The following is a 116,098-nucleotide window of genomic DNA, read 5'->3' as shown; positions in this document are numbered from 1 at the left end:
GAGAGAGAGAGAGAGAGAGAGACAGCATGAGCAGGGGAGGGTCAGAGAGAGAGGGAGACACAGACTGAAACAGGCTCCAGGCTCTGAGCTGGCAGTCAGCACAGAGCCCGACGCGGGGCTCGAACCCACAAACCGCGAGATCATGACCTGAGCTGAAGTCGGATGTTCAACCGACTGAGCCACCCAGGCGCCCCATAGAGAGGAGATTTCTTAATCCTTTGTTGTATTTCCTGCAGACTCTTCCAGCCGGTTTGCCTTTAATTTTGTTTTGCCAGAAGGTTTTCCCCATGGTCTTTTTTTCCCCCTTGTAATTTCCATTATTCTCTTACCACTTAGAGGTTTTGTAACCACGGCGGTAAAACCTCCTGGTCACATGTCCCGCCTGAGTAGAGAGGCAGGTGGACGTCAGCTGGCCCCTCTGGCGCCCGGTGTTCACCTCTGAGTGCGGGGTGTGCGTGGCCAGGGGACGCCGCGGGCCAGACGGCCCCGCCCAGGGCAGCGCCAGGACAGAGTTCTGGTCCCCCAGCTGCGGTGTCTTCCCGGCCTCGTCGACCCTGGTCACTGCCGCTGGTCTGGAAATCCCGGCCAGAATCTAGCGTCAGCCCCATGGACTCTCAAGCCCAGACACCCTGCCACCAGGTGGCACCCAGTCGTGGCTGGGACCCGATGCTGCGGCTCTGGGGACGCAAGCGCGCAGGGAGGAAACCCCTTGCCTTACGCGGTTTGTGCTTCAGGATCTCTCTCGTTGAGGTAGGGCTGGTTTCACTGCACCACGAAGTGCCAACGTTTATTTGGTGCTGATGCTGTTCCAGACACTACGTTGTGTAGTTCCCACGGGAGGAGTTCGGGGACCTGCCCCGTCGCAGGCGCTGGGGGTGAACCGCCGGGAGATTTCCCCGTCGGCCTGATCCACGATCCCTGTGCTGTTTTAGCGTGGGTAGCACAGACCCTTCACAGGTCTGAGGAGGGCTTGGGTCCACTCCTCAGAGTACAGAGAACTTCGCAGACAAGCGTGTGGGGGTCTAAGGCCTGGCTGTGACCTTGTGTCTGCACTGATTTCTGGGGACCCTTCCTGTACCTGCTTCTCTGGGAAGGGGGCCGGGAGTAGTCCGGGGAGCCAGGAAGTCCCGTGGCAGCCGCAGGGCGGGGGCACCGCCTTGACCTGCCCTTCTCTCCTAGGATGGCCATCGTCCCCATCGTCATCAGCCTGACCCTGACCACGCTGCTGGGTAACGCCATCGCCTTCGCCACCGGGGTGCTGTACGGACTCTCGGCTCTGGGCAAAAAGTGCGTTTGCCACTCCCAGCCCCTGGGAGGGATGCTTACTTCCCGCCTCCTGAAGGCTCTCCATGCGGAAGGTCCGAGAGGGACCCCTGCTGGCCATTTGTGGGAACAGGCACAGCGGCTGTCCCCAGGGTGTTGGCCTCTGAAGGGAATGAGGGCAAGTGGGTTTGTGGACTTCCTGGTGGCCTGGCTGTGGGGACGGCAGGTCTGCGTCCAGCGCCCACGCCTGGCATCCCAGCCAGTTGCCGCCGTGCCTCAGAGCCCGGGCAGCCTGTGCCGCTCTTAGAGGTGACACACCTGCCATCCTAGCAGTGGGGTCTCTGGGGGCACCAGATGCCCAGTAGGGTGTCCCTAGGTTGTGCCTCAGTCACGAGCCAGGTGTCTGCTGGTGGGTGGGAGGGTTGGGTGCCAGGTGCTGCTGACTCCCTCCCTCCGCAGGGGCGATGCCATCTCCTACGCCAGGATCCAGCAGCAGAAGCAGCAGGCGGATGAGGAGAAGCTCACCGACACCCTGGAGGGAGAGCTGTGAGGCAGGTCGGGTGACCCGCTCCCTCCCGCTCACCCCTCAGACTCTGTGTGAGCACGTCCCGCAGGAATGAGGCCTGGAGCGTTGACCCTGGAAGAGGAGCCCTTGCCTGGCTCCCGTCAGCCCCTCTACACCTGTCCCTACACCTGGACTCCTCTTCTGTCTTCCCTCTCTCCAGATTTGTCTCCCCTGCCCCGGGCCTTAGCAGCATGGAGATGGGCGGTGGCAGCTGGCAGCCCGGGCCTCGGGGTGACCCAGGCCGCAGGATTGGGGCAGAGCAGGGCCTGCCTGCACCCCCCCCCCCCCCAGCCAGCCAGGCTCCTTTGGACACGGGCCACCGAGTGGGCGTCCAGATCAGCACCGCTCGCAGGGCCGCAGGGCCAGGAGGAGCTTCCTTGGGAGACGCTGGTCCCGTCGTGAGCTGGGAGGCACGGCGCCCTGGGCCCGGGCATGGGTGGGTGAGCTTCCTCTCGCTCTCCATCAGCACAGCTGCTGCCCGAGGCCACCTCCCGCCGCGCGGGCCCCTCCTGCCACTCTGCTGTCCGTGGGGGCCCGCAGCGCTCCCAGGATGCTCCTCGGGCCCGGGCAGCAGCCGGACGGCTGCCTAGGGAGCGCCCCTCCCCCGGTTCCCGGGAACCTTGGACTGGGCCACTCCGGGAGACTTCTCGTGGGTTCTCCTCGACGACCCCCAAGGCCCTGGTGCTAAGGAAGCGGGGAGGGCAGGCTCTCCCCTGCCCCACGGGGTGGGCTGTCCACGTGTCCGTGTGCTCCTGCCGTGTTGGCTGTGGCCTGAGCCCAGTCGGTGGGGCCAAACTCGACCCGCCTCCCATACCCCTGCCGGCCTGACCTCTACTCTGTCTCCGGAGAGCTTCAGGTATCTGGGGAGCTGGGCAGAGGCCAGAGCCACCTCCACCCCCGTGAGCTGTCCGTACCAGGTACCAGGCCCGTCGGAGGTGGGGGGCTGAGGAAGTGGCTCTGCCGGGGATGTGCACTGTCACCCCAGCCTCCCTCCCTCCACCATTCCTTGCACCCCCTGTGCGCTTCTGCCTCAGCCCGCTGCCTGCCCCGCCAGCCCCATCGGTACCCAGCTGCTAAGGCTGAGCCCGGGCAGTGATGGGTACACACGGGCTGGTGTGGAAAGGGCTCCGTCCGGGGCCCAGCTTCCACTCATCCTTCTCCCACGGCCCCAAGCTACGCCTGCTCCAAGCCCCGAGCTTCGGCCAAGCCCCGCTTTGTTGAAACCAGCCCTACAGCTGTGTCCGGATCTTTGCTTCCCAGAGGGGGCTCTCCTCCTGGGGCTTCTTAGTGTCCCCTGCGGAGCGGCACTCACTGGCCCAGGGATCCTGGTCTGGGTCGCGCCCCCCCGCCCCCCCCCAGCCTTCCAGCGAGCCGGCCAGGCCGAGCCCTAGGGCAGCACGGGCCCTGCAGCATGGCCAGCGGGCAGGACACGTGCCTTCAGGGGTCCTCTGGGACCACCGTTCTCAAGCCAGCACTGGGTTCCAAGGGCTATGGGCTTCAGGCCTCTCCAGGCGGGTGGGGGGTGTGGATGTGTGTGTCTGCTGTGTGTGCTGTGATCAAGACCTGTCTACCTCCCAAGAGGAGGAAGGGCCCTGCCCGCCCCTCTTGGCTCATTCTTATCTGGGAAATGGGACCCAGGGGTCCCTTCTGCCCAGCCCTCCTGCCCCTGCTGCAGGGGCCTCGCTGGCGGGGGACTCTCTGCTGCAGGAGAGGGGCTGGCTGTGTGTCCTGGAAGGTTGCACCTCCATTCTGTCAGCAGGTCCCGTGGGTGGTGGGTGGTGGGAGGGCCCTCCGACCTCTTAGTCACAGGCAAGAATGGACATGTCACGTGCCCGAGGTTCCCAGTGAGTGCAGCCTACTGGTCCCTAGCCGGGGATCCTGTCCCCCCCCGCCCGTGTGGGCTGCTGCCTCGCAAGGGACATGTGTCCGGGTGGCAGAAGGGGCTGGGCTGCCAGGGCCCACTCTCACCTCGGTGGGTCTGGACTCTGTCTTCTTGGGGTCCTCGTTCACCGTCCGTGTTTCACTTGTGGTTTGAGCAATAAAGCCTGGCGGTAGTTTGAATGCTCGCTCGCGCTCTGCCTGCCCCCTTCTCCCTGGTGCCGCGAGTAAGGGGGCCGGGACCTCTAGTCCTGGGAGTAACTGCCATTTTATTGCGGACCTTCAGTGCTGCTGGCCTGTTGGCAGCATCTCAGGGAAGTGGCTTGTCGCAGTCACACAGCCGGGAGGAGCCAGAGCCCGTCTGCCGGGGCCGTCCTGTGACCGGGCTCTCCCAGGCCGCCTTGCCCCTTCTCTCTGCCTCCCCGCGGCCAAGTCAGGGGCGGCCACAAAGGGGGCCTTGCCCGGGGCATTAGGCCCTGGCAGCCTTGGCTGAGAGTTTGGGTCTGGCCTAGCCTGGATGCTGCGTGGGCTCCCCCACCTGTGACAGACCCCATTCCCTCCCACTCCAGGGCCGAGAGCCTGATTTATTGTTACAGACGGGGTGAACATGGTTTACAGACCAGGGCACTTCAGAGCCCCGTTTCCAGAGGTCGGGCAGGTGTAGGAGGAAGTGTCTGTGCTGGGCTTTGTGCCCTGGCCTGGGAGTCCAGAATGTTCTCTGTGGCATCCACAGCTTCCAGAAGTGCAGATCTGTCTTCCCGCCCGTAGTTAGGACGCTCAGTGGTGACTCAGCGTCAGAACAGAATGGCATGACGACGTCCTGTGTGGACCCGGCCACCGCCTCCTGCCCTGTCCGGCTCTGTCCTTGGTCCAGCCCTCTGCGGGGGCATCCTCCGCACATGAGTAAGGGCCGAGGTCCCAGGGTCACCCAGCAGGGCCTTGTCCTGGACCCGGGGCCGTGTACTCCCCTGTGGCCCATGGCTGCCTCCTCTGCCAGCGGGTCTTGGCCGATGAGCAGGTGACATGGCTGAGCTGGGGCCCAGGCTAGACAGGGGTGCTGCCTGCCCAGAGCCAGAAGCACACTCTGGGGGCCTGCCCTGCTTCTGTCTGATCCTCCTGGGCTCCGTCTGATGGCATGTTGCTGCTGCCCCCTGGGCTTGGGGTGCAGGCTTGTGGCCAGCACAGAGGCCCGGCGTCCAGTGGTTGGCCCCTCCCAGGTGGGGACCCTGGCCTAGTGCAGGAAGGACCTCCTCCCAGTGCGGAAGAAGGACTCAATCTGCTCCAGCGACCGGCCCTTGGTCTCAGGCACGCAGCAGCCAGTGAACAGCAGGTTGGCCAAGCAGATGGCAGCAAAGAAGAAGAAAGGCACCTGGAGGCCGAAGGCATTCTGGGGACACGGAGGGAACGGTCACACAGGGGCTCCCAGCATCGTCCTGCCCCAGCATGCGCCTAGGGGGTCCCGCACCTGCTTATCCGCCTGCCCGCAGGCCTCACTGGGCTCCACACTGCCTCCCCGTGGGAGACACAGGGGCTTTAGCAGGTCATCCCGCCCAGCCCCAGGCCCTCGAGGTCTGGGGCAGCCTCCCTGTGGTGCCGGGCCCCTAGGACTTCCCCCGCCCTGGCCCGGACCTGGGACCTGGACCTCTGGTCTCAGCCTCAGCTCAGACCCCCACCTCTCTCCCTCGCTGCCCCTGGCCAGGACCACACCCCACACGCCCTCCTGCCGTGCCCCAAGCTCGTCTGTGACACTCTGTCGGAGCTGTGCATGCTCTGGGTGCCCCCAACCTTGCCCTGACCCACAGCCTCCACCAGGACAGGCGCTGCCGAGCTGCCCTGGGAGGGGCTTGAACCGAGAGAGAGAGGAGAGGCATGGGGGACGCGCGCACAGAGCTGGATGTGCACTGTCCAGCAGAGATCCACGCTGAGAGACCCAAAGTGCGCGTGGACAAGTGTGGCCCACGGGGCGTGGTCGCCCTGGCCCGGGAGGACCTCTGTGGCACTTGGAGGTTGTGCCCGAGAAGCCCGAGCCCAGCCCCCGGCACTCACCACCACCAGCAGGAAGGACTTGGTGAGGGCGAAGGCGGTGAGCCAGCTGACCAGCACGCAGAGCCCCGAGGCCACGCCGCGGGCTTTCAGGGGCAGGATCTCGGACATGAGGAGCCAGGTGATGGGCCCCCAGCCCATGGCGTAGCCTGCCGACAGAGGGGACGTGGGGCCTCTAATGCCTCCACTGAGCTGCCGAGACCCCTCCCCGGCCACCCTGCCAGACCCGGACAGCGCGGCCCTGCCCGTGCCCTACACGTCCCCGCACCCTAGCCCGAGACAGCCCCTCTCTAGCTGGCCACCGGCCCCCCCAGCCACTCCCCACCACCCCCGCCTGTGCTGCTGGGGTCATTGCCACACCTACCCATGATGAAGAGCATGGTGGCCACCAGGGGCACCAGGGTGAGGTAGCTGGTGGGTGTGGCCAGGGGCTGCTCCGTGCCCCCCAAGGGCACACTCTCCATGCCCACAGTGCTATTGGGAGCCAAAGGCTTTGGACTGAAGTGGACATACAGTCCCAGTGTCAGGTTGGCAGCAAACATGATGGTGGCTGTGGACAGACAGGTGGCCCTCGGAGGGGCCAGGACCGTCTGAGCTGGGTGCTTCGCCAGCACCCTGCGCCCTGTGTGGCCCAGTTCTCATCCAAGGCCACTGTCATGGCCTGTCAGTGACTAGACGCTTCCTGCAGAGCTCTGACCCTGCCTGCGCGTGAGCTGCTGTCACACCCACTCACAGCTGGCTCGCTTGCTCACCCAGGCCCCAGCAGATCTTTCTGGAGCAGCTCGTCACTGCCAGGCCCCGTGCTGGGCACTAGTGGGGGTAAGGCCAGCACGGCAGGTCTGACCCAGCCTCCCCCCCCCTCCCCCCGGAGCTCCCAGCCACGTGGGCGGGCTGCAGCAGGGGTCAGCAGGGGCAGGGGGCGGGCCAGGGCTCACCTGAGACGAAGAGCAGAACCTTGCGGCCAGCCAGGTCCATGGTGAGGGCGGCAATCAGCACAGAGAAGAGCCTCACGGCCCCCACAATGGCTGCGTCATCCTTCGGGGGCTGCAGGGAGGGGGCCACCGGGAGCTGAGGGACCCTGCCTGCCACTCCTGTCCCACCTGCCCCCCCACAAGGCGCTGCAGGGCGCCCAGGCGCCAAGCCATGGGCACATTGAGCCATGGTGCTGGGCGCTTCCTCTGGTCACCTAGCTGGGCCCGCGGGGCCTCTCGGCCAGGGCACAACGGCCACGCCCGCCACCGAGCAAAGGCCAGCAGAGAGTCCAGGCATCACAGCGACTTGTGGGACTGCACTGTCACTAATCTTTAAATCTCATCTCCCTCTGAGCCCAGGACAGGCTGATGGAGGCCTCCTCTCTGCTATCTCCGTTCTCCAGAGGCGGAAGCTGAGGTCTGGGAGGGGCGTGGCCGATGCTCTGAACCCTGGGGTCCACGGCCCCCAAGGGCCCTGCACTTCTATACAGTGGGCTCCTCAGTAATCCTGTCTGTTTGAAAACATATGAGGTTGCTGACGACTGTTATTCTGAGAAGGGGTGGATGGCACAACAGTGGAGAGAGATCCGAGGGGGCTCCACACGGCGCATGTGCCCCTGGCCCGAGGTGCTCAGTAAGGGACGGCCTCTGCGGGTACCGTGGACAGAGCTGGGGTGGTGTGGGGCCGGGGTCTCACCAGCAGGACTGCGGTGCTTTCGAAGATGGGCTGCAGGTAGACAAGGATGGGCGTGATGCCCGTCAGCTGCTGCAGGAAGCGCATCAGCACAGCGATGAGGATGGGCCGGTACACGTGGGGGCTCCGGGCCTCGGCCCATGACACACGGGTGCTCTAGAAACACAGAGCTGCTGCTGAGCGTGCTCCCCACCCCGCCCTGGACTCCTCCCTTCCTCCAGGAAAAGACACTGTGCACCGAGCAATCCAGCCACGGACCCCCGCCCCCCAGCCCCAGGCTCTTGGATGAGTGGGTGGGACAAGGCAGGTGTCGGTGGCTTGGAGCCCGTGCTCTGGGTCAGGGGCGGCAGCATCTCCCCTTCCCCTCATTCTTAGAGGTGGGGTCGCTGTCTTCCCCGTTCCCCAGGACAAGCGACCAAGGCTCAGAGAGGCCCAGTGGCTGGCTGGGCCACACAGGGCCGCGCACCCACCCTCCCACACCTGTCTCTGGACGTTGTCCTGGATCTGCGAGAACTCCCAGCGGATGTCAGTGTCGGCCCCGCGCAGCCAGGCCAGCGACCGCAGCGCCTCCGCGTCCCTGCCCCGCGACAGCAGGAAGCGAGGGGAGTTGGGCATGAAGCTGAGCAGCACGGTCATGACGAGCACTGGCCCTTCCCCGGCCACAGCCAGCCAGCGCCACGGCAGCAGGAGGCCTGCGGGCGAGGATGGGGTGAGGAGCCGGCGTCTAGGCTGGACGTACGTCCCCTCCTATCGGTGCCTCTGAGCAGCCTCCTCCGTCCTCAAGCGCTAGTCCCAGGGCCATCTCCATCTCCCACAGGAAGCCTACCCTGCTTGCCCCAGGCCTCTGTGGTCTAAACCAGGAGGGGCTCCCGGGATTGCCTGGCCTCTAACACAGGGCCCAGCACACAGCAGAAGGTCCTTGGAGGGTCTCAAGGGCCTTGGCAGGGTGACGGGGGGCTAGACTGAGCAGGCAAGGCCCCAGGCTTCCATCTCCAAACCCCCCCCTCCCCGTCTCAAGCAGACGTGCTCTGATCCCTTTTCCATATGGACTTCACATATGACCAGAGAGAGGCAAGGCATTGCCTAGAGGTACACGGCACAGTGGTGGCTGAGCAAGCGTCTTGTCCCCCAGCTCAGGGTTTGTTCCGGGGCGCACTCACTGCCCTTCTACCCACATCTGCTCAGCAGCGGTACCCTGTTACCTCCCCCCCCCCGCCTGCACACAGGAGGTGCTCGCTGCTCGTCTGGATGATACTTGCCAAGGGCGTAGAGGGACAGTGACCCGAATACCGCCATGAGCTGGGGTGTGGCCCCCAGGGCCCCACGGACGCCTGGGGGAGCGATCTCAGACACGTACACCTGCAAGACATGGTGAAGTTTAGGCTGCTGGGCCCGGCCCAAGATGGGAGGCGTGGCCTGGTGAGTGGCCCTTGCAGAGTGAGCAGTGGGGACTCCCGGTGGGGTTCTTATCCTGATGGGGACTCAGTCCATTTCCCTGTCAATGGGCAGAAGCTCTGAAAACGGGTAGCCTGAGGTTGGGAAGCAGAGTAGACCCTGCTCCCCAGGGGGAACAACTGCCACCTCCAGGGCATGTGGGGCGGGGCCGTGGGAGGGGCCGTGGGGGGGCTAGGGCAGACACTTCCCCTTCTCCCCTTGCTCAGGGCAGATTTTCTCCAATTGAGCAATGTGCCTGATTGTCAGGAAATGGGGTAGGAACTATGGGGAATCCAGAGTGAGGTCAACTGGGGGTGTGGGGCCAGATTTCCCTGAAATGGGCTGTTCTGGTGGAGGTAAGCTGAGGCTCCCTGGCAAATATAACCTCCCCCTGACCAGCTGGCTCTAGGGCAGGAGGCTTTAGGTACTCAGTGCTCTCTCTGCGCAGTGCTGAGGCGGCGAGGGGACAGGGTGGGCGGTCCTGGCCTTACCGGGATGCAGGCAGCTGTGAGCCCCCCGGCGAAGCCCGTCAGCGTCCTCCCTAGCAGCAGCATCCAGAAGCTGTGGGCGCCTGCCATGAGTGCGTAGCCAGCTGCCGAGGGTACGGCTGAGAACATGATGCTGAGCTTCCGTCCCAGGAGATCGTTGAGGACCATGGCGCTGAGGCCCCCAGCCGCCGCGCCCAAGGTGAATATGGACTGCAGGAGAGGAGTGCACGGCAGACGTGTGTGGGCACCCCGCACTCCTGCCATGCCCCCCCCATCAGGGCCTAGAGGCAGCTTTTCCAGGCCCACCGTGGGCTCCTGGGGTTCAGGACTCAGGCCCTGAATGGTAGTGAGCCTCCCGTCTCCAGGTGTGTACAAGCAGCATGTGCGTAACCATTCGCTAGAGATGCCACCATGGGCGGGGGCCTGCTCTGCACAGGATGTGGGGCCGTGTGCCCACGGTGGTTTTGCTCAGCTGAACGTCTAAATGTCTGATGCGAGATTGCAGCAGACTGGAGGATTCTGTAACCTAAAGCCCCTGGCATGTTTAGCCTTGGGGGTTCTTGGAGTCCCTGTGGCGTGGAGTGAGTAGGATCCGGTCAGCAACTGGGGCACGTCGCTTGGCCGATCTGAGCCTCAGTTACGTTAGCTGTTTTATGGGGGATGGCAGGGGTCCCCACGCTTAGGGTTGGCCCAGGACTTAACCAGCTCTCTCGGAAAGTATCCAGCAGATCCCTGGCGCATACTAAATGCTCAACACACTGGGTATTATCTTAGCTACTATGCTGTCATTGTACATTTACGGCTACTAAGATTATAATTCTAGAATTCTGGGACTCTCAGGGCCTCTGCCCTTCCCTTCCACTCACCCACACTCTGTCCTGGGACCCTCCTCGCCCCAGCCGGTGCCTCTTTCTATCGGCACCTGATGCCCTGTCCCTCATCAACCCGAGAGGCGTCTGCTCTGCTGTGACAGCCCGGCTATGGGTGGGGGGCAGTCTGGGGAGCCCTTAACCCCCCGGGGGGAGACCTGGAGGCCAACACCCCCACACTTGTTCCTTCCCACACCTTCTCCTTCAGCTCTCACTTCCTCCTTCTGATTCAGAGCCATCATCTGGCCGCACTCTCCCACTGCCCCTCCTGCAGCCCGGCGTGGATGGGGTGGGTGGGGAGGGGGCAGACCAGGGCCCTCGAAGGGGCCCCATGCCTGACATTTTGGGGGTCCCTAGCTTCGTGGGTCCCTGCTCACCCTGCCCTGTCCATCTCCAGCTCAGAGCATGGCTCTTACCCCAAACCAGGATGCCTGGGTTTTGGTCAGCCTCAGGTCCGGGTCCAAGGAGAGCTCCAGAGCAGGGATGACAGGGGACGTGTAGACGAGGGCGTACCCAAAGCTGAAATTGCCCAGCACGGCGGCAAAGGTAGCCAGGAACACCCTCTTGTTCCGTGGGGCGCTGGTGGGGGGTGGGCAGGATGATGAGGTCTTTGAGTTCCTCCTCCCCCAGCTGCTGAACCTGCCCTGAGCCAATGGCTGCCCGCTCAGGCGGTGAGAGCAGCGCTGGGGAGGGCCGGTTCAGGGCCAGACTGCCAGCCCCCAGAGCCTGGTGCCCTCTCGCTTGGAGAATTCCCCAGGACGGTCCCCAAAGCCCATCCCCGTGGCTGTGACACGGGTGAGGGAGCGCTTTTCGCTAGAAGAGGAGGCTTGGTTTCTGCTGCCGGCTTTGCCGCTGAAACTTGCTGTGTGACCTTAGGCAAGCCCCTTGCCCTCTCTGGGTTTCACTCACCTTATCTGAGCCCGCTGGGGGCTGGGCCCTGTACAGGGGGGAGCAGCTCCTTAAATAAAACTAGGGTGTCTGGGGCAGGAGGCGACCCGATGGACCCTTGGTGGACACTCACGGAAGGTCAGAGAAGGCCCGAGGCGGAAGCCAGCCCCCGCCCGCAGCCCCCATGCCCAGCGACTCTCACCCGGCTCGCGTCCTCTCCCCCGGCGACGGCGACGCGGACGACTTCTCAGGGAAGGTGTCATAGTCCGGGCCCTCGGCGCCCAGCAGCGGCTCCTGCATCGCGGCCCCTGCGCGCGGAGTCCGTGCCTCCGCCGGGCGCCGGTGCTGGGGGACAGCTCCTGCCGGAGGCGGGGGCCGCGGCGGCGCCGAGCATCCGGCTGCGGCTGCAGCTCCGCCCCTCGGCCGCGATTGGCTGCCGGGCGGCCTCGCGGGGCGGGCGCGGGCCAATGGGGCGGCCGCGAGCGGTGCGGAGGCGCGGGTGCGGGCGCGGTGCCTGGGCTGGGCGCGGGCGGGGTGCGGGGCGGCCGGGCTTTCCTGGGGCGCGGGCCTGGGGGCGGGGCTCCGCCGGGCTTTCCTGGGGCGCCGCGGGGTGCTGCGCCCAGCAGGGCTTTCTTGGGGCTGGAGCCCGGGGGCGGGGCGGGTGCTGGGCTGGGGCTCCGTTGGGGCTTTCCAGCGGCGCGGACCGCGGATGTGGGGCGTGGCTGGGCTTCAAATGAGCGTTGCCCGCGCCTCGTGAGCCCCTGGGCTGACCCTGAGGATGGGTACCCCGCGCCCCGAGGAAGAGACTTGCGGGGCCTGGAGGCAGAGCCCCTGCGGATTCGTCCGTGTCCACGTGCGGATGTGAGTGGGACACCGGCCTGGGGCGCGGACTGCGGCCTACCCTCAGGCCCAGAGAGGCGCAGCGACTCGCCAAGGTCACACGGAGAACACTTGTCTCCTTTGCTCTGCCTTCGCTGGACTCCCTTCGTGCTACATCGTGTCCTGCGTCACCGCTGGCCCCGCTGCCTCCCCTCCAGGGACGAGGTGCAGTCGGGTGCAGTCCTCACGAGTGTCCTGCGCCGCGTCCCGGACAGCCGGAGGGCGTGGGTGGTGGCTCCGGCCACAGAGACTTGCACTTTCCCCGTTGCTGGTCTTCTTTGATTGCAGGAATAAATTGGGCTTGTTGAAAATCATCCAGGTAATAAGAGAAAATTCAAAGATAAGAAACGCTGAAACTGAATATCCCAGGAAGCTTCATCCTCAATAGGACAGTCACCGGTGCCCGATGCCCCTGTGGACTTTTCCAGGGAGGGGCTGGATCCCACCCCGTTCTGCTGGTGGTGCCACATGTATGTTTCAACTGATCCTTTGTTGTTGAACATTTAGGTTATTTCCAAGTTCCAGCTATTAAAACAATAAGTTGTTTGAAAAAGGTATTATATAGGGGTGCCTGGGCTGCTCAGTCAGTTCAGCGTAGGACTGGATTTCGGCTCAGGTCTTGAGCTCACATCCGGTCTGTGGCATCAAGCCCCATGCTGGCCTCTGTGCTGACAGAGCGGAGCCTGTTTGGGATTCTGTCTGCCTCTCTTCCGCTCGCACGCAAATGCTTGCTCTCTCTCAAAAATAAATAGAGAAATGTTAAAAAAGATAAATGATACAATTCCCCTTTACTATGGAAATCCAACTAGTAGGGCCACAGGAAGAATAGGCTCTGGAAAGCCATATTCATCACCGTGCTGGCATCCGTGTCTTTCCCCACCTGCGTCTGCTCTTCATGTTTTCCCATTGCGCGTGCATACCATCGTGTGACCCTTTTGCGTCGTATTGTAAGCATTTTCTTGCCGTAAAGGACATAGGCTTTGGATCCAGCGCCCAATAAATGGTGACTCTCGTTGATGTTGCACAAGTCTTGTAACTGTATTTTAACAATTGAGATATAACCTGGGTTTGTTCAGGAATCTTCTGTCATGGGCCTTAAGGCTATTTCAAACATGTCTGCTTTTAAATTAGTGATTCCACGACCATCTTTGTCTTTAAAGAATGATTCCCTCCACCAAAGATGTTTCTCTGGTGCTCGGACCATCCCCCTCACTGGGTGAGTTGGGCCTTCCCTCCTGCCCCCTGGGGCTGCCCTAGACGGGCTGCTTGGGGACCTGGGCTCTGGGATGGGCTGGGGCTCTCCTCCTCTCCCCTGCCCCTCCCCTCCACCGTGCTCAACCCAGCATGTGCACTTAGTGGTGCCAAGAGGTCCCTGGTCGATTTGAACTCAGAGCCCTCCCCTCTTCCTTAGCCTCTCCCAGCCCCCATCACGGAAGTGTCCGCTCAGAGGCAGCAGAGAGCACTGGTCTGGGAGTGGGAGCACCCATTCTGCTTCCCCTCTCTGGCCAGGACACACCCACAGCAGGGGCGGGGTCCCTCATTTCCCCACCCCCCAGCTCCAATCCCTCCCCAAGGGAGGCCCCAAGCAAGGTGGGTTCTTCAGAGGAAGGGGCCCTAGTTGATCCACTCAAGCTGCCACTGGTCGCTGCCTGCACTGGGGAATTCGGCAGGCCCTGGGCGTGGGAGCCACCTACCAGGCTGGCCAGAAGGTAAACATCCTGCAGAGCGGCCGGGGTCGGGGAGGGGCTGGGCGGAGACCACCTGCGCCTCCTGGACACTCTCCATCCCTGGCCGACCCCGAGCACTGGAGCTTTGCAAACGAGCAGGTGCACAGTCGGACCCTGTGCAGAGGAGCCTGAGGGCCAGGCCCCAGGCTGCTGTGACCGCCTCTGCCAACCTCTGGGGCTTTTCGGGGATCCTGCTCCAGGGAGCTGCTTCCTTCTCTGAGCCTGGTTTTTCCCAACCGTAAGATGGATGTAACCGGGTGCCCACCTCCCTGACCGCTGTGTGGGCACAGGGCAGCTGGCACGCCCTGATGGAGTTTCTCCTGCAGTTTGACAAAGTTCCCCCAGACGAGTCCCAGTCCTCGGCTTCCACGTGCCCCAGAAACTGGCTGAGCTGCATTCCAGATCGCCTGGCACAAGGGCAAAGGTCTGGGGGGCCGTGGCGCTGAACCTGACTTTCCAGCCTCGGTCATCTCGAGAAAGAAGGTAAAGGGGAGGGAGGAGATGCCAACAGCCCAGGCACTACTGTCTCATCTGGTCCCTGTCCTCCCTGGTGTCCTTCGGCATCCCAGTTCTACAGGGGAGTAAACCGAGGCTTAGGGAGTCACTGCCCAGGGTCACCTCGGGGCCCTCTGGTCACCTGCTGTGTCCAGAGGGATGGGATGGACAGGCAGAGAGGGTCCCTTCCCAGAGGAAATCCTGTCCCTCCCGTCCTTCCCACAGATGGGCCAGCCAGGGCCCCCCGGGGAGAAGGTCGCGGACACCCAGCTGTCTGGTGCCCCTGCTGCCCTCCACCGTGCCCTTGACGATGCCATCCTTGGTCCCGAGGACTCGGACCTGGTGCCCTCTGTGACCCTGGCTGCAGCCTTGGTTCTGATGTTCCTTCTGCTCTTGGCCTGGCTGATGTGACACGGGCCCCTCCGGGTCTGCTGCTGCTGCGGCTTCTGAGGCAGAGGGTGGGGAGTGTGCTGGCTGGGCCTGGCCGGAGCAGGGGTGGTGCCCCAGGATCAGAGCCAGGGGCAGGCGCAGAGGGCAGGGTTTGCAGAGGTGGGAGGGTTGAGGTAAGAGAGTGTGGGGGAAGCGAGGGGGCCTCCCACCCACGCCCTGGGCCCAAACCTGTGGCCTCTGTCTGTGGCAGCCCCCGGGGGACCCCAGGAGGTCCCCAAGGCCCCCTCCGCACTGGAGGGCAGGAGCCCAGGTGAGCCCTGGCCTCTGCTGTCCAATGTCACTGCTGACACCTCATGCCTCCAGGTGGCACGGACGGTGGGCTCAGAGCCCGGGGCACCAGAAAATGCTGTAGCAGATGGGGGTCAAATTCACCTCACCCAGGTTTGCCCCAGGGCCGGGGTCCCCATATTTGCACGACCATCACGGCTGCTACAAATAAAGCCAGGTGACCCCTGGGCATTTGTGGAATGAAATCAAAGTGAGTGGGGAAAAGAGCATTCCAGCCCAGGCTCAGTCCCTGATGGGTTGTGAAGGTGGATGTGGTCTTGGCCTGCCACCTGGTGGCTGAAGTGAGAATTGCATCACCTGCTGTGCCATCCCTTTGGGGTTCTTCAGGGCAGAGGAGGTGAAGGTGTTTTATTCTTTAAACTGGGAAAACTTGAGATTATGGATAAGCACTGATCCTGTTACTTGGAGGGAACTTCTTTTACCATTTGCTATTTGGCTTCGTTCCCTTCATTTCTGTATCTATAATTTTACCCAAAAAATATCCTCAGGAAGGGGGTGGGGGTGGGTGGGAGAGAATTGTATGTAGAGGGGCAGGCGGGAAGGGGGCGGTGGTGATGGGTCACTGCCCAGGGTCACTGGCGTCTTGCTGCCCCACGGTAGCCCTGTCCCGGACCTTGGCGAAGGAAGGCTGAGGATGGAAGGGGCTGGGACCTTCAGGTTAGGACCGGGCGGCACCGGGACTCCTCTGTCCTCGTTGAACAAATACTTCTCAAGACACCATGTGCCAGACACGGGAAGGTGGGGGGGGCCCCAGAGGGCTCAGGGTGGCTGGCTGGCCCTCCCCGGGGAAGGGAAGGCCTCTGTGGCGTGCCCCAACCATGCGCTTCCACTCCGGGAGTGAGGCTGCTTCTCCCTGCCCCTCCAGCTTCCCAGAGTCAAAGCAGGCACCCGTGTGCCCAGGCTGGCGTGCCGGGGACCCGCAGACTCCCTGCGTCCCCCGCCGCTGCGTGGAGTCAGCCCAGTGGAGAGGGTAGGTGAGGAGGGGGGGCTCTGGGAGCCTCAGAGACTTTCTGGGGTGGAGGGCTGTTGAGGTGGATCCTGGAGGTCTGGAGGGACCTCCTGAAAAAGGGGAGGGGCAGCTCAGGTTGGGGGGGGATGAGAGAGCGAAGGCGTGGCTTTCCTGACCTGTCAGCGGCACAGCACGTCGGGGCAGCTCTCAGGAGCTCTGCTTGTCAGCTGCCCCCCTGCCTGCTACCCAGGAAGGGAGGCCTGATGGCTGGCACAGTGACCTTGAGACTGCCCTCCTCTGTCCCACTTCCCTCCCTCTCCCAGCCCCTTTGTCCTGCGGGCCCAGCATGGGGGAGGGGCAGGCTTAGGGCTCCGCTGGGGCCGTAGGCTCAGGGAACTTTACCTACAAGGAAAATACTGTTCAGTGACCCATTTTATAAATGCTGCGGTTCTACTCAGGGATTTTCCTGCCTAGGCTCCTGCCTCTCTGCCCCCACCCCCCACCCCGCTTCTAGGGATGCCCGGGCAGCCAGATGCCTGGGGTTAGGAAAAGATGTGCTTTGGGTGGGTTGAACATTGCAAAGGGTGACAGGGGGCCTGGGGCCTGGGTTGGGCCAGCCGGGGTCCTGGCGTGGGGCTCTTGAGCAGCTCTTGAGCAGGCTGTCAGAGTTGCTAGGGAAAGGCAGCTTACATGTGTGCGCAAGGGTGCATATGTGTGTACAACCCCATGGGTGTATTGTGTGAGTGTGTATATGCGTGCACACATGCCATGTGTATGTGTGTGCGAGTGTGTGTGTGTACACACACCATGTGTGTGTGCATGTGCGTGTACACATGCTGCGTGTATGTGTGCGCAAGGGTGCATATGTGTGTACAACCCCATGGGTGTATGTGTGTGAGAGTGCATGTGTGTGTACACATGCCGTGTGTATGCATGTGAGTGTACACATGCACGCACACATACCTTGTGTGAGTGTGCGTGTGTGCACATGCGCCTTGTGTGTACGTGTGTGTGTACATATGCTATGCGTATGTGTGAGTGTGCATATATGTGTATACACACCTTCACGCACAGGAGTACGCGTGTGCAAGCATGACTTGACCACGTGCACACACAAGTATATGCATGCGACATGCATGCAGATAGGCATGTCTGTGCATGTGTGCATGTATGGATACGTGCCCATGTGCATGTGCAAATATTCCTGTGTGTCAGTGTGTGTGTGTGTATGTGTGCATGCACAAACATGCATGTGTATATAAGCACAGGCGTGTGCACGTGTCTATGTACATGTGAGTGTGTGTGTGCTGTGTGCTCGTGTGCTTACTCCACGTGGCCTCCCTACAGGAGCGGGTGCTGTAGTGGGTGGGCACCCTTCCTCCCGGCCCGGTGGCGGGCTGCTGGGGCCTGCAAGGCACAGTTAGGTGGCCCGTAGCGGCTCCCGGCCAGATTCTCCTTTGCTGCGGCTGTAGAGCATGTGGGGACAGGCTGCTCTGCGCTCTCCGGTCGGGTGTCCTTGGGGGAGTCGCAGCCACAGCCTCCTTTTCTCCGCAGCCCACGGGGGCCGGGGGGGTGACGCTGCCGTCTCCGATCTTTCCCACCCCTTCCTAAGAGGACCCCAGTTTCGTCTGGGGTGACAAGTGTGCTTCGCTGACAACACAGGTCCTCCAGCTGTCCTTGCAGCCAGGTGGCCGAGTGAGTCAGCGCTGGCCCGGAGGTGTGGACAGGAGCGTCCAGGGAGGGACACGCTTCCTGGGTAGGGGTCTGGGGTCCTGCCCAAGCCAGCCTGGTGGGGCCCTGCGGAGAGGTGGGGCTCAGGTCCCAGGGAACTGGGCAGTGGCGGGGACTAAGCCACGGGGCCTGTGCTGGCCACTGCCTACCGCCTCGTGTGCTCTGTGAGGTGACGACACAGTAGCCAGTCGGGGCTGTGGGTGACGAGGGGAAGCCGCCCTCCTGGGCCCGGGGAGACGGGACAGCGGAGCACGCAGATGGCCTGTGAACAGGTGGGCATCCTTCTCCATGGCTCGGGCAGCCGGTCCTGAGGGCCAGGCCCCAGCAGAGCCACACTGAACACCTGGCTGGACACCCCTTGGGGACATCCTTGGGGGCCTTCTCGGGGTTCCGGCCAAGCCGCACTATCAGGTACGTCCTGCTCGGGGCACGACAGGGGACGGGAAAAGGCCGGGGTGAGGCTGTCTCCTCCGCTGGCTGTTCGCCCCGCCCACTCCGTCCTCGGGGTCCCGGCGGGGTGGCCAGACGCCCGGGGTTCGCGTCCCCTGCCGGCCTCAGCCAGCGCCTGCTCCGGGGACGAGGCGGCCAGCACATGGCTGCCTTGCTTGCTCTCGTATGACGTTACATTGTGTCGCATGGCGGGACTTGGTCCTGGCCGTCCCGTCTCCCCAGCCTGGTGCTGCCGCGCGGACTCCCCGCCAAAGGATGCCTGAATTTTGAGGCGTGTTTTGCTGATGGCTTAGAATACGTAAAAAGTGTTCGGCTGGGAGACCCAAGGGCACCCCAGGGGTGGGCAGTGGGGGCTTGGGAGCTGAGCTGTGGCCAGGCCCCCCAGGGGTGGACATTTGGGGGTTCCTGGCAAGCTGGGGGAGGGCTGGGGCAAGCGAGACTTTTTTTTTTTTTTTACAGCTGTCGCTTATTGGTGTTTCTGGAACACCAGTCTGTGCAGACCTGTCACACAGCAGGGGTTCTCTTTCTCTGTCTCACAGGAGAGGAAAAGGCTTTTCCAAAGTGACCCTACTTCCTGCTTGACAGGCTGGCTTGACCCCGGCGGGCTGTGTCACGGCGCCCACTCATACCTCAAATGCTTCTCAAGTGCAAGGCTGGCAGTGGGGTCGGGACCCGCCCTGCCTTGCGGGAGCTCCTGGTCCGCCGAGGGAGCAAAAATCTGCAAAACTGCTCAGCGGACAGGGGCAGGACAGACAGGCGGACACGGACGCGGGACACACCGGGCGACTTGGTACTGGGTTTGGAGGAGGCTGCCGCCAGCAGGCGCGGCTGGAGTGTGAGCCCGGCTGGGGGTCCAGGAAGAGCGGTCGGGCTTGGGGGGCGGGGCTCTGGCCTCGGACGCTCAGGCCCGGCCTGCGTGTGGACTAACACTCGTAGATGCCAGGTGTGCGCCCATGTGTGCATCTCACATCCCTGTGCATCTGGCTCCCAGCTGGTCCTGGCGCCCTGACAGCCACGTGTATTTGGAACTATGGCTGCGATTGCCGGGGAAGAAGCAGGTGGCGTGCTTGCCCTCACCCACCCTCCACCTTCGAAGGCTTCGTCTCAGATGTATCCGGAATGTCTGTCTATCTGCGGAGCTCCGCCCACCGAAACTCCGTGACCCAGGAGACTAACAGAGGCCTGGGGTCTCGTGGGCTTTCCTTGGTGGAAGACAACAGATTAGCTGTGCAAGCAGGTGGCTCTTTTGAGAAGCCACGCTCCTTCTTGCCGATAAGGATGGGATTTGCCTTTGCAGGCCTGGAGGATGGACACCAGGTGACTGCTGCCCTTAAAGGCACTGGCTGGTGGGCTTGGATGCAATGGAGGGTTCAGACCTTCCAGGGCACAGTGGCGAGGGAAGGGACTATTGGTTGTGGAGGTCAGGGCCCCCTCTCTATCCAGAACATTCACATCGTCCCTAAGAGCGACCAGGCTGCAGGTGGGGCTGAGAGTGGCCTGGGGGGCTCAGGGATCCTGCCCCCCGGCTGGGATGTGGAACCCTCCCCACTGGCTGGGGCCTCCCTGGGGCTCCCCTGTGTCCACCGGGGGAACGGCCGACACACTATGGCTGCCTGGCTTTCCCCCATAACAGCTCAGCAGGGTCCTGGCCCTGGTCTCCTGCGGTCCCCTGTGAGTGGTGACCCCTATGAACATAGGATGCAGCAGAAGAAATGTGCTGGGCACACGACTACGGCAACAGAGTGCCTCCCAGCCTGAGTGTGGCCCCTGCCCTTCTGGGTGGAGGTCTGGCGCCCAGCTCAGGAGGAAGGCCGCCCTAGGGCATTAGATGGGCCAAGGCTCCAGTGAGCTGCAGGTATGCTGGGGCTGCGGGAAAGTTCTCAGTGACCGCCCCAGAGCCCCCTCCCTGCCTGTGGATGCCATGCTCTTCGTGGCCAAGAGCAAATGCCTCGGATTGAGGACGCCTTCCTGGCTTCATCTGTGCCCTGGCCCCCAAGTCCCCCTTTGCCTGGACGTCTGCTATGACAACAGACTGGCGCCCCTCGTATCATCTGCTGGACGGGCCTTGCCAAGCGAGTAGCTCCAAAGTACAGGGCCTGGTGTGCACGGGCCAGTGTGTGCGTCCCTGGAAACCCGAGGCTGGGAACCCCCACGGAGCCGCTGCGGCTGTGGCTGCCTCTGGGTCACGTGGGCGGGCGGGGGTGCCCTCCGGCTGCTGTGTGCGTCCGGGGAGCGCAGAGCCAGGCTGCACTTGAGCGTTCCGGGGGCAGGCATGGCCTCTCCTGCCTCCTAGTCTTCCCTTTCACTGATTTTATTTGTCAGAGTACAGGCTGAGCACTCTCTGGCCCCCTCTGCTGTTTCTGAGAAACTGCCCCTGTCCAGCCTCGACTATTTCTCTTTTCAAAGCTCAGACATAACGCATCGGACTCAAGGGCTCTGAGCATGTGGTCTGGCCCCTGAAAGGCAGGGTAGGTGGCCCCAGAATCAGGGCGGAGCCAGCCCCACACCTCTGTCTGGGCAGCTCCCAGATGCTGGGAGGGGGAGTTGCTGGGTGGCTCAGAGGCCACACCCCGACCCGGGCAGGCTGGCTGTGGACTGAGCGTCCCCCTGAGGACCCGAGGACCTGGCACTTTCTCTGATGCACCTCCTCTTGCCTGAGCTTATTCACACCACCGTCGGGGAGGACAGGAGGGGATTTGGCCGGAATGGAACTGCCTGCAGCTTCTGCGTCAGGCTGAGGGCAGCGCCCTCATTTTCGGGGCCTCTTGATGCTGGGCCCTCCCCCCACCCCAGGTGGGCCAGCCTGAGCTGCAGACTTGAGGACCTGGAGCAGAGTCCCCCCCATCCCCCCTCCCCGCCTCTGGGAAGCTGAGCTGGGCCGGCTTGGCCTTTCCTGGGTGGCGGGAGTCGCAATCCTGACTCAACCAGCCGCCTGGGCAGAGCAGCGGCCTGGCCTCGGGGAAGGGCTCCTGGGGCCCGGCCACAGACGGGGTGTGCACACAGCCCCCTCCTTGAGCTCCTGTGTGCCCCAGCTGGGGGAGGGGGAGGGGGGCTCACCTGCCTGTGTGGGATGTGACGGCTCCAGAGAGAACCCTGGGCCCAGGCCTGGGAAGGCGCTAGGGAGAGACAGCCAGGCGGTTGGGGGAGCGTCCGGTCCTGCGCGGAGATGGACGTCGCTGCACACGGAGGCCCAGCGGCCAGACCACAGGCCCTGCACTTTTGAGCTGGCCCTGACCGCGGGCGTGTGCCTGCCTTGCCCAAAATTCTGGTGCCTCAGCTGGGATGGTAATCTCACCTCCCACTCCGGCATCGGAGGAGTGAATGAGTTCACACAGGGAGCCAACCTTGAGCCGCAGCAGCCCCGCAGAGGCGTCTGCAGGGAACAGCGTTTCGGATTCCAGGTGATTCAATGGTCTTTTCATTCATCTGCACGCTTGAATTTTTCTACATCACTCATGCATGACCGGGGCCATTTTTAAAAAGGTTAAACGGTTGCTTTGAACAAACTAGAATCGTTACCTGTGTGTTGCCTGCGTGGTAAAAAATAACGAAAAATGAATAAGACAGAAAACTCTGCATCCATCATCCCTGATGGGAGGCGTGCTGGCTGCGGGGCTGGGGATCTGGAGAGGAACCAGCCCAGGGGATGGGGGCAGGACAGGGGCTCCGTCAGTCGTCAGTCGGCGCTCTGCGCCTGCGGACGCACCTACGGGTGCAAGACGCCTCTCAGCAGGGAGTGATGAACAGAGGAAGGGGTTCAGGGAAGGGCCGGGTCTTGGAGGGTGTGTAGGATTTTACCAGTCAGGGAGCAGAGGTGTGCACATAGGTGTGTAGGAAACAGCCTGTGTGCAATCACACCCATGTACACTCACATGCACACACACACACACACACACACACACATACATGCTGAGGGTGGGGGTGGGGGCAACCTAACTGGAGATCGAGTGAGGCCAGCCCAGCAGAGTGAAGTCTGGAAGCGGGATGTGAGCAAGGAGAGAACGGCGGCCCGGCCCCCAGCCCCTCGCTGGGCAGGGGCTGTAGGAGAGATGTCTCACCAACAGAGGTCTCCACGCACAGTGGCTGGTGTGCGGGACTCTGGGGACAGGCTTCACCAAGTCCTCAGGTCTCAGTGGTGGCTCCTGAGTAGGTCGATCAGAACCACAGTGCAGGGTTCCAGAAGCTACGAACCCCTCTTCCGGCTTCTTCTCAGACACCGTGGGACGCCAGCACAGGGCCCTACCCCGCAGAAGTCACCCAGCTTGGGAAAGCCTCCAGAGAAGAAGCCTCCCACATTCCTTTGGTTTGGGACAGAGATATCCTCCCCCCACAGGGCTGGAGGGGGGCGGGGGACTGCTTCGTCAGGCTGGGATGCGGGCCAGCCAAGCCCCGGGACACGCCGTCCCCTGGCCTGGCCTGGCCTCCTGGAGCGGGGCCCGTGCTGGGAATGGCGTCTGAGCCTGTGTTCCAGGCGAAGCTGGGACAGTGTCCTCAGAACACAGCTGTGCCCAGCTGTTTCCTGAATGACGTCGTCCAGAAAGTCCAGCCCCTCCCCGGCAGCTCTGCTGAGCAAGAGACACAGGTACTGGGGCCCTTTAGGGGACCTGTGACCTTTGGGATAACAGGACAGAGGCCAAGACCTGCCTGGCTTGCAGAGTTCCGGGAAAACTGTTGACTTCCTGATATATGGGGGGGTGGGGGGGCTCAGAAATATTGTCCACATCCCAGTTCAGGAGATGCCCTTCGCTCAGGCTTGTAAAGTTAGGGGAGGCCCTGTCCTCCAATGGAAGAGCTCATAACGCCCTTGTCACGGCCACCAGGGTCCCCCACGGAGAAACGCCAGCAGTCTTCGAGGAGGGGCCCCAGCCTTGAGGTCCAGCCGGAATGGCCAGTGTAGGCACCGGTCCCTCTGGGAACGCAGAGCGTCTGAGCGCCACCGCTGGCCTCTGCAAAGACACATCTGCAACACCCTCCAATCCCCATTCACTGCTGCACTGGCTCCCACTGGAATATATGCTGCTGTGGGCAGTGATGTCCCCTGTCCCCTTCCCTGCTCTTTCTCTGGCACCCCCGGTGCCTGGCATCTCGAGGAAGCTCAAGAAATATTTGACGAATGACAAATTCACCAGTTACTACCTCATTTGTTGACAATGGCAGATTTAAGTGCGTAGACCCTGCAGTCAGAAGGTCCAGGTTCTGAGGTCTGTGACTTACTGGCCATTTATTTAATGTCCTTGTACCTCGGTTTCCTCTCATCTATAAAATAAGGGTAACAGATCTCTGTTCTTATGAATATGAAAAGCAGCTACACATTAGGGATAGAATAAAAGATGCCCACCTTGAATGCTATCTTCAGTTGGCCAGGGGGTGCAGAATTTCGGGCCAGGATGGGGATGGGGGAGCCCCAGGGAGGAACGTGGCCACCAAAGCTGGTTTTGCTTTGAGACGTAGGGGGAGGGGGCAAGCAGTTCAAGGGGGCTGGGTGGTCTTGAGCTGAGGAAGCGTAGTCCCAGGAGTTTGGCTGCCACTGATTGGCTGACCACAGCAAGTTGTCACCAATAGGTTGGGACGGATTTGAAGCTGGCTCCGGTGTTCGCTGGTTGTGATGGCCAAAGAGCAATCAGTCCTCTCTTTTTGGTTTTTTATTTATTTAAAAATTTTTTTTAATTTTTTTTTTTTTTTAATTTTTCAGAAAGAGAGAAAGAGACAGCACAAGCGGGGGAGGGTCAGAGAGAGAGGGAGGCACAGAATCTGAAACAGGCTCCAGGTTCCGAGCTGTCAGCACAGAGCCCGACAGGGGGCTTGAACCCAGAAACCATGAGATCATGACCTGAGCTGAAGTCGGCCACTTAACAGACTGAGCCACCCAGGCGCCCCTCTTTTGGTTTTTTAAAAATGTTTATTTATTTTTGAGAGAGAGAGAGAGGAAGAGAGAGAGAGAGCGAGCATGAGTGGGGGAGGGGCAGAGAGAGAGGGAGACACAGAGCCCAAAGCAGGCTCCAGGCTCTGAGCTGTCAGCACAGAGCTGGATGCAGGGCTCCAGCTCACAAACTGTGAGATCATGAACCCAGCCAAAGTCTGACATTCAACTGGCTGAGCCACCCATGCACACCTGTCGTCTCTTGTTGAATATGGGGACTTGAAACTTTTCTGTTCTCATAGTTAAATTGGAGCATCATATTTTGGTTCCCTTTGGGACTAGGGACAGAAGACAAAGTGCCGAGCCTGGCCATGTTAGGGGTGCAAACCACCTCCACGAATACAGGATTCCCAAGGACCCCCCTTGCTGTAAGGTGAACTAGAAAACCCCTCTGCCATCTCGGTGCTGCATCAACAGTGTCTCGAGCCCTGGTGCCGAGGAGAGGAGGGAAAATACTCTGGGAATTCACAATTACAAGCTGGCCCCATGTGTGTGCAACCTGAATTCACATTCCCTCAAGTATCCCCCAACCTCAAGCAGGGGACTTTGGTATAAAGGATTCTCAGACTGGGAGAGCCCTAGTTGTGTGGGAGAACCAAAGGAATCTGCCTTTCTGTCAGGCCTCTGAGATTCTCCACAAAGTTCCACAGCCAATGAACAGTTCAGCATCAAAGTGCACTGAAACCCTGAGGAAACAGGCACCATGAGCTAAAGCTGACAGAAACAGTGGGCAGTCGAATCAGATCCGCAAAAAAATTCAGATTTTAGGAATAGAAGACCTAAACCACAAAGTGAGCACGTTTTATAGAAGAAATGAAAGGGGCTTGAATACATTTTTTTTTAATGTTTTATTTATTTCTAGGAGAGAGAGAGAGAGACAGCGTGAGCAGGGGAGGGTCAGAGAGAGAGGGAGTCACAGACTGAAACAGGCTCCAGGCTCTGAGCCGGCAGTCAGCACAGAGCCCGACGCGGGGCTCGAACCCACGAACCGCGAGCTCATGACCTAAGCGAAAGTCAGACGCTTAACCGACTAAGCCACCCAGGCACCCCAGGGGCTTAAATACATTAATAAGGAACAAGCATACTCCTAAAAGTAAAACAGACAAACAAACCAAAAAAAAAACAAAAACAAAAAAACCATGGTACTTGAAATTAAAAACCAAAGGGTGGTTTGAACACAATCAAAGAGGGAATTATTGAACTGGAGGATAAGACAAAGGAAGTTAGGAAAACGGCACTGCCGAGGAGTAAAGACCCGGGAGATGTGAACCAGCATGAAAAATAAAGTGAGAAGGTGCATGGATCACCAAGTGGGGTTTTGAACGTTGAGGAGAGATAGATTAGGGAGAGCAGTGCATTTGAAGAGAATTAAGGGTGGAACTGTTTCAGATCTAATGAAAGACAGCCTCCCACAAATATAAGAAGCCCAATGTATCGCAAGCACGATGAATAGAAAAGGGGTCCACATCTCATCGCTTCAGAAGAAAATGCTGATGCCAAAGAGCAGAGAAGACTTGACAGAGGGTTGGAGAGAAAGTGTAGATGACCTTTTCAGGGGCTTCCTCTACAGGAGCGGCAAGCGGAGCTCTAAAAAGTATAATGTCAAAACATAAACAGCAAATGACTGTCAACCTGGAAGTTAATGTTAGTGAAAAGGGACACAAATCAAGGCAGTTACAGGCAAAGAAGAATGAAGAAACTGCCCCACAGACAGTTGTACTCGAAGAAGTTCGAAAGGACGTATCTGAGGCAGAAGAGTGAACCCAGGCAGACTGGCGGGCGCATCAGAAGGGAAGAGAGTCGAAGAGAAGGCCGCGTAGGTGGGCAGATTGGAGCAAGTAAAGATGGTAGCATTGTCCTGTGGGCTTTAAATGAAGACAGAGCAGAAACACAAGGTAATATGGTCTTCAGGTCAGGACAGGAGAAATTGGAAAAGAAGAGGTTCTAAAGTCCTGTGAGGCTCAAGAGGAAGATAAAAGGATTAAGTCCACAGAGATGTTGAAAAGCAGCCACGGAAAGACTAGAAGCAGAGTGGATACATTCCAAACCAATCGAGAGCAAAGCAGGATGAAAAAAAGCTGATAATCCAAGAAAAGGCAAGGAGGGAGAGCAAAAGAAACAGAGACAAGGCAGACTAAATACAAGAGGAGACAGAATATGATCAAAATTAGTCCAAATATACTGGCAATTACAACAGACAAAAACTGATCGAAGTGGTACAGTTCAAAGGCAATGACTTCTGGTCAGATTAAAAAAGACAAAATCCAGGGGGCCTGGGTGGCTCAGTCACTTAGGCATCCGACCCTTGGTTTCAGCTCAGGTCACAATCTTGCAGTTCACGAGTTCAAGCCCCGGGTCAGACTGCGCTGACAGCACAGAGCCTGCTTGGGATTCTCTCTCTCCCTCTCTCTCTGCCCCTCCCCTGCTCATGCTCTCTCTATATAAATAAATAAATACATAAACTTTAAAAAATGACAAAATCCAGCTTATGTTTATAATAAATATATCTAAAACATAAGGACACAAAGGATAGAAATGAAAAGTTTGTGTAAATACTAAGCCAGAGAAAGTGGGAAAAGACCATATTTGCATCAGAAAACTATACTTTGTCAAAAAGAACTACCAGAAAGAGTCCATTGCTTAAAGATTTTTTAAAAAGCTTGATTTATTAGAAGACATAACTGTTCTTACCTTGAATGTCCCTAACAACAAAAATCTCAAGATATAGAAAACAAAATTGGGCAGAGCTATGAGAAATAAAAAATTCACTGTCTGAGTGGGAGAATTTTTTGTTTTTTAATATTTATTTAGTTTTGAGGAGGAGGGGGGAGAAGAGAGAAAGGGAGACACAGAATCAGAAGCAGGCTCTGGGCCCCGAGCTGTCAGCACAGAGCCTGACGCGGGGCTCGAACCCACAAACCTGCGAGATCATGACCTGAGCTGAAGGCAGATGCTTAACCAACTGAGCCACCCAGGCGCCCCTGAGTAGGAGATTCTTCAAAAAAAAAAAAAAAAAAAAAAAAACAGGTTTCTAGGTGTATCGTTTATACACCAGAAATCCACCCATATGAAGTGTAATGAGTTTTTGTAAATGTACACTGTTGTGCAGCCCTCACTGCCATCCGGTTTTAGGGTGCTCCCCTCCCCACCGAAAGTTTGCAGCCAATTCCTGCTCCCCACACCCCCTTATCCTAGGCAGCCCCCCATCTGTCAGTGTCTCTACAGTTTTAAATTTTCCAGAAATTGGAGGATTCTGTTTACAGGAGACTTTGCCTTCTTTTTTTTTTTTTTTAATGTTTTATTTACTTCTAGGAGAGAGAGAGAGAGACAGCGTGAGCAGGGGAGGGTCAGAGAGAGAGGGAGTCACAGACTGAAACAGGCTCCAGGCTCCGAGCTGGCAGTCAGCACAGAGCCCGACGCGGGGCTCGAACCCACGAACACGAGATCATGACCTAAGCGAAAGTCGGACGCTTAACCGACTAAGCCACCCAGGCGCCCCTAATGTTTATTTTTGAGAGAGAGAGAGAGAGAGAGAGAGAGAGAGAGAGAGAATCGCAAGCAGGCTCTGCACTGCCAGGGCAGAGCTCGACGTGGGGCACCGGCTCACGAACCGTGAGATCAGAACTTGAGCCGAAGTCAAGAGTCGGACGCTTAACTGACCGAGCCCCCCAAGTGCCTTGTCTTTTTGATTTTCTTAATGATGGCTTCTCAAGAACCAAAGTTTTAAATCCTGGTAAAGTCTAGCTTAGGAGTTTTTGTCTTTGATGGATCACACTTGGGCTGTCCTAGTGAAGAACGCTTGCCCAACCCAAAGGCACTAGGGTTTTCTCTTGTGTTTTCTGCTGGAAGCTTTCTGGTTTTTTGAGTGAATTTGGGGGCAAGGTGTGAGGAGAGGGTTGAGGCTCATCTCGTTTGTGCCAGCATCCTTGGTTTTAAAGGCAGTTTGTTCCTGGGGCGCCTGGGGGGCTCAGTCGGTTGGGCCTCTGACTGTGGCTCAGGTCATCATCTCAGGGTTTGTGAGTTCGAGCCCCACATCGGGCTCTGTGCTGACCTCACAGAGCCTCCTTAGGATTCTCTCTCTCTCTCTCTGCCCCTCCCCCACTTGCACTCTCTCTCTCTCTCTTTCTCAAAAATAAATAAACGTTTAAATAAATAGCTGTTTGTTCCTGAGTGGGAGGTTTGAGTATCCCCCCTCGGGGACTGACGCTAACTACTTAGTAAGCCAACCAGCTCGACCTCCTGGACTCCTACAAGAAGCAGGCCGCAAACACGCGGGGCCAGTTACGAAAATTGACCGCACGCCGGGGCATCGAGCCAGTCCTCACCCATTGTTTACACATTGGTGTCCCATAGAGTGACCTCGGTACCAAGTAGACATCAGTAATAGCTTGAAACTCCCCCGTGTCTGCAAATTAGGAAGGAAGGCACTATAAGGAACCCCAACAACATCTCAGAGGGCGTGGAGAGGCCCGAGTCCATAGCACAAAGCAGGGCACCCGAGTGTCCAGAAGGCACGGTGCACGTCGGCGGTGGCCCTTTTCTTTATTTAAAAAAAATTTTTTTTAAGTTTATTTATTTATTTTTGGGAGCAAGAGAGGCAGGGAGGGGCAGAGAGGGAGGGAGAACCCCAACCAAGCAGGCTCTGAGCGCAGAGCCGGACGCGGGGCTCGAACTCATGAACCATAAGAGCATGACCTGAGCCAAGCCAAGAGTTGGACGCTTAACCGACCGAGCCCCCCAGGCGCCCTGGGAGGTTGGCCGTTTATTCCCTCTGCCGCCTGCCCGTCAGGCTCCGTTGCCGAGTCACACGGCGGTTTCTCTGCTGCCGCTGCCGCCTGCCCGCGGGTCGTGCACAAGGCTTGGCCGGGCCCCGCCCGGAATCCCGGGCCTCGAGGAAGCCGCCACCGCACAGCTGGTCAAGCTTGCTGCGCGCTCACAGAAGGACGCGGTGCCCAGTGGCTCGGGTGGCCCACGGGGCAGTACCGCACAGTGCCACCACGGAGCAGGCCGAGGCGGGCCAGGAGGGGCAGTGGACAGGACACAGAGCCTGAAGCCCCACAGCCAACAGGGTGGGGCCCCAGCTCTGTCAGTGTGAGATCTCGGGCACCCGCCGCCTCATTGACCCTCAGTTTTCCAACCTGTGCAATGGGGACAGCCATGGTGGCTGAGATGCATTAGGATGAGGAAGCGATCGCAGGTTCGAGAGCCCCTTCTTGGCCATAGAGTCCGCCATGGGGGCCGTTCACACTGCTTGTAGGATGTAGGCATCGTGGGGCCCCAGAAGGAAGAGCAAGCGTTTGTGGGAAGGAAGGAAGGATGGCCAGCTGGCCTCTGAGGTTGTCTTCTGTGTCGACATCTTGGGTTCTGCCATTCTGAGATTTCTGGAGCTGGCTGGAGGCCCCAGGCCAGGGACCGCCCCCCACCCCCCTCCCAGCCCCAGAAGCCGGGGCTGTGGGTCTGAGGCAGGCGGCTTCCCGGAGCCCAAGCTGATAAGCGCCTGCTGCTCCGAGGCCGCTACTGCGGGGCAGGGGGCCGGGGCTCTGCCAAACATCTTCCAGATGCGGCCGCAGCTACCCGATAGCCTGGCTCGGGCTGGGGCGCACAGCCAGCAGGCTCCTGTTAGCCGGGCGATTAGGAAAACAAACCCCCGCGAAGGCACCAGAGGCCCAGCTTCTGGGAAGGGAGAGAGAGGGGCGCCTGGGCTGGGTGCTGCTGGCCTCTCCCTTCTCTGCGGCCTTCAGCCCGGACAGCCCAGCCCGCCCAGCCGGCCCCGAACTCCGGGTGCTCACGGCCGTCGGCTGGCTGCCTCCTGGGCGGGGAGGCTCAGTCTCCCGTGCCAGGGGCTCCCCGGGTCCCCCTCCGCAGCACACGGTGGTGACATTAATATTCCCTTCCCCCACCCAGATGGCGGCTTGGCCACACGGCGCCGGCTTGCCAGTCAGAGCGAGGGTCCCATGCGCCTCCTCCAGCCTTCCTGAGTCAGGACAGGTTTTTGGCAGCCTGGGGAGGGGGCGGTGGCTGTGGGGGGGGTGCCGGCACGGCCACCGTGTCACTGGACGGCCCCAGCGGGGTAAGCAGGGATATCTGCTCTGGAGATGTTGGCGGCTGAGGGTCGCCCAAGGACACAGGGCCCCGGGGAGTGGACACTCCAGACGTTTCCTTTCCAGAGCTCGGCCCCTCCCTCCTGGTGCTGGCGTGTGGGTCAGCAAGGGGTCGAGGCCAAGGCTTCCGAGGTTACCGACCAGCCGCTTATCAAGTGCGGGCTCTCCAGGGAGCCATGAGTCTGCCCTCAGCAAGACATGGAAAACCCACCCATCTGTTGATAAGTGTTTGTCACGTGTGTGGAGAGTCGCCTACGTCCACGGCAGCCGGTGCTCTGTCCCCCCGGCCCCGCCGCTAGCTCTCGGCGGCCACCACGGCCCCTGCGGTGCCCAGACAGACCCCCCGTGACCTTTCACCCTCTCCCTGGCCCACCGCTCCCTTCTCCTTCAGGTCAGCGAACGGCACACGCTCTGCCGGGGTCTTTCCTGACCCCCGGCCCCTCGCTCACCTCGGGCGCGGCTGGGTCCCCGTGAAGCCCCGAGCTTGGGAGAGCTGCCTGGCACGTGGGACCAGCCAGGAAGGGGGTTATGCCAAGGCGGCCTCCTCCTCCCTCCACCTGGATCACACGCCGGCGGCAGGGGCGCGGTGCAGCTGTGCGGACCCTTCCCTCCAGCCGGGCAGCAGCGGTTCTCTGGCGGCTCTGAGGGGAGCTGGAGATTTTGTCACAGACGAGGCTCAAGAGCCAGGGATCTGCAGGCTCACACGGTTCGGTCCACTTTGCTGTTTCACTCTCAAACCCGCCTCTTCCAGGCAGCCTTCCTTGCTTACTTCCCTGATCCATAGTAAACATTTGGTTTGAAGCATTTCATTTTCTGAGCTTTTGGTGCCATATCTGGGGTGAGGGGCCCCTGACCGTTTACTTGTTTGCCCCCTACCCTCTTGCTCGTCGGTGACTGCTAATCATGAAAATAATGCCAGTTCTTAAAATGCTGTTTAAACAATACCGTGCTAAGCGCTTTGTTTTCAATGACCTCATTTAATCTCGGAAACACCCATGTGAGGTGGGCACCTTACAAAGGAGGAAACTTTCTGAGAACCAGGGGGGCACAGGGGGCTTGCCCAAGGCCACAGAGGGAGAGCCGGAGCTCATGCCTGTGTCCTCCCCTGCACACTGGACCTCCCGACCCACACCCCTGCCTCCTCTTTCTGCTTTTTTTTTTTTCCTTTCCCAAGACCAGCGCAGCCAGCGTCTGACTCAGTTCCCCCCCTCCAGCCTGAGTGCGGCAACGGGAGGCTGCCGCCCCCGGGGCAGAGGTGAGGAACCCCAGTGGAGAGGTGGGACGACATGGGCCCCAGGGCACTTAGCCGTGAGGGGTCTCCCGGGCACACGCAGCTAGCGCTGTCGCCAACCAGCTAACCAGCCAGCCAGGTCCCCCTCCCCTTCCTGCCGACTCTGCAGAATCGGTCTTGCCCACATACCTGGCCCTCCTCCCTGCGGGTCTCCGGCCAAGACCCTGCGGCTGAGCCCCGGGTGAATTCCTGCCACAGCAGCCGCTTTCCCTAACTGCAATCGCAGCCCCAGCCGGCAGGGGTGAGGCAGATGGGGAGCTGTGAAGCCTTTTTAAAAGGGGCAATAAAAGTTTTGGGTTTCAGATGGTCTTACTGAAGAAGAGAATAACAGAGACAGGAAATGTCGGTAGCAGACAAAGGCCACAGCACAGACTGCCCTCAGACCAAAACGCCTCCTTCTGAGCAGAGGCGCTGGCTCCCGGGGTGGACCCGCCCCAGCTCCGGGGAGGCGGAGGGGCCCCTGCGATAGACTGTTTTGTCTGCGTTGTTGTAAGTGTTTATAATACTTCTCTGTTTGCCGCTGGAGGTGTGTGGCTCCTCCTCCAGCCGAGCTGTGTGCGTGCGTGACCGTGTGTATGTGTGCGTGTGCATGTGTCCGTGCGCAGGTGTACAAGCATGTGCACTGTGTCTGCATATGTGTGCATGTATGCACACGTGTGTGCGTGTGCAAATGTGCGCTGTGCGTGTGTGCAAGCAGGAGGCAGCATGTGCCTGGGTGGGGGGCACACGTGCTCAAGCAGGGCACCGCTGTGCGGGCTCCTTGCTCTGCAGGGTCTGGAGGAGGCGGCCCCCCAGCTCCCAGGCCAGGGAGGAGGTGGCGAGGGGAGAGAGCGTGTCCTCTGCTTGGATCCCTTGCTTTCACTCAGGACCCCCAAACCGCGCGTCCAGGGAGGTGCCCGTCCCTTCTGTTTCTGGCAGACTCGGCGTCCTGTGCAGGAGCTGCTGGCCATGGCCGCAGGGATGGGACAGGTGGCTGCGTCAGATTTCAATCTCAGGTGAACAGTGAATCGTGGTATAAGTGGGTTTCATGTCAATAGGTCCCAAACACCGCCTGAGACATACATAGGCGGAATCATTGTTTCTTCTCTGAAACTCATATATAACCAGGTGCCCTGTATTTTATCTGCATGTGGCTACTTAAATTTAAATTAATTAGCTCCTCTGTGGCACCAGCCACTTTTCAAACGCTCTGCGGCCGTGTGTGTGGCAGGAGGTTGGCGTGGGGATGGCCATATTGTCTGTATCACTTAAAGGTTTTTTTTCTTTTTTTTTTTAATGTTTACCTATTTTCGAGAGAAAGACAGAGCACCAGCGGGGGAGGGGCAGAGAGGGAGGGAGACACAGAATCCGAAGCAGCTCCAGGCTCCGAGCTGTCAGCACAGAGCCCGACGCGGCTCGAACCCATGAACCGTGAGGTCATGACCTGAGCCGAGGTTGGACCTCAACCGCATGAGCCCCCGGGCGCCCCCGCCTCACCTCCATCATTAAAGCAAGTTCTACCGCGCAGGCTTCTCTGGGGCCGCCCTCACCCAGGGCTCCACTTCCAGGCACGCGCTGCAGTCGGGACTCACGCTTCCCTCATCAGGACCGGGAGGTCAGTCCTGTCTGGAGCCGAAGGAGGTCTGGGGGAGGGGGGGCCTCAGGGGTCCTTCCTGGCACCGGGCACCACGACTGCTGGATTCTAGGGCACGAAGACCCCGGGCTGGAGGACACTGGGATTCAGAGGTGTTTGGTCTGGAGGCCATGACACTTCTTCCTTGTTAGTCCTGCGGTGTAGGGCGTAGGGCTAGGGTTCCAAGCGGCCTCTTCTCTTTCTGTCCCCCTCCCCGGGCTCTCCCGTCCTGGCCCGTGGCTGGAGCCCCCAAGGTGTCAAAGTGGGCCTTCGAAGCGAGGAAGGGGCCGCTAGCGTGAGGAGTAAGGCCCCGAGCACCGCCGCCGCCCAGGGCGCAGTGTCCAGGCGCCAGGGCCAGCCGCCGACCTCCCGGCCCTCAGGGCCCGCGTCTGCACCGAGGGGGTCTCCATGGTGCCGACCCTGCCGCCGAGGGGCACAGTGGGCCTAGAGCCCACGAGGCGGACGGGGCTGAGGGCTGGAGTGCGCCTCCTAATTGTCCATGACTTACAGACTTGGCTGGGCTCCCAGACAGCCTCATAAATCCGCGTGGCCACAGTGAGCAGCCTGTTAGTGCGGTCCTTACACACTTGGCAGGCCCCGCACGCCTCCCTGCTCGGGAGCATCCCGCCGCCTCCAACTTTCCATGTGCCGCCGCAGAGCTGGGAGCGGGGCGTGTGCTCGCCGGGTGTGGGGGCGGGGGTGGGGGATGGGAGGGAGGGGAAGGGGAGGGAGGCAACTGGCAGAGGCCGGCCATTTGCAGATGCCTGTTTCCAGGGCGATGCCCGCAGGCCCCCCGCGTGGCTTCCAGAGCCTTCCCTTCCCTTCCCGCTCGGTGTCTCCCCTTGTGGTGAAGGGGAGACAGGCCGGGCTGGACGATGCTGTTTCCAGGGTGCCCTATGTCTTCCCGGTGTGAGGATGCACACGTGGTATGCACGTGTGTACACGTGTACCTGTAATTGTGATCGTGTGCACGTGTGCGCACACACCCCTCAACCAGACCAGAGCCGATGGGAGCGGCATCTGCCCCTCCCTGTGCTGGGGCAGGGCGGGCGGGGACGTCGTCCGGGGGGACTGCCCCAAAGCTTCGTCAACTGCAGCCTGCTCCCCGGGACCTGGCCGGGGCTCTGAGGGCCTGTGTAGACAGCCCCACGGCCGTCCTGTCGTCCACAGTCCGTAGGGCCAGGAAGGGGCTGAGCCAGAGCGAGGCTGTGGGCCTCCAGGCCCCACACGTGGCTCCTCTGCACAGTCAGAGAGGCCGACGGGCCGGGGGTGCCTGGCTGAGGGTCCAGCCTCGTCCCCAGCTCTCTCCCGGCCGCCTGAGGTGAGCAAGAGGTGACTTGAGGACGTACAATGGGCCGCCTGTGCAGTGGGGGTGGGCGGGCACCGTCTGGAAACGCGAAACGGGCCCCAGACAGGTGTAGGTAACTTCCTGCCTGACAGATGTGCTCACAGCGTCCGGGAAGCTGGGGTGGGCTGGGCTGCTGGGGAGGCCCAGGTTTGTGAGGTGATGTCTGGGAGACCCGCCCCCGCCCCCCCGGGGCCCAGCGCACACAGGCCGTGGGCGGGAGCCGGCCGCCTTCCCCGGCACTGCCGCGAGCCTGCCCCGTGTGCCCGGCTGTGGGCCCCCCGGCCCCCGCTCGGGGGTCCCCGCGCCCAGGCCCCCTTCCCACGCTGGCCGTTAGCCCAGGGGGGAGCCGCCCGAAGGGCCGTCACAGGTGCTCACGCCGGGCCCGTGGGGCGGCTCCAGGGTGAATGGTGGCGTGGCTCCGGGCCCAGCTCTGCACCCCCCTGCTCGGGGCCCCGGCCACGCCGTGGCCCCTGCGCCTCAGGCTCCCGTCTGTGGGGTGGAAGGGTCATCCTTGAATGCAGACTTGTTCTACGAATTGGCTGAAGCGATGATTACGCAGCTTCTGGCACACAGGAAGGTCAAGGTGTTGAGGAACTTCCTGTGCGCTGCCGTTATTGAAATGGCTTGATTCAGGGACCCAGCGGGAGGCACAGCCAGCAGGAGGTGTCCCCCCCCACCCCCCAGCTTCAGCTGCCTCAGTGGGTCTGCTCAGAGCCAGAGGGCACAGGACAGAAGTGGTGACACCAGTGTCCAGGAGAAGACAGGTGGGGTGAGGGGGACAAGGGCCACCCGTTTGCGGCTGGGTGAGGAGGGAAGGGCGTGGGGCGTGCGAGTACTATGATTTGTACTCCATAGAAACCTAATAACTGGGGTCTTCAGCAGCCCTCAGCAGGTGCTCCCCAAACCCCTGGGACCTCTCGGGCTCTGAGGAGAGGAGTTTGTCCTGGATGCTCTGGGCTGGGGGATGACGGGGGCGAGGGGGGGGGCTCTTTCCAGGTGGGAGACGGGGCAGGGCAGGGGCTTGCGGGGGGCGGGGCATGGAGTCAGATACAAGCACAGCAGAGGGTGGAGCAGCTCAGCTTGGCGGGGGCCCCGGCGCTTCCCGCCTTCTTGTTGACCTTGGGCAGCAGGAGGATGAAGGACATGGCCAGCGCGCAGTGGTAGAAGCTGTGGACGTAGGTGTAATCCCATTCCTGCGGGGGCGGGGGCGGTCAGGCTGTGGCCCCAGGCCCCCCTCCCCGACGCCCTGGGCCCCTGCTTGCGCACCCGGCTCGCCAGGGCACCTGCCAGTCCTCCTCCCCCCCAACCAGCTCAGGAAAGTGGCCACGTGGCCTCCTGCAAGGAGCCTCCCCTCAGCGTCCAGCCCAGGCCTTCTTTCCTGATAGCAAACCCCACCCACTGGGCCTCTGACAAGGAGCCTGGGGCTCCCCCGTCCCCTCCCCCCACTTCCTGCAGGTGCCCCAGGCCCCCTCTGGGTCGCGCACCTCATCTCAGGTTGGCGCGCCCGCCCGGGTGCTGGGGACGGATTGTGCTGCGGTGGGAGGGAGGCTCCCCTACACCCTCCAGGAGGGACAGAAAAGCAGGAAAGTGAGGCCGCCCCGAGGGGGCCCAGGCCTCGTACCTCGAAGAAGAATCGCAGCATGAGGGCCAGTGCCCCGAAGCAGAGGCCGGGGCCTATCTGCTGGGTGTAGACGCTCCTGTCGGGGTACAGACCCTTCTGCTCCTTCATGCGCTGCAGCTGCGGGGACAGGGGGTGGTGATGTGGACGAGGCCGCCCTGGGCATGCGCCCCGCGGCCGAGCTCGGGCGGCAGAGATGCCCAGACGCCCAGCCCCGCGGCCGCAGGACCCGGAGGAGCCCCCAGCCTGGGTGACCGAGCTGGGAACCGCTGGGCCCGTTCTCCTGATGAGGACCCGCCCCTGCCTGACTCTTTGGGAGGCAACAAGGCCCCCCTTTCACATGCACCTCCGCCAGCCAGAGGGCGGGAGCGCTGGCCCTCCCGCCGGTGAGGCCGGGGGCGCCTGAGTGGATGCCCCCAGAAGCCCTTAGTTGCTTCCACGGATGCCCCTCGCGGTGTTTATGAGACGGCCCGACCTGTATGTTAAATGTGTGGTTTCCCAGGTCCGGGCGTTAGTGGAAGTTTCAAGCGGGCACTTGAAGTCGGCTTCACATACACTGAAATCATGCAGTAAATGCGGGTCCACATCCTGAAATCTTGAACCCTCGGCCGTTCCAAAGCGTTTCAGAGTTCAGGGCGGAGAGGTTTGCGGCAAACCTACACACGCACGCTGTGCATGCTGGAGGCCCCGGGGGGCTGGGGGCGCGCCCCCCACTGCGCGAGCCCACCAGGCGGAGCGCACAGAGCCCCCGAGTAGGCTTGCACCGGGTCAGGGCAGCTTTGGCCCCCGAAGCCCATTTTTCAGGTTTCTCGACCTTACCGTTGCCGATGAGGAATCAGGACCTGCACGGCACAGACAGCGCTTGGGTGCAGCTGCGGCCTTGGGCGCCCTTGGGCCTGCGGGAGCCCGGCCTGGCCCAGCCCCTCAGCCCTGCACCCAGCTCTGCTTCCTGTCCCCGAGGGCTGCTGCTCCCAACTCTGGCTCAAGTAGGGACGAGCCTCCTGGAGAAAAATCCACCCTCGTTCCAGGAAACAACTGCCCTTGAAAATCCAAAATAAACTCCACGCTAAATGGTCTGAAAAACACAATTTGAGCCCCAGATGGAGGGAGCCAGGCAGCCGCTCGGTTCCTGTGGCCGGATCCACAGCCCAAAGGCCGAGGAAGTCCCCGTGACGCTTCTTGGGGACATGAGGAGTGAATTCTATTCTGGCGGATTACAATGCAGCCTGGATTCAGAACTGCCAGGATCTGCGGGGGTGGGGGGTGGAGACATCCCTTCAGGGCAGGCCAAGGAGCCTATTCTACTTCCTGCCAGGAGTGAGCGCATTATCGAAGCCTAGGGCTCTGTGTTTATGCATTCCAGCATGTTCATTAATGTGGGCCTTCCCTGGGCCCAGACGCGGCATACCCAACGTGCTTCCCCTCCTCCGAGGCAGGCCCAGGCCAGCCGTGCTTCTCCGAGCCCCAGTGAGAAAGAGGTTCCTTCCCTTCCCTTCCCTTGCTTGAAGAGTCGAGGCCTGGCCGTGCCCGGTGCTGCTGTGACTTCTTGCTGGTTGCTGACCTCTCGGAGCCCTACTTTCTGCATTAACTGCCTTGCCAAACAAATTCCCTCTCCCTGGCTGTGGGAGGAGCCGGGGCGTGTTTGGAAGGATGGCGGCGGAACTTTATTTTCCCTCCTGCAGTAAAATGGGTTGGTGGGCACTTCCTGCAGCCACTTGCCCGGCTGGACCCCTCTTCTCAGAGAACTGCCCTCCTGCTTCCCAGGCGGCCTGGCGGCCCAGCCTCTGAGGTCGGTGCTTAATTTCTGCTCCTTGAGTGGGTGTGTGTCAGACCAGGCCTTCCGCCAGCACTTGGAGTTGGGACCCCGAGATTCCAGGAGGAGATCCAAAGGGGCTAAAATGTGGCAGAGGGACGTCTCCCTGGGGCCTGGGCTGCCACCCGGCTGGAGAGTGAGCCTAGCCTCAGGCCTGCGGGGAGTCCAGGCCTATGTTCTGGCCCTGCAAGCTGCAGCTCCTTCCCTTCTGGGGTCCCAGGCAATGCCGCTGGGTCCCTCATCAGCCTGGGGAGCGTGAGTGAGTTTCAGGCCTCACCGCGGTGGGGGGCCTTGATACAACAGAGGATTCGGGGAGGCCTGGGAACCGTGTGTAAGGGCTTACTTGGTGCGTTACCCCCTGGGGTGGGTGCGCAGTGAAGGGTTGTCAGTGTTAGAAACTGCAGCTTGGGTTTACTCAACACTTACGGGCAGTTTTCATCTTCCTGTCCACCGCTTACCACAATTTCCTTCCTCCCTAGAACCAAACTCTAGGCTCACCCCTCCAGGAAGTCTTCCCAGATTAACCCAGGCCATTTCCAATTGATTTTGCATCTTTAAAGCAGTCACTTTCTGCAATAATATTAATAACAATAATCCTAATTGCTCCTGTTTGTTGAGCACCTTAGAAGCCAGTACTTTTAAATACATTATCTCAGTTCATCTTGGAACCAACCCTACGAAGTAAGGACTAGGCCACTATGGTGATAATCGCTTCACAGACATAGAAACTGAGGCAGAGAAGTGAAGTCACTTGGCTTAGGTCCAGAGCTCGCGCGTGTCTGTGGGGCGGGGGCGCCCAGTGCTCATTGTCTCCGTGTTTTAGCGAGACGGGGAGGTAAACGGGGAGCCCGAGGCGGAGGGGTGAGGGGGGACAGGCCCAGGCAGTACGCACCCACTTCGTGGCGATGATGAGGACGGCTGCGCCGATGGGGCCCGAGTACACCCCGTAGCCCCCCCGGTCGTGGTAGATGCGGACCGCGATGGTCAGGACGCCAAACATCACAAAAGTCGACCTCTTGGGCTCGTCGAAGTCGGCCAGCGCTGGAGGGCGGGGAGAGGAACCGGCCCACGTGAGCCGCCCTGCCCCTCCTGGCCGCTTGCTCCCCCAGAGGCAACCCTGTGGGGCCCCAGTGCGGGGTGCCCTCAGCCAGAGAGAGCCCGCGGCCCAGCCCGGTCACCCCAGGTCTGAGTTCTAGTGGGTCTTCAGGGAAAGGCGTGGACGGAGCAGCCTGGGCCGCGCCGGTGGGAAGCGGCTTCACAGGGAGGTCAGCACGCGCCCGCTCCCCGGGGACCCCGAGGGCGAAGACAAGGACACCCAGGTGAGAGGCCAGGAAGATCTGGTCCTTCACGGGGCCTGGGCGCACAGCAGGGGGCCCCGAGCCAAGGGGTCCGCGTGCCCGGACGGACATCGCCGGGAGGCGTTGGAAAGTGAGAAGAAAGTCACAGCGCAACACGTCTCGAGTGCTTCCATCCTGGTAACGCTCGAGCTGACGCGCGTCAGTGCTTGCAGGGTCCGCAAGGAGCGTCTTGGGGGCAAACCCCGGGCTGCGGGCAGCGGTCTCCCCACTTCCACTGGCTCCGGCCACGGCTCTAGCGTACGTTTGTCGGAACAAGCCTCTACTAAGTGTGCAAATTAGGGAAGTTTCGAGAGTGGGGATTGGGGCCTGTAAGGACTGTGCGCTCGTAGACTAAACCGTGCTTGGACCCCGGGAGGGGGAGGAGGCTCCAGATGAGGGCTGGGCAGCAGTCACCGGGCTTGGATTTTTCGGGGGGGGGTGCGGGTGGGCGCGAGGACGGCCGGGAAGCTGGGCGACGAGGTGCGGCCACTCACCCATCAGCGAGACCCACATGCTCAGCGCTGTCCCGTAGACGCTGAAGTGCTCCAGGACGTCGTGGCGCGTGAAGCACAGGACCGACAGGCCGGGGCCATTGCACGCGTGGTTGAGCTGCCGGAAAACGCAGGGCGCTCAGGGGCTGGGAGGGACAGCGCGGGGGGACGGGGCGGGGGGGCGGGGGGGCAGTTCTGGGCCCCAGCCACGCCCCTGGTGAGCCAGGCCACTCACCGGCTCAGACAAGTCATTTCATGACCCCATGCCTCAGTTTCCCCACATGAAAAATGGGGGTGCTGCCGACTGCTCCCCTCATGGGGTCTCGTGCGGATTGGATGAGACAACCCAGGCAGGGGTCCTGAGCCTGGGATGTGCTGAGGGCTCAGCCACGTCTCTTATTTTCTCTGCCATGAGTAGACAGAGCCCGAAGACCCGCCCTGCGCCTTCTCCTCCGACACCGGGGCCACCACCAGCAGGTGCGGGTGGGCTTCCCCCGCGGCGGCGGAGGCGAGGCCGCGGCTCCCGCTCTGGACGCTCCTGGGGGGCCGCATGCCTCCTGCTGTGCCCTGTTGAGATGGGGCCGCAGAGGACGTCCTCGGACTTGACGGGCCCCAGACCCTGGGGGGCTGTGAAGCCTCGGGTCGCTGAGCCCACTGCGAGTGGCTAAGTCAGCAGGTCTGGGGGGAGGCTGGAGATGTGCATTTAAAAAAAAATTTTTTTTAATGTTTTACTTATTTCTGAGAGAGAGAGAGAGAAAGAGAAACAGTGTGAGCAGGGGAGGGGCAGAGAGAGAGGGAGACACAGAATCTGAAGCAGCTCCAGGCTCTGAGCTGTCAGCACAGAGCCCGACGCGGGGCTTGAACCCACGAACCGTGAGATCATGACCTGAGCCGAAGCCGGACGCTCAACTGACTGAGCCCCCCAGGCGCCCCTGATAGCAATTTTTAAAGCAAAATACCTCTATGGAGTATTCTTAAAGCCGTCAGCTGATTTCTTACCATAAACAACTCTTTCCTTTTGCGTATATGCATTTCATCATTTTAAGGAATATTAAATTATGTGATGTAATTATTTTGACAAGTTCCATGGGTGTGAACAAGCTTGGAAACCAGCACAATCGACTCTTAGTGAGCCCAGCTCAGCCGGCGGGAGGAGGGGTGAGGGAGCATCACCCACATCGGGTGGCCCGAGGGGTGTGACGGGGGAACAGGAGCCCAGGGTCACCCGGTGAGCCAAGCAAGTTGGAGTGGATTTAGAGCTCATATTGGTTACAAGTATAGGAGACTTAAAGCTAAAGTGCACCCAGGAGGTGTTAATAGAGATATAGTGCCCAGGACGTGGGAGGTGACAGACCCCTGCTTCTCTCTGTTGGGGTCAGACCAACCTAGAGGACTATGTTGAACTTTGGAGTCTGCACCCTTTGAAGCCACACAGGCAAAGAGGTTAGAGAAGAGCAGCTAGAGAGTGGACATGACTATTTGGGGAAAGGGAAGCTTCAGGTGGAGCCTGATCAAGGTGCTCAGAGCTCTGTGGGGTAGAGATAAAGACACTCTCCACATGGCTCTAGCAGGCAGAGCGAGGCCTTACCAGTGACGTGGATATTCTCTTGCTACTTCTAGAACTCCTTCCCTCCCCGCAGCCCCAGCCTCTGCACCCACACCTCTCCTTGTATAATTACGGACTTAATCACTAAGAGATTCTTGGAGTGTCTGTGCCCTGCCCCCGTCACGAGCACGAGTACTCCGTCTCATCCCGGCCGCGTGAATGCAGGGTCAGGGAGGCAGGGTTTAGAGCGGTTTGCAGGCGAGCTGACCCAGGAGGGGCCTCTCCCACCAGCCCCTGGATCATTTCTGTTGGGCAGGTGGGCAAGGTGAGATTCAGAGCAGTGCTACTTGCCAAGGAGGCAGGACAGAGCAGGGATCGGTGCCTGCGAGGCCTGCCTCCGTCTCCCCAGGCAGGGGCAGATTTGGGGCCCGGAGGGTGCTGGCGGTGGGGGGCGGTGGGGGCCTGGTGAGAGACTGCACAGCCTTCAGAGGCCGACGTAACGGACCCTTGCTTTGTGAGCCCGGGCAGGAGGCTGGCTGCTTGGGGCCCCCCTCTGCCAAACGGGGTGAGAAGCCCTGGTCCGCCGGTGGGCCAGGCGACTCCCTGCGGCAGCTGGCCCAGGAGGGTCCTGGTCGGAGCGCAGAAGAAGCCACCGGGAGTGGGGGCTGTGGCGGTGTTGCTTGGGCTCTGGGGGAAGGCGTCGAGCATGGCTTTGAGGTCAGAGGACATTTGTCACAGGAGGCAGCTGTGTCTGCCATTCTGGCGGGACAGGGTGGGCCTCTGAGGTCAGCCCGGAGGCAGCTGGGGACCAGCCCAGCCCCAGAAGGGAGGGGTGGCCTCGCCGTGTCTCTGGGTTCCCTGGGCTGGGCCTGACCGGACCCCGGTCCAGACATCGGGCTCCTCTCCCTGGCCCTATGCCCCCTGTACCCACAGAGAAGTCCTGTGTCCACCCTGTGCTGGTTTCTCATCTGCTAAACTGACTTCCCGGAACTCCCCGGAGCAGGGGCCCCTTGTGGGGCAAATGAAACAGCATCGGACAAAATGCCTCGAATGAGTCAAGTGCTGCAGGGCGCGTCTGGTGCTCACGGTGACAGGGCACTCAGCCTCTGTCGGACTCGGTTTCTTCATCTGTCAAATGGGCCTGTCCCAATCCCAGGCTCATGGGGAGCTGAGAAGACTGCAGAAGATGGCCCATCCCTGGCCCAGATGCCGGCTTGGGGCTCAGGCCTCTCCCACCCAGAGGTGGAGACAAGCCGCAGGCAAATCCTGCCCCAGGTGCCTGCTGCCTAAGGGACACACAGCTCTTGCTACAGATGAGCCTGGGTTCGGCTAGTGAGCCAGCGTGACAGGGGCACGCACGTCTGCAGACACATGCGTGTGCTCACGGACCTCACCGCCCGCAGCTGCCCCCAGGACCCCGAGGCTCGCCCACCGAGGCCCCGCGGCCAGGGAGCCAGGCCTGCGGCAGGAGGCTCGCGATTTGTCGCGTCTGGCACTGCCAGGCTGGGGGGTGCTCGGCTCCGCAGTGCGTGCTTCTCCCGGGGAGCTGGGCTTCGGTGAAGGGTGAGTCTGAGGGGCCCTGATGAGGAAGACTGTCAGAGCCAGGGAGGGAGGGGCCGGCCGTGATGGGGGGCTCAGAGGGAGGGAGGCCGGATGGCACCGAGACACAGGACGAGGGGTGGAGGGGCGGATCATGGATTGGGTAGGTGGGGCGATGGTTGATTAGATAGAGAGGTACGTGGGTAGGAGTACAGGCAGACGGACAGACGGAAACGAGAGGTTCAGATGGAGCCGAAGATATACGTAGAGGGGCAGGCGAGCAAAGCCAGACGGCACAGACCGGGAGGTCTGGGAAGAGAACAAGGTCTGTGGAGACAGAGCTCCAGAAACCAAGGGGGACCCAGACGCAGACAGAGTGGAAGAAGAAAAGACAGATGCGGAGAAAACCAACTGGAGAAACACAGAAGGAAAGAGACCCATGGGGAGGGGTGGGGGGCGGGGGGTAGAGACAGTGCTAAGAGGCAGTCGTCCAGGCTTATAAATGGAGAAGGAAGGACTCAGAGAGAGACAGACGCAGGCCCCAAGAAGGAGAGACAAGCAGACGTGAGCAGGCCCTCCTGAACAGGGGCCAGCTACGGAATTCCAGAATCCTGGAATCAGACTCACACAGGCCCTACACGTTCCCTGAGCCCCGCCGCCCCTCCCGCGCCTGCCGCAGCCCCTTCGTCCCTGCTCGGCTGGCCTGGGCTTGTAGGTGGGAGAATGACAGGGCGGGGGGTGGGGGGGAGCCGCCTGGGGGCCCGGGGTGGCCTGTCAGCGGCCTGAGCAGGGACACCCTGGAGGGGGCTCATCCAGGACCCACCGGCTCTGCCCCGTTACGGGCTTGGTCGCGTGTACACCGATCCCAGAGTGACTTCCTGGCCAGACGGGGGACCTGAGGTCCAGAGAGGAGGAGAGGGCCCCCGCCCCTCTCTCCTGGTCCCCGAGCTCTTTCTTTCACCTCCAAATACTATTCTCTGTCACCGATACAGGCAAGTGGCGGAAAGATGGCCCCTCTCCTCCGCCTCTGGGAGAGGGCCCCGCGTGCGCCCCACCGCGGCTCCCAGACTTACCGCCACGAAGAACATGGTAAAGAGGTAGACCATGGCCTCCATGTGGAAGCGCCGCTTGGCAGCGATGCTGATGGTGGGGAGGAAGGCCAGGCTGCTGAGGGTGGGCAAGAGCAGCTTCGCCGCGAGCGTCCCCATGGGCAGGGAGGAGGGGAGGCAGGGCAGAGAACACGGACCGGAGAAGGCCTGGGCCCTGCAGCGGGGGCTCGGAGGGCAGCTGTGGTCTGAACGCCCTGAAGGCGATTTGAGCCACATGTTGAGCGCACAGGACGGAGGCCGACAGCTGACAGGCCACGTGGTCAACACTTGTCTCTGACTTTCTTTTTTTTTTTTTAATTGGAGAGACCAGAGTTGTTGATTCAAGGAGACCATCTTTCTTTTCTTTGAGACAACCTTGGAGTGAAGTCCCCTTGAGTACCATCCTCAGGGTGCAGCCTCTTTCTGCCCGGGGCCCTCTCTCCCCAGGGTGCTCGGGAGCCCAGGATGGCGGTGGCTAGAGGTGAGAGGACCCAGGGTTTAGTCAATTCCAATCACCGAAGGACCTTGCAGATAAGCGTCACATTTTACCAGCCCACAGGCAGGTCCCCCCCGGGCTCGCCTGCTCCCCCGCCCCCCGCCAAAGTTCCTGGGCAACTGAGCTAAGGAAACAGTTCTTTCTACATGGTTACATTGTCTCGCATGTGTAGCAAACACTGAGACGGGCTCCCGAGTCCAGGATAAGGCTGACTGACGCTCGCCTTCTCCGCACCCCTTGGCTGGCCTTTGGGAAGTTACCTTCTGTTGTAAGAGGTCTGAGGGGACCTGTCTCGCGGGGTCGGTGCCCCCTTACCCTCTGGCCCCAAGAATGATGGAGTGGTGAGCTCCGCAGGCAGACTCTTTCTCCCTGGTCCGATTGCTTGCTTGTTTCTTGATGGATTGATTTCTTGTCAGCGGAAGAACATTCTTTCCTTCCACTCTATTTGTTCATCCCGTTAAAATTCACATATGACAAAACGCACAGATTAAAAAATTTTTTTTAATGTTTATTCATTTTTCAGAGAGAGAGAGAGAGAGAGAGAGCGAACATGAGCGGGGGAGGGTCAGAGAGAGAGAGGGAGACACAGAATCTGAAGCAGCTCCAGGCTCCGAGCTGTCAGCACAGAGCCTGACGTGGGGCTCGAACCCACAAACCGTGAGATCATGACCCGTGCCGAAGCCAGACACTTAACCCACTGAGCCCCCCAGGTGCCCCCAGAATGTTCAGGTTTTAAGTACAGGTTTGCTGAGTCTTGATGAGTGCACACACCTCTGTGACCCACGCCGCGTCCCCGTCACCACAGCGTGCGCCCGAGGGTCCTTTCAGCACAGGCAGGCGCTGGCCGGATTTCTGCCTGACTTTGTTCCGGAATTCCACGCACATGGAGTCATGCAGCACTCACTCTCTCGGGTCTGACTCGTATTCGCTCCACCAATGGAAAGTCCCTGAGGTTCACCCACACCGTGGCAAGTGGTTCCTTTGGTGGCTGGGCACATAGTATTCTACTGTCCGGATACGCCACACTTTTGTTCTCGTGGGGGCCAGGCTGTGGAGTGTGACCATTCCAGGGACAGCGGGGGCCCGGAGGGGCGGGGAGGGGGTACCGATGCATCTCAGCGTCTCAGAGAGAGGCCTGGCTGTGCCACCTTTCCTTCCGTAGAAGAACAACCAAAGAGCCCTTTCCAGAAATCTCATTTTTGCCCTGAGCTGCCCGGTGCCCACTTCTGCTGTTTGCAGTGATGCATTTGGTCATGTCGTTTTTCTGCTTAAGTGCCTTCCAAGTTTCCAAGGCATCTACCGCCCTTGGGGTGAAGTCCGAGTGTCAGGGAGACCGCGGGGCCATCCCCGGCCCAGCTCTGTCTCCCCGCCGCACACCCCGGTCTCCACCATGCTCTCAGACCCCGTGAGAACACACATCCCCTCCTCTGTTCTGGCCACTCTGGTTACCGCCTGGGCAGCACCGGCCGTGGGGAGGGCGGCCCCCCGCGCTGGCCCCCAGGCGGGCTGAGGGCGCTGCTGTGCTGAGCCGAGGCCTGGCGCACGGCCCGACTTCAACAGACACTGGCTGAATGAATGACTTTGTTAAAAGAATGAATGAAAGTCCAAGGAGGCCAGGCCGCTGCACATTTCAGTCTGGCACTCAGCAGCCCAGTTCCCTGCCCCAAATGGGAAAACCAGATCCCGCTGAATGCCGCTCCGGGCGGGCGGGAGGCGACCCTGTGCGGGCCCACCCCTCCGCCCCTCAGTCCTGCTCGGACCCAGCCCCAGCCCCCAGCCCCCAGGAGGGGTGGAAATACGAGTAGATGTCAGGTGTCAGAGAACTCTCTGGAGCCGTAAACCCTGCTCAGAAGCAGGGAAACATTCCACAGTTGGTTTCGTGCAGGAGTGTGTGTGTGTTTTCTTTGCAGCTGTAAACCCCAGGGCCAGCGCTGTGAACTTGGGGAAGGGAAAAAGAGACGGGGAGGTGCGGAGGCAAGGGTGAGGCCGCTCGTACATGTGTTGCAGTGATTAAGGCAGAAGGGGACCAAGGGGGAGCTGCCCCCAGAGTGGGGAGACAGGTGACCAGGCCTGGGGCGGCCTGCGGAGCCCTGCAGCGAGGCTGGGAGCCCAGGGACAGCGAGGAGGTGGGGGCGGCCTTCGTGTGGCTCCCCTCTGGGACCTGGCCGCCTGGACACGGACCAGCTGGCTCGGGGGAAGGCGTCCAGCCCTGAGCAGGACTGAAATGACCCTCGGCTCTCCCTGCAGCCGGCCAAGCGATGGGCCTGGGGGCTGGGGGAGGGGGAGGCAGAGTGGAGTTGTTGCTCTCAGAGGTGCAGGGGTGGGGGGGCGCGGGGATGGGGCCACTCCACCGGGGGCCTGAGCAACAGATGTGCAGCCTCTCCCCACCCTTCCCTGCATCCCGTGGCCCCCGCCTGCCAGCAAGCCACGGACGCCGGCCCCCAGCGGCCCCGACCTGCTCCCAGTCCACACCCTCCTTCGGCCGGGACACCCTCACCGCTCCTGCCTTCCCCATTCACACTGTGGCCCTCAGCCTCCCGACCGGCGGCCCGTGGGCTCTCCCTCGCAGCCCCCACCACGCCGTGTGTGTGTTGAAAACCACAAACACGACGTTTACTCAGCGCTGGCCATGTGTAGGGCCCTGTGCCAGGCACCCTTCCTACGTTGTCCTGTCGCGTCCTGGCAGCTGTGGGAGGGGCGGGGGGTGGAGGGTAGGGAGAGCTGTCTCTGCCGGGCCCGTTTCACAGGGGAGGAGACTGAGGCCCGGAGAGGAGCAGAGACTGGGCCTCCCTGTGCGGCCCGAGGCGCCATCCTCACTCCGCCCAGCAGGTGGCGCCGGCCCAGGGGTGGGGGAGGCCCCCAGGGAGCCCCCAGCCCACGCGCCCCCATCCCTCGCCCCCTCACCGCGGAGCTGGCGGGTTTTATAGAGGTGCCGAAATGCCTGGAGCGGCACCGAGCTCCCGCCCCCCGCACAGCTGTCTGTCTGCCCTCCTCGCCCGAGAGGGAGCCGGTGGGCCTGGTCCTCCCTGCTTTGAACACCCGGCCTGCAGCTCCGGGGCGGCCCGCGCCTTGGCTCTCTGCGTAGGGGTGCACCGGGGCGCCCCGCACCTGGCGGAGCAGGCGGGCTCTGACGGTTTCCAGCTCGTCCCTTGGGGTCCGCAGCCTGGACCGCGGTGCACGTGTCCTGTGTGTCTGCCGTGTGTGTGTGTGCAACAGAGCTCGTGAGAGCAAGCGTGTGCCGTCTTCAGCCACGGGCTGAGCACCAGCAGCTCGAGCCACCCCCAGCTTCTGACCGGAGGACTCCGCCGCTGCCTGGCTCTCGGGCTCTGGCGGGCCCCTCGCCCAGGGAGCCTCAGCCTCCTCATCTGCGAAATGGAGCCGGCACTGCGCCTGCCTCACACGGTCGCGGTGCGGCGCTCTGAGCAGCGGCGGGCCATCGGTCTGGCTCTGGGGCTTCGTTTCCGCGGGGGCTGCGGAGGCTGCTGGGGCTTCTCACACGCCCGCCCTGTTCCGTATTTGGGTGGAAGGGAGTCTCTTGTGGAATCTGAGAACCAGAGAGGCCTACCCTCTTCCTGGGTCCCCTCCATTTGACCTTCAAGCCTTGGCCTAAATGCCGGTGTCCCTGGCCGGGAGGGAAGGACAAGAAAACAAAGGAGTCCATTTTGTGGTCCAGCTTCCCACCTGCTGACCCCCAAAGGTCTGCAGGGGGAAGTCCTTCCCGAATGTCCAGCCCCTGGGCCCAGGGCAGTCATGGGGACTCAGGGAGCTCCGGACAGACTGTGTGGGGGCTGTTCTCCGGGGCCCGGTCCCCTTCTGGTGTCTGGCCGGACACCTCCAAGCTGGCCCCCCGATGGCCCAGTGCCTGTTGGGTGCGAAAGTTCTACTGTCAGAAGGCACCCAGGAGGCCCCAGGCCCTGGGGGGACAGACAGAGGAGGAGGGCGGGCGGAACGCTGGGGGAGAGGAAGCTGGCTGGCCTCCGGGGCAGGGCTGGGGACCCGCCTCACACACGCTCTGGCTGGGGTCCCCAGGCTTCTGAGCTCTGCTCTGGACACTTTGCCGTGAGGCACGGGGCCTGGCTCCCCGTGTCACTGCTCAGCCAGCAGCACACCCAGCCAGTCACCCCAGGGCCCACCCGTGCCCCTCCTGTGCCCTGAGCCTGCTTCTTGGTCTTCCTGTTTTCCACGCCCTTGTTCATCATCGGTAGAAATGTGCCTGCTTTCCCGTTTCCAAGCTCCTCAGACATCCAGAAGGCTCCGGTGGAAGGCACTCTCCTAAAACACAGCTGGGGCCCCACAGGTGGCGGTGGGGGGTGTGGGGGGTCACCATGCAGCAAGGGCCCTGGGGCGCGTCAGCGGGCAGGCAGGGAGCTCTGCCTCAGGAGAGAGGAGAACCTCGGAGGACAGGAGGCCCTGCTGTCGGGAGCTGCCAGACAAATCCACCCCTGTGTTTATTGAGCACCTACTACAAGCTGGTCCCACAAAGATGCCATATGAACTGGGAGCGGCCCCCATTCAGCAGGGTCCCAGCTGCCGGTCAGGAAAGAGCATTCTGGCCCAACATGAGAAGCCTCAATGAAGTCTTAGGGGCTTCCTGGAGGAGGTGGCCCCAGAAAATCATCTGGGGGTGCTGAGCATGTACAGATGGATGCAAGAGAAGGGCTCCACGAAGTGGGGAGCAGGGCCTGGGACAGGGGCTGGCAGTGAGGCGAGGGCCCAGGCAGTTTGAACCATCGGAGGGACCGAGCCAGGAGGCAGAGACTCTGTTAGGTAATTTGTGGGGCTCAGTGCAAAATGGGGGGGGGCTTTGTTCAAAATGCAGGACAAAGCTTCTTCTTTCCTCCCCGATCCTCCGGATTGACTGTGCTATTTTTTATTCAAGGTTTAACGCCGGTTTCCTTTGGGGACGAGGCTACTCCCGGGACGCGTGTTTACCCTCACGGGTGCCCGCGCCCCCGCCCAGAGCGGGGACTGTAGGGGGGCCAGAGGCAGCTGCGGTGGCCGGGTCAGGGCTGGCAGGGTTTCCGGGGCCAGGAGCCGGGGAGGTGGAGGGAGGCGGCCCGTGCACGAGCCAGGCTCCAGCCCAGTGCTGCTCCCGTATCCCTTCGGATGTGACATTATTAAGACCTTCAGCACGGTGACGGCCCCAAGCGTGGGTCCCTTCTGAGCACAGCGGCTGCCAGGCTCCTCAGGTGGGCGCTCTGGGTTCCTGCCCGAAGAGCCTGGCCGGGACCCTGCGAGGTGAGTCCCCAGGGCACCTATGGCCTGCTGGCCCAGGGGGCCCACCCTCACCAGCTCCCCACGGGGCCGACGGCTCTCTGCACTCGGAGCACAATGGGGCCTTCCTGGAGGTGCTTTGTTCTTCACCCCCCCAATTCCTAGGGCCTTTGGGGGCCCCCAGAAGCCATCCCTGGCTCCTGAGGTCTCCCCTGACATTCCCAGGCCACCAGCAGATCAAGCAGCAGGTGCAGCTGTCTGTGGGTCTGGAGTTTGGGGGCTCCCTGGTGTCACTCGGGCAAGAGGCTTGGCGGGTCCCTGAGGTGGAGGGTGGGGTGGGGCTGGGCCTGGCAGGCCCCTGGCGGCTCACGCACCTGCAGGAGACAGCGGGGGTGGCAGGCCTGTCCCTGTCCCGCCGGGCTCAGAGAAGGCGCTGGGGTGTTTGTGTCGGTTGGCTGTGGGGTCCCTCCCACGGGGAACCATTAGTCACCCTGGCGCTGGCTGGGTGTGGAGCCAGAAACGCTGCGAGTCCCGGGACCGTGCCAGGGGGTGCAGGGCCCTGGCGCTCGGCCGGAGGGGAGGGGATGGCGGCTGGGGCTGTGACCGGGCACCGGCACGGTCTGTCGTGTGTCTGTAAGGGGCCGGGGTGTGGGCGGGGGCGCGTGCGCTCCAGACAGTGTCCCCGGGACGGGCTCCGTCCTGTCTGCACTTCAGCACGCCGACCGCAGGGGGCAGTGTGAACCTGGGTTCAAGTCTTGGTCATGCTGAATATCCCAGCAGCCCCGAGGGGAAAATGAGATGAGCGAGGCCTGTCCCCCCCCCACCCCCCCGACGGTCTGGGGAGGACAGATGTCACGGAAGAACCATGCAGATGGGGAGGACACCATCAGTAAGAGCGTAGGGGTCCCTGATGTGCCACTTACCAGATGTGTGACTTAAAGCCTCAGTCTGTCCATCTGCAAAATGGGCATAGCGAAGGTGCTGGCCGCATAGCTCCTGGTGCCCCAGAAGGGCTCCGTGCAGGGGAGTGGCCAGTGCTGTTTGTCGGCTCCTACTCCTTCTCCACTGTTCCTGTCGGCGGCCAGACAGGCCACAGGGAAAGACTAACTCTCAGCCACTCGAAGTGGCCACTGAAGGAGCCCCCCGCAGCCCCTCTGGTAGGGAGGCTGGAGGGCAGGAGGGGGTTCCCGGGCGCCTGTGTGGGGCTATGACCCCTGCGCAGCAGAGGCAGGGGGGCGGCTGACATGGCTCAGAGCTTACGTGGTGCTGGCTCCCACTCCCGCCTTGTGTTCCAGGGGGGTGGGCTCGGGGAGCCTGGTGCCTAGGCGGAGGGTGCCGGGCCCTTCTATGGGGACGGCTTGCAAAGTCCGGGGTCCTCCTGGGGTCCCGGCGGCTGCGGCGCGTGCGGCTCGCTTGCCCTCTGCTCCATGCTCTGACTCAGCAGGAACACAGGCCTGGAGCACCACGTCTGGCCTGCCCGGGGCTGCCCGACTGGCCTGGGCCCAGCCAAGCTGGTGCCGAACATCTGCACAGAGTTCCCCAGGCGCTCCCCCACCCCCCGCCCCGCCCTGGCCACTTTGGCTGTCTGGTCAGCAGGTCTTGGGCACTGCTGTCCCTTCCCTAGAACCCTTGGCTGAGCCCTCACTGGGTCTCCCGCACTCCTTCCCCTGCATCGGCATCCGCTTCGCAGGAGGACCTTCCAAGGCTGGCTGGGTGACCTGGGCCTCACCTTTCCCATCGGTAGAATGGAGCTATCAGACCGGATGTCTCAGATACATCCCGGACCCCGCTCAGGGGAGCGCCGGAGACTGGGTCCCCTCCCTAGGCAGAAATCGGACAGGGGGCCCCGGGCTTGGGCTCGGCCACCGCCAATCTCTCCCGTGACCCGAGGCTCGCGGCCTGCTCCGCCCGGACACCCCAACAGCACGCTCCCAGTTCCGGACCCGGGAAGGCGGCCGCCCTGCTCGCTGCTCTGGGCCGCCGCCGAGGCAGCCGTCAGCAGGCAGCTGGGCCGGCCTGGCCGGGCTCCAGAGGCGCGGAGCGGGTTAAAGTGTGCGCCAGGCCAGCCGGCGGCGGGCGGGGGAGCAGCCTGGTGGGAAGTGTGAGTTCCTCCCTGTCTGCCTGACAGCTATAAAGGCGGCCGCGCCACAGAGCCGCCACTGGGCTGCGCGCCTCCCCGGGAACCCCCTCTCGTGGGTGCTCTTTGAAGTGGAGGACGGAGGCGGCGAGGGGGAGGAGGAGGAGGGCGGGAGAGAGGCAGAGCCCGGCTCTCTGCACTCTGAGCCGCCTCCGGCTCCCGGCACCTGGCGCCGCCCTCGCCAGCACCTCTGCCCCTTTCCCCAGGAGGACCACCTGCTGACCCGGGGGCCAGGTAGGCCACCTCCGCCGACCCGCTCCCCCCCCACAACCCTCTCGGGGCGCGGGGGCCGGGGGGGCAGAGCGTCCCCCCCCACCCGCTCCCCTCAGGGAGCCGTTATATAACAGGAGGAGGGCTCACGGGGAGGGGTCTGGACCCTCAGGGCATGGTGAGGGTGGCCCCTCGGCTCCTAGCCTCGGGCGCCTGAAGCTGGTCTTTGCACGGCGAGCCTCTCCTGCCGGCCAGTGGCTGTTTTGGGACCCCAGGGAGGGATGGATCCCGCGTGAGCCGGACTGGCCTGTGGCCAGCGGTGTCTGGGAGCCTTAATGAAAACCAAGTGTGGGGCCGGCTCAGCACCTGTCTTCAGCTCAGCAGGCAGGGGCCGGGGCACCGATTAGCCAATGGGACTGCTTGGGGGGGAGGGCTCTGTGCTTGTGTGAGGCTGGTGGGGGGGGGCTGCAGATGGAGGCCTGCGGGGGAGGGGAGGCGGCAGGCAGGCAGCCGGGGAGGTGAGGGTCTCCAGGACTCTGGCTCCAGACTCCGGGGTGAGCCGCTGCCTGGGCCCAGCAGGGACATTCTTAGGACGCAGGGGTGTCGATCTGCAGGTGCCTGCCCTGCAAGGGGAGGGGTGCAGGGCTGGGAAGGGTGGGGGCGACTTTCACGCCTTCTTCCTTGAAATTAGCCAGGGGTGAGGGGGGCAGGGGCCGAGTCCCTTAGTCTCCTCTGGTCTGGGGACTGGCCACCTTGCTGTGTGGCTTTGGGCACGTTGGCTCCCCTCTCTCAGTTCCAGGCTGCAGGGGGACAGGCTGGGTAGTGTCAGAACCCCTTTCCCTGACTTGCTGGCGAGTGACGCTCAGGACTGGAGAGAAACCCTGGACAGAAGTTGCTGAAGGCCCCCGTGCCTCCCTCCGAAGAGGCAGGCGTCCACACAGAGAAAGCAGATAGGGGAGGCTAAGGGCTCCCCTTGATGTGACCCCTGGCAGGGAGGTTGAGTGCTGCTTTGGGCTGACAGTGCTGACTTGTCCGGGAAGAGACAGCCCTGTAGCCCTGAGCCATCCTCGCTCCACACCCCGGGGGGACAGAGGGGCATAGGCACCGGGACTCTGCCCGGCCTGAGGTCCCTGAGGGTCCCGGGCCCAGGCCCCTCAGGGGCAGGGGTAGCGGTGGCCAGGGAGGGGAAGGGCCTGGCAGAGGGGGTGGCATCCATGGAACCCTCCAGCAGCCCCGCGTGGCTGGCGGGGAGATCACCCCCCAGTGAAAACCCCCAGGGCCTCTTGCTCAGGCCAGTTCCACCAGTCCAGACGGTGGTTTGGCTACTGCATCCGGTGGGTGCAGCCTGGGCCGAAGCCTCCTGAGCTGCTTTTCTCCACAGGCGCTCTCTCGGGAGCTCAGGTAGTCAAGGGCAAAGCGTGGCACACATCCCTGCACACCCTTAGATGGGAGGTGGGGCAGGCTTCTTGCGCACACCGCTACCTGCGGATCGCATGCCTGTGGCAGACATTGTTAATCACTCACTGACTTCTCCCAACGGGGCCAACAGGCAGCCACTACCAATCAATCCCAGATAGCCTCTGGGCCTCGCTGCTGGGGGGGCCCCAAGGGCTCTTCCCTTAAGTGGTCCCTCTTCAGCTGTCAGAGGGGCTGGGCTGGGCCAGGCAGTGACCGTGGCCTTGCTTCCTAGGATGGATGGCAGACGGCGGCCTTCACACTGGGTCTGGGCCCTGCTGGCCGTGGCACTTCTGGCTGGGGGTGTGGCATCTACGGGGGCCACGGTGAGTGGGGAGCGGGGTCCCTCGCCCGGATGGGCTGGGGTTGGAGGGGCTGTGTGGCAGGAGTCGGCACGTGTCCAGGGAGTCCTGCGTGCACCCCCAGGCCCCCACACAGTCCCCGGGAATATGTCTCACAGGCCATCAGAACAGCCCCTACGGGGACTCTGGCCACTCTGGGTCCCTTGCTGATTTGGGCAGGATGAGGTTGGAGGGGGCTGATTGCTTCCTTCTGAGCAAAGTCTTGGCAGGAGGCATGTGGACGGGGCAGGCTTGTTTCCTGCAGAGCCCAGGCTGCTCGGGACAAAGCAAGCAAGGACCGTGCGGTAGCAGGCTCCCCCCCAGGCCCCAGGGTGCTCCCGATCTCAAGACTGGGAGGACCTAAGGCCCGCGGCTTCTGGGGAGTTCCCTCCAAGACCACCCTGGACGCCTGGGCTGGGGTGCTGGTGACCCAGCGGGGCTGTGTGCCCCTGACCAGGGCACGGGGGTGGCTGGCCAGTCCTGCTCCAGCCTCTTCTAACCGGCGGCGGGGACTCGCCCAGGACAACAGCCCGACGTCCAACAGCCTGGAGGGGGGCGCGGACGCCACCGCCTACTGGTGGGGAGAGTGGACCAAGTGGACGGCGTGCTCCCGCAGCTGCGGGGCCGGCGTGACGTCCCAGGAACGGCACTGCCTGCAGCAGAGGTGAGGGGCTGGCAGGGGGCTGGGCAGCGGGTGACAGGTAGGGGCTCAGGCCGGGAGGGGTCTTCAGGCCGAGGCGACATAGGCTGGGCGAGTGACCGTCTCTTTGCTGGCCTCTTAGGGCCGAGGCTCCTGAGGGCTCCGGGGCACACCCTGCCCCAGGGCTCTGGGACAGCCCTTTCATGAGAAAGCAGGACCCGTTTCTTGGGATTTTCTTTTTCTCCTTTCTTTACCGAAGTAAGCTCTAAGCCCGACGTGGGGCTTGAACTCATGACCCTGAGATCGGGAGTGGCATGCTCCGTGGACTGAGCCAGTCACCCCGTCTTGGGACTTTTCGGTGAGGGGCCAGGTCTTCCCTGGCCTTCTTATCTGAAGACCCAAGTGGAATTAGCACAGGGAAAAACACATGATATAGTGGTTACCATCCCAGGGACCCGGGTTCAAATCTTGCCTCTGCTACATCCTCACTGTGTGACCTTGGCAAGTTGCTGAATCTGCGTCAGTTCTTCTCATGTGTGGGGTGGACATCATGCCAGAGCCCACCTACCTACCGGTGTGGGGCTGGGTACGGAGTAAATGTTCCCAGCATTTGGGCATTGCCCCTCGCCTGGGCTGCGGTGCAGTGGGGGCGGGGGGGTCAGAGGAATTGGGGGGCTCCAGGGCCCGGCCCAGAGGCCGTGGGGAGCAGGAGCGCAGTCGGAGCCTGTGGCTCGCGGCTCCCAGCCCCCGCTCAGAGCCGCTCTTCCCCCCAGGAGGGCGTCGGTCACGGGCGCCGGGAACAGGACTTGTGCGGGCACGTCCAGGCGGTACCAGCTGTGCAGAGTGCAGGTGAGGCCCCACCCGCTGCGGGCCAGTCCCAGGGGGCCCCCAGGCCCTCCAGACACTGGAGGGTGAGGGGCCTGGGCGCAGAGCCCCCTTCACGCCTTGGATCACGTCTGTGCTGCGCACACGCAGGGGTGGGCCTTGCTGCTGCCAGTGGGACTTCACGTGCAGCCTGTGACGTGCTGATCTCAGGCTGCTCCAAGCCCTGTGGCTGCTGCTTGCTGGGGACTGGCAGGTGTCCTGTCCCCACCCGGGAGAAGTCCCACTGCAGCCCCGCAGGCCGGACCGGAGGTGGTCCGGTGGTCCAGTGGTCTAGCTCCAGCTCTGGGCGCCTGCGATGGGGCCGAAGCCAGTCTGGACCTGAGCTCCGCACCGAGCGGCGGGGGACGGGGGGCAGAAAACCGCAGCCACAGGGGTCTCTGTGTCCCCGCGAGTGTCTCTGCATATGCACATGCACCCAGGGGTCGGGGCCTGTGTTGGCCTCCCTGGTCTGTTTCCCTCTGGGTGCTTGTGAGCTCCTCCGGAGGGAGACCCGCCTCCCCCAGTGTGAGCAGCTGCGCCCCACCCCCAGGCCTCCCTGCTCTGCCCCGGGGGCTCCTCTGCTGTGAACCCCGGCCCACCTTCCGTGTACCACGTTCCAGGCACCGCGTAGCTCGACGCACAGGCGGGCCTCTGCCGAGGCCGCAGGCGGGCGGGGGCAGCACCAGCACAGCCCAGGCCAGGCGCCCCTTCCACGCCCCGTGCGTCCGGGGAGGAGGCCGGGGCGGTGGGGACGTGGAAGCACCCTGCCCGGGGCACGGGGAGGGCCGGCGCACGTAGGCGTTTGAGGGCGCTGCTGCCTCTCGGTTACGCTCCCCCCCTCCTTCCAGAAAGCGAGTGGGACTGAGGGAGAACGAGAGGCCACCCGTCCCGGCTGCAGCCACTTCCTGCTCAGCCCGGACAGAAATGCCTTTGTCGGGCGAACCCCCCCAGCAGCCTGCCCTCTCTCGCTCCACAGGAGTGTCCGCCGGACGGAAGGAGCTTCCGGGAGGAGCAATGCATCTCCTTCAACTCCCGCGTGTACGACGGGCGGACGCACCAGTGGAAGCCCCTGTACCCCGGTACCAGGCCCGGGGCCGCCCGGCGGGGAGCAGAGTGGGGGGCGGCCCCTCGGTGTCCCAGAACCACCCACACCCGGCCGCTCCCTTCTGGGGACGGTGGGGAGGCAACACCCTACACCCTGGTCCGGGGTGGGCAGGTGGACGGTGAGGCCCAGCGGGGGGGGGGGGACGCAGGTCACAGGCGATGGTGAAGACGAGTTGGTCTCTCTCACTCATGGAGCGTGTGCTGGGCCGCCCAGGACCAGCAGCAAGGGCATCTGCGCCTTCCAGTGTCCGGGCCTCAGTTCTTCCATCTGCACAATGGGGGGGAGGGACTCCGTCTCTGCAGGGAGGGACAGGGAAGTTTCTGAACCCCCGCCCCGCCCCACCCCACCCTGAGACCCTCCGTCTGCCCCTCAGATGACTACGTCCACATCTCCAGCAAGCCGTGCGACCTGCATTGCACCACGGTGGACGGGCAGCGGCAGCTCATGGTCCCCGCCCGCGACGGCACGTCCTGCAAGCTCACCGACCTGCGAGGGGTTTGCGTGTCTGGAAAATGTGAGGTTGTTAAACATTGTAGCACAAGTACCACTGGTCTCTTTGCACGACCGCCCGCCTGTCCTCCTGTGGCGGTGGCGGCCCCGGGGGCCCGGGCTCAGCGCCCTCCCAGCGGCCTCTCCGCCTCCCTTCCTGCAGCCCATCGGCTGTGACGGCGTGCTCTTCTCCACCCACACGCTGGACAAGTGCGGCGTCTGCCAGGGGGACGGCAGCAGCTGCACCCACGTGACAGGCAACTACCGCAAAGGGAACGCCCACCTGGGTAAGAGCCGGCACCCCCCCCGCCGCCCTGACCACCCCCCCCCCCCGGCTGCCAGCCTGTCTCCAGCCTGTGGAGCACAAGCCCCTCTCCCCGCCCTCGGCCACCCGAGCCTCCCCGCTGTGCCCAGGCGGGCTGGTCAGGTGCTCCGGAAGGCGCCCTCTGGCTAGGAGTACTGAGCCACTCTTTGTTGAGTGCCTACTGAATACCGGGTGCCTGAGAGCACCCTTGGCCGGGGGATCATGTCTGACCTCTGTGGCAGCACCCAAAACGGGGAAACTGAGCTCAAGTCCCATCCTCACGTGCGGCTGATATGAGATTGGAGTCTGGGCATGGGGATTCTGGGGCCTAAGCCCTCGAACCCGTTTCGACAGCGGAAGGCACACAGAGGCCAGTCACAGAGCCAGCCCCCTTCCCCGGGCAGTGTGGGGTCCACTCGGCCCGCGTGCCCATTTAGGCCTGGCTCAGCAGGGGCCGCTGGGGGTGGTGGGCAGGTGGGGAGGGGTCTCTTCCTGTGGCAGGACTTTGTATTTCGGAATGATGTCACTTTAGCACTCCGTGCTACGCTGACTGTATTTCTGGGTCTCAGCAAACAGTTGTGGAATAAACCTGGGTTGTCACAGCCCCCAGACCAGGGAAAGCAGGGCACTTGAAACCCACTTAGCAGATGGGGAAACTGAGGCCCACATGGGCATTGGCTGCTCAAGGTTCCCGAGTGAGGCCGGGCAGGCCTGGACTGGTTGGAGCCGCCGTGGACCCGGCTGCCGGGACCCTGACGGTGTCCACCCCCCACGGCAGGGATAATTTCAGAGGGAATGTCGGGGCTTAGACGTGGGGCCCGGGATGGACATGCTGGGCTCAGATGGGACGAAGACAGCAGGAAGCGTCTGAAATGGAGGGCCCAGGGCAGAGCCGCCGGACAGGTGTCTGAAGGACACACAGCCAGCGTGGCAGGCGGAGGCTGCTTGTGCGGGATCCCAGGGTGTGGAGGTGGCAGCGTGCCCTTCTCTGAGCACCCATGTGCCGTGTTTTGTGGGCTCCAGCGAGGCCCAGTGGACGAGGCTTGTGTCGCGTGGGACTCCCGGCTTGGGGCGCCAGGGCCTGAGGCTTCCAATCCTGCCTCTTCTACCAAGTCCTTCCTGGGCCCGGGCCAAGGCGGTCACGCCTCTCAGCGTTACGAGACGGGTGGCTGCAGATGTGGAACAGGCAGAGAGCAGTGAAGACACTACCTGAGGTCACACAGCCCAGAGTGGCAGAGCGGGGTCTGAACCCAGACAGCCTGGCCCCTGGGTCTGTGGTCCTAAGCGCGGGCCCACAGTCTGCCCGGAGAAATGCGTGCCTGTGCTGTGCGAGAGCCGTTGTTAAAGGCACAGGAATCTTGTGAGCCGGCTGCTAATTTAAAAATGAACGTATTTAAACCCACGTTTGAATCTGTGGCAATTAAGCCAAGTCATCATTTCCTGTTCATTTTACTGCTGTTATGTGTTACGTGTGTGCAGCAGAGATGCGGTCGAGGGAGGCGGGCCAGCGCGCGCCTCTCCCCTGCTGTCTGTGCCCAGCCCAGCCCGCGGGGGGCCTGAGATGCGCTGCGGTGGGTGGGGGTGACGAACTCCCTGCTCTGCCCACTAAGGAGCCACTTGGCGCACTCTGGCTCAGGGCCTTTGGGCGCCTGCAAAGGGGAGGGGCTCTGCAGGTGGGCCTCCTCGCGGTCACTGATCCCTCCTGGGAGACCTTCTGTCTCAGGGCTTTCAGAATCTCTCCTCCAGACCGCCCTGTAGACCCCGCTGGCAGCACTTGTCTCTTCCGCAGACCCCGTCCCCCCAGACCCTCAGTCTCTCTGTCGGGCATCTCCGTGGGGGTCCCCATGGCTGCCTCCCCACCTTCCATGGCCCTCGGCTGTATTCGCCCCTGCGCATCTTTGAGTGTAGCCAGTCTTTAAAATCCACATGGTGCTGGCACAACATGGGCCTTTAAAATAATGAGTGGCTATGCCCACGGGGCCAGGCTCTGTGCTGTGCAGAAATCTCCCCACATCACGGAGAGTGGGAGCCACCATCCCGCTGTGCAGAGGAGGAAACCGAGGCTCAAGGGCTCCAGTGACTTTTTCAGGATCTTCTTGGTGACCTGTGGCAGAGCAGGCCCCAAGTCTGTTGGACTCTAGCAGATCTAAGGTCCGTGTAGCCCACGGTGTCCTCCAGAGGGGCCGGGACAGGTACTGATGAGTGTCACCCTTGGCCTTGGGAGGAGAGGCCTGGGCAAACCTGGGCCTGTCCGACAGCACGGTGCTTTTCCGAAGGGCGTTGGACTCACGTCGTGGGCCTGGGTGCAGCCGCTGAGGGTGGGGTGGGGCTCCCCGAGACAGCACCCCTCGCCCACCAGGAGCACAGGAGGGGGTGACTTTCAAGGGAGAGGGGGTGGCGACGCCGGCCCGCAGCACACTGTCATCCTGTGTCTCCCAGGTTACTCTCTGGTGACTCACATCCCGGCCGGTGCCCGAGACATCCAGATCGTGGAGCGGAAGAAATCTGCTGACGTCCTAGGTACGCGTGTGGGGCCTGGTGCTGCCCCTGTGCGCCTGCGGTTGTGTCTGGGGCAAAATGAGTGGCTGGGCACTTGACCCCAGGCCCATCCTGCAGGAGAGAGTCAGGCCCCAGAAGCCAGAACTTGACCTGGGTGTGTGTATATGTGTGTATGGGGAGGGGGTCATAGGGGAGCTGACCCCACCCCCACGTGTGACAGCAGGTAGTGAGTTCCCTGTCCCTGGAGAGCCTGGCACAGGCCAAAGCTGGAGGTGCCAGCCGTGGGATCTCTGGCTGCCCCTCCCCCAGGGTACAGGGAGGAGACTCAGGAGGTGAGTAGGGTGAGGTAGATCGAGAGCACGTGGGTGGCCAGTTGGCGGCCATGAGCGACGAGAAGCAGGAGTAAGATTCAGCCCCAGGCCCGGCGGCTCCCAGCTGAGGTTCCCGGCACTGGACGGGCAGCTGGACCTGGTAGGTGGGGGCCCTCAACTTGAGGGTGCTGGAGTGAGTTGCCTAAGTGGCGGAGGGCATAGGCCCCGAGCTGGTGACAGTCTCTGGAAAGGCCCCTCTGTAGTTAGAGCGTGGTCCTGACCACCTGCCTTGTCTGTACCCCCCGGGAGGCAGCCCGGGCCCCTTCTGGCTTAGGTGGGTGGGTGCTGCACCACTGGCCTTGCCCTGGGTGGGGGCAGGCGGGGACCCCGGCGGAGAGGCCGGTCCCGATGCCTGGCTCACTGCCCCGTGTCCCAGGGCAGTGCGTGACAGCCAGGGCTGGCGGGGGTGGGGTGGGGTGGGACCCGCCCTTCTCAGGGGGCGCCGGGGGTGGGGACTCTGCTGAAGGGTGGAACCTGGGCTCTTGGCCCCCATGCCGGCAGGTCCGTACACTCCAGGCCCCAGGCCCCGCCAGCCGAGCTCGGGAACCAGGCCTCGGCCAGGCCGGTGGCTCTGTCCCCCGCCGGGGCGGTGGTGAGGCCAGGAAACACCGTGTTCTCAGAGCTGGCTGCAAAGTAATGGCTCTTGAAACAGCCGCGTGGAAACAGCGAGGGCAGCCTCGGAGCAGAGGCAGAGCCGCAGGAAGGAAGGTCATTACTGTCAGGAAACAGGCTGTGGATGCCGCTGGGATTTAACCCTATGTGCATACCCGGGGGGGCCCGCTGCACACCCCAGTGGGCACAGCTCAGACCCTCACTCACGTTATTCTACGTTGCTACTCGCTACGCTGAGGGTATTTTTCCGGCAGACGAGTCTCGCTTGCTGCATCTGCCTGGTAATAAACGGACGGCCCGTCTCCTCTGCTCGGATTGCATCAGGAGCTCCGGGAACTGAACTCTTCCCCTCCTTCTGGGCAGCTTCCGGGACTGGCTCTGAGGACACCCTCTGAAAGACATGCTGTCCCCCCTCCCCTCCCCCAGTGTGGGGCCCGTCTCCTCACTCCCGTCCCCGGGCCCTGAGCACCCCACTAGCCCTCCGTAGCCCCGGGGCAGGGCCAGCCGCCCCGAGCAATCACCCCAGCCCTGCAGAGAGCTGTCCCACCCTCCGGGGCTGGCAGGAGAGCGGCTGCTGAGGGCTGCACGCACGTTCCTGCTGTCTGGGCGTCATCAGGCTTGGGTCAGGCCCTGGGAGTGGCCGTCCTTCTGAGGTCCTTTGTTCCAAGTGTCCACCCACACCCTGTCTCAATGAGAGGGCAACTACGAATGTGCCCGGCTGCCCTCAGCCGCGCCTGGGACAATGGGCTGAGTGTGAAGGTCAGCCTGGTCACGGCAGCACGGGCCACAGAATGTCATGGCTCCTGGTGACGGCGTGGAGCTGCTCAGCTTGGGGTGGTGGCCCGGAAGGGCCTGCAGTGCCGCTGGGACAGCGTCCTGGGCCAGGCAGGCCGGGGCTGCCGTGGGCTCAGTGTGGGCACACAGCACACTGAGGTCCCTTTCCCAAGGTGGGAAGCTGGGGGGAGGTACTCAGGGTCACACGGTGAGTTTTTGGCAGGGCCCGGGCCGATGGCCCTGCCCTGAGCTGGCCAACACCTGCTGTCCGGAGCGCGCCTTCCCGGGCACTGACCACCCAGTCTGCTTGGCCTCCTCGCCCTTAGGCTGCTCATCACCTCGCAGACCCTGGCCTCTTTGGAGGGGACCAGACAGGACCGAATGGGCCCCGGCCAGCCACCTCCTCCTCCTGGGCAATTTAGACTGATGGGAAAGTGCGTTCACATCTCCCTAGCATTCGCTGGCCGGGGCCACATGCTGGACACAGTCAGAGCTTCTGAGTCCCCCGCGAGAGGGGTCCTGTCTTCAGGGTACTTGGGGAGGGTTGCGGGGGCGAGCTGGCCGCTCTCTGCCCCCCCGCCCCGTCCTCCGTGTGGCTCGTCCCGCTCGTGTGACCAGGTGGCTGTGCCCTGTGCCCCTGTAGCTCTTGCGGACGAAGCTGGCTACTACTTCTTCAACGGCAACTTCAAGGTGGACAGCCCCAAGAACTTCAACATCGCGGGCACCGTGGTCAAGTACCGGCGGCCCATGGACGTCTACGAGACCGGCATCGAGTACATAGTGGCGCAGGGGCCCACCAACCAGGGCCTGAATGTCATGGTGCGTGAGCTGCGGGCTTCGGGCCGAGCCGAGCCGTGGCCCCAGCGCGTGTGCACGAGGCCGGGTCTCCTCCCGCTTGGCGAGGGTCCTGCCCGGTCACTCCTCCTGCATCCGTGCACTCAGCTCCGGTGCCTTTACTCAGTCTCTCAGCCCGTCAGTGTGTGCCTCACGTGCCCGTTCACGCTCGCCCAGCCGCCCACAGCCTCAGCCCTCCTCAGCAATCACTCACTCGCTCACTCACTCACCCGCTCACTCACTCACCCGCTCACTCACTCACCCGTTCACTCACCCGCTCACTCACTCACCCGCTCACTCACTCACCCGCTCACTCACTCACCCGTTCACTCACCCGCTCACTCACTCACCCGCTCACTCACTCACCCGCTCACTCACTCACCCGTTCACTCACCCGCTCACTCACTCACCCGCTCACTCACTCACCCGTTCACTCACCCGCTCACTCACTCACCCGCTCACTCACTCACCCGCTCACTCACTCACCCGCTCACTCACTCACCCGCTCACTCACTCACCCGCTCACTCACTCACCCGCTCACTCACTCACCCGCTCACTCACTCACCCGCTCACTCACTCACCCGCTCACTCACTCACCCGCTCACTCACTCACCCGCTCACTCACTCACCCGCTCACTCACTCACCCGCTCACTCACTCACCCGCTCACTCACTCACCCGCTCACTCACTCACCTGTTCACTCACCCGTTCACTCACTCACTCACCCATTCACTCACTCACTCACTCACTCACTCACCCGTTCACTCACCCGCTCACTCACTCACTCACCCATTCACTCACTCACTCACTCACTCACTCACCCGTTCACTCACTCACCCGCTCACTCACTCACTCACTCACTCACCCGCTCACTCACCCGCTCACTCACTCACTCACCCATTCACTCACTCACTCACTCACTCACTCACCCGTTCACTCACTCACCCGCTCACTCACCCGCTCACTCACTCACTCACCCATTCACTCACTCACTCACTCACTCACTCACCCGCTCACTCACTCACCCGCTCACTCACCCGTTCACTCACTCACTCACCCATTCACTCACTCACTCACTCACTCACCCGTTCACTCACTCACCCGTTCACTCACTCACTCACCCGCTCACTCACTCACCTGTTCACTCACCCGTTCACTCACTCACCCGCTCACTCACTCACCTGTTCACTCACCCGTTCACTCACTCACTCACCCGTTCACTCACTCACTCACTCACTCATTCACTCACTCACTCACTCACTCACTCACTCACTCATTCACTCACTCACTCACTCACTCACTCACTCACTCACCCATTCACTCACTCACTCATTCACTCATTCACTCACCCACTCACTCATTGACTCATTCACTCACCCACTCACTCATTCACTCACTCACTCACTCACTCACTCATTCACTCACTCACTCACTCACTCATTCACTCACTCATTCATTCACTCACTCATTCATTCACTTGCTGCTGTCCTTAGTAGCCCTGGTGACTGGCGTACCAGGAAACTGCAGTCATCAGGGTCTGTGGGTTGCTAAGGACAGGAAGCAGATGAGGGTGCAGGGATGCAGGCCCCCTCCTCACTCCGTAGTTGGGGGTCTACACCCCCCGCGTACTTCCCTGCTCCTGGCCCCAACGACACTGTGGTATTTCTGCCTTGTCCTCAGTGCTAGGGCGCCTAGAAGTGCTTGTGGCCCCCCGCTGCCCATTTCTCCCCCTGGATGCTCCCAGCTTCTCGGGGCTCGGCACGGGGGTGAGGAGAGGGCAGGAGAGAGTTTGGGCCTGCTCTGCTCTGCCCGCTGGGAGCGTTCCCATGGCTAGTGTCTAGATACAAGTGTCGTTGCCACGTGGTGCCCCAACATCGAGGAAACATATGAGGACGTGTCCCTGTAAGCAGGTGACGTCCAGATGGGCAGTTTCTGATGTTTTTCAAGGTCTGCGGGTTTTAGTGGAAGCTGAGGGGTGCAGCGGGGCCACAGTCCACCCAGCTGAGCTGGTATGATTTCCGGATCCTCCCCTGGTGGGCATTTACAGCCTCGCTTTGTAGGCGAAGAAACACGGGCACAGAGGGATGGCAGGGCTTGGGGCCTGAGGCAGCGTGGGGCCGGAGCCCCTTGTGTCTGGTGCTCTGCCGGAGAGTTCTCTAATCACGGTGCCCCCACCCCCACTGCTGCCTGGCTGCAGAGCCCTGGATGGCCCCAGAATCTAACGGGGGCCACATATTTCTTCATCTTTCCTTGGAGCTGCCCCTGGGGCTGACCGTCTGCCTGGCTTCTCTCCCTGCCTGGAGCTGTGCTCAGGTCCGGATCCCAGGAAGCTGACCCCGTGACGGACGGTCTGTGTGCAGTGAGGCTTAGGGCATTGTGTCAGGAGCAGTGGCCGTGAGGGGGTGAGGGGGACAGGAATGGACAGAGGGAGATGTTGCGCCCTGGTGCTGGGGTGACCAGAGCCTTAGCTGATCTCAGCGGGGGCTCTGGGGTCACAGTGGCCCCTCAGAGCCTCCTGGAGTTGAGGCAGCGAGGCGTGGCCTAGTTGTCGGAAGCCACAAGGTTGGGTGTGACCTCAGGAGGGGCAGCTCTCTTTGGCCAAGGGACATTCCTGGGGGAGGTCTGGCTATGAACTGTCCCCAGCACCCTCTGGGCAGCTCCTGGAGGGTGAGGTCTGGGGGCTCGCCGCCTCACCCACTGGTACCTAGAACACGTCCACCTTAGCAGGAAGGGCTCCTCTAGAATTCTGGTGGGTTCCTCCCCGGGAAGGCTGGTGAGGTGACCAGCGGCTGGCCCGGGGCTTCCAGCCAGTCACTTGTCTCCTGCGCTACCCACTCTGAATTCTCCTCTGCTCCTCTAGGTGGCTGACCTGGCCAGGTGTCCCAGGCCCTCCTGCCCGAGGGGCCCCGGGATCCTGCTCTCCAGGCCCGTTGGCATGGGCGGGGGATACCAGGAAGAGCCCAGTGGGGCAGCAGGGAACCAGACATATTCCCTGACCTGGGGCTGAACATCCCGACACGGGCTCTGTGGTCAGGGTCGATCCCCCTGCCGGGGCGGCCACTCCTTTCTGGCTGCCCTCGGGGCACAGGGTGCCAAGTGGCACGGTCACAGCTTACCATCTGCGGAAGTGGTCCCGATGTTGGGGACCACTAAACTGTAGACATGCAGACCCTAAACTGCAGGGGCCAGAAACCCCAAATGCCCCCTGGGTCACTGGGGACAATTGCAGAAGCAACTCCCATTTTGTGCTTCTCGGGGCCACGCTATCTGCCCGCTGGGGACAAAGCACTACGTCCGGGTGATTCCTGTATGTTGCCTCATGGGGGGCGCCCGGCACCTCGTCCTCACAGCGTCCTGCTGTCTCTCGCTGCACCGTGGCTTCACCGTGTATGGTCCCATCGGGCGGCAGTTTCCGGGTGACGCAGCCTAGGGTAGGCCCAGTGCATCTCACTGCCCTGTGCCTGCTGCTGCAGGTGAGTGAGTGCCCTTGCCCTTGGGGCTACACCTCGTTCCCGTCCTTGCCACCATGGGTATTCCATTCATGCACTTATTGTGCCATCCGTGGGGGGACCGAAGGCAGAGGCTGGCCCGTGTCGGCTGGCAAGGCCATGCCGCCTACAACCTGGCTGTTCGGTGCCCCTCCCATGGGGGGCGCTCCCGGGTGAGCACTGACAGGGGACACGGTGACGCACCTCTGACGCCTGTGGTAGGACCCGTCCCCATGTGCCGTTTCCAGGCCTCCTCGCGCCCAGCTAAGCCCGTCCCACCCAGGATCCTGAGTAACCACTCACACCGTGTACACAGCCCATGAGCCCGTGTGTGCTCTTCCTCGGGCTGCAGCTCTTCCTACACATTAGATGATCCCCCCATGCGTGAGGACCCCTGGGAGGATTTCCGCTCGGTGCAGTGTTTTTGAAGCCACCCCTGGACGGGGCTCTCATGAAACAGCTTGTACGCCTCCCCCCGTACCAAGCTAACCCATCCTTGAATCAAGAGTGGCCGTGTCTCTCCTCTACGAATTCATCCTAACGGTACCTCGTGCGTCCGTCGCTGGGTGCCGAGCGATGCCAGGGTAGGGTTGCGGTCACCGGTTGAGACGGTGGTCTGGTCCTCTGCTCTGATTGTGCCTGATCCCAGGTGCAACGCCTCCACCATATGACGGATGGCTGCTGGGCCCTCCCGGCTGAAACCTGGGGGAGTTCAGCTCCGGCCGCACGGGCCACTTGATGTCCTGTGGCCAGAGGTTTCCAGCTACAGTAGGGCCCGGTGGCATGTCAGCAGCTCTTTTCCAAAAGATGTGATATTTATTTGTGGTGGGCGGCATGGCGGGCTTGCTGGAGCGCGAGGGGACTATGCTATCATTTTCCTATCAAGGCTTCCAGAAAGCCCACACGACATCTCTCCCCACCGCAGAGGTCTCTATTACTATAGACCCAGCTCGGTGTTGTGGCCCAAGAGGCAGGCTGTTCATGCCACAGCCCGGACCTGCTGCAGAGCCCCTTCTTCTCAGGCACCCCGCTGAAAGCCACCAGCTTCTTACGGTCCCCAGTGTATGGATTGGATCAGCGTCTCCGGATATGTGACATGCCATGTCCAAAATTCTTCCTCATAAGGGAAGGAATGAGATGCAGGACTCTGTCCTTTACTTTTGAGGACAGTCCTGGCTTGCCCTGGGCTGGGGGGGGGGCGCAGGGCACTGGATCTTCGTGGGGTTGAACGTAAGGTCTCCCGGAAGACATGGGCTTTCCAAGGCCTCCCTCATCACTTCCTGCTCAGCTGGCCTGATAGATGTGATGCCATCCATGTCGAGGACCCGTGTGACGTTCTGTAGAAAGGTCCAGGCCCCCTGTCGTGTATTCGCGGAGTGGGGAGTTAGCACAGCCCCAGGGCAATCCTGCAAATGTATCCTGCTGTCCATACCGGGTGAACAAAACCCACTTCTGCTCCTCTTCCCTACAGGGGTGGAAAAGAAGGTCTTTGCCACGTTAGTGGCCACATGTGATCAACTTGAGGTCATGTTGTTCTGCTCCGGGAAAAACAGCATATCTGTCACAGAGCTGTAGCCGGGGCTCCCCGCCATCCTCCTGGGTCTATCTAGTTGCCCTAGGGGCCACACTGTTGAGTGAGGTGAGGGATACGGGGATCACCACCCTGCGTCTCTCAGGTAACATTAGGAGGGGCACTGGTCTCTGTATTTTGCGCAGGAGGCAATACTGTTTTGGATTCGCTCTCTTGGGTGGGGCTGGGGGTCAGGGGCTGGGGTCTCCGGCTTCCACTTAGCTCCCCCTGCTACGGTAGCCTCTACCCTACAGGCTCAGGAGCCAACCACCAGCAATGGACTTGGGAACTGGTTAAGCCTTGGACCCAGTGTGAGTCCCACTGGACACATTGTGAGCCAAGCCTGGGCCATAGTTGGGTCACTACTTGTCACCCACAAGCTCTCACACTAACAGGGGGCAGTGATGATGCTTTGGGTCCCTGATAAACTATGACAACTTGGACCTTGGTTCCCAAATGTCTATCCATTTCTCCAGCAAACAGTTAACCAAGTCAACGGCTGTAGGCTCTTTGGGAGAGGAACTGGGAGGATCATTACCATGCACACTTGCGGGCCTTTGTCCTGGGGACCGGGCCGTTCCATCACTCAGTGGATTCGGGGTCCAAATGCAGGCCCAGGAAATCGGGTGGAGCTGAGACGTTCCTGGGACATATGTCCTCCACCCCCTGAATATCCACTCTTGATGCCTTTTGATCTTACAGATTGAGAAGCTCCTTTTCTGGTCCCATTTATTTGTCCCTGGAGTCCTTTGTCCTGTCCCCTGTGTGTCTCTGTGGGTCAGGCCTCCTGGCCACCACATCAGCTTCCCTTCTCCTGATGATTGGCGGGGGGTGGGGGGAGTCTATAAGAGCATCTCCTCCCATCTGCCCTGGGCTGAGGTCACTCAATGGCGTCCCTCGAAGTGATGTTTGTGCCTTCTCGCTGGCACATTTCTTTTCACTCTGGTGACCAGGGCACCCTCCAGGCGCTCCGGCAAGAAGCGGCTGCCTGGTGGGTTCTCCAGCCCCCTGGGCTCCCATCATCTGCCTTGGCTTTATCCTCCGCTTTCTCCAAGCTTCCAGGAGCCTCCCTGGGGGCGCGCTGGCACTTTCTCCCAGAGCTACGCACGCCCAGGTGAGAATAAAATGCAGATGGGGTTGTCGTCGGCTTTATTACTTCTAGAGCATCCTCTGCGCTCCTTGCGCCCTTCCCGGCCTGTGCCTCCAGCGGACAGCTCCCTCTGCCCCCGCCCTGGGCACGCCCCTGCTCTGCGGGCCAGCTGCCCTTGTGGCGCGGTACAGCGCTGGCTGGTGAGGCCTCGTCCTTCCGTCGAGGGTGCGCCCCTGGGAAGGGCGTGGCTGTGGCCGCAGCAGGGGCTGCTCAGGGACTGGAGCGCAGCTTTCCTCCAGGGGCTCGAGGGCCGCCCCCCGCTTGGCCAGCGGGGGTGAGGTGCCGCTTCTGCTCCGCCCCAGGTGTGGAACCAGAATGGCAGGAGCCCCTCCATCACCTTCGAGTACACGCTGCTGCAGCCGCCGCACGCCGGCCGCGCGCAGCCTGTCTACTACAGCTTCTCGGAGCCCGCCTCGGACAGCGCCGAGGGCCAGGAGCTGGATGGCGCCGCGCTCCTGGGCTTCCTGCGGCACAACAGCTCCTCCTACGGCGAGGCCTCCTCGGAGCGGCTGGGCCTGGACCACCGGCTATTCGGCCACCTGGGCCCAGGGATCGAGCTGGGTCTGAGCAAGGGCCAGGAGACCAACGAGGTGTGCGAGCAGGCCGGCGGCGGGGCCTGCGAGGGACCCCCCAGAGGCAAGGGCTTCCGAGGTAACCAGGAGGGGTGGGGCGGGATGGGGGCTTCCTAGGGAGGGGGGCTTGGGCAAAGGGTCTTCAGGCCCCTGCGGCCCGCAGACGAGGCTGATGAGAGGCTCCTACCGGCAGCTTCCCTGGGGCGGGCACAGCACAGGCCCCTTCGCTCATGCCCTGCTTTCCTCCATTGCCTCCAGTGGATACGGCTGTCCCCACTTGACAGATGGGGCGGCTGAGGCTTAGGTGGAGGCTGGGCTTTCCCCCGGCCATGGCTGAGCTGCGAGCCGGACCCTGGACAGTCGGACCTCAGAGCCCATGAGCTTGCTCCTTTGGTAGATGCAGACAGACAGCACGCCACGGCTTGGCAAGAGCTCTGGGAGGGGACAACGGGCCAGCAAGGGGGCATGGGGAGACCCCGAGTTCTCAGAGGGGGTGGCCCCTGACCTGAGGGTTTGGGAACCAGTGAGGAGTAGCTGGGTGAGGCTATGGGAGAGGGGTGGGGTGAGAGAGAGCCGCTGAGGGACAGATAGCCTAGCGGGGCAGATTTCAGGGAAGCAGCAGGAGGTGTAGCCAGAGATGCAGGGGTGTGTCGGGGTCCCCGAGATACAGGGGTGTGTCAGGGTCCTTGAGATGCAAGGGTGTGTCGGGGTCCCCTAGATGCAGGGGTATGTTGGGGTCCCTGAGATGCAGGGGTGTGTTGGGGTCCCCAAAACGCAAGGGTATGTCGGGGTCCTTGAGACGCAAGGGTGTGTCAGGGTCCTTGAGATGCAAGGGTGTGTTGGGGTCCTTGAGATGCAGGGGTATGTCAGGGTCCTGGAGATGCAGGTGTGTGTCGGGGTCCTTGAGATGCAAGGGTGTGTCGGGGTCCCCTAGATGCAGGGGTATGTTGGGGCCCCTGAGGTGCAGGGGTGTGTTGGGGTCCGCAAGACGCAAGGGTATGTCGGGGTCCCCGAGATGCAGGGGTGTGTCAGTGTCCCTGAGATCCACACCCGGAGTCTGGCCCTTTTCCTGAGGGCCGTGCAGTGGTCACCAGGGCTGTCTGGACGGCCTCTCCAGTTTTCAGGACCCCGAGAGCCTTCTAGTAGAAGACACCTTCGAGGCTGTATTAACCCCCAGGACTGCCGTAACAAATCACCCCAAACTTGGGGGCTCACGACAAATAGAAATTCATTCTCTCCCAGTTCTGGAGGCCAGAAGTCCAAAATCAAGGTGTCAGCAGGCCCAACACTCGCTCTGGAGGCTCCAGGGGACGGGGGCGGCCCTTCCCGCCTCTCCCGGTTTCTGGAGGCCCCCGGTGCCGCGTCCCTTCAGCCTCTGCCTCCGTGGTCACACGCCCCCTCCTCTGCGCGTGTGTCTCTGCCTGTCTTCCCTTCCGAGGACGGCATTGGCTACAGGGCCTGCCCTGAGTCCCTGATGGCTCATCTTGAGGTCCTAACCACCTTTATGAGGTTATAACAATAAGCTCACAATCCGAGGTTCGGGGCAGGTGTGAATTTTGAGGGGGCCCCTACTTATTTATTTTTTAAAAATGCTTATTTATATATCTTGAGAGAGAGAGACAGGGATGGAGAGCGAGCAGGGCAGGGGCAAAGAGAGAGGGAGAGAGAATCCCAAGCAGGCTCCACGCCATCAGCACAGAGCCCCACGCGGGGCTCGAGCTCACAAACCGTGAGATCTTGACCTGAGCCGAAACCAAGAGTCGGACACTTAACGGACTGAGCCCCCAGGCGCCCCGAGGGGACCCTGTGTAATCTGCTGCAGGTTTCCCTTCGGGAGCCTGTGCACGCGCCCACCTGGGGGTCTGTGCCCTCTCACTGCCTCCGGGGGCCTCTCGGCTCAGGTCTTTGCCCCACGGTACCCCACCCCGCCCCCACGGGCGGCCCTGCGTCCACACAAGGGAGCACTTGAGAGTGAGCCACCTGTCTCCCTCGTAGACGGCAATGCCACCGGGACGGCTCTCGCAGGGGACAAGGATGACGCAGAGGTGGACGCGCGTCTCCCCTCTCAGCAGCTCCTCTCTGCCAATGCCATCTCCGACCAGCTCCTGGGCGCAGGCTCCGACTCCAGGGAGCTCCCCTTCAACGACACTGGCAACAGCATCTTTGTGCAGGGCGCCCCGAGGAGCTCCCCGGCTGACAGCCTCTATATGGACTACGAGGGAGCCGGCGCTTACCTGCTCAACGGGTCCTACCTGGGGCTGAGCAGCGACAGAGTGACTAACACCTCCTCCGAGGCCCCGTTCCCCAACGCCAGCGCCAGCCTCCCCGCCGTGGCCGGGAACAGGACTCACAAGGCCAGGTAGGAGGGGCTCCCCCTCACCCCCCACTGTTGGGGAAGCCGGGGCAGGTCAGGTAGGTGAGGCCGGACCCCCGGGGCCATGGGGGAGAGTCACTCCTGCCCACGCTCCCCGCCCCCTGGATCTGAGCCCGATGTCAGCAGAGGGTTTTAGTGAGTCTTCCCCGCAGGTTTGGCCCATGGGTTAAAGCGGGTGCTGAGAGGCTGCGTGCGGCTCTGACACTGGTCCTGGCGGGGAGGGGTGGACATCGGCAGTTGTGAGCCCTCACTGTGGGCCAAGCTCGGGCTAAGATGCCTGTAGGCCTGGGCTCTCCGTCCGGACGGTCATTGCACACATGGCTGCTGGGCAGCTCACGGAACGTGCAGTGGCTCGGCACCAGCCTTCGCTGCAGGCCGCAGAGGAGGTGGGGAGGGGCTGTGGGGTCCCTTCGCTGCAGGCCACAGAGGGGATAGGGAGGGGCCCTGGAGTCCTTTCACTGCAGGCCACAGAGGAGGTGGGGAGGGGCCAGACCCCGGAATCAGGCACTGGGAATGAGGCCCTGCTTCAGGGCCCAGAGCTACCTCTAAGAAGGGTTCAGTGAGACTCTACCTGGGCCAGGCCCCCAGAGCTGGGATGCGCCTGGGGACGCCTGGACAGTCACACCTGGGGACATGTGGACAGTTACAGCCAGGACACCTGGACAGTCGTGGCTGGCCCTGGGCTGGCAGTTGGGAGCAGGGTGGCCCCAGCTGCCACCATCCCTACCAGGAGACAGTCTCTGGGGCCGGGTCCCTTGGGCCGACGATGGCCACCCTGGAGTGTCCCTGCACTGTCTCCCAGAGGCTCAGCGGGCAGTGAGGTTGCTTTGAGCAGAGTGAGCCGGGCTCAGCTGCCATTGGTGGTGCGTGGAGATTGGGGGTGGGAAGGATTCAGTGGATTTTGTTTTGTTTTCTGAAGATCGGCCCAAACCCCTTAAATTTAGACCCCAAACACGAAGGGGGCCCTGGCCAGGGCTGAGGATGAGAGGGGCCTCCTTGAGGCCCTGGGGTTCACTCATAAGCTGATGTGGTTGGAGTGACCCTCTCGCCCTCACCCAGGGGACGAAAGCTGCAAAGTGGGCCCCCCACGGCCCATGAGGTGCCCACCGCTTTTCTCAAGATCTTTTCTGAGCCCCCCCCAAGGCCCCTCCCCCTGTTGCAGGGGCCGACGGGGCATCAGGCTCATGGGGCACATCTTGTTACCTCTTACAGGCTCTGGGTGGAATTCTTGTTTGCAAATGTGGACAGAGTAAAGCTCTGGAACCTTCTGTGGCTGCCCTTCTCCCCCCAGGGCCCACCAGGGCTGTCTGCTCACCAGACCAGGGGCCCAAAAATGTGCAGGGTGTGGGGTTTGAGGGGCACGTGGGACCTAGCGGCTGAACGGAATGACAGGCTTTGCTTCGAGGTGCAGATCTGAGTCTGAGAGCCAGGTTCATGGGGTTCGCGGGCACGGGGCCGGGGTTCACAGGGGGTCGGCACCTGCCGGTGGGACCCAGCCGGTTACTGAAGGCTCCCAGCCCGCTTCCCGCATCCTTAACCTGGGCTGTTTTCAGGTCCCGGACTGTGCCTGGGGGATTACAGTCCATCCCAAACAGAGGCCCCGAGGGAGGATTCCGGAAATAGAACATGAGTAGTTCAGTGAGCCTCCAGGGCAGGGACGGGACTCTCCCGGGGACTGAAGAAGGTCCCCCCACCCTCCGCAGGTCCCAGAGTCGGCGTCCCTCCCTCCACAGGTGTGGGGGCAGCACAGAGGCCCTGCCGTTTTAACGCAGCCTGCGGCCTGAACAGAGCCCGGGACTGGGTCACCCCCCCTCCCCAGCCGCGTGCCCTGCACTTCCCGTGTGACTCAGGCATGTCTCTGACTCCCTGTCCATGTCCCTGAGTGAGGGCCCGCCAGTCGGGCAGCCGAGGGCTCCCAGGCCAGGTCGTGCACAACTCTGGGTCCCTAGGCCACATTTTCAAGAGTCTGTCCTGCCCTCCGCAGGTGAATCTCAGCCTGCTCCTCACCCCGCAGGGGTCCTGGCTCTCAGGGCCTCAGGGAGGCAGAAATCAGTGCGATGGATGGTCCACACTCAGAAGGTCCCGCCGTGGTGACTCCGGGCGGCGCCTCCAGCCGGCTGCCTTCAAAGGGTGTTGCGGAGCCGAGACCAAAGATGGTCTTTGGAGATAAAGGGCTGAGGGCGGCCTCGGGGAAACCACCAGGCCAAAATAGCCACCGCGCCGAACGTTGTCCAAACACAGGAAGTCGCGTCTGCGCGGCAGAGGCCGAAATCAAAGGGGCAGCTCAGAAAGGAAAGGTTATTTTCATCCCAGAACAGCCTCGAACAATCAAGGGAGGCCCCCGGTCACCAGAAGCAGACGTTGGGAACCAGCGTGCAAGACAGGGAGACGCAGGGTCTCTCTCCTGGGCCCCCGGAGGGTCCCGCCCGCGGGGTCTGAGCCTCGCGCCCTGGGGCTGCTGGAGACGGGCCCGCGCTTCCTTCTGCAAGGAGTTAGGGGTTCCGCTGCTGTGCAGACTCCATCAGGGTTTTTCAGGAGGGGCTTGGTTGGCATGACGTGTGCCCGTGCAAGAGTGAGGTGTGGGCGGCGCCTCCAGAAATACCTTTTGTGCTTAAAACCTGAAGGGTTATTTTGAAGCCAGCCGCTCTCTCCCGAGTTCAGAATGAGTCACGCAGCCGGCTGGCTGAGGAGTGTGTAATTACTTGGAGAAGGTTCTAGCTTCCCCGGTGGGTGGGGCGGTGGGGCACGGCTGGGACCTTCTCATCTCTCTTTGCTCTTGGGGAGAGTTCACAGCCATCAAAAGGAGGGTGGGGGACCCAGCCAGCAAGCTCGGTGCTTTCGGATCAGGCATTCACAAATCAAGTCCTTCCTCGAGGCCTCGAGGGGAGCTGGGCGCGCCCTGGAGGTTTCTCCGGCTCCTTTGCTCTGAGATGACAAGGTCTTGAGTGGGTGGGGGAACCGCATTTAAACTTTTTTTTCTCATTCTTGAGGAGGTGGGAGGAGGACCTTCCTCTTCCCCCCGAAATCTGTGAAAGGGAAGGCTGGCCCTGGTCATGAAGCCGGCAGGTGAGGGGCTCAGCGGCTCTGAGCGGCCCTGAAACCGGCCACCAGCTCATGGCCTGCTCCCCCTCCCCCTGCTTTCTCCTCCTCCGCCCCTCACCCCTCTCCCCCTCCCTGGGTTGCATAGCCATATCAGAAGATTCATTACTTAAGGCCGTGGTGGGCGGATTCTTTCCTGGTTCTCAGAGCAAGTTGCACCTTCAGGGCACTGAACATTCCTACAAAAGTGAACGTCCGAGCTCACCCGCTTGTGAAACCCGAGATGTGGAGCGAGCTCCCCGTGGGATCCAAACCAATGTCTGGTTCACAGAATCGACTGGAAAGCCCTTCAGAATGGATGCCCCGAAACGTTCATTAAGCCCAACCACCGAGGTGGTACAAGGTCCCTGGGAAGGGACCCATGTGCCCGTGTCCACAGGGAGGCCCTGTGAAAGGGTGTCAGCTCTGGAGGACGGGCAGTGGTGCTGGGCACCAGGGCAGCATCCTGTGCAAGAGGAGTGCGGGGGCCTGACTGGTGTCCCGTCAGCCAGGCCATCACCCCACGTCCCCGTCTGCGGCCGCAGGTCTCCGTGGGCGCCTTCAAGCTCTGTGCTACATCTCCGTGTGGAGGCAGGGACTCTGAGGGGCGCCGCTGCCGCCCTCTCCCTCCTCCCCTGCTGAGTCCAAACCCAGCCTGCACCTGGTGGGCCCCAGCACACCACTGGTTCAAAGAAGCAAACAGTCCTAACAATAGTTGGCTTCAGCCGCCCGCGCTCCGGCCAAGAATCGTAGCCGGTTGCTGGCGCAGACCCAACTCGCTTTCCCCACACCAGCAGCCATCACAGACCTGGGCAGAGGCGTCTGGAGGGGACCGGCCACTCCCCTGTCTGCCACTGAGCTTTTCTGTTTTGATACTCGGAGGCTGAATGGCCAGTGTCCCCATTCAAGCAGAGTCCCGGCTGAGGGAGGCCGGGAGGGAGAATCCTGGCACGTTCTCCGCGTAGAAGGTGTCGTCTGCGGTCCCTCCTGGGGGTGGGGAGAAGGAGTCCGCCGGCCCAGGCTAGCAGGCAGCCCTGGGAGGTGTGCGTGCATGCCGGGCGCAGTGGCCATGCCGGGGGGGCCCCCAGCTCTCCCCTACCCAGAAGGAGCTTCAGCAGCTCCAGCGCCGTGAGCTCCGACTGTCACCCATCCAGGCAGGAGAAAGGCGAGCATCTGTTACGTCCTAAAGCCAGCCTCCCTGTGAGGCCCCCTCCCGTCCTCTGCTCTGGACAGTGGGCGGCTGAGCCTGACTGTGGGGACTCGCCAGGGTCAGCGCAGGCGTGCCCGTGGCCCTCGGTGAGCGCCCGTCCCCTTCTCCGCTTCTCCCTTCCAGGACTAGGCCCAAGGCGCGCAAGCAAGGCGTGAGCCCAGCAGACATGTACCGGTGGAAGCTCTCGTCCCATGAGCCCTGCAGCGCCACCTGCACCACAGGTACCGGCCTCTGCTCAGCCCCCCTCCCTCCTCCCCCACCGCGTGGGGTTGGCGCCTCGGGGCCGCGCACCGGCTGGGGGCCCCGAACTGCCCGCCGCAGGGAGCTGTCTAGTGGCTTCCTGACCCGGGAGGGGGGAGGTGGTGGGGGTCCGTGTCCTCATGCTCAGGGCGTGCAGGACCCAGGAAGGCCCAGCCCCCCAGGGGGCGAGTGTGGAGACTGCTCCCTCATCCGCTGTTCTTCATGTGGTGTCTCGTGAGAGCTCACGTCCCTGTGGTTAAAACTACGACATCTCAGGCGGGGAGGATTTCGCTTTTGTTTACAGCAACCTAGGAAGGGAAATAGACCCGTGGAGAAATAGGACAGATTCTAGGACCTTGTCTAGGAGCTGGGCAGGTAGGAGGGTAACAGAGACCCCCCCCCCCCGCCCACTCTCCCTCTCGATGGTTCCCAGACAGATGCACGTGGTTAGTGGTTAGGGGTGCTGAGCTGGGATTGGAGTCCATGTCTGTCCGCCCGCATGGCTGGTGGCCACCTCCCCCTTCAGACGCTGGCCACAGCCACCAGGGACCTGGGGTCCCTCCCCTGGGGCTGGCGGCAAGCTCGGTGTCAGACCCAGGGCCAGCCCCGCGGCAAATGTTGTGGGAGACCCCGAGTGCCACCTTGCCTGTGCCCAGCACTGCTTGTTTGAGTTTGGTCAGCACCTGGGGCTGCCACTAAAAACGCATGCTGCCCCCTACCCTGCCCCTGTCCCCTCAAACTGGCCCCTGCAGCCTCTGGCCAGTGAGGAAGATGAGGCAGAGCCCCGGTGGACCCAGGGGGGCTTGGCCATGCCTCCTGCAGTCCTGCTTGGCACCTTAGGAGATGACCGAGAAAGGGGCTGGAGAGCCCGCCCTGGGGGCTCGGAACAGGCCGTGGGTCCTTACCTCCTGCTCACCCCTGAACTTGCTCTCCATTAAGGAGCTGCAGCCCCTCCTGCTATTGAAGACCCCCTCCAGCAGGGTGCGGGGTGCACAGAATGTGGAGGGCAGAGGCCAGCTTTGCAGGCTGTGTGCTGAGCGTGGGAGCTGAACCGCTTGGCCCACCACGCCATGTGCCCTCGGCGAGTGCGTGGTCTCTCTGAGCCTCAATTTTCTACCCGTAAAATGTATTACTCCTGCACACAGGGCTGCCTGGGGAGGTGACGTTGCCTGAGATGGTGGTGAGGGGCCTGATTCCTGGCCCTGGGTTGGGGGGTACAGTCCCCAAGGAGGACATGACACGGCTTCTGGTCACTCACAGAGTGGCCAGGTGTGGGGGAGGCGGGCTGGATTTGTCTCACGTGGTCCAACTGGCCCATAGGATGAACAAAGAAAACAAGTGAGACGGACAGATTTGGGAAAAGAGCTGCTTTAGATGAGGCTCTCCAGGAGTGAGTGAATGGCCCCGATAGAGGGTGAGCTCCCCATCATTGCAAAGGCACCAAGCCGGGCCCAAGTGGCACTGGCAGAAAAGGTGGAGTTGGGTCCCGGCTGAATGGCCTCCCTTGCTGCCTCCTCCCGTCAGCTTGATTGGATTTGAAGCTCATGACCGTGGCCAACTACTCTCAAAATCCCATCTTGCAGGGAGTGCCGAGGCCAGACTGGGTGGTGGTGGGGTCACAAACCTTCCGTGTCATGAATGTCTATGCTAATGTCCTTCAGTGTCGCCTGCACACAGCAGGGGCCCCGCAGCACCCTGCGCTCGGCTCTGAAGGGCCGTTAGGGCAGATCTCCTGCCTCTCGCGCCAGCTCCATTGCAGACAGTCCCTGTCTTTCACGATGCTCTTTGGAGCAACAGAAATGCAGGCGACTGTGGACGCAGCCTGAGCTTGAGCCCAGCTGTGGTTTCAGGCTGTCCCTTGGCACTTCCGGCGTGGGGGGGGGCTCGGGGGGCTGCGGGGGACTGGGCCGGTGGACCTAAGCCCAGTCCTCTGCTGGTGCAGCACGCCGATCTGTGTTTTGTGCACTGGGGTGCCCTGCTCGGTTTTTAAAAAAATTAATGTTTATATTTGAGAGAGAGACAGAGACAGTGTGTGAAGCGGGGAGGGGCAGAGAGAGAGAGGGAGACACAGAATCCGAAGCAGCTCCAGGCTCTGAGCTGTCAGCACAGAGCCCGAAACGGGGCTCAAACTCACAAGCTATGAAATCATGACCTGAGCCGAAGTCAAATGCTTAACCCACTGAGCCACCCAGGCGTTCCCTTGCTCGCTTTTGCTTAAAGAGAAAGCCCCATGCATCAGGTTTGAAAAGCAGTGTGTCCAAGACTGATGTAATGAAGAAGATTGGTGCCTGGACTCTCCCAGCATCTCAGGGAGGTTCCCAACTTGGGGGTGACCCAGCCGAGGGCTGGAGAGTCTGATAGTGTTCGTGTGGCCCTGCAGTGACAAGGGAGAGACTGAGCTGGGTCTCGAGCCCCAGTCTCTTTTGATCAGGTCCTGCCGTGTTTCCACTCGATAGTGGGGACAGAATGGATAATCGGGTGCTTGGCGAGGGTCTGTGAGTCCCCAACCCCGGACCTCCCTGGGCCCCAGAGCCAGTGTCTCTGAGGCCTGGAACATCCCAAGCAGACCTGGCCAGGAAGGCAGCCTCCCCCCGCTCCCCCTGCCCCAGAGGGCTAAGCCTGGCTCGTCCCTTATGGAAAGAAGGAAAAATCCCCATGTAGGGTTGCTTCTCAGGCTGTTCCGTTCCATCCAGGGCCGGGGCTTGGAGAGGCAGGAGCTCTGAGACACGCGCTGCTGGAAAGGGAGAGTGAGGCGGCTGGGCCTTCCCATCAATGGGGAAATTGACTTCCTCCCGGGGACTGGCAGCCCCACTGAAGAGGGCTCCATTATCTCCGTTATTCAGGGAGGCTGGGTACCCCCCTCACCCCACCCCACACATGTGTGCGCCTGCACGTGTGCGTGCGCGCGCACATACACACACACACACAGCAGCAGCAGCAACAACAAACCCTAACCCCACGTGGTCCTTCATTGATGCTAACAAATCTCCGTGAGTCATCCTGCCTCCTTGGCAGGGACCCACCCACTGTTCAGTGGATTTGGCCCGTGTGCCAACACAGTGCCAGATGCAGGGGTGCTGGGGTGCAGGGACACAGAGGGGAGAAGACGGGAGTGGGGTCAAGGAATTAACAATATTGGGTGAGGGCTGGCCCTTTACACATCACCCCACTGATGGGATTTATAGAGTACCAGGGAGGCAAGGACGGTAAACACACATCGTGGTGATTAAAGAAAGTTCGAGAGAGTTGGATAAGGACTGAGGTATGCCACAGGAGAGCAGGGAGGGTCTGAGGATCTCATATAACATCTGGGGAGGCTGGCAAGGGCTGGAATGGTTAGTTTCCAAACATATCCATCCATTCCTCCACCAACCCACCTAGCAACCTATCCATCTTTCCATCTGCCCACCAAACTGTCTATCCATCCATCCACCCACCCACCCACCCATCCATCCATCCATCCACCCATCCACCCATCCACCCATCCACCCACCCATCCACCCATCCACCCACCCACCCATCCATCCATCCATCCATCCATCCATCCATCCATCCATCCACCCATCCATCCACCTACCCACCCTCCTAATTACCCATAGGAGTAGGGGTGGAGGTGGGGGTGCAGAGAGAGAGGTAGGCGACATGGGCAGGGAGAGAGTTCACATCCACAAAGCTGCCCTCACTGGGCCCTGCCACTGATTGGTAAGCTGGTTACTGTCGTTATCCTCAATTTACACCAGGAAGCTCTGAGAGGTAGGTGACCTGCCTGTGGTCACATGGTCCATCTGCTGGTCCCCAAGGGGTTTGCTTGTGGCTCATGGGCCCTTCCCTTGTCCTGAACCAGGGGTCATGTCGACCTACGCCATGTGCGTCCGCTATGACGGCATCGAGGTGGATGACAGCTACTGCGACGCCCTGACCCGCCCCGAGCCCGTCCAGGAGTTCTGCGCAGGGAGGGAGTGCCAACCCAGGTACCTGCCACCCAGTGCCCTGGGCAGGGCTGCGGGGGCAGCTGGGGCTCTGCTTCGACCCTGCCCAGGGGACAGCAGGAGCTGGCTTGCACCCGCTCCTTCAGTGGTCGTTGTGGTGGGCAGGGCCGTGGGGCCTGCGGGTGGGGGTGCCTGCCAGCGTCTGCCACTGCGGCCTGAGGAGCCGCTCTGCCCACCATTCATTGCCCCCACCCCCAGGCTTGCTTGATGCACCCAGGAGTTTTATAAACCAAAACGGTTATTCTGGAAATTCCAAGCTGACTGGCTGTCCCTGGGATGCGGGGGGAGGCCCTGTCTCTCTAGCCCCCACCTGGGCCTCCTGTTCCGCTTCGCAAACAGTCAGAAACTGAGCCCTTAGCGTGTCCTCTTCCAAGTCATGACCACAGCAGGAGCTGTTGCAGGGTGCCTGCCGGCGGAGGGGGGGGGGGAGGCTGCACCCTCTGCTCTAGCTCCCTGCACATTTGCTCCCTTCTGAGAAGCTGGTGGTGTGGTTCTGGGGGCCTGTCCTTGTCCTGGGACGCCCACGGGGGGTATGGCACAGACTCTGGGACACTGAAGCACGATCCCAAAGTAGGAGAAGTAAGGAGGGGCACTTTGGGAGGAAGGAAACGCAGTGAGCAAGGTAGCAGGGCTCTTGAAGTGGCTGGAAAGCCAGGTGGCCTGCCTGGATGTGGGGGCCGGTGGAGGCCACATGGGTTCCTAGGCGGGCGAGCCAAGCGCACACTCTGGGAACCAGCAGGGCATCCGCCCCTCCTCTCCTAGGCAGGCGGGTGGGGCTCAGGGTCATCTGGACAGCAGCTTCCTGGCTGGCTGAGCCTGGTGTGATTTTGGACATGGGTGGGGAGGGGTGTATCTGGGGTTCCGGCGGCAGGAAGGAAGGTGGGGTCTCTGAAAGCCGGCCCGTCCCGAGGCAGGTGGGAGGCCAGCAGCTGGAGCGAGTGCTCCCGCACCTGCGGCGAGGGCTACCAGTTCCGCATCGTGCGCTGCTGGAAGATGCTGTCCCCCGGCTTCGACAGCTCCGTGTACAGCGACCTGTGCGAGGCGGCCGAGGCCGTGCGGCCCGAGGAGCGCAAGACCTGCCGCAACCCGGCCTGCGGGCCCCAGTGGGAGATGTCCGAGTGGTCAGAGGTGAGCGCATGCGTGGCCCCGGTGTGCCTGGGCCCGTGCGCGCGGCTGCGGCTGTGCATCCTGACCCGACTCCTGACCGCCCCCCCCCCCGCCCTCCCCCGCTTGCTCACAGTGCACAGCCAAGTGTGGGGAGCGCAGCGTGGTGACCAGGGACATCCGCTGCTCGGAAGACGAGAAGCTGTGTGACCCCAACACCAGGCCCGTGGGGGAGAAGGACTGCACAGGCCCCCCCTGCGACCGCCAGTGGACTGTCTCCGACTGGGGCCCGGTGAGGAGGGGGGTGGGGGGCAGGGCACGCGGAGGGGTGGCCACCACCGGTTTCCGGGGGGCATGGATCTGCCTCACGACCCCCTTGTTCTAGAGAGAGGGATGTAGGGTTAGATCAGCGAACCAGCCGTACACCCTGTCACCGTGAGGAGTCACAGCCTTTATCCAAAACCAAGTGGCGACCTCACGATCCCTTTTTACGACCTCCCTGCATGTCCATCTGGGCATCGTCTGTGGGTCTCTCGGCCGTGCTCACCAGCGCCCCCCCTCTGGGTGCTGGGCACACAGATGACCTTTTTCGATATTTTAGGTGTGCTTTTCTGTGTCTGTTTTCCACTGAGCATGTAATATTTCTGTAATTAGAACAGAAAATGTTATTTAAAAAGTGGTTGCCATGGCAACCACTCCCTCCCCCACACTGCCTGGGGAGCCAGTCCTCTCTGGGAATGACAGTGGGGAGGGGGGGCGCTGGGAGAGGGGCTCCGCCTCTAACTGCCCCCTCCCTCCTCCCCCCTGCAGTGCAGCGGGAGCTGCGGGCAGGGCCGCATGATCCGACACGTGTACTGCAAGACCAGTGACGGGCGGGTGGTGCCCGAGTCTCAGTGTCAGATGGAGAGCAAGCCGCTGGCCATCCACCCCTGCGGGGACAAGAACTGCCCCGCCCACTGGCTGGCCCAGGACTGGGAGCGGGTGAGTGCCCCGAGCGGGCAGCCGGCTCCTCTGCCTGGGGGGCCCTGGGCTGAGAGCCAAGTGGCCAGAATGACAGATTGGTCACACGAGGAATTAACTGCAAAATGTGATGGCACAATTCACTGAAACTTGATCTGAAACGGAAAAAGCCAAAAAGGTACGACCCCCCCGCCCCGATAGCTGCCAGATGTAAAGAATCAAGCACCCGATGACGCAGACTTGGTCTCCTTTCCTCTGCCCTCTCCCAGCCCCCACGTTACCGAGAAGCGGGGCCAGGGGCACTTGGGTCCTGGGCGGCCATTTGTTCTCAGGGCCACCTCGTCTGCCCCACCCCCACCCCCGACCCATCAGTCACCAACTTGCCTTTTGGTCGCTCTCGGCCAGTTGCTTCAGGTAGACCACTGTTAGCCAAGCCATCTTGGGACAAATCGTCATGAACCATTTTATTTCAAAATAGATGGTTTTCTGTGAAACTGCTTTCGATCAAGGGTGTTTGGGGCCAGATGGTTATCGACCAAAGGGTTCTCAGCCAATCAGCCATCGATCTAAACATTTTCCCCCCGTGGTTATTGACCAAGCCATTTCCCTGGAGTCTCGTAGTCACATGTGCACTGTGTCCTGACTTCTGGCCTCTGACCCGGCCCCGTCTGTCCCCTGACTCAGTGTAACACCACCTGTGGCCGAGGGGTGAAGAAGAGGCTGGTCTTGTGCATGGAGCTGGCCAACGGGAAGCCGCAGACTCGCAGCGGCCCTGAGTGCGGGCTGGCCAAGAAGCCCCCCGAGGAGAGCACGTGCTTCGAGAGACCCTGCTTCAAGTGGTACACCAGCCCGTGGTCGGAGGTGAGCGCCCGGCCGGCCCCTCCGGGCCACCTGAGGCCGGAACCGGAGTCCTGGTTGCCAGGCGCCTCGAGCCCTGCCCCAGATGCTCCCCACTCCCTGCCCCTGTCTCCCCCGTGTGTCCTTAGCAACAGCGCCCCCAGCCCCGGGCCCCTTGTGCTCTCTCCACCTAGTGATGCCACCAGCTTTCAAGAGGTGGTGGACAGGAGGCCCAGAGTGGTCTTTGAGCACCACTGATGGGGAGGGCGTGGAGAACAGGAGCCCCAGGGCCACTGTCGCCGTGGCCAGGCTGCGAGACCTGGGGTCTCCAGTGCCCCCGGCCTCAGAGTCCCCATGGGCCAGCTCTGAGCACTAGGGGCGATGGCGCAGGGGCGTCACAGGGAATGGGGCCCTGGACGTTCCAGCGGGATGTGGTCTCAGACCCACATACCCGAGTGTCTGTGGTCTTGGATGGTGGACGGCAAATCTCCAAACCTTAGTGTTCAAGGTGAAGATTCTTAGAGTCTGTAAGGCAGGGGTTAGTCTGTGGATTCCATGAGTGTCGCCTGCACTCAGCGGTGAGCGGCCAGGACCTCTGCCCCCGACCCAGGCTCAGGGTTCTCGACGGAGAGACTCAAGGAGGTGTCTGGACGCAACCCTTGCCCCAGACCTCGCCCCAGATGGGACCTCAGCCTCCTACCGCACACATGCTTCATTCTGTGTCATCCACCTGGGAAGGAGGAGGGAGACTGGGTGGGGTGGGGGCTTCTGGACGAGGCGTGGGCAGGGCCAGCGCCTGAAGGATGGAGAAGAGGCCCCTGGGGGTCAGGCGGGTCTAGTGGCTGCGGGGAGCAGAGCGAGTCATATCGGGGGACAGAGCTGGCTGGAGGGGAGGGTGGGGGGGCGGCAGGTGGGGCTGAGAGGCTGGTGAAGTTTGCCTGGGGCTCCAGGCCCCCCAGAGCCACACCAGCGCATGTGCTTCAGAAGGCACTTCCCGCTTCAGAAGACGGGGGCCAGGACCTACTGGGTGCGGGTGCTGTGCTGGGTGCTGGGTGCCAAGCCCTGGAAGGGAGGAGAGCCACAAAGAGGGAGCAGGCCCTGCCCCCAAAATAGCCTGAGAGTATTGTGGGGGAGGGGCGTCTGTGTTGCACTGAGGGCGGAGGGTGGGCGAGGGCTGACTGGCTCAGGGGGGCCACGGTGGGTGTGCGGAGCTTGGGTGTTTGTCCCCCTGGCTGCCCCTCCCTGGGATGCGGGCTCAGTAAGAGCTATCTTATCCAGTCCCCAGAGGGTCCCCTCCGGGGGTGCACAGAGGCTCCTCGGAGCACCCACCCACGGTCGATGGGCCTGTGTGCTCAGTGCCAAGCTGGCTGCCTCTTGCCTCCAGACTGGGCCAGCCCCCCGGGCTGGGAGCGGGTGGGTGGTCCCCCCTGCTAAGTCTTAGTTCAATGGGAAGTGGGCCCAGGGCTGGGGCCTCCCACCCCACCCGGCCTCAGGGACCCAGGGCTCAGGTCCCAGATGGGCCTGGGTGACGTGGGGTCACCCGTGTCGGGGGTGGGGGGAGAGGGAGCCACCGTCTGTAGGATCTTGGCAAGCGGATGACGGGGCAGCTGGGGTCAGTGATGTCCCTGGTGCTCTGGGTAGGTCTGCGGGCTTTTCCAAGGGGGACATCTGGACGGGGGAGCCTCGGGCGGGAGTGTGGCTTTGGAAAAGAGGTGTAACTGGCCGGCAATGTGCTTTCTCACTGGAGAGGGAAGCCAGTGCTGTCCCTCGGCCACGACCCCGTGTGTCCCGAGCGCTCCGTGTCACAGGCCCCAGGAAAGCGGAAACTGAAGGACCCACCCGGAGACCACAGAGAGAGCAGGGGCCGCCCTTCACGGGGCACCCGGGGGAGCTGAGCGGCCCCGGGTGGGGATGAGACCCAGCAGCCGGGCGGGGGGGCGGCCCTCCTCGGGGCTGGAGCCCTGCCCTGTCAGGTGGGGGCTTGGCCATGCTGTCTCTCCCGCCAGTGCACCAAGACCTGCGGGGTGGGCGTGCGGATGCGCGACGTGAAGTGCTACCAGGGGACCGACATTGTCCGTGGCTGCGACCCGCTGGTGAAGCCCGTCGGCAGGCAGGCCTGTGACCTGCTGCCCTGCCCCACAGAGCCCCCAGGTGAGAAGGGGGGCTAACAAAGGTGGGCAGAGCCGGGGGGCTGAGGGAGGAGCAGGTGTCAGCCAAGGGGACCGGGAAGGTCGAGTGGCCTGACGGGGAGCTAGGGTTCCTCTGGGGATGGACGGCCGGACCCGGCTGGGAGGCGAGGGTGGGTGGGGCGGCAGGTGAGGCCTGACTGGGGCCCTGGGAGCCACACCAACACCTGCATCTGGCTTCAGAAGGTGGGGCCGGCTGTGGGCGGGGAGCAGGAATCGGGGTGACTCAGCCTGAACCGGGCACACCGCTCAGGCGCCGGGCACACAGGAGGCGGGGGCGGCCAGGTGGGCCAGACATGGGGCGCCTGCGCCTGGAAGAGGGGTGACGGCTAGACTGAGGGGGCACCGGGGCAGGTGACCAGCCCTGCTTCATACCTGTCCCGTGGAGGGGACCCTTGCGGGCCTCCGGGGTGAGGGCAACAATTCCTGTAAACCCCGGCCCTGGTCTCACCCTTGCTGTCCACTGATCAAACCACTGGGTGAGGGTGGGAGTGGGGGGTGGGGGGTGATGTCCTGGGAAGGGCCAGGGGCAGGAAAGCGGTGGCAGAGAAATAGGGCTGGAGGGCCCGAAGCCGGGTGGGAGGCCCATTGCCCCTGGGCCTGGAAATGGGCATGTAGGGGCCACCTGTCCACAGGTGCTCTGCTGCGGGGGGCCACCCCCGAGGGGGTGGGGCAGGGGCAGGTCCTGTTGGGTTTTACCCCTGGGCCACCTGTGATGCCCTACACCTCCCCCTCCCCCCCCCCCGGCCGTGTCCCTTCCCCAGATGACAGCTGTCAAGACCAGCCAGGCACCAACTGCGCCCTGGCCATCAAGGTGAACCTCTGCGGCCACTGGTACTATAGCAAGGCGTGCTGCCGCTCCTGCAGGCCTCCTCGCTCCTAGGCACCCCTGTCGCCCCTCAGACACCTGAGCGCTCCGCCCCAGGGGCCCCCCGGCTGCCGGGGCCCTTCCGTGGACACCCTTCCCGCAGGGCGCCCGGGCTGTGAAGACGTGACACTGAGCCTCTGCTCTCCCCCGGAGAAGGAGAGCCCCCCGCCCCGCTGCCCCCCCGAGAGCGCCCTGGGCCCCTGCCCCTCCAGGGAAGGCGTTCTCAGGGCTGCAAGGACGGTCGTGTTTGTGGGTCCCACCGGCCAGCCCCCCGCCCCCGCCCAAGGGGCCCGGGAACGTCCTCTCTCCCTCCAGGGCTATCGGGTCGAGGAGGGGCCGGGGGGCTGGGAGGGCCGGGCGCCGCCCGGGACCCGGCTCCCGTTCGGGTGTCCCTTCCAGAGGAATTGTATCTCGCAACTCGCGTCCACTTGCCTCGTTCCACGAAGCTCTCACGCACGGAGGGACCCGCTGCACTTTACGCCCCGGGAGCCCCGGGAGGAGGCACTGTCACGGCGCACTGGGTCGTGGGCGCCAGCCAGTGCTCCTGTACGTTAATAAAGTGGTCGTATTTATGGCGGCATCGTGGGATCGCAGTGGCCTTGGCAGGGTGCGCGGTGGCCGTCGGGCTCTGAGAGCTGGGCTGTCCGGCCCTCGAGTCCAGGAAGACCGGCTGAGGCCTGGGTCCGGGACCGGGCTGGGGGCTTAGGGCCGAGCGGCAGTATCTCCCTGAGGAGGGGACGGCTGGGGAGAAGCAGAGGTGGGGTGCCTGCAGGGGGGACGGGGCAGGGAGCACAGGACTTGGATGTTGTCAGAACTGAGCAAATCCCACGCCTACTGACCTGTGTGGAACCTGGGGAGGGGCTGGGGGCTGAGGGAAGGAAAGGCTGGCCTTGCGATGTGTAGGGGAAGAACCGAGGAAAGAAGGCAGTCAGGGCCGGCCCCACACTGGGGGCTCAGGGAGTACCATCCATCGTTACCGTTTCTGGACCTCCTAGAGGGGCTGCTTAATCTGGACTTGGGGGTGCAGGGCCACTGGAGGGCTTCCTGGAGGAGGTGGTATTTAGGCTGGTCCAGCAGCAGGAGTGGCTCTCCAGCATGAAAGAAGGGGAAGGGCGTGCGGAAGAGGAAGCAGCCAGGGCAGTCTCCAGGGAGAGGGTGGGGACAGGGAAGATGCTGAAAGCCTGCTCTGGCTTCAGTCCGAGGGGTAGGCGTGGGGGACCAGGGTGTCCCCCCACCTCAGGAAGTGAGACTGCCGTGGGCCGAGGGTGCCACAGGGACCATCTTCTTCGGGGACAGGTAGGTAGCAGGGAGGCAGGCGGCCACCAGAGCAGGGTCTGGCACAGTGCTCAGGGCAGCGCTGAGGGGACTCCTCGGTGATGAAGGCCACTGAGGCCACGGGGCGGGCTTGTGTGAGGTCCCCTGCCCCCGGAGAGGCGAGTCACAGTAACCCAGGGGTCTGCCCCGTCCCCATGCACCGTGCTGCTCTGCTCTGGGGTCACCCCTCCCTCCCCGCTGGTCCTCCTTTCGGACCACACTCAGCCCTTCCTGAGCCCCAGGCTCCAGCTCCAGGGCTCCGTCAGCCCCGTGTCACAAGCCTCCGAAGAGTCCCCGAAGTGGGCGTGGCTACCACCCCACTGTGTTGATGCCAACACAGGCCCGGGGACCATCAGACCCCTGTCCCAGGTGACTCGGCCCGTCCCCACCACCGGCTCTCCAGGAGCTCAGCGTTTAGGCCAGTGGCTCCCAGCCGTGGCAGACAGGCCCGGCCACCCTAGATGTGGCCTGTGCTGTGGCTGCCCCCCCCGCCCCCCACCAGATGGGAGAGGAAAGGCAGACCCTGCCCGGCACTGGGCAGGACAGGGTCTCCTCCGAGGAAGTTCCGGGAAGAGGTCTGGGCTGGCTTGGGATTCCAGGCAGACGGAAGGCGGTGGCGGCGACGGTGGTGCTGGAGAGTTTTATTGGCTTTCTCTTTTCTCAGGGAGCATGTAGCTCCCCGCGGGTCCCCACAGGGCAGCTGCGTGAACGCACAGGGATGGGTGCTCGTCTCGTTTTAAGTGGATCTATGGATCTATACAGAGAACAGAGACCAGAGAAGGAAACAGGAAACCGGAACAGAACAGCTACAGGAAGTGCCACCTCCTGGTGCTCGCCCCCCACCCCAGCCCACCCCCCCCAAGCAAATGCGCAAAACAACTCATGGGGTTCCACAAAGGCGAGAGCTGGGGCTGCGGGAGGCTGGGCCTGGGTTCCATTAGCGCGTCCAAACCGAGGCGGGAGGCGAGAGGAAGGAGAACGTAACGGAGAAAGCTGAAAATAGTAAGTCCACCCTAACTCTGCTCACGTCCAGACGACTCTGGGGCATTCGGAGAGAGGCAGGTGCTCAGCTGTCCTCGGCTCAGGGACCGTCAAAGGCTGCTTTGTCTTTTAGGAAGGTGGCTTAGCCCAGCGCCTGGCGGGCAGCAAGCAGCTCAACTACCCCCGGGGCCCTGCTGTGCAGGAGGAGATACCGCCTCTGGCCGGTGGGGGAGCTGCGTTCCCCTGGCCGGGTCACTTCTCTGGGGTGGCCATTGAGCATCACTTCCCCAGCAGAGGGGGGGAGCTGGAGAGGGGGCTCCCAGGGAGCCCTCGGCCCTGCTGCGAGCTTGGTGGGGGGCGGGCTCAGCCGAGGTCTTACGTGGAGTGAGAGCGGGCGCCGGGGGCCTGCTCCCACATCCTCCTGGGAAACGGCCGGTGGGAGAGGTTGGGTCGGTCTCCCCTGGGGACCAGGTTGCTTGAAGGGCTCTGGATGCTGAGGCCCGGGGGGTGGGAGGGCCTGTTGCAGGCCTCATGGGGAGAACGTGGGTCTGTTAGGTCCTGATCCCCGCGCTGTCCATCCCGCCACACCTGGGCTTCGGAATGGGGCCGCGCGGACTCTCCTGCGGCAGGTGGTTGTCCCGTGGCCTCCTCCTCCCTCTGTGCCTCCCTCTTTCACCAAAAAGCCAGTGGGGGCTGTGAAACCCGAGGGCCAGGGTGCCCCTGAAACTCGTCTAGGACATCTGCAGGAAGGCCAGCCCACAGCGCGCCTCGGCAGCTTGGCACCTGAGGCCAAGGATGTGCGCGGGAGCGGGAGGGTGGGGTGCCCCTCCCCCCTCCATTCTGGAACTGAATCCTTGGTCTGCGAGATCGCCAGGGAGGGCTTGCGCTATGGTCGGGGCCCGTGGCATCGCGGCTGAGGCCCAGGGAGGGGGCCAGGGCCGGGCCTCACAGCCAGCGATGGCCAAGTTGCCGGGGCTGAGACGGAGGCCACTTCCCCTGCAGCTTTGCTGGACGGCAGCTTCAGCGTCAGGAGCCTGGCGTTGAGGCCCCAGAGCCCTGCCTTGCCCTGCGGACTGACGCCTGGGAGCCCACCTGTGCCCGCCTGCCTTCGAGCCCAGGCCCTGCGACCCCTACCCCAGGGGGCCACCCTGTGCTCACTGGGCGCTACCCCTGCAGTGAGCCGCGGAGCTCCCGGGCCGGCCCCCGTGGGGACAGGGAGGCGCGGAGGGCCGGGCCGAGCCCTGGTCCTGGCCCGGGGCCAGGCCGGCGCGTCCCGGGGGCCCCACCATGGTCTGGGGGCCCGGCGGGCGGGCGGGGCCGCTCAGACGTCGGTGCTGACACTGCGGCTCCGGGAGAAGGCCTCCCGCATGGCCGAGAGGCGGTTGGGGTTGAGCGCCTGCAGGCCCCCGAAGCCCCCGGGCGGCGGCTCCGCGTCCTCCCGGCTGGCGCTCTGGCAGGCCACGCGCTCGCCGCCGTTGCGCACCTCCTCGTCCTCCGGCTCCTGCAGGAAGAAGGCGGGCGGCTCGTAGTGGGAGCAGCTGCGGCAGAGGGTGCGGGCCTGCGGGGTCTTCTGGCTGAAGGAGGTGGAGGCGGCTGGGTAGAGCGCCGGCCCGTTGGTGAGCACCAGGCTGCGGCCGCAGGGCAGCGGGGGCGGGTTCGAGTGCACGGCGAAGTCAGGCTCCTCCTCGTCCTCCTCCGAGTCTTCCTTGCAGCAGTAGTACTGCGGGCAGAGGGCTGGTGACCCCCGGCCCCCGCCACCCTCCCACCCTGCGGCCAGCCCCCCCCCCCCCCCCCCCACTGCAGCGAGGGACCGGCTGGTTCGTCCCCACAGTGATGGGAGGCAGGTGCGTGGTGCAGGCAGGGAAACCGAGGCACAGAAGGGCCAGGCAGGCTGAAGATGGGCGCTGGGCTGTGCTGCCTTGGCCTGCACTGATGGCTTCCCCTGCTCTCAGGGAGACCTTGGGGGGCACTCGGAGGGCCCTACGGTGTCAGTGGGGAGGGGAGAGCCCAGGGGGCGAGAAGCGAGGCCCAGACGCTCGCTCCTGCTCTCTCGCTTGGCAGCTGGGTGTGCCGTTGGCCAGGTCCCTTACCCTCCCTGAGCCTCAGCGGCCTCCCCTTGCGGGGGCTTTGGGAAGCCCTGGGAGAGGTGAGCTGGGTGCCCCTCATTGCTGAGCTACTGCAGGTGGGACCCAGAGCCGGGCTGTCTGCTCTGCACCTTCTCCCTTCCCCTCTTCCGGGGCCCCAGCCCCCCTCGCCCTCCCCCCGCACCCGGGGTACCTGGAGCCGGCAGTAGCACAGAACAGCGATGATACAGAGCAGGATCACAGTCGCCAAGATGCCCCCAGTGATGACCACCGTCCCGGCTGTCATCCGCCCCCTTCTCCATCAACAGCCTGTAACACACACCACCGGGCTGACTGCAGCGCTGCCTCCTCGTTGCAAGAGCAGCCCCTTCTAGTTTAGGAAGTTGAGGAAATGGCCCAAAGGGGAAGCTAAAACCCCCAGGGCATGCGCGCAGGAGGTGGGGGCCGGGGCCGTCCCTCCCTCTCCCGGCCCTGGGTCCCACGTCTGGACAGGGTGACGCTGACAGCACGCCCCCCCCCGGCTCGCGGGGGCTCCCGCGAAGGTTCCTGAGCGCACATTTCAGCCCTGAGCGTAGCACGCTTTGAGGGAATGGCGCCCTTCCAGGCTGGCTCTCCAGGCTCACGCATTTCTAAATTCACCCAAACACAGTCAAGCGAAGCATATGGTTTTGTAACCGAACAAGATCGTCCTTATTTTTCCAGATCATGACATCTCTTTCCGCGACATCGTTTCTAACCACGTCCCGCTGTACGACATAGCCCACCTGTTTCCCTTTAAGATTTTCGGTTGTGGTAAAACACATAGAACACGAAGTTCGCCATCACGACCGTTTTCAAATGTGCACTCCAGTGGCGTTAATACCCGAGGCTGGTGCGCAGCCAGAGTCTCCAGAACACTGACATCTTTCACAACTGAAAGCCAGTCCTTTTTTTTCTTTCTTTTTTGATATTTAGGTTGTTTACATTAAAGAAGTATTTTAAGCGGATGTTTTTGTAAGTGTTTTTGCAGCTAAGTGACTGGAGCCGTCTGAGCTACGTGGGCTCCAACGGCTCTTTCAGAAATTCCTAGAAGGGGGATTCCTGGGCCGAAGGACGGGCCCATTGTAGACTCATCACGGAACGTGTCACACGAAGGCAGAGAGAACCAGTGCGCGTTGCCGGCCGCACTGCTGTTAGCTTTTCCGTGCACCCGGGCGCTGTGAAACCCAGCCTAGAAGAAAAGCGCCGGGCCTCGTGGCATCTTCTGACGTCTTCCCGGTGGCCCGATTCGAGTCACGAAGGTTTAACACCCGGCTCACAAAATTCCTGGATGCCTGACGATAGCCTCCTGTGGGCCCGTCGCCGCAGGCTTCTTCTGCCTCAGTTTCCCATCCCTGTTTTCTTCTGCAGGGGGATGGTGGGGGTGGGGGGAATTAAGCCTATTAAGGAAATCCGAGAGCGTATCAGTTTACTCATAAATCCTTCAGCGCGAAATCTGACAGATGAAGACTTAAGAAAAACACCCAGTCTGTGTTCAGCCTCCTTCGCTCGGCTCCAAAATGTCTTTTTACAGCTGCTTTGTTCAAAGCAGGATCCAGTTGCGTTTGGCTCGTTTGACTCTAGAACAGTGCTGTTCCTTCTTCTCTCGCCCTATGCGCCCCGCCCAGCGTTGTTTATAGAAGAAACTGGGTCGCTTTTCTTAGTAGAATTTTCCGTGTCCTAGAGCTGGCTGGGCTTCCTCGGGTGCCATCGGACCCTCCGTCACTATTTTCTCTTCTAAACTGGCTTCCTATCAAGTCACTGTGGGGGGCTGAGAATCTGTTCACACTCTTGCCATCACGCTGAGATTAACTGGTGGGTTCAGCTCACGCTGAGATTAACCGGTGGGTTCAGCTGCTGTCAGTTCCCCACTGGCCCTAATTGATTTTCCAGTCTTTGGGGATTGTTACCCAGATCCATTATTTAATTAGGGGGCCGCAGACAGTGACTTTTTGAACACTACCGTGTCTCCTGCATTGAGTAGCTGCGTTCTTCTCTGAAGGAGTTTCCCTAGTACCTGCGTAGTTATCCTAAAATACAGTCTGCCGAAGAAAGGCACAAATGCTTAGTTCTTTGTCAATTTTCAGAAGAGGTGGGTACCCCATGAGGTTTGTGGTGGCTTTCTAGTATCACTGTGATCTCACTGACTTTCGTATATTTAAAAAAATTTTTTTAATGTTTATTTTTGAGAGAGAGAGAGAGAGACAGCATGTGAGTAGGGCAGGGGCAGAGAGAGAGGGAGACACAGAATCCGAAACAGGCTCCAGGCTCTGAGCTGTCAGCACAGAGCCCGACGCGGGGCTCGAACTCAGGAACCGTGAGATCATGACCTGAGCTGAAGTCGGTTGCTTAACCGCCTGAGCCACCCAGGCACCCCAGCATTTTGCTTTTAGGCATAAGATGTCCCAGCTCATCTGGCCCCTGGCGCCCGCTGTTCCTCTGCGGCAGCCTGGGTCCCTTAGTGGGAAGCGGTTTGTAGAGAACATAATCTGAGCACTAGGGATGCTAGCTGTTCTGGGTTTTCATTGGTTCTAGGCTTTTTCAGACACCAGAGCTAGGGAATACGTTCTTTTCTCTTCAGGGAAAGAAAAATAAAACGTGAGTTTATATTGACTTTATTCCTTTTCCCCTATTATATAGAATAATTGAAAACTAATGGTACCAATATGTTTACGAACACGTCTACTGAATGGAACACGATATCTATTATTCTCCTTTTGTTCTTACCCCTCGGGGGTGGATACTAACAAGACTATGTCAAAGTCACTTGAAATAACTCTTAGTGTGGGTTTTCCATCCACTTGATGCTCAGGGTCATTTATTCCAGTGAGTTCTTCCCTTTTTAAAAAACTGATTTAATGCTGTGTTTTAATTGTAGAAAGCATTTGGTTCCAAAGTCAAAAGCATGACTTTTGCGTTCAGGAGGTTTCACTTCCTGGCGCTCCTCTGCTCTGCCCCAGAGAGAACAATTTTACTGGGTTCTGGGTTTATCTTCCTATTGTCTTTCTTTCTTTTTCTTTCTCTTTCTTTCTTTCTTTCTCTTTCTTTCTTTTCTTTCTTCTTTTTAATGTTTATTTTTGAGAGAGAAAGAGTGCGTGCGAGCCACAGAGGGACAGAGAGAGGGGGAGACACAGAATCTGAAGCAGCTCCAGGCTCTGAGCCATCAGCACAGAGCCCGACGTGGGGCTTGAACCCACAAACTGTGAGATCATGACCTGAGCCGGTCGGACGTCAAACAACTGAGCCACCCAGGCACCTCCCACCCCCGCCATTGTCTCTAAGAATATAAGGAAATATACCCTTCTTTCCTTCTCTTAAGCTAAAATGGCATTCTGTATATATTTCTGCGCTTTCCCCTGTTTCGCCTCGTGGTCTGTCACTACCTGTACACTCTGCTCCCCGGTCATGTGGAACATCCCCAGGGAGCCCTCTGGAGCCTTTTCACAGCCGCACTGTGCTCCATCGGGCGGGGAAGCCCCGCTGACTCAGTTCTGCGGGTGGGCATTTGCATCGCTTCCTACTTTTTGAGGTCACAGCAATGTGCAACGAGGGGTTTATGGTGTGCACGTTTCTAAAGGTTTTGGTAAACTTGCCAAAGACTCGCTGGAGTCTGGGCCCGTTTTCCCCCTTCCAGGAACGTGTGAGAAATGACATGGGATTTTCATTCGGAGACTCAAGATCTGAGCAGTCGGTATGTGGGGAACGAGGGGCTGTGCCCCTGCATGGGGCGCGGTGAGGCCAGCGGTGGTGTGCTTTCCCTGAGGACTCTGCAGCCCGGCTGGGAAGCGTCAAGGGCCCCGGGAGGGGTCTGCTTGGGCCCGAAGGCCAGCGCCCTGTCTACAGATGGAGGGCAGCACGGCCACGTATGGACACAGGGAGTCTCTTCCAGCAACGCTGTGCATCAGAGGCAAAGCTGGGATGGGAACCCGGACTCTGGACAGACAGACAGACAGAAAGGCAGATCTGCACAGACCCGAAGGGATCAGCAGCCGAGACAGATTTGCAGACAGCTCCAGATTCAGACAGAGGTGCAGACAGGCAGATGCAGACGGGGCCCGAGTCAGGAAGACACGGCGCAGGCCACACAGACAGACAAAGCAGGAGCCCCAGGGACCCCCGCATTCCCGGGCGCCCTGCCGGGCGGCTCCCACCCACCTTGGCCCCCAGGGCGGCCGAGGCCAGCTGGCCCTGCCAAGGGTGCAGGCCGACCTGGGGCCGGATCCAGGGAGCTGGGTGTGCAGGCGAGGCGGCTGGCGGCAGGGGTGGGGTGGGGGGGCTGAGGGGGGCGGCTGGGCAGGGGCCAGGCCTGCTGTCTAGATGTATTTCACGCTTTGCAAAGAGGTGAGGCAAAGCAAAGCAGGCAGCTGCTGGCCTCGCTCCCTTGCGCCCTTCCCTCCCTAGGGGCCCATGGGATGCCACGGCTCCCCCAGCCTTCGCCTGACGCGGCCAGGAGGTGGCAGCGGACTGGAGCCCTGGCAGCCCCCCCCAAGTGTGCATGGCGCCAGCCATGGGAGGGCAGAGCGGGCACTGGGACCCTGACTCTGCAGACCAGGCAGTGGGGTCCCAGAAGAGCAGGGCTGCTCCCCGCAATCTAGCTAAACCCCAGCGCCCCGTGGGGCGGGCGGGTCGGTCCACGCACACCCTTCTGGCAAACGGGTCCCACTGCAGCCGAAGCCCTGCGTGCCTCACTGCCGGCCCGCTGGGATCCGGGACCTCCCAGCCCCGGAGGGTGTCAGCCCGCTGTCCAGCCCGCACTTGTTAGGACACGTCCTCGGGTGTGGCGAGTCCCACATTTGAAGATGAGCAAACCTAGGTGGGCAGAGGTCCGGGCACTAGCAGTTCTGGGGTCAGGCTCGAGGTCAGACCTGCCGCTGCCATCACACCTTGGAGCCGAAGCGCCCCGGTTCCCCCGACTGTACAGAGGCCTGCAGCCCACGGCATCTCTGACCACGGCGCCAGCCCTCCCCGCACCCCTCTCTGTGCCTGGCCCCCCGCTCTGCGACACTCTTCCCTTCTCCCGAGAAGTGGGCCCGGGACCCAGCACTGGCCAGTCCCTGCTGGTCCCCTGACCCGTGGTGTCGGCGCAGGCGCTCAGGCTGCAGCCCAAGGGGACAGCCGGATGCGCTGCTCCTTGGGGTGAGGGGTGAGGACACCCATGGGCAGAGCAGGCCAGGCTGCGACCCTGTGGGCAACGGGCTGCCGCTCCCCTCCCGTGGCTGCACGGTGACTCATTCTGTGTCACCTCAAACGGTAACTGTGTTCCTGCTTCATCAACGAGGGGACCTACTCAGCTCGAGAGGGAGATGCAGAGACAGACTCTGCTGGGTGGGTCAGCGCCCCCAGCCTCGCAGCCCCCAGCAGCGCCTGGAGCCAGCCTGGCCCTGCCCCCCCCCCCCCCCCCCCCCCCCCCCCCGCCAGTTGTGAGCACCTGTCAGCGCCTCAGTCCTCCCCGCCGCAGGGTGAAGCGATCACCCGGTGCGCCCCCTGCCGGCCGGGCCCCTGCGCTCTGGCTCTTACTGTCCATACCTGCGTCCCTGTGGCAGGTTCTGGAGGGCGCTGGGGCGTGGCCACGGGGCCGCTCTCCCGGGTCTGAGATACGGGGAGGCCCCTTGCTCGGCCTGGCTGTCAGGGCCCCTCCCGCGGCAGGAGCCTGGTGGCTGATGGGAAGGGTGCTGGGGCAGGCCAGGCGCCCAGGGCTGTCAGCAGCCACGGCTCCGACACCCGGGCCACGTCCAGCTGGAGCGTCTCCGCCTCGCTCTGCAGATATGCGCATGCCGAGGGGCAGCAACACCCGCGACGGGGCGCCAGTCCCGGGGCCAGGCCGGGCCAGCAGACGTGCACGCGGCTGGCGGCTCTGTCGGTGCCCCAGCCTGACATCAGTCCACAGTTAACTCCGAGCAGCCCCTAAGAGGGACATGGGCTCCTTTGGCCCCACCCTCCTGCCACCCCTCTGCCCTGGCTGTGCTGGCCCCCGGGATGCCCTTCCCTCTGCCTCTCCAGGGCTGGCCTTGCCATCAGGGCCCGGAGGGTGCTTCCTCCTCCCCCTCCTCCTCCAGGAAGCCTTCCTGAACTTCTCTAACCTCGAAATGCTGGTGCTGGGATATCCCACTCCTCCACTGAGTATAGTTGGGTGGGAAGGGAGAGGCTGAGGCCAGTGGCGGGGTCCTGCATGACCCATCCATGACCTCGCACAGTGAGTTAGCGGAAGAACAGCAGTGGGAGACCTGCCTCCCCGATCCTCACACCTGCTGTCCCGGTTGGACCGTCACCTTTCAGACCTCCTTCCTGTGCCCGGGGACTCTGCCCCGCCAGACGCCACGGTGACGAGCCTGAGGGGCCCTTGTCCTGCCCAAGACTGGGGAGGGCGGGCAGGCGAGGAGAGTCCTGCCCTACACTTGCCGGTCACTCTGGGTCAGAGGCCTCCTCCCGGCCTCAGTTTCCTTATCACGTAACATGGGGGTTACGCATTGCCCAGGCAGAGCTGAGAGCTGCAGACACACGGATGCATGCTGTCCTGGGGGCCCGGAGGACGCCGGCCTGACACTCGCGTCCTGAGCACGGCCATGCTGAGTGCCCAAGACACCAACGGGGGGCCCCGGGGGGGCAGGGCTGCACACAGGTGGCGCCACACCGGGGTGGCCACAGGGGGCTTCCTGGAAGGGCGGACTGGCCGGGCTGGCAGAGGAGGGGGAGGCCGTGACAGGAGGGGCAGCAAGGGCCGGAGGCAGAGAGGCGCTGGCAGCCCCAGTGACGGATGCGCGGTTCCTCCTCGGCTCTCCCCAAAGTCCTCGCCGCCTTGCCAGCCAAGACGGTTTGGCCGGGATCGCGCTGAATTGTTAATCTGCCCCCTGGGACCATAAACGGTTTTAAAGCTTTATAAACGGCTTTACTTCCCTGTCCCCACCCTCGAGTTTTCCAGGGACAGGCTGAGAGATGGCTCGTCTGTGCACCCCCACCCCCACCCCCAGAGTCTGTGGAGGGGGGCCGGCGGGCCCAGCAGGCGTGCGTGGGGGGGGGACCAGCTGCTTTATGAGCCCCGGGCGTCTCCTGTGTGGGGTGGTGCGGGGGGCGGGGCGCAGGAAGCACCTGGCCGCAGAGCCAGACGCCAGCCCACCACCTGCGCCCCCCGGAACCCTCCCGCAGCCCCCGCCCCTGGCAGAAGACCCCCCGTGTCTGCCATCTGGAGCACACATCCGGCACTTTGCTGCAGACGCTTCTATTTCACTGCTCCCCTTGCTCCGTCCTGCCTCTCCCGCCCCAGCCCTGCAGGGCGCAGGGCATTCGGCTGTGCCGCACCAAGGCTTCTGTCTGCTGCGTCACCGGAGGTGCCCGGTGCGCCCCTGGGAGCCAAGGAAGACCCAGGCCCTGCATCCTTGCACACCAGCCGGGCCTCTGGCTCTTCTTAACCCCCAACTTCCAAACCCACCAGGGACCAGAAGGTGGGGGTGCCTGGTAAACACGCAGACGCCCAGGCCTCGGCTGGATCTGCACTGGGGCCCTGGGATCGGCTTGTTTCATAAGCATCCCTTCCAGCGGAGTGATGATGGTGCCACTCTCTTCCAGGTGGGGAAACAGAGGCTGGGGGAGCCAGGCTGAGGCTCCTGCGCCCCGCGGGCCCCTCTCCACCCCGCCGTCTCGTCAGGGCTTACGGAGGAGCGCCGGCACGCCTCTTCCTCCACAAACACATCTGTCTGGTTACAAAAGCGCCCGCGCTACCTGGAAGCCCAAGGGCCCCGTGGTCCGCAAGGGAGCGCGTCCGCGGAGTTCCTGTCTAGACCTCCTCCACATTTGTTCCTAATTTCACGCTCTGCAGGCTCCCAGATTCCTGTGCTTGGTAATAAATAGGGAAGAGTTCAGCAGCTCCACGGCTGGTCTCAGAGATGTTCTCCAGAGCCCGGCTGGGCTGGGCTGGCGGCGCGGGGGTCTGGCGGCCTGGACGGGCTGTTCCCAGCCGCGCCTCGACATCTCCTCCCCAAGCTCCTCAGAAGCGCAGGCCCACCTGGGACGGGGCTGGGGGCCGGGTGCTGGAGCGCGCCTTCAGCAAGCCGGGGACGCCCTGGGCTGGGCTGCTCTGTGGCCGGGGCTCCGTGAGGGACCCGTGCTGCTCTGCTGGCCACCTCGGGGCTTCACGGACTTGCAGAAGTTGTGCCCAGACCCCAGTTGAAGAGCCCCCCCCCACCACCTCCGGGGTGAGCGCTGTGAGAGCAGGTGGTTCTCCGCTCCATTGCCACTGCCCAGCCCAGCTCCGGACGCACAGTAGGCGCTCAGTGCTCACGAGAACAGTGAGCTCTTGAAGAACGAACCGAAATTTTAGGATGGACCCGGAGCCAGGAGTGTCAGTGAGAAGGGTATGGGCGTGTCCATCTCGTTTTGCCCCACGGCTCCCCCGCTGGGGGAGGGTCCCCAACCCACACTCCCCAGGCCACCCAGGAAGCAGGGAGCAGATGTGTCTCTGTACAATCACCCCACCCACACGGTCTAGGGGTAAACCGAGGCAGGAAGAGTAGAACAACACACCGGGCCAGCAGCGAAGCCCATCAGGTGGACACCTGGTCTGTGTGCCCCTTCCTGGCTGCAGGGCGGAGGCTGTGGACCACAGGGAGAGGATGCAGGGCAGACACGGGGTCCTGGGGGCTACGGGGGCCGGGCCACGGCCAGGAAACTGGAGGGAGCTGCCTTGCCTGACCTGGACTGGCCAGGGGCCTAGGCATCCCCCTCCCCCCAAACCCCCCGCCTGGGCAGCTGGGCGGCCTTCCTGCCCCCTCGGGCACGGTCCCCAGGCACTTGCTGTCCCCTACCTGGGAACCTCTGGGAAGGCAGGGGGCCGCAGGAGGAAGCCCCTCCTTCCGTCTGTCAGAGCCAAGGCACAGTCACCTGGGGGCCCCCGGCCCTTCGGGGACAGTGGGCAGCACATCATGCTGGTGAGCGCACCACGCCATGCCAGAGGCCCCCCCCAAGCACAGCGTCCTGCCTCCAGAGGAGTGGCCACTCGGGTGCTCTAAGGCTTGTGGTCCAATGAGGCTGGACGCCCCGCTCCGTGGGGACCAGGCTTGGTGGTGTGGGGGGGCTGGGAGCGCGCTGCTGCCCCCTGACTGTGCACACAGGTGGTGTGCCTTCCAGACGAGACCTACCCCAGCTTGTCTGCCACGGAATGAGGGCTGAGCACAGGCCCGCGGCCCTGACCTTCGCCCTTGAGCCCCCAGGGGGTGGGGCGGCGGGGGATGGGAGGAGGCGAGGCACCCGGTGTCTGATGTTGAGCTCAGCAGTGTCTGGCCCCGGGGCCCCCGGCAGCCCGCAGGCCTCTCCTGTCTGACCTCTCGTGACGTGTCTGAAGGATGGACGTGTGTCTGACGGTGCTCACAGCTCACGGCCACGCGACTCCCGCACAGCCCAGAAACCCACCCTTTAGCAAGGAGGCGCCCTGACGTTCCTACCCTGCCCTCCCGCCCATGCTGCCCCACTGGGCTCCTGAACCTGAGTCTGGCCAGGTCACTGCCTCCCTCAGACACCCTGGGTGGCTCCCCTGTACCTCCCGTTAGTAACAAGCACATTGTCCTGTCCGGAGCACCCTCTGTGCCCGGCAGGGACTGACAGTCTTCACCACCATCTCTAATCCCCAGGAGAGTCTGTGCAGGTTCATCATCACCCCGTTTTACAGACAAGGAAACAGCCAGAGAGCTGCGCAGGGGGTCACATGGTCCAGGGTGAGGGTGCAGGGGTGAACTCGGGTGAGCCACTCCAAAGCTGGTGTCTTGTCTTTTCCCTCCTTCTCCTGGCTCCCCCCACACAGCTTGCCTTAAGTTGGGGGGGGGGACAGGATAGGGATGCTCTCTCCTTGCCCCACTAGACTGACGCTAAGCCCCATGAAGGCAGGAACCTGGTTTGCCATGTTTTGCCGCCTTCCTGTCACAAGGGGTCAGCAGAGCGCAAGGACACGGTAGCGGCTCCGAAAGGGGGGATCTGAAGTGAAGTGGGGTCTAACTGGCGAGCCCCCACTGAACACGCCCCGAGCCCTGGAAGGGAAGGGACGGGGCTCTGCCACTGCGGCTGTCACCTCCTGCCCCGCCTCCCCCTCAGGTCGTCCTGGGCAGGCGGGGAGGGTGCGGCAGGCAAGGCCCGGGCCGGGCACGTGCGGGGCCCCAGTCAGGGGAAAGGCAGCCCAGGTGCACCTGCAACTTTGTGAGGCTGGGGTGTCCCGATCCGTGTCAGGCAATGGGGGGGGCAGCTCAGCTGTGATCAGTTCTGGCTTTTTCTCTCCCTTAAAAGTAACACTGGGTAGAAGTTGGGTCTGCAAAGCCCTTTCTGTTGCTTGACTTCAGTATTTTATTTTTATTTTCAGCTTCTTCTTCCAAGACCGGAGTGCAGCTCAGAGGCTGGGAGGCACGCAGGACGGAGCGCCAGGCAGTGTCCACTGGCACCGCCGGAACTTCCGTTTATTAAACACTATGTCCCAGCGCTGAGCGGAAGTCTCTGCCCTCAGTATTTCACTTAAGCTCATGGATACACTCAGCTCAGGCCCTGTGAGTGTCCTCATGCAAAGACAGGGAAACTGAGGCACAGAGAAGGTGGTACATCCAGGCCGGGACACGAGGAGGAGGCACAGTCAAGATCTGATGCCAGGCCTTTGCTCATCACCCTGGCTCAGCACCTTGAGTTTGATGAAGCCCTCAAGACAGTCAGTAGACCCCTCGGGGTCTCAGCCTGGCAGGGCGGAGCTAACACAGCTCAGCAGGGGTCACCCCTGGGGATTCAGGGTTCCCCAGAGGGTCTCCCTGCTCTGCTTCTCCACGATCCCCGGCGAGGGCACTGTACCCAGCTCCCAGCGCCTGCTGCATCCTGGCTCTGTCCCCGCCCCCCACACCTTGCCCCTTCCGTCATTCCACAGAAGCCTTGCACCTGATTAGCAGGGGGAGCGTGCGCGGCTCCACCCTGGCACTGTCCGGCTGCGTGTGTAGGGACAGGGCCCCAACTGAGGGGTCACCACGGCATCGTCAGTGCCTCGTGTGCCCAGCGCTTCGGCCTGGGCCCGGCTAGCTCCTCCCCAAGTGCTTGTCCCAAACAGGTTGGAGATCCTCACCTGGGCTGCATCAGCATCTCTGGGGGCGGGGGGCTCTGGACCACTGGGCTCCTCCCAGGAGTTTCTGCTCAGAGGCCTAGGTGGGTACGGATGCGCCCGGCTTACGGGGTCCTGGGAGATGCTGACGCTCCTGGGACGGGGCCACATGTGGGGAACGATTGGACCAGATGCCTCCCCGGTCCTCTGAATGAAATCCACACTCCGCTGGACCGGCGCTGGCCACCGCGTCTGCTTCAGGCCGCGGGTGTACGTGCTGGTCTCAGGCCTGTCCTGTCCCACGGTCCCTAGACTGGGGATGCCCCCGGGGCCACTGCCCGCCGCCGCTCGGGCAGCTAAGTCCTTCTGGTCCTTTGGGGCGGGTATCAGGGCCCCATGCAGGGAGCCCTGGCCCCCTCCCCCAAGGGCCTGGCCCGCCTCCTCCATCCCCTGCAGCATCACGGTGCGCTGCCTTCTCACCCGTCTTCCGAATGACCGCGAACCCCACGAGGGCTCCAGCACAGCCTCACCTTGACGCACAGGCCCCGCAGACGGCAAGAGCTGGGTCTGTGCCTGTGGACTGAGTTCTTGCCAAGGCAGAGCCCTTGGGAGCTGAAGACTGGGGGAGCCGTGGGAGCCGTAGGTGCGTTTTGGGGAGGAAGACCAGGCCAGCTGTTGGAGGGGCTCATTGGAAAGGGCAAGGGGGGCGGAGACTGAGGAGAGCCTGACCACCTCTGCTTCTGCTCCTTGTTGCTCCGGGACTGTGACACGAGGAAAGCCGTCTGCTCGTGGAGAGCCTCGGCTTACGCATCTGTGAAAGTGGCAGCGGCAGCGTGCCTGGCTTTGTGGTTCTTGGGGAGAATGCACACATCACCCCATTTAAGCCTGATCATCATTCATCATCCTTGGGGTTGGAATTATGAAGCCGTTTCACAGATGAGAAAACAGGGGGTGGTGGAGATGAAGTGACCTGCCCAAGGTCACACAGCCAGAGAGAGGCAGACCTGGGGGCCGGGCGAGGGGTGGGGGTGGGGGGTGCTTTTCCAGAAACACTGGTTGCCTCTGGCATCTCATGGGCTTGGACAAGCACCCAGTCCACCACGGATGGCAAGTCGTGTGCGAGATCCCACTCCCAGGGCCCGGGAAGGGGTTGGGGGACGGGGCGGAGGAGGGGGGGACTCGGCCATCCATCCCATGCTCCGGGAACAAAGGCCGGCGGCGGTGTATGCGCGGCAGCTCAGGGCAGAGGGTCAGCGCGGCAGTCAGGCAGGCTTCAGGGAAGAGGTGACAGACACAGGCAGCCCAGCTCTTATAGAACACAGAACCTCCGTCTCCATCCCCAGGGCCTGCCTCTGCCCTCCTTAGCCACCACTGGGCAGCCCTGCAAACAATCGGCTCCCGAGCCTGCTCCGGGCCTGTGACTTGTGCACTCAGTGTCCCCAGTGTCACCTGGGGAGTCGGCGACACACAGAATCCGGGTCCCAACCACACCCACTGATCAGGGGCTCTGGGAATGGGCCCAGTGACCTGAGCTTTAACAAGACCCCCAGGGAGCAGCAGCCTGGCTCGCCCCCCCCAACACCCTGGACCCCCAACACATCAGGACCACCGGGCAGCCCATCACCCAGGCCAAACACAGGGAGGCCTGGGGGGGGGGGGCCAGGAGCCGGGCCTTTGTTTTGTACCTTTGAATCCTCTCTACCTATTTCTCAGGGCCAGGCCTGCCGGGCTTGGGAGCACCACGCGGGGGGCCCGATTAAGGCTTCACCTGTTGCCCCCACTGGTCCAGGAGCAGGGATGCAACTGCCCGAGTGCAGAGAGCAGGGGCAGATACCCCACGGTGGCGAGGCCCCGCTCCGCGTCCAGGCGAGGCCCCGCGTCAGCTATTTCCCTCCTTGCGGCCAACGTTGCTCTGATCCTGCCCCTCGGCTCCTGAGGAGCTCGGCCACTTCTGTCACGCCCTTTGCTTCCATGCCACCCTCCACGTCTCAGCTGAGCCCCCAGGGCTGCTGACATACGTGCTCCCACGGAACCCTCACTGCAGCCCCTGATGGGTTCCCGCCCCCCGAGGCCCGGCTCCCGTGCCTCCGCCTCCAGGCAGCCTGGGCTCATGCCACTAGGTGCTGGTCGCTCCCTCCCAGCCCCACTCGGCCTGCGAGTCAGAAAGACTCGGGTGTGGCTGCAGACTCTCCTCCCTCCGGTCAGGTTGACCACCGGCCTGGTCCCCTCACCTTTAAAACAGGATGTTAATGCCTGGCTCCAGGCCCCTCCCTCCTCCTTCCCTCCCCCTCCCTCCCTGCCTCGCCATAGGCACCCCTGAGTGCCTGCAGGGCGCTGAGCTCCGTGCTGCCCTGGGGATCCCTGCCTCCTCCTGGCCCCCGGGGAGCAGGCCGCATGTGCTCCCGTGACCCAGAGCCTTAAATGCCGCGCGTGGTCTGGAGGTGCCGGGGGCCTCAACGCGACCCCCACTGACCTCCTCTCCTTTGTATTTCTGTCCAGAAGCCCGTGACTTCTCTCCCCTTGGGCTGTGAGCCCTGGGGCCTGGCCCGCCGCAAGCTCCCGGCCCAGGGTGCCCCGTGGGGGCGAGGAGGGGTTGGGGGGGGTTGGGGGCATCCCTAACAGTAAACTATTATTTGGATTAATTTTTAACAAAGCGAGCCCCTGCATGTACTGCGCTGTGTCCATCTTCCTGTCCGTGTCTCACGTCTGCACGTTCGGAGCCACGGTTCTTGCAGACACCCCCACACTAGAGCCAAGAACCCCCGGAACTCAGGCCTGAGTGTGACTCTCCAGGTCTAGGCGTGTCCCTGGCCCTCTGGGCTTGTCCCTGATGTACTGCCTCCGCTCTGCATTTTCTATTGCTGCTGTGCTTTGTCAACCTGTTCCCTGGGCCTCCTGACCCGACAGGATGCACGGTCGTGCCTCTGAGCCTTTGCTGGTGCCATTCCATGGGCCTTGAACTCCCTTCCGGTTGTGTTTACTGAAACCCCTGGCTATTGGTAGGCACACTCCTTGAGCAAGCCTTTCCTGCCCTCCAGGCCATGGACACAGCTTCCTCTTCTGGGATCCAGTAGCACTCATTGTCCATGCGCCGCACCTGGTGCTTATCATTTACCAACAGTCCAACAGCAAATATTTATTAAGCTCCTTTTGCATTCCGGTGTCTGCTCTGGGTCTCCGCCTTGGAAATAGCAAGTGCAAAGGTCCAGGGGCGGGCAGAGCAAGGTAGCATAGGGGCAGCGGGAGGAAGCGGCACAGGGTCGGCAGAGATCGGGCTGCACGGCGGGGCCTGTCTGCTCCGGAACAGCCCTCACGGAGCATTACCGCTTGTCTTCTGGCTGCGGTGTCGTGCCCTTTCCTTCCTGAAATGGCTTCTAGATCAGTCGTCCTCACCTCTGGATGTGCATCAAGTCTACCTGAGGTTGAGAGAGAACCATTTGGAAGGGTTCTAGAGAATGGTGCTCGGTGGTCTTGCTGGTCCAGGAAGAGAGCCTGCTCTGGCCTGTCGTGGCTCACGGAGCATCGGGCACAGAACGCGGAAGGGCCGGGGCTGGGCGCTGCTCTGCTCCTGCCTGACAAGCCTAAAACGAAGCTGAAGCGATCGAGGCGGCGCAGGGTCTGGCGTCCGCTGGACAGCTACCCGGCCTGCAAAGGTGCCAGCGATACAATCCACGCGAGGAGAAAAATGGGTCCTCGAAGCTAACCCGGAAACGGCACAGATGATAGAATCAGGAGGTGGGGACGTCAGAATCGTGATGACACTTGTCGCCCCCGTGGTCAGGACACGGGAGGAGACAGGGCATGTTAAGTAGAAATGCAGATGACGTTAGAGGAACCGAACCGAGTTTCTGGAGATTAAAAAGGTTCCATCTCAGACGAGAAACACACCGGGTCGGATTAACATCCGAGTCAGTGCTGCAGAAGAGGAGGCTTCGGGGCGCAGGCGGAAACGGCCAGCGCGAGACAGCAAAGAGACAAACCCCCGACCGAGGAAGCAGGGCTCTGGAGAGAGGATCGGAGCCCCTGCAGGAAGTTGGGCGTGGAGAGGTGACTCATGAGAAGAAATCTTGGTGGAAACTCGGATCCCAGACCCTCCACAAACCAGGAACCCAACACACATGAGGGAAAGCACACCGAGGAACGTTCTAATCAAACCGACGGAAACCTTGAAGACAGAGGAAGAGTCACGTGAGGAGCGATGCAGGAGCACACAGACTGCGGTGGAACCGGTGAACGCCAGGAGACAGCCGGCAGCAGGCGTACAGCAGGGGCCACACTAACCTAGAATATTCTACCCAGCAAAACTCTTTCCGAAATTAAGATGAAATATGGAGCGGCATTAGTCTCGTCTCCTCTTCTCGACGACAGAGATCCTGGAAGGGCAGGGTCACAACTCGGCTCCTCGCCACAGGAAATAGACGCTGTTGCGTCTCTTTCTGGAGGCTTCTTCTCATTGGGTTTGGGTCTCCGGCGGCCCCATCTGAGCACAGGTTAGGGAGTCGTGTGGGAAGGACTCTGTTCATTGGAGTTTGGGTGGAATCTGGCTTGTTTTGGGAGAGGCCCAGGTCAAGGAAGCAGCGGCCCTTTGAGGGCCCTCCCCACGGGGGACCCCAACTTCCTGGACCCGAGCCCTGCAGAGAGAGCACAGGGGGTGCGAGGCGCCTTGCGCCTTGTATTGACCTCGCCTATCCCCAAAGGAGCGTAAAACACAAAAAAGAAATTCGTGTATGTTTTAAAAAAACAACAAACCAAATAGATGCGTATGTTTGAGCTGCTCACAAGGTTACAGCGTCTCCATGCCTACAGCTGCCGGCTGTGCAGGGGTTGAGGAGGTGGGCCCTGCTAACCCCGGCAGACCAGGGGGTGTGGACAGCTTCTGCCCGGGACCCAGGCGCCTGGCGGCTGGACTGGAGGGACGGAGGGAAGGAGGGAGGAAGCGATCGAGAAATGTCAGCTGTGTCCCCGCGCTCCCGGGACCAGTTTCAGTAGCTACTCGGAATAGACCACCTGTGTCCTGACAGCCCCCTGTGGTTTGAGTTTTCAGGTACAGACGGCGTCCACCCAGAGAGCAGCCCCGTGAGTTAGGAAGACAGGAGTCCTCGTGCATATTCACGGGTGAGCACTGGGGCCCCAGGAAAGCGGGTCGGTGGAGTGACCAGCTGGGCTGCTGCCTAACCTGTCCAACCCAGAGCTCCCTCCCGTGTCACCGCCTCAGGCTACCTGCACCCGTGGCTGCTCTACACTCCCACCCTGGCCAGGATGGCCCAGAGTTGCCTGGGGCAGGGGGGCGAGGACCAGCCTTGCCCTGCTGAATCCAGGCAGTACCTCCTCGCCCCAGAGCTGTGTGTGTGTGTGTCTGTGTGTGTGCGCACGCGTGTGCACACATGTATGCACACGTGTGCGTGTCTGTGCATATGCATGTGCGTGTTTTGTACTCACGTGTGTGTTGTTAACTTTACAAATAAAATAGCCAGTTATTTCACCAGCAAAATGGATTTATTTGGGAATAGCAGAGAATAGCAAATATGGTTTTGCTGGAGCTCACGTGTCCTGAATTGCAGTTCTCAGCTATTTCTTAATAAACTTGTGTGTGTGCATCTACATGCATGTATACATGTATGTGTACACCACATGTGTGTGCACGCATGTATATGTACTATATATGCGTGTATACATGTATACAGCATGTGCATTTATATTCACACCCGTAGCTGTGTGTGTATATGTGTATACAGCATGTGCATGCATATCCACATGTGTGCCTGTGTGCGTGTATATGTGTATATGGCATGTATATTTATATCCTTGTCTGTGCCTGTGCGTGTCTATCCACGTATATGGCATGCGCATTTATACTGCATGTGTGTCTCTGTACGCACGTATATGGCACGTGCACGCATATCCACAGGCGTGCCTGTATACGCAAATATACGGCACGCATATCCACAGGTGTGCCCGTGTGCGTGTGTGCGGTGCTGATTGTGAAGGAAGTGCAGGTGAGTCAAAGCAAAGGTGAGTCGAGCGACCTGGAGGTTCCAGAGGGATGGGCTGGATGGTCCGGCAACCAGGGGCGTTGGGCTGGGGGCTGCCACCGTCCACCTCTGCTCCCCTTTGAGTTCAGATGCGCCCAGCGGACTTGGCAGAACCAGGGACCCCCCAGACTCCTGCCTCTGTGTAAGGTCAGCGCAGCTCATTTAAGACAGGCCCACCTTCTGACCTGGGGCTCAGGCAGGGTCTGGAGTGGGGCGGGGGCCAGAGGGCGGGCGGCCAGGGCACTACTGGAGCCTGGGAGGAGGGTCAGGACGAGGGGTGGAACGGCGCACTCCCAGGAACTTAGAGCCACACGGCTCAGAGTCTCAGAGAGCCAATATCTGAGCAAGCGTCCCCCGTTTCTCCCCTCTGGTTGGGAAGGGACTCTGGACGTTGCCCGTCTAAGCACCTGCTCAGTGAACCACGGGACTTTCTTTCCCTCTTGAAATTATGGTTCATCCAAGACTGTCAACCTAAGCGGTGGGGTACACACCCTTAGGGATGGAGGAGGGTGGTACCCCCTTGGCTCCGGGCCACATTCCAGGCACCCCACCTTCTCTCGAAGTACAAGCTTCGGGGACCCCCAGGCGGCCCCACCTGCCTGAGCGCACGCACACCGTCGTGGGGGCAGAGGCCTCAAGAAAGGGCAGCCGTCAACCTTGCCGGCCCCACCCCCACCCATTCCTTGCTTCATCTGACGCAGTTCATGGGCTCGAGGGCACCGGGCACGGGCGCCAGCTCTCCCTGGTCCCGCCTCGCGCCTCCGCTCTCCGCCAGGCTCTGCCAGTGGGGCCGCTGCCGCGACTGTTACCGACTTCTTGGGGCCGCCCCACCACCCCGAGCAGTCCTCGGTGGCCCAGGCTTCAGCAAAGGCCCTGCCTGAAGCGATTTGTTTCACATCAACTTTCCTTTTTAAGAAAATTGGGCTCAGCCATTTTTAAGTGAGTGTAGGCGTGTTGTTGAAAGGGCCCGTCTTGAAGATTAAACGATTTTTAAAAACCCCGTAGTTGTCGTCAACGAAGAGTGGCAGCAGCCCGGAAGCCTGGCCAGGGGCTGAGGCCAGACCCAGGGTGGCCCACCAGCCCCGGACTCCCTCCCCCGACGGTGAAACTCCTGCAGCTGGAAATGGCAGGGGCCGCACGGGACAGGCCCTGCTCATGCCCCAAACCGCTTAGCCACTGGCCACGCTCTTGCCACGCTGGCTTACTTCCCATTTCTGGAACATTCTGAGTCCTTCCTCCTGGAGGACGTTCTCAGTGTTTGGAGGGGAGATCCTGATGGGAAAACTGATGTCACTCGTGGCTCTAGACATGGGGTGTCCCAGTCCAGGGGAAGCCAGGCAGCAGCCGCCGCAGCCCCGGGCAGTCGAGCGGGGCCGTCAGAATGGCACGGCAGCTTCCGGCCATCCACTGAACATCTCCCGAGTGCTCCATCCATGTGCCGGCACGGCGCCTGGTGCGGGGCTCACTGGTGGGCAGCACCAACAGGTGCGCTCCTCAAGGGGGCACCCTGTGTGATGATGGGGACCCATCGGGAAGACCCGCAGAGCCAGTGTCACAGTGGGCCCAAGGGTGTGTCACGAGGCCGACCTTCCGGGAGGTGACATGGGGTCAGGGACACGTTCCTGAAGCACACTGTGGACACTGAGATCTGCGTTCAGGCCGAGAGGGGAGGAGGCGGGCCTGCCCCCAGGAAGGCAGGCTCTGGGCACATTCCAGAATGGAAAGTAAGCCAGCATGCAGGAAGCTGGCGGGGGCGGACGGGCCAGGGAGGAGGTGGGGGTCAGGGAGGGGCGGGCTTAGCAGGGTCTGTGACATGCCGGGCCTTCCGGGCTGCAGCAGGGGTCATGCTCTGTCCTCAGCTGGGATGGGACCGAAGCAGGGTACGGACCCCCGGCCGCCCAGACAACAGGGCGCTGAGTTCCATCACAGGTGCTACTCAGCAGCCCTCAGAGGCCCCAGAATCTAGCACCAGGCTCCCTCTGTCGTGCTGTTCCCGGCTGTCCAGGGTCTCATGTGGGGGTGAAGACCTGTCACCACCACACTGAAGAGGGACACGGCCATCTCATTTCTTCGGACTGGGGAAGTAGGGCACAGAGAGGCTTAATAATGCATCTAAGCTCACCAGCTGTGGGGGGGCGGGGGCTGTGGGGGGGTTGGGCCGGGCCGCGGGGTCCTAACCCTTGTCCCTGTTCAGAGCCCCCCGGAGATTCTACAGCCATGCTGCACCCTCCCCAGCCGCCCCTACGCCTCCCTCTCGCCCTTAGGTCTCCTGGTCGACGGTGGGAATAATCCCAAAGAGAAAAGCGTGGACCCTGAGAAACAAGACAGCCCAGTGGCAATAAAATCTACCACAAAGGTGATTATTCGGGACGCTGCACCTCAAAACAAAAATTGTCCTTTGGAAACAGAAATCTGTTTAGTAATTAGAGGGAACTCTCGTGTGGGAAGCTCCATGAAGGTAAAATTAAAGTTGACAATATTTTTAATTTTGGAAATGGGTTCGCACTGAGCCAGGAACCTTCTGTATAATGAGTGTTTTAACCAAACAAATTCTAAACACAGGTAAATACCAGAAGTTCGCAATTTGACGATGTTACAAAGAAGCTGCTGTGTTGTTTTTTTTCTGCGAAATATTAGACTATTGTCTTTTCACTGTCCTCCTTTGAACCAAAATTGGATCCTCATATCCTGGAATCAGCCCTCTCAAAAGCATTGCTGGTTTCGAAATGGTGCGAGGGGAGACCCGGCCAGCAAAAGACGTGTGGGTCCTGCCCTGGGCCAGCGGGGTCTGCCGGCTCCTGGGAGCTGGTGGGTGGCGGCTGCCCTGCAGAGAAAGGGCTTCCGGACCGGGCGCTTGCCTTGGACTCTGAAAAATGAGCATCTTTGCCGTAGGAAAGTTCCCGAAGGTACCGAGCAAGCGCGTTTGCCAACAGCGGGTGGAAGAAGTGGGAAAACAGGAAGGAAATGTGACATTCAGACACTGCGAGGCAAGGCCTCCGACAAGTGTCAGGGACACACTAATGAGGCTCCCCAGCCTCCTCCAACCCCTCTTCCCGCGCCCAGCAGCCTGGCAAAGCTGCCTGAGCCAGCTCTGGGGGGATGAGCCAGCAGGAAGCACAGAGCCAAAGCCGGCTGGTGCCCTGGAGTTAAGGCAGGGTGGTTGGGGAGGGGGGGGTATAGGGCGGGGTCTCTGCCAAGGGTCCCTCACTTGTCTGCACTGGGGCTGGGGCGGCAGGGAGCCTTTTTGAGCCTGGGAGAGAGACCAGAGGATGAAAGCTGATCTCAATCACAACAGATTTGAGGCTCCAAGCCAATGAGACCACCAGGAAGTGGCCAGCTGTCCCCTCCCCCCCTTATAAGGCGTGGATTACTGGACACATCGGGGTATCTTCTATGAGGCACTGATTACCAAAGTCAACAGACAGCTGTCTCGCACCCCAGTGATGGCAGAAATGTCCCATCTCCCCCACCGCGCTTGCTTCTCCCCACTCCATACTCCTTCAGGGCTTAGCTCAAGTTCCACCTCCAGGAAGCCCTCCCAGACTGCTCTGACCCATGCGGTATCTTCCTCCGAGTCTGGGACACCTGTTGTCCCACACGCGTGTTACGATCCATCAGGAGGTGCCTGTGCCCGGCGCTCTCATCCCAGTCACAAGTGCGCATCCCCCGTAGGTACCCCCATGCCTACCGAGACTCTTCCCCTTTGGGATCAAACCAGTGAAGAAATCAATAAAAAGACGCAGCACAACCCGAAACCCAGGCTGACCTACGTGCCTGCTCACTAACACGGGGCCAGGTAAACAGATGAGAAACCGAGTGCTGGCGCGGGGGGGGGGGACCCTTCTGCCGACAGAAGGGAGGAGGAAGCCACCTGGGTGATGGATCTCAGGGGCCCGGCCTGGGGGTGGGTCATGGGGGGGGGAGAATGGGTCACAGCGGAGTCCCCTGAGGGGGGAACAAACAGACAAAGGGATGGCTTGACTTGTCTTTTATAGCCAGCATACATTTACTTCATTTAAAAATCCCTTTAATGTATCAAAATTTAATATATCTTAGCTAAAAATGTAAGCATGAAGGAGCCAGTCACCTGTGACAGCTTCTGCCGCTGGAGTCGGCTTCCTGTCCTGGTTCACAGGATGTTTTCTAGAACCCTGTGTCTCCAGCTTCGCGGAGCACAGGGACTACCCGGGGGGCCTGTTAACCAGACGGTCCGCAGGGGTCTGAGAATCTGCGCTCCCTGCAGGTTCCCAGGGACAGGAGGCTGCTGGGACCCACCTGGGGTGGCGCGGCTCCGAGGGGAAGCTGGGACGGCACGCACAGCCATGGACAGCAAAGGACAAGAAATAACACTAATAATAAAAAAGGGAGGAGTGTTCCCCAGGGACCCCGGCTGCCAGAGGGCCCCCTGGCCAGGGCCAGCCCGGGACGGCCCCACGCAGAAACTGCGGACCTGGTCAGGAAGGATCCAGACGCAGGTGGCGGTCAGGGAGCCAGGGCGGCCCCAGGGCCAGCCTGCCCTGAGGCCGCTCCGTGGCTGAGCCCGGAAACAGGGGCACCCATGGGGGCTGCCCCGGGGGTGCACCTGACCCAGAAGATGTTTCTGTTATGGCTCCGCAGGGCCCAGAATTCCCTCTCCGGTGAGCCAGCTGAGACGCAGTCTAGCACGTGCTGTGAAGTGGCCGTTAACATCATCACTGAAGAACCCAAGGCCCAGAGAGGCCAAGTCACTTCACCAGGGACACTCAGCATGGGTAGAAACGCGGCTCTGGCCAGCCCCAACGGCCGGGCTCTCACCCACTCGACCCCACCACCAGCCTGCACTCAGCGGCCAGGGACTGAGGCAAACGAGGCCGCAGCCCCGGGAGCCTGGGCAGCCTCCACGTGGGCTTCCCGACCGGCCCCGGCTGCTCCCGTCTCTGCCACCTGGGAAAGCTGAGCACGGGCACAGGTGACTATCGAGGTGAGGCCGGAGCCCAGTCCCATGGAAACACCCCGAGGTGGGCGGGGACGTTGTCCAGGGGACAGGCAGTCACAGCCAGCCAGGGTGTGACAATGTGTTGCTGCTGGGACAAAAAGCCTTCCTCGAGGCCCCCAGGGCTGCCTCCTCATCACTTACGCGCGGCCCATCCTGCCTGTCCAGGCCTGCCCAGGGCTCCGGCCCGGCCACGTGTAGAGCAGGGCTCTATGACAGGCGTGTGTTCAGTCCCCAGCCTCTCCCGCCACCCAGCACACATCCCAGCGCCCCTGCCTCGGCTGGATGGTCATTCACGTCCACTCCCCCCGTCGTTTCCTTCTGGCTGGATGCAGTGGCCTCCAGAGCCTTCCTGCCTCTAGCCTCACCCTCTCCACGTAGCCCCTTGTGCTGCAGCCCGAGAACATCCTCTAAAGGCTACATCCGGCCGTGTCCCTCCCACTGTCTGTGGTTTCTGGGGATCTCTGGAGAAACCCACCTCTTAACGGGGGCTTACAAGCCTCGCCTGATCTAACCTCCCCCTCGCTCCCCCTCTTCAGAGACCCCAGGAACGTAGAGGCCACAGTCCCCATTTCACAGCCCAGCAGATCTCACAGCCCGGAAGCAGCAAGCTTGACTCAGACCTGGGTCAAGGTGGTCACTCCCCCTAGAATTCCTCCTGCAGCGCCCTCCAGACTTGGACAGCCCCCAGCCAGGGGGAGGGGGAGCGCCAGCTTGAGCCTGTTCAGGGAGGGGACTTGATTCCTAAGGGAACAAAGAGCTTTGCAAAGAGAAACAGGGGTGCCCGCACCAGGAGCCTCTCCGCTCGGCAGTGGAAGGGCAGGAGCTGGCAGACACCGAAGATGCCAGGCTTGTCAAATCCCCTTTGGAGCAAATCCAAAGGGACAGAGACACTGCAAGGGGGAGAGCAAAGCCAGGCTGGGAAGCCCCCGGGGGGGGGGGCCGGCCTTGAGGAGCAGACCCCGGGCTTAGCCCCGGGGGCAGCCCCGCCTTGGGCAGGCCCCCCGCGCAGGTTCGCAGCTGCCACCCTGTGCTGGCGGGGAAGGCAGGAGCACCCTCAGTTTTGTACCGGAGGAGGCTGCGTGATTTGCCCACGGTGGCCCAGGACCCACACTCTCTGCCACACAAACCGCCTCTTACTGACGGACGCACACAGACCTGCTACTTCGCAGAGAGGCAGGGCCAGGAGCCGCTGGAGGACAGGGCCCGGGCTCTGCCGCCACCGTGACTTGCCTTCTGCCCGGACTCAGATGCAATTTGCGGAGATGTGATAACTCTCTCCCGAAGCCCCGCCTGCTCCCTCGCCCCTTCTGAGTGCTGTAATTATTCCTCGCCGGATGTCACGGCCATCACTCTGTGGAGTGGATCCGTGGAGCTCAGGGGCTTCTATGCGGGACGGGGTCCCTGCTGTGTAGGCTCCGCGCAGCCGGGCCATACTGCTCACCCAGAACCGGCGCCAGGAGTCAGCGATTTAGAGCTGGCCTCCATACATGCAAGGCTGGGGGGATCACTTGAGTTGGGGGGGGAGGGCTTGAGTTCAGGTTTGCCCTGAGATTTCAAAATTCCTCTGTGCTCCCTCCATATGCAGCTCCTCCCCACCTTACACGCTCACTTTGGGGCTGAGCTGAACAGAGTGGTCATGGCCCATCAGGGACATGACTTGAGCCACCCCATCATTTCACAGATGAGAGACTGAGGTCTAGAGAGGGAGAATGACCCGCCCAAGGTCACCCCGAAAGGTGGACAGAACTGGGCAGATGAGTCTTGGCCCCCCTAGCCGTGCCCCCCTTTCCCTGAGTGCCCTGACTCATGGTTGACAGTTGTGCTGGGATAAGCCATGCGTGTCTGGGAGCTCGAAGCCTCGGAGGCTGGGAAGGGCTCTGTGGTGGAGAAGCTGGAACATTTCTGTAGCCCGAGCTCTCAGCAGAGAGTGCCAGAGAGCTCCAGAAAGACCAGCCGATGCTCCCTGGAGCTGCCCACGTCCGTCCCCATGCGCCCCAAAGGCACTGAGGCCAGGAGAGCCCGTGGGTCCTTCCCAGACACCCCCAAACACTGCAGCAGGCCAATTCCAAGCTTGCCAAGCGGGTCGGGACCAGTCGGCCCCTCTGGAAACTTAGCTGGCAGGGAGATGAGGAGTCAGGAAGATCCAGGGCACACGGCTCACCCTGGTATTTTTTCCACCCCATCAGGCAGGTGCCCAATAGCCACTGCCAAATTAAAAAATGAACAAGACCCCAGCTTGCCTGAGCCCCAGCCTCAGGAGGGAGATGGGTCTGTCCTAAGGCCCCAGCACCCAAGCTCTTCCAAAAGCTGACGGTCAGCGCACAAAGAATTAAAGTCAATCCCTCCCCTCGGCCCAGGAAGCGCCTACACCACCCACTTAGGTAAGGAGAGCTTCCTGGTCGTCTAGGCTGTATCCTCAGCACCACTGGCGTAGGGGGATGGATGCTGTCCTAGCAAATCCAAACTTTTGGGGGTTGGAAATCCTCACTGCACCTGGAAGGCCCCCGCCCCTCCAGGCGCCCGGCCCGGCCGGAGCAGAGGGGACACTGGGCGAAGGCTGGTGGGTCGTGCCCCCTGGCTCTCCTGAGCTCCAGCTTCCCGAGGAACGTGAAAGGAGAGCAGGCTGGGGCTAAGGCCTCTGGGACACCCTCTTATCCTCCAGAAGGGTCAGTGCACCTGGCCCTTGAGATTGTTGTCACAGAGTGCTGGGGGCTGCTATGAGATGCGCACTGCCAGGGCTATTCGTGCACACGTGGTCCTCCACCCTGGGAGCACAGGACGCCGGTGGGTGAGGTGGCAGAGCCGTGAGGGTGGACAGGCAGTCTCTCCTGGGTTGTTGGTGTTTGGAGAGTCTTTTAATTCCTGGCTAGGAAAACCCAAATGCCAGTCCAGTGCTCCTCTCCTCCATTTAAGCTGAGATTTCAAACAGACGAAGGTGGGTGTAAGGCCAGTGGCTGTGACTGAGGATGGGGTGTTTGAGGTCAGCTCTCCCACTTACTGGCTGCGTGACCTTGGCCAAGTGACCAAACTTCCCCGAGCCTCAGTTTCCTCATCTGTCAAATAGGGCCAATGCCCATCTCTGATGGGTGTTGAGTGAACTGAATGCATGATTACACAGGTCAGGTGCTGAGCACGGTGTCTAGTCTAAGGCAAGTCTCAGTCAGTGAAAGGTCTCAGCTCCTGGCACCACAGAGAAGGGAGGCCAGGCTCCTCTCGGAAACTTTTCACCCCAAATTTCCTTCATGCCCAGGCCAATAAAGGGACCAGGCGTCCCTTGGCTCCGTGGGTCCCCTGCCTCCGTCTCCCTCCCTCCCTCCCTCACTGCCCACTTGGGTCTCCGTTCACAGCCCACAGCCTCCTCCCCAGGGGCGCACTTCCAGGGCAGATGGAGACGGGACGGGTGATGTGGCCCGGCAGCTGCGTGGGGCAGGGACCTGGCTCCATACTGCCCAGCAGGCTGCAGCGGGCGCCCCAGCCTTCGTGGGCACTGAGCCGGGGCTTCCCTGCCTGCGTGCTCGGCGTCCTCGACCCCCTCGCCCCGCGACCGCTTCCGCCCGCTCGGTCCTTACCTTGAACCATGGGAACGGCGCTGCCCCGGCCGGCCGAGGACTTGGGCGCACGTGACGGGGCGGCCCGGCGTCCGTCCCGGGCAGGGCGCAGCTAGCGGCGGCCGCTCCTGCCCAGGCCACGGCTGCAGCGCCTGCTGGGGCCGGGCGGGCGCGGCGGGCGCTGGCGAGGCCCGGAGGCCCGCGGGAGGCGACTGCGTGCCCGGGCGGGAGCCCCCTGCCAGCTCCGGCTGCGGCCACGGCTCCGGTCGCGCAGGCTGGCTCCCTACGAGCGGCACGCACCGTTCCAGCCCAGTCCCCGGGCGCGGGGCGCGCGCTGGCGGGAGGGCGCGCGCAC

The 116,098-nt window shown here is 62.1% G+C and overlaps 5 protein-coding genes across 5 annotated transcripts in view; 2 read left to right on the top strand and 3 right to left on the bottom strand.

Annotated features, from left to right (window-relative positions):
- Positions 1 to 3,894, top strand: part of CACFD1 (calcium channel flower domain containing 1) — a 10,641-nt gene extending 6,747 nt beyond the window's left edge. Inside the window, exons 4-5 of the mRNA XM_039255161.1 lie at positions 1,180 to 1,287; positions 1,723 to 3,894. Coding sequence (XP_039111092.1) covers positions 1,180 to 1,287; positions 1,723 to 1,813 — 199 coding nt within the window. The 3' untranslated portion in view covers positions 1,814 to 3,894. The remainder of the gene's footprint in view (positions 1 to 1,179; positions 1,288 to 1,722) is intronic.
- A 61-nt stretch (positions 3,895 to 3,955) lies between these two features.
- On the bottom strand, positions 3,956 to 11,429 carry SLC2A6 (solute carrier family 2 member 6). Its single transcript, XM_039255145.1, has 10 exons — positions 11,296 to 11,429; positions 10,622 to 10,784; positions 9,340 to 9,546; positions 8,674 to 8,773; positions 7,895 to 8,106; positions 7,418 to 7,570; positions 6,685 to 6,793; positions 6,114 to 6,299; positions 5,753 to 5,898; positions 3,956 to 5,093 (listed from the first exon to the last, which is right to left on the bottom strand). Exons 1-10 carry the CDS (start codon positions 11,391 to 11,393, stop codon positions 4,938 to 4,940), a joined length of 1,530 nt encoding a protein of 509 aa, XP_039111076.1. The 5' UTR covers positions 11,394 to 11,429; the 3' UTR covers positions 3,956 to 4,937.
- Positions 11,430 to 35,363: 23,934 nt separating this feature from the next.
- On the bottom strand, positions 35,364 to 43,886 carry MYMK (myomaker, myoblast fusion factor). The gene is made up of 5 exons (XM_039255149.1): positions 43,752 to 43,886; positions 39,597 to 39,711; positions 38,658 to 38,806; positions 35,956 to 36,072; positions 35,364 to 35,527 (listed from the first exon to the last, which is right to left on the bottom strand). Exons 1-5 carry the CDS (start codon positions 43,884 to 43,886, stop codon positions 35,378 to 35,380), a joined length of 666 nt encoding a protein of 221 aa, XP_039111080.1. The 3' UTR covers positions 35,364 to 35,377.
- Positions 43,887 to 51,737: 7,851 nt separating this feature from the next.
- ADAMTSL2 (ADAMTS like 2) lies at positions 51,738 to 86,310 on the top strand. The gene is made up of 19 exons (XM_039255189.1): positions 51,738 to 51,847; positions 53,514 to 53,604; positions 54,141 to 54,283; positions 55,033 to 55,108; positions 56,100 to 56,202; positions 56,602 to 56,747; positions 56,881 to 57,004; positions 59,461 to 59,541; positions 61,921 to 62,096; positions 68,623 to 68,971; positions 70,888 to 71,251; positions 75,678 to 75,775; positions 79,639 to 79,765; positions 80,698 to 80,911; positions 81,024 to 81,179; positions 81,698 to 81,868; positions 82,532 to 82,708; positions 84,691 to 84,835; positions 85,635 to 86,310. Exons 2-19 carry the CDS (start codon positions 53,515 to 53,517, stop codon positions 85,751 to 85,753), a joined length of 2,859 nt encoding a protein of 952 aa, XP_039111120.1. The 5' UTR covers positions 51,738 to 51,847; position 53,514; the 3' UTR covers positions 85,754 to 86,310.
- A 1,363-nt stretch (positions 86,311 to 87,673) lies between these two features.
- On the bottom strand, positions 87,674 to 115,874 carry FAM163B (family with sequence similarity 163 member B). The gene is made up of 3 exons (XM_039255179.1): positions 115,765 to 115,874; positions 90,311 to 90,426; positions 87,674 to 89,753 (listed from the first exon to the last, which is right to left on the bottom strand). The coding sequence occupies exons 2-3, from the start codon at positions 90,401 to 90,403 to the stop codon at positions 89,355 to 89,357; spliced, it is 492 nt and encodes a 163-aa protein (XP_039111110.1). The 5' UTR covers positions 90,404 to 90,426; positions 115,765 to 115,874; the 3' UTR covers positions 87,674 to 89,354.
- Positions 115,875 to 116,098: the final 224 nt, after the last annotated feature.

This window comes from Hyaena hyaena, unplaced genomic scaffold (genome assembly GCF_003009895.1).
Source record: "Hyaena hyaena isolate Hyena2069 unplaced genomic scaffold, ASM300989v1 scaffold_511, whole genome shotgun sequence".
Lineage (NCBI taxonomy): Eukaryota > Metazoa > Chordata > Mammalia > Carnivora > Hyaenidae > Hyaena > Hyaena hyaena.
The sequence above is the reverse complement of the archived record's forward strand: the minus strand, read 5'-3'. Positions and strand labels throughout refer to the sequence as shown.

Excerpts from the sequence above, each read along its gene's own strand:
- SLC2A6 (XM_039255145.1), bottom strand. The coding sequence starts at position 11,393 with ATGCAGGAGCCGCTGCTGGGCGCCGAGGGCCCGGACTATGACACCTTC. Across the intron at positions 10,785-11,295 it reads GGGGAGAGGACGCGAGCCGG|CGCCCCACGGAACAAGAGGG; the intron begins GTGAGAGTCGCT and ends ACCCCCCACCAG. Across the intron at positions 7,571-7,894 it reads AGGACAACGTCCAGAGACAG|AGCACCCGTGTGTCATGGGC; the intron begins GTGTGGGAGGGT and ends CTGTGTTTCTAG.
- MYMK (XM_039255149.1), bottom strand. The coding sequence starts at position 43,886 with ATGGGGACGCTCGCGGCGAAGCTGCTCTTGCCCACCCTCAGCAGCCTG. Across the intron at positions 38,807-39,596 it reads CATGTGGGTCTCGCTGATGG|CGCTGGCCGACTTCGACGAG; the intron begins GTGAGTGGCCGC and ends CCCGCCCTCCAG. Across the intron at positions 36,073-38,657 it reads TCATCATCGCCACGAAGTGG|CTGCAGCGCATGAAGGAGCA; the intron begins GTGCGTACTGCC and ends CTGTCCCCGCAG.
- ADAMTSL2 (XM_039255189.1), top strand. The coding sequence starts at position 53,515 with ATGGATGGCAGACGGCGGCCTTCACACTGGGTCTGGGCCCTGCTGGCC. Across the intron at positions 75,776-79,638 it reads CAGCGCCACCTGCACCACAG|GGGTCATGTCGACCTACGCC; the intron begins GTACCGGCCTCT and ends GTCCTGAACCAG. Across the intron at positions 80,912-81,023 it reads AGATGTCCGAGTGGTCAGAG|TGCACAGCCAAGTGTGGGGA; the intron begins GTGAGCGCATGC and ends GCTTGCTCACAG.
- FAM163B (XM_039255179.1), bottom strand. The coding sequence starts at position 90,403 with ATGACAGCCGGGACGGTGGTCATCACTGGGGGCATCTTGGCGACTGTG. Across the intron at positions 89,754-90,310 it reads TGTGCTACTGCCGGCTCCAG|TACTACTGCTGCAAGGAAGA; the intron begins GTACCCCGGGTG and ends CTCTGCCCGCAG.